The 144,179-nt window shown below is 42.1% G+C and overlaps 4 protein-coding genes across 15 annotated transcripts; 1 reads left to right on the forward strand and 3 right to left on the reverse strand.

The window, feature by feature from the left end:
- Positions 1–797: 797 nt before the first annotated feature.
- LOC135555674 (integrator complex subunit 1-like) lies at positions 798–22,851 on the reverse strand. 2 transcript variants are annotated; one of them, XM_064988321.1, is made up of 48 exons: positions 22,801–22,851; positions 22,284–22,365; positions 21,902–22,186; positions 21,592–21,788; positions 21,364–21,501; positions 21,100–21,265; positions 19,633–19,738; positions 19,311–19,497; positions 18,957–19,102; positions 18,511–18,652; positions 15,108–15,284; positions 14,840–14,948; positions 14,651–14,771; positions 14,435–14,512; positions 14,091–14,272; positions 13,870–13,966; positions 13,683–13,774; positions 13,499–13,559; positions 13,197–13,394; positions 12,848–12,977; positions 12,584–12,763; positions 12,263–12,412; positions 11,988–12,167; positions 11,746–11,850; positions 11,355–11,522; positions 11,042–11,153; positions 10,785–10,943; positions 10,510–10,656; positions 10,227–10,325; positions 9,663–9,784; positions 9,114–9,371; positions 8,758–8,917; positions 6,845–6,976; positions 6,110–6,290; positions 5,740–5,866; positions 5,549–5,664; positions 5,337–5,424; positions 4,926–5,197; positions 3,664–3,793; positions 3,420–3,553; positions 3,038–3,230; positions 2,617–2,744; positions 2,370–2,476; positions 2,068–2,181; positions 1,901–1,971; positions 1,689–1,780; positions 1,346–1,455; positions 798–1,174 (listed from the first exon to the last, which is right to left on the reverse strand). In XM_064988321.1, exons 2-48 carry the CDS (start codon positions 22,339–22,341, stop codon positions 1,059–1,061), a joined length of 6,621 nt encoding a protein of 2,206 aa, XP_064844393.1. In that variant the 5' UTR covers positions 22,342–22,365; positions 22,801–22,851; the 3' UTR covers positions 798–1,058. The 2 variants fall into 2 exon arrangements, with proteins under 2 accessions (XP_064844393.1, XP_064844392.1); XM_064988320.1 differs by having other exon boundaries at positions 5,740–5,869.
- A 6,633-nt stretch (positions 22,852–29,484) lies between these two features.
- LOC135555675 (transcription factor MafK-like) lies at positions 29,485–42,361 on the forward strand. Its single transcript, XM_064988322.1, has 3 exons — positions 29,485–29,695; positions 38,179–38,257; positions 38,345–42,361. The coding sequence occupies exons 2-3, from the start codon at positions 38,213–38,215 to the stop codon at positions 38,780–38,782; spliced, it is 483 nt and encodes a 160-aa protein (XP_064844394.1). The 5' UTR covers positions 29,485–29,695; positions 38,179–38,212; the 3' UTR covers positions 38,783–42,361.
- Positions 42,362–47,700: 5,339 nt separating this feature from the next.
- LOC135555676 (transmembrane protein 184B-like) lies at positions 47,701–64,393 on the reverse strand. Of its 8 annotated transcripts, XM_064988328.1 has the most exons (11): positions 64,062–64,393; positions 63,883–63,950; positions 62,816–62,956; positions 60,329–60,556; positions 57,093–57,258; positions 54,080–54,170; positions 53,713–53,788; positions 52,644–52,735; positions 52,264–52,433; positions 51,922–52,128; positions 47,701–49,704 (listed from the first exon to the last, which is right to left on the reverse strand). In XM_064988328.1, exons 4-11 carry the CDS (start codon positions 60,554–60,556, stop codon positions 49,466–49,468), a joined length of 1,269 nt encoding a protein of 422 aa, XP_064844400.1. In that variant the 5' UTR covers positions 62,816–62,956; positions 63,883–63,950; positions 64,062–64,393; the 3' UTR covers positions 47,701–49,465. The 8 variants fall into 8 exon arrangements, with proteins under 8 accessions (XP_064844400.1, XP_064844402.1, XP_064844399.1 ...); XM_064988330.1 differs by lacking the exon at positions 63,883–63,950; XM_064988327.1 differs by lacking the exon at positions 62,816–62,956.
- Positions 64,394–70,086: 5,693 nt separating this feature from the next.
- LOC135555678 (proteasome assembly chaperone 3-like) lies at positions 70,087–71,353 on the reverse strand. 4 transcript variants are annotated; one of them, XM_064988333.1, is made up of 3 exons: positions 71,273–71,353; positions 70,564–70,794; positions 70,087–70,430 (listed from the first exon to the last, which is right to left on the reverse strand). In XM_064988333.1, the coding sequence occupies exons 2-3, from the start codon at positions 70,777–70,779 to the stop codon at positions 70,278–70,280; spliced, it is 369 nt and encodes a 122-aa protein (XP_064844405.1). In that variant the 5' UTR covers positions 70,780–70,794; positions 71,273–71,353; the 3' UTR covers positions 70,087–70,277. The 4 variants fall into 4 exon arrangements, with proteins under 4 accessions (XP_064844405.1, XP_064844404.1, XP_064844406.1 ...); XM_064988332.1 differs by having other exon boundaries at positions 71,236–71,353; XM_064988334.1 differs by having other exon boundaries at positions 71,229–71,353.
- Between the last annotated feature and the right edge of the window lie 72,826 nt (positions 71,354–144,179).

The following is a 144,179-nucleotide window of genomic DNA, read 5'->3' on the forward strand; positions in this document are numbered from 1 at the left end:
CACCAGTGTGGGCATGTTCCACCTTCACATAGGATTCTCCCATCACTAACCAACTGCTTCCTCTCCATGTAATCCAACACCAGCAAGAGTACATTTCAGTGCTGGCCAAAACAGCCTGCCCACATGCAGCCTTCAAAACAGCGCTTTGGTCTGTATGATTGAACAATTACTGCCTTGGTTAATTTCCCATAAATGGGCGAGGAAGGAACACTTAGCTGGGTTACCTGCATGCCTGCACGTTGTCTCGTCTACCCCTTTGACTCCATCGAGAGGGTTTCTGATGAAGTCAGTGACACTGGGCAAAACAACTCACACTTTCATGGCAAATTGGTTTCCATCGCATGCCTTTAATTTGTCTTCTACACCCCAGTGAAAAGAGTGCATAACTATGACAGCCATTTCAAACATGATCTGGCTCAGAGAATGCATGGAATGAAATATGAAAGCACCAGGGTCTTGCTCCATTAACTGTTGCTCCGGTTCTCTTGTTTGAGGTGGTGAAACGTTGATGCCCAAAAGCAATAATTAGTTCTGCTGAAATTCCAAAGATTATGCTCCACAATTTCAGCTGGTAACTGACTTCTCTTTTAAATGTTTAAACATGCAGCACAGACACCATTTTAGTCTGAACTCTGAGGTTAGAAGCAACAGAAAAGACATGTCATATGGCACTGTGATTTTATGTGATGTTATTCCTATTATACGAGAGACAAAAATCCATAATTTCAAAAGTTTCCATTTCTGACAGTGGTTGATAGATAGTGCTTCTATTATTTTTTGAAATAATGAATACGGGCTACCACTGCAAAACAAGCATGAGTGACTTTATTATTGCTTTTTGTTTTTTTACAATAGTCATTATCACCATCTTTTGAATACTTCGATATTACCTTCGAATCAAATAATCAGTTCGTATCAATCCATAAATCCTGATGAAATGACCAAATGGATAAAAATAAAAGAGCAGTTGCGTATGACACAAGTCTAAATCTACAGTACAAAAACATTATGGTGACACTGCCTCCCGTCAGATGAGAAGGACTTTTATCTCCGGGTCCTCATGTTGTTGCCTCCATGTGCAGGACCTTCATGGACTCAGAGATCATAGAGCTGGTGTCAATCTGCCCATAGATCCCCACCAAGAAGGCCTTGTGGAGTAAGATGTCTGCATGCTCTGAGGAGAAAAGCACAATGAAGCAAAACAAAAAAACATGTTTGCTTTGAGCGTGAATCCTTATACATCTTGAAAACACAGAACAGTTTACTTTCCAACTTGCGGGTTTTGATCCATAATAAGGACCAAGCACAGAAGCTGTGTAGTGCTGAGAAGATAGGACAATCATACCTTGACAGAGCAGCACGTATTCTGGCAGGTTCCTAAGTGCCGTCTGCACCACGTCAAAGTTCCCGCTGCCCATACAGTACATGAAGGTGGGCAGGAAGTCTGCTGCAGTGCTGCAGCACCACCGGAAAAAAAACAATTCTTACATTAGGACACACAACTAAGGAAACATTATTTTACATGAAAGACAACACCTTAACAGGTATCACTACAGCAACATTTGCAGCTAAACATTCCTAGACAACGCATCGATAAATTAATATCCAGCCAGACGACTGGCGCGCTCGCTCTCTCGATTCCTAGAAAAATAAGCAGAGAAATCCTAGTGTCAGTATTCTGATCTTACCACGGGTTGTTCTGGATGCATCGCAGGGCCAGGCTGAAGGCCATGTTACGACACAACTCCTCAGTAGAAGTCATCAGTCTCTGCAGGTCATTCTGAGGGCAGCGAAAGAAATGAAAACCAGTTTACTTATACTGTACAGAGTGGTGCAGCAGAGTGTGTGTTGGGGGATTATTTGTTCATAATAAAGGTGTGTTATTAGAAGGCGAACTTACAGTGAAGTACTGGATGATCTCAGGATTCCTCTTGGACTTGTCCTCCACCTCGGTCAGAACTTCCAGCACGTCTGAAACACAGTGGGGAGTAAAATGTTGGTAGAGTTCAGCAAAATCCCGGAAGTTACGTGTTAAACTGACCTGAGAGTGTATTATACGTTAATGACCTTCGATGGCTTCTCCCCTGGAGACCTTCTTCAGGTACTTGGTCATGTCAGCTGCAGTCAGTGGAACGGAGGCCGAGATACTGACCATGGGCAGGGAACCAGAGGACGACTCATCTGATAAGAGGAAACCCAGAGACATGGCAAAAACACTGCATTTAGCGAGATGGTTGATTTATATGCATCTGTATGCAGTCAAAATGTGTCATTAATATATTATACATTTTTTCATTTTGCCAAATTGCTGATGTGTTCACTTATGTTTTTTCATTCAAGGCAAAGTTTTCACGAGTGGATAAGCTTACCATCTCTGTCCTCTGCAGAGCTGTCAGAGGAGCCAGTCTTCACAGGCAGGGTGAGGCCGGCCAGCAGGGATTTGAGCAGCAGGTCAGGGTGCTCTGACGAGAGCCCCCTAGTGGGACAAACAGAGAAAAACAAGTCACTCCTTCGCTGCTCCACACAATGTGAAATAACAACTAACATTAATGCAATGGTGTTGCCAATCCGAATGTCTCAATAATCACTTTTTTTAAACCCAGTTCAATGACTTACTGTAGGATATCGGAATGCTTCTGTAGATAGGGAATGGCTGTTGCTGCATCGTGGGTAATGTACTTCTGAATGAACTGCACATATTTACTGAATACGGCCAACGGATGCATACGAGGTCTCCTGAGGTTCTGCAGGGAATATGGACCACAACATTATTAACTCCATGATCAATAAGACAGTTATTTTAATGCACAAAGCAGTTGACCTTGTAGAAATACTACTGTTCTGCGAAAACACATTAGATCTAGTCAAGATATCCAGCCAACCACAGCTGTAGCAGTGGCAACAATCTATTCTTTCTCCACCTATGAGAAGTCAAATAACTCTGAAACGCTACAAAGAAAAACACAAGCAAATGTCACCAAACCAACTGGAAAACCCCAAGGCTGATCTGTGAGTGCGTTCTGTGTTCATTCCTCACCTGCAGGATCTTCATGAAGGAGAGCAGGCAGTCCTGCAGTGCCCTCTGGTGTTCACCATGGAACACTAATGGCTGCAGCAGCTCCAGGATGGCCAGCACGTTGCTGAAGAATGTCAGGTGGTTCTGGCTCCGGAACTCCTGGAAGTTGAGGTGGATGCGTCCATGGAGAAGCGCTCCAATCATTGGCAAGTGTCTGGAAAGTTAAGAAAGGTAAGCTGTGATCATTCTCCAGACGTTCCACCTTACTACAGCAAAGGTGAGAACAAAAACATTCACAGAGTGGTTTTAAATAGCGTCAGTGATCGTAGCTATGGAGCTACAATCTACCATAAGAGGTGCATGAATTCATATGTCCTATGTTTGTAATGAACATGGTGTTCACCTGAGGAGGAGGACAGGGTGGGACACAGCCAGCTTCCTGCAGGCCAGGTTAGCGTCTGACATCCGGTTCTCAGCCGACTTTGTGTCTCCCGTATCGCCTAGCAACGTGACCAGACGGTGAACCAGGACGTCGTGCTGAGAGGGAGGGATCACACATCAGTCCTTAAGACCTCTGACGGTATCTGTGCCAGCCAACGGCTTTGAGAAACAGTTAAGCGACTAAGCCAGCTGAAGGTCTACTCTACCTTGCATGTGGTGCCATCGGCAGCCCCCTCGCTGCTGAGGGTGGCGTCAGGTAAGGTCACGTGCTGGATGACCTCTGGGAAGTGCAGGTAGAGCTGGAGCAGGAGGTTCTGGCACCGCTTACTCATCACACTAAGGAACACACAATGGAGTCAGCTAGCAAACATCAGACAACAGTTTCCACACAGCAGACAGTCACAAAGGTCTCCTACTACAATGCTTGTCTGATGTAGGCCTAGTTAGTTGGCTCATACATGTCCGACCGTCTACGAATCAACAGGATTTGTATTCACTGGTCATCACTGGCGGTGTTTTCCTTAAACAGCAACAACCTTGACCAAGAGTCAGATTCCACTGTCTCTTCAACAACCATCATGTAAATTAGAATACACACCAGCTAATCTAGCGATGAGCCTTAAAAGAAGAGGCTTTGAAGAGAATGCCTATCACACAGGGAAATGTTTATCCCACACAAGGCCAAACACAGTCTGCTTTGTAAGATGGGTTTTAAGCAACCCATGTTTTCAGTCGCAACTATTTGTACAAGACAGCTTAGCTGTGCATAAAAATATTGTAATTGGATAGATAATTTTGCTGCTTGACCTTGGCCAGAGTTTCCCCATTAAAATTGGTTTAATAACCAGAGGCAGACTCATGAAAGAAGGTTTGGCTTCCACAAAGAGAAGTTGCACCCTGATCTCTGACAGGCAGCTAAGTCGGAGCAGGAATCCACAACACAGGCAGCACGTTTAGAGCTGCAGTCCTAATCCTCTTGGCTTTATTATAATACACTGAGCTTTTAAAGAGATCACAGAACACACGACTTCTGGTCGTTTTAATTTCACACCAATAGACCTAATTATCGCCTTCCCCCTGGTCCACACAGCGTTGTGTCTGACAGAACATTCAGTCTGTGAATTTCATCTGTTCCGTCTGGGGGTAATCTAGTGATATGGCTCCAAGTTTATCAGCTCAGTTTAAAAGAGGCCAAAGACCAAGTTCAATACTGGGGCTAATTAGGGAGGGTGAAAAATATGTCTAACTAAATGAACTGTGGGCACTTTAGTGAACCTTATGAGACCAAAATATTATGGAGTGTCATGTCTGCTGTTGCTGAAGGAACAGATGGGGTATTGAGAGAGAGAGGGCGTCTCTGTCTAAAGTAGATCACATAGCAAACAGATCACCTTTTAAATAGTATTAAATTCCCATTGGACAAGCCTGACTAAGTATGTCAGTCCAAGAGCCAACAACCCACCCATACCTGTCTCCCCATTTCTTTGTGCAGTTGATGAGGTATTCCGAGACTCTCTTCACTCTCACCAGGTCGCCATGGCAACAGCTGTGGAGCAGGGGCAGCCGTGACTGGATGAGGGAGCAGAAGGTGTGGTCCAGGGTGCTCTTGGCATGGCCGGGGGCGTTGGCAGGGGGCGAGGAGTCGCCGCGGCTGTTGAGCTCAGACTCTGACATGATGAGGTCCACCAGACTGATAAGCTCCTCCGGGTTCAAACGCAGGACAAACGTATCTGTCTGTTTCTGGAGAAAGAGGGAGAGAGCACAAGAGAGAGGTGTTAGAAGCAGTCAGGCTGAGGGGGAATAGTGTTCTCTGGTTTGTGTCATGTGACTGGATTAATTGAAGTCATTATTTGAGGGCTAGACTGGTGTACCGTGCTACCTGTGGGGTCTTCTGGTCCCGGCCCTGCCAGATACGAGGGATGTGACTGCAGGCCCACAGGAAGTCCAGAGCAGAAGATGGGTCCAGTCTGGAGAACAGCATACACAACACCACTACAGAATATTACAATACAACTTTCACTATTTAGGAAACACTGTCAGTGTGACTACTACTGCTGAAGGTAATGATTTGGGATTGATATATTGTCTGACCGCTGGTCTTGCTGCTTGCTGAGAAGAGCACTGATGCACTGATGAAGAGTTGTCCAGTTGGACTGATGGGTCAGCAATGCCAGAAGGTATGGTCTGTAGCAGGGAGTTCCTTTACCCTGGAATAAATCACATGAAGTAAGGTGGTGAAGTACACACACACACACACACACACACACACACGCTGAGAGTACCTTGTTGAGAGCAAAGAGCAGCTTCCGCTGAAGGTCTGGACACACAGATGTGACCTCAGGGTCAAGAAGTCCCAGCCAATCAACAAGCAGCCCTGAGCTGGACCCAGTCTTTGTCACCTCGGAGCTGCTGCTGAAAGGGAATTGAATAGATCGACAGGCTCAAGGTCAGGCTACATGAATGATGAATCTATACAATCCCTCAGTCAAACAAAGTACTGATTATTAAACATACAATAGTAATATTTCTAAGGCATTACAAAACACATAAGATGCCAATGCCACAGTTAACCAGATTTGTATGTTGTTGTTTGACTAAGGGCAAAAAGACAGGTCTTGAATGATTTAGGCGTGATAGAATTTACATGCTTACTTGTTTGTATCCACCTCCATTTTCACAGCTTGCTCTTCAGTCTCCCGGAAAAGCAGCGCTATCACCATGGCAACAGGGCCTGCGGTGGTAGAGCCGGTCCCCGTCTCTGTTCCAATAGTCATTAGCAAGGCCAGCAGTTCCTCCAAATAGGGAGACTTCCCCTCCACTAGCCCCTGTAACACTGGGAACAACAAACAAACAGTACTGAGTGTTACGTGATGTGATGGTTGTGCCATTCCCTCAGCTACAATAAAACATTCAGAAGTAAAAAAACAAACAAAAAAAAACAACCTGGCCATGATGCTGAGCTCAGGAAAAATCTTGTGATTCAGAGGAAAAATAAAACATTGTAGGGGCAAGTCAAAAACCACACACCAAAACTATGAACTACCAACTACCATTATCGCATTTCGACGTAACCTAGATCACCAGCTTGGCCGCAACCAGTTTAAAGTCAAAACGTCCTTCATCTGGGCTTGATGGAGAGCTGAGCCCATATTGGATATAAACAAACTGTAAGCTGCTGGTCTGGTTTGAATTCAGAGTAGAGCTTATAAACTCATAAAGGAACAGGTCAACAAAAGAAAAACAGAGACTCAGAGGTGACAATGAAACAAACAGATCTGGGTAAATTGAGTAACATCAGCCACCACATCCAAACTGGAGCAGAAATAGTGAGGATAGTTGATGTTCTAGCCTGAGAGAGAGAGTGAACGACGCACTAAAGTACCATACCTTTGCCTATCAGTTCCGGCTCTGCATTACATCTCTCCCCTGCCTTCAGTGTGGCGATTATAGCCCTCACGGCCACCTCGGAGTCCCTCTGATAAGCCAGGGCCTCAGCCAGGTGGAGGAAGCCTGTACGAACTGCAGAGGACAGGCATAAATCAGTTAGCATTACACTGTTAACAGTCGATTACCTGACCATCTGTGACTAGGCCCAAGTATGTGTCTGTATCATAAATATATACAGTTGAAGCCGGAAGTTTACATACACTTAGGTTGGAGTCATTAAAACTCGTTTTTCAACCACTCCACAAAATTCTTGTTAACCAAATATAGTTTTGGCAAGGCGGTTAGGACATCTACTTTGTGCATGACACAAGTAAATTTTTCCAACAATTGTTTACAGACAGATTATTTCACTGTATCACAATTCCAGTGGGTCAGAAGTTTACATACACTAAGTTGACTGTGCCTTTAAACAGCTTGGAAAATTCCAGACAATTATGTCATGGCTTTAGAAGCTTCTGATAAGATAATTGACATTATTTGAGTCAATTGGAGGTGTACCTGTGGATGTATTTCAAGGCCTACCTTCAAACTCAGTACCTCTTTGCTTGACATCATGGGAAAATCAAAAGAAATCAGCCAAGACCTCATAAAAAATATTGTAGACCTCCGCAAGTCTGGTTCATCCTTGGGAGCAATTTCCAAACGCCTGAAGGTACTACGTTCATCTGTACAAACAATAGTACGCAAGTATAAACACCATGGGACCATGCAGCAGTCACACCGCTCTAGAAGGAGACACGTTCTGTCTCCTAGAGATTAACCTACTTTAGTGCGACAAGTGCAAATCAATCTCAGACCAACAGCAAAGGACCATGTGAAGATGCTGGAGGAAACAGGTACAAAACTATCTATATCCACAGTAAAACGAGTCCTATATCGACATAACCTGAAAGGGCGCACAGCAAGGAAGAAGCCACTGCTCCAAAACCGCCATAAAAAAGCCAGACTACGGTTTGCAACTGCACATGGGGACAAAGATCACACTTTTTGGAGAAATGTCCTCTGGTCTGATGAAACAAAAATAGAACTGTTTGACCATAATGACCATAGTTATGTTTGGAGGGAAAAGGGAGAGGCTTGCAAGCCAAAGAACACCATCCCAACCGTGAAGCACGGGGGTGGCAGCAGCATGTTGTGGGGGTGCTTTGCTGAAGGAGGGACTGGTGCACTTCAGAAAATAGATGGCATCATGAGGTATGAAACATATGTGGATATATTGAAGCAACATCTCAAGACATCAGTCAGGAAGTTAAAGCTTGGTCACAAATGGGTCTTCCAAATGGACAATGACCCCAAGCATACTTCCAAAGTTGTGGAAAAATGGCTTAAGGACAACAAAGTCAAGGTATTGGAGTGGCCATCACAAAGCCCTGACATCATTCCTATAGACAATTTGTGGGCAGAACTGAAAAAGTGTGTGTGAGCAAGGAGGCCTACAAACCTGACTCAGTTACACCAGCTCTGTCAGGAGGAATGGGTCAAAATTCACCCAACTTATTGTGGGAAGCTTGTGGAAGGCTACTTGAAACGTTTGACCCAAGTTAAACAATTTAAAGGCAATGCTACCAAACACTAATTGAGTGTATGTAAACTTCTGGCCCACTGGGAATGTGATGAAAGAAATTAAAGCTGAATTAATTCATTCTCTCTACTATTTCACATTCTTAAAATAAAGTGGTGATCCTAACTGACCTAAGGCAGGGAATGTCTACTATGATTAAATGTCAAGAATTGTGAAAAAAATGAGTTTAAATGTATTTGGCTAAGGTGTATGTAAATTTCCGACTTCAACTGTATATGTGCCATGGGGTATAATTTTGTACGCAGCCAAGGACATGATAAGGAGCACCCACCATCAGTGAGCCGGTGCTTCTGGGAATACTGCCCAGCGAAGGACTTGAGCAAAGCCCGCAGCGGCCCCGCCTCTACGGCCGGGTTCTCCAACCATGTCATCATCTCCATGACAGCCTTGAAGAAGAGAGAGGAGAAGGCCACGTCCTGCAACACCAGCCGCTGAGTAGAAGAGATGGAGGAAGACCGAGAGAAGGAGAAAAATACAACCCAATACATTCACATCTGTTTGGTGTAATGACAGACATGCATGTATTCTGTCGTAGTGGTGACTGATGAAACACATACATATATAGGCTACAGAGAGAGACAGAGATTCAGCACTGTCTAGAAGGACAGCAGAGTAAATCAATCATACCTGGTAGAGGTGCAGCTGGCGCAGCATGGGGCAGGACAGGGCGTGGCTGCGGTTCATGGCCATGACGAGGGCCCCGGCGTGGGCAGAGCTGAGCAGGGCAGCCAGAGCCTGTAGGAGACGCACTGACACCCCATCCTGCTGGGAGTGCCCCCCCTGTCTGGCACGCACCAGCTCTTGGGCCAGAGCCTGCTGTAGGGCCAGGGAGAGGGGCCGGGTAGGGGGGCTGGGCCTGCGGTGGTCCACCTTCAGAGGGAACATCTGTGGAGACAAAGGCAGAGGCAGGTATTAGACCCTCAGTCAGCACTCTGAAAAACAGGTAGTAGATCTGACTATAGTACTAACCAAACAACTCTGTCAGCTAGGATAATCAATCACTTCACTGTAGGCTACTTGTGCAGTTATGATTAAAAAAGCCTTGTGTGTCTATCAAACTACAAGAAAATGGTTGATGAAAATCGGAGAGAAAAAATTATTTGCTCCATAAACTTCAAAAAGACTTCAGACAGGTATTGATGTGTCATCAATCTCCAGGCAGAGATATATTCCTACCTGAAGCAACATGCCGGTGAGGTCATCCTCAGGCCCAATCACTGGGATCTGATTGGCTCTCATCTTCAAGGAGCCACTAGGAGTTTCCACAGTAACTTTGGCTCTATTCACCTCAGTACTATCTGTAAGGTTAAACGTTAAAGGTTAAACTGGGTCTTCGGTTATTGACAGGTATGGACCCAAAATACCAAAACTGTGTTTATACTGGGCTGTTCCAAAACTTTTATAAGAAAGGTAACACAGAGAGGCATAAACAAATGTAATCACGTAGTAGCAGTAAGAGACTGTATGGGGTGGCAGGTAGCCTGGCGGGTAGGAGTGTTGGGACAGTAACCGAAAGGTTGCTGGATTGAATCCCAAGCTGACAAGGTACAAATTTATTGTTCTGCCCCTGAGCAAGGCAGTTAACCCACTGTTCCCCGGGTGCCGAAGACGTGGATGTCGATTAAGGCAGCCCCCCGCAACACTCTGATTCAGAGGAGTTGGGTTAAATGCGGAAGACACATTTTAGTTGAATGCATTCAGTAGTACCACTGACTAAGTATTCCCCTTTCCCCGACTGACCTCTGCGAGGAGGGAGAGAGGAGCTGAGCAACCCGTGGAAAGTGTGCCCCCCTGTGGCGCCCCGCTCATGCTGCACCTCCACCAGATGAGCCATGTAGTCTGTAGCACAGGACATGCAGAAACATCAGGAATAGAGAACATACCGTCAGCGCTAAATAGTCAGATTTATGCACAGAATCTTCAGGAATAAATCCTATGAGCACTAGCTACATAACTGAGGCAAACATTATCCACATGGCAGAGATATAGTGTAGTAGGATAGTTTGTGGTCAAGTTCTCTCACTCTTGTCCATGATGTTCTGTTCCAGTGTCTGTGAGTCGTGGGATACAGCCTGGTCCAGGTACTGCAGCAGTTTACTCATACTGGACACAGGGATGCCAAATGACTGGACAAACAGCAGCAGCTGCTGGGGCTCCAGATCCTGCAGCGCTGCAGAGGACAGACATTGTATCATAAATGCCAGAATTATATTTTTTATACACGGTCGTATTTTACTCTGTTAGACCGACACCATATAGCCTTCTACCTGCATGCATTTAATGTGTTTGGACTTGTACCTGCATCCACCAATCGTGAAACCTCTGACCGGATCATCCTCAGCTTCAACCAATCAGGTAGCAGCAGGGCCTCCTCGGAGGTGTCCACCAGGAAGGCGGTGGGGAGGGGTTTCTTGTCGGGGAACCAGATGTCCAGGAGGTTGAAGAAGTCACTCTCCTCTGAGAACAGAGACACATGAATCATACTATACACTGAAAACCGAGACTGAGGTACAGTAGACAGGCTATGTCTGTAACAACAAGTGTGGTATTCATACCTTTGGGTGGCCCGAGCGTCAGGAGAATGACCATGGCATGGACCACCAGAATGTGCATGGTGGCTGTCTCCCCTGTGGTCCAACGCAGAAACACCTGGTCCTGAGATTCTGACTATAGAGTTCAACAGTCAAAGGTCAAAGGAGTAATGTAATTTCAGTGACAACTGTATTGACAGAAAGCACCTCTAGTTGAAATGATCGCTAAGGGTCTACCAATATGAAACCATCAGTCTGAAACCATCTTCCATTTAGATGTAGAAAATGTGAGGTTACCCCCCCCCCCACCCCCTCCCGGTAATCATCCAATCCTCACCCAGCTGTAGAGGTCCTCTCCCTCCTTGGTCTTCCTCATCCTCCTGATGTAGCTCGAGAAGATGGAGATGAGGGCTGAGAGCACAGCGTCTGACTCGGGCCGGCAGGAGTACTTGGAGAACAGGCTGTTCATGATGGTGGAGCGCTCGACAATCAGACGGGCCACATCCTAGAGGATCCCAAATCAAACCCACCTCAGTATCTAACTATGAAGGCAATACAGGGTCGTGTTCAGTAGGGAAGAAAACGTTTTGAAACTACCTGAACTTGTTCAGTAAGAACACAGACTTTAGTTGTCCGTGCAAAACGTTTTGCTACGGGGTGCTCGACTGAACACATAACCCAGGTAAATAATTGGAGGTATGACTGAGGATAAGAGGTATCAGGGCTACCAGAGCGAGGTCATTGTGAGACGCCTGCTCCTCCACTGGTGCATGCTGGGACAGGTAGATGAGGTAGGCGCTGATGGTCTGTGGGTCTGTCTCCATGTGAATGGCCTGGGGAAGAACAGAAACACAACACACATTCTTACCACATCCCTTCAGCGAAAAAAACTCTTGTCAGCTTCAACCTGACAATGAGGCTAAATACGGTTCACATTGGTACGAACGATCTAGACCAGTTCCCTACTGACCTGCTGCAGAGCGGTGGAGGTCATGCCCCGGACGCTGTCGAACAGGGGCAGCTTGGGGAGGTCTTGCAGGAGCCACTGGTATCCTGGCAGGAGCTCAGCATCTCTAGAGTCCTCCTCCATGGGCTGGTCCCTCTCCTCTCCGTCCTTCAGACCCCCCTCAGTCAGCACCAGAGACAGACCCTGAACAAGGGCAGAACAACCAAAGTAGATGAATACATCTCCTCAGCAAATCAATGAAACACTCATATTAGCGTGTCCTGTCTCTTATAATGCACCTTCATAGCCAGGACTCTTGACGCCACTTGAGAAGAGCTGAGGCGGCGCAGGAAGTAGTCCAACACCTCACACGTGGTCTGTTCGTCAGCTTTAGGACCCAACAGCAGATCCTGCAGCCGCCCAAGGAGCTGCCGCTGCTTTTGTTGCCTCTGGTGTAGCGAGAGAGACAAGAGAAAAAAATAGCATTTGTTGTTTTGTGTGTATTAAACACAACATGACAAGTGTATCCGTTGAGATGCTTGAGTGAGTGATTTCTCTGACCACAAAAGCTATTCAGAACAAACAAAAAATATGATAGCTGTTAAGAAACGGCAGCATACTTGTCTTTTCTTGGCTCTCTGCTCCTTGCTCTCTCCTTCCTCGTCATCCTCGATGGGCAAGTTGTCATCTGCAGCATCGTGAAGCAGGAATTCACACAGGCACTGCACAGGCAGCACGTCTAAGGACCCCTCACTGGACTGCACCAGGTCAGCCAGCCAGGGCATTGACTGAGAGGAGGCCTGGGGAAAACATAGAACACAGTTGTAGAGTTCCTTCCAGAGAGAATACTTTCTATTGGCAAGAGAGGATGTGCTCTTGTTTACCTGTCTCTGGATGATGTTGAGCAGGAAGTCAGGGTTGCGAGAGCGACAGAGGAGGTGACCCAGGCGAAGGGACTGGTTAAGGCTCTTCACCTGCTCCTGGACTGCGGGTGGGGGTTTGCGAGGGGGGCCCCTAGAAAAAAAAAACAAGTAAGATTACCACTTATTATCAAATGAATGAAAATGGGTCAGTTTCCCAGACCCAGCTTAAGCCTAGTTGTGGCCTTAGAAGACCATTCAATGGAGATTCACCATGTAGTATGCTTTTTTTTAGTCTAGGACTAGACTTAATCTGTGTCTAGGAACAGTCCCTAAAAGTAGTCTACAAGGTACAGGTATAAAGGAGTATTACTGTGGGTCCAGACTGGTAAGCTGGGACAGCAGCAGGCTGTTGCTCTCTGTGATGGTCTGCTTGGTGGAGGCAGCCGCCAGGTGGCTCTCGAAGGCCAGGATCTCCTGCTTCTCTCTCTGGGACACCTGCAGCTCCCGGTTGATCATCTCTGTCTTGGTCTCCTCATCGGCCACCGTGCATGGAGGGTAGGAGTAGTTACTGCCAAGCAGGAAAAAGGGGGAGGAGAAAGATGAGCTTCGTTGAGTAGTTAGTCTGGTATGTGTTGGGTTTAAACAGATAAACGTTTCATACATGTGACTTACTTTGTCATGACCATCTCCATGAGCATTTTCAGTGTGGGATAGCCGTCCCAGGCAGCCAAGCCTGGAGAGAAATACATGGTTGATTGTAACATGCGATTTGGATCGCATGGTACAGGTTCTAATATATAAGGTTCTAAAATATATACACATATGATTTGCGGGGAAACCTGATTGAGACTCATACCTATTTGCTGTGGATTGAAAGCGGCCACCACAAGTAGCAGGAGCCACGCTTTCCAGTAGAGTGTGGCTATCGCCAGGTTCGGAGGAGTATAGCTTGAAAAATATCAAACGTGTTATTTACAGAAAACAAACATCAACTCAAAGCTGGCTTGCAAGTTGATTAATTACACTAAAAGAGAGCAGCATACCCCGCAGGAAGCTGAATGTTCTCTGGGTGGTGGTAGGTGCACAGGTTCAGCACTGCGTCAATCAGCTGGATCCGCTCTACTCTCAACACATCCAGATCTACAAAAGCAAAACCAGGAAACAAGCAAAATATCCCTCTTAATGTAAAGCCAAATAAATAAAGTTCCCTCAATGTCATCTCTTTTCATGAAAATGTTAACTACTGTAAGTAATCTCTGCTTACCCATTGCTGTTGCAGATGTTGTACCATCAGACTGGACCCCGGCCGCCCTCTTCACCAGGTGGTCCGCCAGCTCCATGGCGTCGGCCGGGCCCAGGGGCAGGTCACGGGACAGTCCGATGACAAGGATACGCATCAGAGTGTCCTCCAGCAGAGGCACTTCAGAGCACAGCCGCAGGAAGAAACTGGCGGAGGTAAAACATTTAAGTGATGTCAACGGAGCAGGGACAGACAGCAGGGACAGACAGCAGGGACAGACAGCAGGGACAGACAGCAGGGACAGACAGCAGGGACAGACAGCAATAAATAAAACAAATCTAAAACAAAGGTTGGGTCGAGATGCTCACTTTCTGTCGCTCTCAGGGGGCCAGTTATCCCACTTGTAGTAGGTCTCTGGTTGCTCTGTGAAAAGCACCTTGTGAAGACTGGGGAAAAGAAACAAGTATATTTTCATTACATGGGTAGAATATTATCTTAAGTAACTATTGTAGGATGTTTATTAACTCCTCCTATGCTTATCTTTTTGAACAATCAAAGTGGCACGAAAACTCCCAAACACATACCAGTGTATATAGTCCTTGGATGGCACTTTGGCAATAGTGGGAACAACAGTGTGAAGCCACCACACAGCATCCCTCTGAATGGCAGCGATATTATTCTGAAAGGATCTCAGACCATCCAGATCTGAAACAGACAAAAGGGATGTTCAAAATGCCCACATCGACGACAACCAGAGAACTACAAACACTTACTCTTCTTCTCTCCTTTGTCCCACGCAACGCCAGCCTCCTTGACCTGAGCTGTGATGCCCAGCATCATGGAGCACGTGAGCAGGTCTGTCACCTGGATCACAAAGCGTTCCTGTGGAAAACAGACAGAGAGCATGAGCTCAGATCCAAAGAGAACACATAGAAGTTATTCATCGGTGAAGAGGCACAGAAGAGCATGTAACGAGGTGAGTTATTTAATGGTACAGGAGACCGAGACAAGGTGGGAGTAATATAAAGATCATGAGCTCACTTTGAACTCCATGTCGACGTAGGTGGCCTCCTTCCTTTCCTGCATCAGACCCAGGCAGAAGGACTGGAAGTTGATCTCGTGCTTGGTCTGTTTGATGATCTCTCTCAGCAACGCTCGAGAGGCACGCAGGTAATCATCCTTATTGGTCAGCAGGTCCTGGAACACCATGGCCAGGAACTAAGGAGAGGATCAGAAGGGAGAGGACAGCTTTAAGCGGTTTCCAAACAACATCTCCCTCTTGTGTTTCAGTTATTAAAAATAAAGTAAAAGTGTGATCAATCCGGAAAAAGAAAACATGCACTTCAATCCAAAGCCAATAAAACTTATACAGGTCCATTTCTGAACCCCGGCTTGACATTAAATGTTTTAATTACTGAAAGCTGAAGTCACATGTCAACCCCCCCCCCCCCCAAAAAAAGTCTAACACCAATGGCCAAAAGGGCATAACAACGGGGAGTAGGGGTGCTGAGGATGCTGCAGCACCCCCTGAAAAATCAGGAATGTAGTGTACTTTGCCTTCTCTAGTCCTGTATTAGAGGAAAGGTACAGCCGTGTGTAGCCCGGTTAATACTGGTTTGAAGACTGCTAAGCATTTGGATCGCATTACAGGAGGGACGAGCAAAATCGCGACATAGACAAAAGATATTTAGGGAGACAAATCTTTGTCGAATAGCCTATTCCACTCAGGTGGAGCTGTGGCACAAAATAAATGTGTAGTAGCCTAGGCCTTTCTGGCCATCTGTGTGTCTGTGAGCGGGCAGATGGAGCGAGTGACAGTCAACGAGCCATGCTGGCTGTGCTCTTGTTACATTTACATTTTACATTTAAGTCATTTAGCAGACGCTCTTATCCAGAGCGACTTACAAATTGGTGAATTCACCTTCTGACATCCAGTGGAACAGCCACTTTACAATAGTTCATCTAAATCATTAAGGGGGAGGGGGGGGTGAGAAGGATTACTTATCCTATCCTAGGTATTCCTTGAAGAGGTGGGGTTTCAGGTGTCTCCGGAAGGTGGTGATTGACTCCGCTGTCCTGGCGTCGTGAGGGAGTTTGTTCCACCATTGGGGGGCCAGAGCAGCGAACAGTTTTGACTGGGCTGAGCGGGAACTGTACTTCCTCAGTGGTAGGGAGGCGAGCAGGCCAGAGGTGGATGAACGCAGTGCCCTTGCTTGGGTGTAGGGCCTGATCAGAGCCTGGAGGTATTGCGGTGCCGTTCCCCTCACAGCTCCGTAGGCAAGCACCATGGTCTTGTAGCGGATGCGAGCTTCAACTGGAAGCCAGTGGAGAGAGCGGAGGAGCGGGGTGACGTGAGAGAACTTGGGAAGGTTGAACACCAGACGGGCTGCGGCGTTCTGGATGAGTTGTAGGGGTTTAATGGGGTTTGTTGCATCATGTGATGGGATGTAATTCATCATGGGCTCCAGAGCAACTCTGCTTTCCTCAGAACTGGATAATTACAAACTGATTCGCATATATTCCCTCCTCTTCCTCTCTTATTAGGCTGTGGATACATTATACGGTGTAGGTAGGTTACACACCCTGAATCATTTCTTTCATAAGCTTTCCTCCGCTGTAGCATAAGTTTTTTGGACTCATCATTAGATTTTTCAATCTCGGCATTGTTCGCTCAATTTCACTCTGTGGCCTAAAATAAATCTGTGATTGAGAATTGCACAGACTCCCGACTTTCAGAATTATTCCCATTTAAAATCCGCAACTTCAGGACATTTAAATACTTTATTAGAATCGTTTGGAAAACAGTCTTCATAACTTTAATTGGACTTAATGCTTTATGATACTTTAATTAGTTGGTTCGCAACTTTCTTCCGCCAATCTCACATGCATGGATCATTTCTGTCTTTTAATTCTTTGCTCAACTGTAAGGTTTGCTCAAAATATTCATTTGATCTTTATATCTTGCTATTATTGTTTCTCTCTCTTGTTTCTCTCTCTGTGACAACCCTCCCACTCTGTCTGCCGTATTCTCTCTTCGTTCATGTTTCCTTATATGGGCGGAGTTGGGAGGGTCGTCAGCTACATGGGAAACACCTGGGCCCGGTGTGTCCCAGGATAAATACACCACTTCCCCATTCATGGAAGAGACTCTCTCCATGCAGACACCTTTAAAGATTTGTTTGATTTGGCACCTTTCAACACCCTGCATTATCACATTCATGCAAGCAAAACACTCACTTCCACTACTGATTACACACACCATTGCATATTGTACTTAGTTTACTTAATAAATATATGTTTTGTTACTCCTTATCTCCACGTTGTCTCCCTTTTGTTACGGGCTTTGAGCCAGTTCGTGACATCTCTCATTATTACCTTAGGCCTCCCCTGTTTTGGAGTTATTTAAAAGCAACTTAAAAACTTTGCGATCATGAAATAGCACGGCAGGAGAAAACTAGCAAGTCATTAATATCAAATGAAAATGTGGGCTTCTATAACAATAAGACACTGCAGTGTCCTCTATATAGATAGACTTTGGCTATTGGCCCAGATCATCCGACATTCGAGAGAGCGAAGAATATATATATTCTGACTGGATATTTTGTGCTGCTTTGGTCAGACTCTTACACCTCGATCACACCAACAGTATCATTGCGTTTTAGTACAACAGAAGTACATTCCTGGACCGCTGCGTTTGCCCTGCAGCATTGCGTTGTAGAGGCAATTGCAGTGCTTTCTGTGTGGTGCATATGTAACGGATGTGAAACGGCTAGCTTAGTTAGCGGTGCGCGCTAAATAGCGTTTCAATCGGTGACGACACTTGCTCTGAGACCTTGAATTAGTAGTTCCCCGCGGCTTTTGTGGAGCGATGGGTAACGATGCTTCGTGGGTGACTGTTGTTGATGTGTGCAGAGGGTCCCTGGTTTGCGCCCGGGTATGGGCGAGGGGACGGTCTAAAGTTATACTGTTACACATACGTTGGATTTATCAAAACGCATGCAAAACAATGTATGCGTAGAGGGCTTGACAGAAATGGTTAGCGGAAGGTGAATGTTTAACTTTTGTTGCACACATATCCAGATGATGTACCATTTTGTGCAACGACACTGCTGGTGTGATCGAGGCGTTCGCTCTGTCTACACTGTTCTCTTGCTTTGTGTAAATAAAACATATTGATTGAAATAGGCTTTAGCAAATAGGAATATAGGCAATTTACTCAGAATGTCAATTGTTTGATAGTGATTTTTTTACTTGTCCATTCGGACAACTAAAATCTATATTCTGGTTGACCAACATTCATTTTTTATACATTTTCTTTTCATTTGCCCCAGACAAGTCTTAATTTTGAGCACTGTGAACCACATACATTTACTTTCCCCACAGTAACACATTTTTTTTATTTTCCCTAGCTGTCTTGTCATGTCAGCATGGAATACTCCCTCACCTTAGGGGCCTGCTCTGGGCTGTGCTGGAGCAGTGTGTGAAGGACTTGCATGTTGTTGGGGTTCCTGGCATTGGACAGCTCGTTGAAGATCACCAGCTTCACCATAGTTCCCAGGTTGTCTTTGTGTGCATTCAGTAGCTCCCTGGTAATCAAAGGCCAGACAGCACAGTTAAGTGTATGAATAAAGCGTTCTGCACGAAGGCTTTTGAAATATATATGGTCCCCTATAGGATGTTCAACCTAACAACATTGAACACATTCAAGTATGTTGATATGCAACAACTTGTTAGGGTTGAGGTTTGGATTGAACCAGGACATGACATGAAGCTAGGGTTAGGGTAAGGGTTTGTGGTTGAGGCCCCTGCGTACTTGGTTGAACATCTATAAACCACGTGTAGGGGACTATCCAAACTAAATCATATGGCCATAATAGAAAACCTGCATACCTGACACAGAGCATGTAGTGATTGAGGATGACTTTAGGTTTCAGGCGGATCTTGATGAGGTTGGAGATCACCTCCATGTCATCCGCTCCATGGGAGTTGCAGTTCATACAGAGAGACATGAGAAGGTCCTGAGCTGGACGGGTCAGCTGCAGACAAAAGGCTTCATTATACATAACAGAACACTAGTTCACTGTCAGATTCAATTTCATGCAAACAGATGCATTTACATGTTAGATTTGAGTTTGGAAGGAGATGTCTCTAATGTCCACTTTAGACCACAACTGCCAATGAAATGATGATTCCTGTTAACTAGCGATGGTGATGTGGGTAGCCGAATGTTACACCTCCTCTCACCTTTGGATTCTGCAGCCACATCTCTAGCCTCTGCACAGCCATAAGCCGCACCTCCTTGTAGCCACAGGTGGCAGTGAGCAGACGCAGCAGGTTACGGGACACATTGTCCATGGGCTGCCTGCGGTTCAACTGGTCCTTCAGGACATCTAGAACATAGTCCTCCACACTCTCAGACAGCTCCTCGTACCTACAATGAGATGAAGAGTGAATGAACACAAACTGTCCAATAAACGGATCGGTCTAAGTAGAAGCAGACAGACAATACAGACAGGCTATCAATATGTTACTGCTACTGTATATGTAGTAGCCTTTGCCCAAATACCTTGGCATAACTTGTCCATCATCTTCAGGACTAAGTTTCTCCTCAGCAATCAGCAATTCGGTCTGGCTGTCATCCTCATCTGGGGTGGAGGGGTGAGGACTGCTCCCTGGAAAGTTGACATTCTAGTCATTTAGCAGACGCTCATATCCAGAGCGACTCAGAAGAGCAATTAAGGTTAAGTGCCTTGCTCAAGGGCAAAGACAGATTTTTCACCTAGTCGGCTTGGGGATTCGAACCAGCAACCTTTCGGTTACTGTCCCAACGCTCTTAACCGCTAGGCTACCGCCCAATGTTAAATGACGTAGTAATGATTAAGAGTCAAATCCAATGTCACAGGATTCACACCTGAACAAACCGGGAGGTACATACAGTTGAAGTCAGAAGTTTACATACACCTTAGCCAAATACATTTAAACTCAGTAACAATTCCTGACATTTAATCCGAGTAAAAAGTCCCTGTTTTAGGTCAGTTAGAATCACCACTTTATTTTAAGAATGTGAAATGTCAGAATAATAGTGGAGAGAATGATTTATTCCAGCTTTTATTTCTTTCATCACATTCTCAGTGGGTCAGAAGTTTACATACACTCAATTAGTGTTTGGTAGCACTGCCTTTAAATTGTTTAACTTGGGTCAACCGTTTCAGGTAGCCTTCCACAAGCTTCCCACAATAAGTTGGGTGAATTTTGGCCCATTCCTCCTGCCTTGCTCGCACATGCTTTTTCAGTTTTGCCCACACATTTTCTATAGGATTGAAGTCTGGGCTTTGTGATGGTCACTCCAATACCTTGACTTTGTGTCCTTAAGCCATTTTGCCACAACTTTGGAAGTATACTTGGGGTTATTGTCCTATTGGAAGACCCATTTGCGGCCAAGCTTTAACTGATGTCTTGACATGTTGCTTCAATATATCCACATAATTTTCCTCCCTCATGATGTCATCTATTTTGTGAAGTGCACCAGTCCCTCCTGCAGCAAAGCAAACCCACAACATGATGCTGCCACCCCGTGCTTCACGGTTGGGATGTGTTCTTCGGCTTGCAAGCTTCCCCCGTTTCCTCCAAATATAACGATGGTCATTAAGGCCAAACAGTTCTATTTTTTGTTTCATCAGACCAGAGGACATTTCTCCAAAAAGTACAAGATTTGTCCCCATTTGCAGTTGCACACCGTAGTCTGGCTTTTTTATGGCGGTTTTGGAGCAGTGGCTTCTTCTTTGTTGAGCGGCCTTTCAAGTTATGTTGATATATGACTTGTTTTACTGTAGATATAGATATTTTTGTACCCGTTTTTTCCAGCATCTTCACATGGTCCTTTGCTGTACACAAAGTAGATGTCCTAACTGAATTGCCAAAACTATAGTTTGTGAACAAGACATTTGTAGAGTGGTTGAAAAACAAGTTAATGACTCCAACTTAAGTGTATGTATGTAAACTTCCGCCTTAAACTGTACATACAGTACTATACCTGCACTGATATCTCCACCGGAGCGGCCAGTGTCAGTCTGCAACTGCAGCAGCATACTCTTTGGGGGCATTTTGGTACTGAAGGCAGTCTGGATATTGTCCACAAAATTCTTACAATGGGAACTGTCTACCCAAATTCGCTCCCCCAAAGAGTCCTCAATGTACACCTGAAAAGAACAAGAACATGTTAAAGAGCGCACAACAGTGGTAACAATGCAGCTAGAATACAAACATAAATCCAATAGGAATGATGAGTGATTCTCACTTTGACAAAGATCTCTGGCCAGTTCTCATCCTCCTCATAGGCTGCCATCAGCAGGTTGCAAGCTAGTACAGACACCAGACTGTTGCCCTTTGCTTTGAAGTTGATGGAGGCATCCCGGCGAAGGAGGCTGCACAAGGCCTGTCCGCGGACAGATAAGAGAAAGTCATGAACCAATCTGTATAACAATGGTATGGAACTGATTGTAAAATGTTGGGTTTCAAAACTCACCTCAATAATGCCTTCAGTGGCGAAGAGATTGGGCTTAATCTTGGCCAGGAACATGAGGCTGAGGTATAGTGTTATGTCAGGTTTAGCCCGGTTCATCTTCAGCTGTTTGACAGCTCCACAGAGCACCCCTTCAATGCGATCATCATTTCCATCCTGCTCTGCATTCTCAATCTCATCCAGGAGCACTGCTGGGGGGACTGCAAGAGAACCATTGTGTTAATAATATGCACAGTCACAGCACATCACAGACACAGGATTCACCACTACCTAATCCACTGAAAAACATATTGGAATTGAAACTGTTTCCTACCTTCTATGGGCACCACTGAGGGCTCCTTGATCGAAGGCGATATAGCTCTTTTGTCCACTGCTGCCACATCAGCCAGTCGTCCTAGGGCGCTGACAGGAGGGGTAGAGGAGATCTTGGGGCGCTTCACGAGGCCGGATAGGCCAGAGGAGGATGGAAGTGACGAGGAAGTCTCTCGTTTACGGTCAGTGGGTAAGGTGGATGCTGGCTTAAGGAGAACTGCAGGTGCTTTGGACTCTCCGCCACTCTTTGACCCCAATGCTATGAAATCTCCAGGAGGAGGGTGACCTATTGGCAACATTTTGAAGAGAAACACTTGTAATATTATTGTATGTTTGACAAAAGTAAGATAAAGTGGGTGCACATAGCTAGATACTGTACATACCTGAGGGCTTTGCAGCACTAGGCCGCCTGATCGTTGTAGGCTTGGGTCGATTCATCATGTACACTCACTGCCAAATCATGTACTGTGTGGGTGCGGAGAATTCAACGTGAGACACACAGATAGCTAGTTAGCATAGCTACCTGGAAACTGGTCGGTAAATAATTATCTTATCTCAACTTCGAGGCTGCCGATTTGTAAAGCATTTTTACATCACGATAACGGATTTATCCCCAAAAAAGTGCCTAAAACCTTTGGCATTTGTCAAACTGAAAGGGCTAAGTAGCAGCTATTAGCTCGCTAACTAACGTTACTGTTATTGTGAAGCATTATAGACAGCGGCTACCTAAGGTTACCGGTATGTGAGTTAGCTAGTAACTAGCTACAAGCAATTACATCGGAAAAAGCTGGTTAGATAAACAACTACGTGTTAGTTCGTTACCAATATGCATGGGTAATTATGACTGACTGTTGGAATAGCAAACTATTGAATATCAAAAAGAAATAGACCCGTTCTCACTTCCATGTTGTATTCCCGAACGGAAGTTCCCGCGTCTCGAACGGAAGTCCCGCCCGTGCAATGGTAAGCGTTGAAGAACATCAAATCAAATCAAATTTTATTTGTCACATACACATGGTTAGGAGATGTTAATGCGAGTGTAGCGAAATGGTTGTGCTTCTAGTTCCGACAATGCACTAATAACCAACGAGTAATCTAGATAACAATTCCAAAACTACTACCCTATAGACACAAGTGGAAGGGGATAAAGAATATGTACATAAAGATATATGAATGAGTGATGGTACAGAGCGGCATAGGCAAGATACAGTAGATGGTATCGAGTACAGTATATACATATGAGATGAGTATGTAAACAAAGTGGCATAGTTTAAAGTGGCTAGTGATACATTTATTACATAAAGATGCAGTAGATGATATAGAGTACAGTATATACGTATGCATATGAGATAAATAATGTAGGGTATGTAAACATTATATTAAGTAGCATTGTTTAAAGTGGCTAGTGATATATTTTACATCAATTCCCATTATTAAAGTGGCTGGAGTTGAGTCAGTGTGTTGGCAGCGGCCACTCAATGTTAGTGGTGGCTGTTTAACAGTCTGATGACCTTGAGATAGAAGCTGTTTTTCAGTCTCTCGGTCACAGCTTTGATGCACCTGTACTGGCCTCGCCTTCTGGATGATAGCGGGGTGAACAGGCAGTGGCTCGGGTGGTTGTTATCCTTGGTGTTCTTTATGGCCTTCCTGTGACATCGGGTGGTGTAGGTGTCCTGGAGGGCAGGTAGTTTGCCCCCGGTGATGCGTTGTGCAGACCTCACTACCCTCTGGAGAGCCAAACGGTTGCGGGTGGAGCTGTTGCCGTACCAAGCGGTGATACAGCCCGACAGGATGCTCTCGATTGTGCATCTGTAGAAGTTTGTGAGTGCTTTTGGTGACAAGCCGAATTTCTTCAGCCTCCTGAGGTTGAAAAATGTTCTGGTACTGTGTAGATCACAAACTAAATGCAGATTAGGCTATAGGCTAATAAGGATAGAAACATCTGCATTGTGTTATTAATCAAAATGTATTTAGATATTTTTCATTAAAATCATATATGACTAATGTTCCCATTGTAATTGTATTTATCCTATAATGTAATTTCCCCAGTTTCACAAGTAGGCCTAGGCCAAGTGTATTAATGTCTGGCAGTGGGTGTCGTTTTGGGTGGCACTATTTGCCTAAAAGCTTTGGAAAAGGAATAAGGTTTCCAAGAATCCTCACAATGATGTCAGGCATGGAAACATACATTACTGCTTGTGCCAGACAAAGAAAACAGACATGTCACCCAGAAAGGCACACGCTGTAAAGCACATATTGGAAAAACAACAACATGTGCTTGTAATCTAGCCTTGTTAGTGAAAATGCTTTAGTTCTTGTATCTGGTTAAAGTTACTACTTGTGAAAAACGGCATGGCAATTGTGCTCTCCTTTCATGTTACACATTCCATTTATCTGATGACACCATTATAGTGCATAACAAAGCCTTACTATTCCCAAACCAAAAGATGAGCCTTTTATCCTACATGCGACACTGTTACAGTATTCTCCATGCTATTACATCAGACATGTTTGACACTTTCTCTAATAGCAACAAACTAGCCTACATCTTATTCAGAGACTATATTGCTGAATACCAGTCTTTCATAGCAGACTACTAACACAAACTGAAACTGCTTCACCACATGTTTCCATAGCCCTGTAACCTGACAGTGTGTTACATAAAGTGTTTTTAATATTACACATATTTTGGACAAATCAGTGGAATGCTTAGTCATGTTCCAAATATAAATCCTGTGTCACATGGGAAGTCCACAAACCTGAAAAAACAGTTTGTGAGTAGTCTGTTTCTTCAGAAACAACTCATGGGTAACTATGAGTCAATGTTTTTAAGGAGAAATCCACCCAAAACAGAATCTCCCATTTTGTTTGTACCTCAGGAAGCTAAAGTCAATGTTGAAGTCTATGCTATGACAATTGCAAACCTTTTAATTTGTTTTACTCGGTACCCAGGGTTGAGTAGGCTTCTTTCTTTGTAATATGTATAATGTAATATCTTTAAAAAAATATATATATATATATTTCACCTTTATTTAACCAGGTAGGCTAGTTGAGAACAAGTTCTCATTTACAACTGCGACCTGGCCAAGATAAAGCATAGCAGTGTGAACAGACAGCAACACAGAGTTACACATGGAGTAAACAATAAACAAGTCAATAACACAGTAGAATTTAACCTGGCCAAGATAAAGCATAGCAGTGTGAACAGACAGCAACACAGAGTTACACATGGAGTAAACAATAAACAAGTCAATAACACAGTAGAATTTTAAAAACATTTTTTTTTAAAGAGTCTATATACATTGTGTGCAAAAGGCATGAGGAGGTAGGCAAATAATTACAATTTAGCAGATTAACCCTGGAGTGATAAATGATCAGATGGTCATGTGCAGATAGAGATACTGGTGTGCAAAAGAGCAGAAAAGTAAATAAATAAAAACAGTATGGGGATAAGGTAGGTAAATTTGGTGGGCTAATTACCGATGGACTATGTACAGCTGCAGCGATTGGTTAGCTGCTCAGATAGCAGATGTTTAAAGTTGGTGAGGGAGATAAAAGTCTCCAACTCATTCCAGTCACAGGCAGCAGAGAACTGGAAGGAAAGGCGGCCGAATGAGGTGTTGGCTTTCGGGATGATCAGTGAGATACACCGGCTGGAGCGCGTGCTACGGGTGGGTGTTGCCATCGTGACCAGTGAACTGAGATAAGGCGGAGCTTTACCTAGCACGGACTTGTAGATGACCTGGAGCCAGTGGGTCTTGCGACGAATATGTAGCGAGGGCCACCCGACTAGAGTATACAGGTCGCCGTGTTGGGTGGTATAAGGTGCTTTAGTAACAAAGCGGATGGCACTGTGATAAAGTCGAGGATCGGTAGGATAGTCAGTTTTACTAGGGTAAGTTTGGCGGCGTGAGTGAAGGAGGCTTTGTTGCGAAATAGAAATCCAATTCTAGATTTGATTTTGGATTGGAGATGTTTGATATGAGTCTGGAAAGAGAGTTTACAGTCTAGCCAGACACCTAGGTACGGAACCATCCAGGGTGGTGATGCTAGTCGGGCGTGCGGGTGCAGGCAGTGAACGGTTGAAAAGCATGCATTTAGTTTTACTAGCATTTAAGAGCAGTTGGAGGCCACGGAAGGAGTGTTGTATGGCATTGAAGATCGTTTGGAGGTTAGATAGCACAGTGTCCAAGGAAGGGCCAGAAGTATACAGAATAGTGTCGTCTGCGTAGAGGTGGATCAGGGAATCACCCGTAGCAAGAGCAACATCATTGATATATACAGAGAAAAGAGTCGGCCCGAGAATTGAACCCAGTGGCACCCCCATAGAGACTGCCAGAGGACCGGACAACATGCCCTCCAATTTGACGCACTGAACTCTATCTGCAAAGTAGTTGGAGAACCAGGCAAGGCAGTCATTAGAAAAACCGAGACTACTGAGTCTGCCGATAAGAATATGGTGATTGACAGAGTCGAAAGCCTTGGCCAGGTCGATGAAGACGGCTGCACAGTACTGTCTTTTATCGATGGCGGTTATGATATCGTTTAGTACCTTTAGCGTGGCTGAGGTGAACCCGTGACCGGCTCGGAAACCAGATTGCACAGTGGAGATGGTACGGTGGGATTCGAGATGGTAAGTGATCTGTTTGTTGACTTGGCTTTCGAAGACCGTAGGTAGGCAGGGCAGGATGGATATAGGTCTGTAACAGTTTGGGTCCAGGGTGTCTCCCCCTTTGAAGAGGGGGATGGCCGCGGCAGCTTTCCAGGCCTTGGGGATCTCAGACAATATGAATGAGAGGTTGAACAGGCTGGCAATAGGGATTGCGGCAATGGCGGCGGATAGTTTCAGAAATAGAGGGTCCAGATTGCCAAGCCCAGCTGATTTGTATGGGTCCAGGTTTTGCAGCTCTTTCAGGAGATCTGCTATCTGGATTTGGTTAAAGGAGAAGCTGGGGAGGCTTGGATGAGTAGATGCGGGGGGGGGGGGGGCTGTTGGCCGAGGTTGGAGTAGCCAGGAGGAAGGCATGGCCAGCCGTTGAGAAATGCTTGTTGAAGTTTTCGATTATTATGGATTTATCGGTGGTGACCGTGTTACCTAGCCTCACTGCAGTGGGCAGCTGGGAGGAGGTGCTCTTGTTCTCCATGGACTTAATTTAAAGTTATCTGTCCAAAATTGTAATCGTAACTTAACTTTTGTATTACCCAAACTCAGTCACCAAATCTTATGACTTTCAGTTATGTTTGGATTACTTTCTCCTTAAGAGGCATTAGAAGATGACAAAAAGGAATTGAACGTCACTGAGGAAACATCCTTTCTGAATTTAGAAGTAATTAGCTAGTTCCCCCCCCCCCCCCCAAAAAAAATAGCTGGTATCCTAACTGATGAGTTATGTTTTTGTAATCAGTTTACAAGTAAAAAGTTACTCCCTGCTAATAACTAGACTTAAGAAGTTAGTGAAGCCATCATTTACATGTTAATCATTAACAGTCTGTTTGGGTACTGGAGGTTCATTTTCCAACCTTCTGTAAACAGTCGGGGGGCTCTTTGTTCTAGATAATTTTATCCGAGCTCGGCATCATACATCATCGGTGGGATATCGTGGTAGTAAAAGCTAACACCTCCTCTGATCTTTATTGTTTCATATCCCAGTACACTACTGTATAATATTGATTTAGTCAAAACAAAGACATGAACAGACAAGTCCTGCCTCAGGTAAAGGCTTCGACACTGCTGGAGTGGAACATGGGGGACACATTTTTCTAATAAATCGCCACATGATCAATAAAATAATGAATTGCAGACAGCCCAACTATACACCAAGCCAAACAATCCCATGCCACAGTGCACATTCAATTACATTTTTAATTACAAGAATGCTCAGGGGGGGATTACAGAGGCATATAAACTATTGCGAACATAACCTGATGTTAATTTTGTTGACAAGATGTGTTCTAATAAAGCAGGTTTGGGCATTGCTTTAGAATGAGAACCACCCATAACACAAACTTGAGTGATTACTCATCTCAAAAGCTGCATTTGCTTTCAACTTTATTGTACTCTGCATGAGAGATCCCAGCACATCAATGTACAGTTTAGTCCATATGGCTCTCCTGAGGAAAATGCTCATGTGTTGAATTACCCCTGGCAATGGTCTTCCACAGAAATACAACCATACACCAACCTCCTGGCTCTAGGCCCAGCTACAGTGGGTGAACTCTATGGGAGTTAGTCAGTTCCTTTGCTAGGAAATTAGTGGAAATCTTTTTTCTTATTGTTTACAGTGTAATGGACAGGTCCTCACTAAAGACATCCTGATTTGAACCAATGTATGAATGCACATTGTAAGGAGCAAGTTGATTATTATATGAATATCATTCAGTAATTTGCAACCCTTCCATTTAAATTTGACCTTTTCCATTCTCAAGCCTCTGCAGTGCAGTCTATGGTTGCATTTACACAGCCAGCCCAATTTTGATCTTTTGCCACTGACTGGTCTTGACTAATCAGATCAGGTCTTTTGCCCATAATTGTGCAAAAGACCAGAATTGGAATGCCTGTGTAAATGCAGGCAATGCGTGTTTATTGTTTCAATACTTCTATTGGTGTATCTAAATATATGTGGTAACCTTACGCAAGTGAATACTATTGAAGCCAATTAGACCACAGCCTTAAGGCATGTCAGCACTGCTTATCCACTCTGTGCTCAGTTTGAGGATGTTCAATGAGATGAGCCCTAGAGTTAGGCTGTTAATGTATATCACATACATACACATTTTAAACATGCAGTATTAAAATTAGTAAATCATTTTTAGAAGAATATTTGATTTGTCTGTTTAAAAACATTAATGCAGCATATGACCGGACTTGGTCTTGTAGACTTACAACAAGAACAACTGAGAAGCACGTTGTGGGAGTCCTTAGTTGGGGGGATACTACTAGTTTATTTTTGGAGATGTGTCATGTTTTTTTTCTAAAGCATTTTTCACCTAAGAGAATGTCTGTCACCCTTCTCAGACTACGTATTGTCTTACATGAGAATGGTCTTGGGGCAGTAACGTAAGTGGTTAGTAAGAAGGCGGAATAAGCAAGCTTATAGTTGGCCTCAGAGCCTTCAACATTATGCAGCCTGTAATAAATCCATAACTCAAACTAAATGTTGGAAGGACAGGACATTGGTAAAGACAGATGGCGCTGTTTCTTCTATTAACCAGTGAGGCAGTAACTTTAGGGTCAGATTACCTAAAAAAAAAAGATAATTCTGTAATATGAATTATGGGAAGTATGTGGGATAGGGTTTCTCTCATACTGATTTTGTCATCAGAAGAACAAACATCGTGCAATCATGGAATTATTGAATTGGCATATAAAAAGCTAAAACATGTGCTGACATTGTCTGTGAAGTATTAACAGCATATTCATAGTTGGATAGCCATAATTAGTATAATAATGATTTAATCTACACATTATCTCGCCAATTTTCCCAAAAGTATTCGCAAACTGCATCTACCATCTATTTCTGGCTTCCCCTAGTTTCCCGCCTCGTTTACGTCAGCAGAAAGTTATTTTCATGAATGGAGGGGGCGGTCACGAGGAATTGGTGACGTGAATACTTGCGGAAGCACAGAGTGGAATGTTGATACATTGTTGTTGTTTTGTAGTTAATTTTGTACGGGGATACATTTCGGTTCGACTGCTGGACGCCTTTCAGAATCGCGACAAGTAACTTCCACCCGTATAGGACGGCAACTTCACAAACTTTACGCTTTGCAGACGGAGAATATCCGCGTTCATAAGGTGAGAGTACGAGCGCTTTTCTGGGAGATGTTTTGACATTCCTCTCTAGAATTGCTGATGCTATCATGGTGACAGATTCGATTTTACGCATGTATCAACAAGTAAGATCAGGCTTAAACAAACATTTAATTTACATGTTATCAACGTACTTGGTACATTTTGTAAGCCTATCTTAACAATTTGAAACAATTTACAAACGTTTATGGTTATTTGCAATTATTTTTTCTGCAATATGGACACGTGTTGGAGTAGTGCAACGCCTGGAATTAACTTATTTCACTCTTGAAGTTAAAATGTACCAATTTAACAAATCGTGTTTTTCCGAATTGTTTCTATTTATTTTTTATTCCATCTATTTACCAATTGTAATATTTTGAATGTAATAGGTTTTACTTCTGCCTCTTAATAACTTGAATACGTGTAGTATTTCCAGAGATCTTCGATTAATTACTATATCCATATCGTTGTCCACACAGCATACGGTAGCCTACTTTTATATTTACGACGTAAGGAAACAACACGTGGTCTGGGTTTTGGAATTCTGAGTCAAAGGGGATGGTGTGGGTGTAACCGATGCTTCGTGGGTGTCAGTTGTTGATGTGTGCAGAGGGTCCCTGGTTCGAGCCCGGGTATGGGCGAGGGCACGGACTAAAGTTATACTGTTACATGGGGATAGACCACCAGGAGGATAGTAAAGTGGACAACAGTAATGGAGACGAGTTCTAAAACGTTGCCTTTGCTTCACACATGATAAATTATACGATTAGCTTGTTTTCCTAGATCAAGACCCGTAAGTGTGTTGGCTACTATAATTTTCAGCAAGTATGGCAGTTTTTATTTTCCTTAAATGTAGTATAAACTGTAGAAGTTAGGTTTATGTTCAGTTTATTATATATAATCTGAAATATACAGTGCATTCAGAAAGTATTCACACCCTTGACCACATTTTGTTGTTACAGACTTAATGTAAAATTAATTTTACATTGAGATTTCACTGGCCTACTACACACAATGCCCCATAATGTCAAAGTGGAATTATGTTTGTGCTGCTAAGGTGTGCAATAGTATATTTTGGTAGACAGAATAGCAATGACAGATCGTGCTCTTTGGTAAAAGGGGTACATTGGAATTATGTTTGTTTAAAACATAAAATATATATATGTATGTATGTATGTATGTATGTATGTTTACAAGTTAAGTAAAAATTAAAAGCTGAAATGTCTTATGTCATGCCTAAATACACTTCAAAAGTATGTGGACATCTGCTCCTCAAACATCTCATTCCAAAATCATGGGCATTAATATGCCTGGAGGTGTGTTTTGGGTCATTGTCCTGTTGGAAAACAAGTGATAGTCCCACTAACAAATTGTTAGTGCTGTATCAGTGATTTCAGTATTTATCCTATACCCTGGTTTGACAGTAGAGAGAGGAGAGAGTGCCATAGTTGGCCCTGGTTCAGCAGAATCTCTTTTGGAAGCCGCAGTGTCACAGGCCAATATGAAATTGAATCTACGGGCCTGCTGTCAAAGCAATCATTTTTAGATGACACTCACACAAAAAAGCTTGTTGCTATGCTGATTTTTTTTTCTCTGCCTCGGTCCCATTGCTCAGCTTTATAAAATTAACAAAGAGAAGAAATCCTTATCAATGTCATATTTTGGTGCTGATTGCATGTCTACAGACTGGGATCATATCCTTGGACATTTGAACTTTACTGTCATTGTGATTTATATGGAAAATATGAGAGGAGTCCTTTTTCATCCAAAACTTTCCACATTGTATGAGGGCCTTGAAATCTCGTCGAAGAGGCTGCCTATGCCCCGAGTCACTGTTGATGAAGTCGGAAGTTTAGATACACTTAGGTTGGAGTCATTACAACTCGTTTTTCAACCACTCCACAAATTTCTTGTTAACAAACTATAGTTTTGGCAAGTCAGTTAGGACATCTACTTTGTGCAAGTCATTTTTCCAACAATTGTTTAGAGACAGATTATTTACTTATAATTCACTGTATCACAATTCCAGTGGGGCAGAAGTTCACCTACATTAAGTTGACTGTGCATTTAAACAGCTTGGAAAATTCCAGAAAATGTCATGGCTTTAGAAGCTTCTGTTAGGCTAATTGACTTCATTTGAGTCAATTAGAGGTGTATTTTTTTATTTACCTTAACTAGGCAAGTCAGTTAAGAACAAATTCTTACTTTCAATGACAGCCTAGGAACAGTGGGTTAACTGCCTGTTCAGGGGCAGAACAACAGATTTGTACCTTGTCAGCTCGGGGATTTGAACTTGCAACCTTCCGGTTACTAGTCAAACACGGCTACCCTGCCGTATCTGTGGATGTATTTCAAGCCTACCTTCAAACTCAGTCCCTCTCTGCTTAATTAACATCATGGGAAAATCAAAAGAAATCAGCCAAGATCTCAGACAAAAAATTGTAGACCTCCACAAGTCTGGTTCATCCTTGGGAGCAATTTCCAAATGCCTGAACGTACCATGTTAATCTGTACAAGCAATAGTACGCAAATATAAACACCATGGGACCACGCATCTGCCATACCGCTCAGGAAGAAGACACATTCTGTCTCCTAGAGATGAATGTATTTTGGTGTGACAAGTGCAAATCAATCCCAGAACAACAGCAAAGGACCTTGTGAAGATGCTGGAGGAAACAGGTACAAAAGTATCTATATCTACAGTAAAACAAGTCCTTTATTGATATAATCTGAATGGCTGCTTAGCAAGAAAGAAGCCACAGCTCCAAAACCGCCATAAAAAATCCAGACTACGGTTTGCAACTGCACATGGGGACAAAGATCGTACTTTTTGGAGAAATGTCCTCTGGGCTGAAATACAACTGTTTGGCCATAATGACCATTGTTATGTTTGGAGAAAAAAGGGGGAGGCTTGCAAGCCAAAGAACACCATCCCAACCGTGAAGCACAGGAGTGGCAACATCATGTTGTGGGTGTGCTTTGCTGAAGGAGGGACTGGTGCACTTCACAAAATAGATGGCATCATGAGGTAGGAAAATTATGTGGATATATTGAAGCAACATCTCAAGACATCAGTTAGGAAGTTAAAGCGTGGTCGCAAATGGGTCTTCCAAATGGACAATGACCCCAAGCATACTTCCAAAGTTGTGGCAAAATGGCTTAAGGACAACAAAGCCAAGGTATAGGAGTGGCTATCACAAAGCCCTGACTTCAATCCTATAGAAAATTTGTGGGCAGAACTGAAAAAGTGTGTGAGCATGGAGGCCTACAAACCTGACTCAGTTGCACCAGCTCAGGGGGAATGGGCCAAAATTCACCCAACTTATTGTGGGAAGCTTGTGGAAGGCTACCTGAGATGTTTGATCCATGTTAAACAATTTTAAAGGCAATGCTACCAAATACTAATTGAGTGTTTGTAAACTTCTGACCCATTGGGAATGTGATGAAAGAAATAAAAGCTGAAAATAAATCACTCTCTACTATTACTCTGACATTTCACTTTCTTAAAATAAAGTGGTGATTCTAACTGACCTAAGACGGGGAATCTTTATTAGTATTAAATGTCAGGAACTGGGATACACCTTAGCCAAATACATTTAAACTCAGTATGTAACCTTCTGACTTCAACTGTATATGTGGTGGTGGTGACCTCCCACACCAAGTGCATCATATCCATGCTCTGTTATGAGGTTAACACGTGGCTTGGTTACCAATGTGATGTCTGGAGGAGGAGAGAGGGCCTATCATCTTCTGCTCTCTCACTTCCCTACCCAATATTTCAGCATGACAATATGGTGTATACATACTCATAATGGTTAATGATGCTCACAGTTTTCATAGTATTGAGTGTTCAGGGGGTGGAAGAGAACCCACAGTTGCCATTGTGGGTTTGCAGTGTGTTGTGAAATGACTGTGGTTAGTGAAAAGGTATGAGTCAAAAGTCAGATATTTTTGTGTAAAGTTCCTTTTAACTGTGAAATGTTTAACTTAATTTCCTTACTATGTGTTCTGATAATTTATTTCTAGAGACAAAGACGTGTCATAATTACATAGACATGACAGACAACCAAAATATTTACAGTACTGTATTACATGTACAGTTTAACAGTCCCGTTAACAGGTTTACACCGAAGCATGGAGAGATATACATTGGCATCTCTCCACAAGTGCCTCTTAGGTGCCTGTGTTGTACCAACCACCAGGATCTGCACCCAGCCCATTCCTGCTGTTCTGGATGACTTCCTGGATCTCAGACCAATGCTCTCGCCACACTGTGGCCTGTGGTGTTGAGGGATCGTCTCGAGTAAAGTGTCTTGTTTTGTAATTATGGATTTAGGTGGTATACAGTAAACAAGGAGAAATGTTCTGAACTTTCTCACTTTTACATCTGAGAACTTGGGTACTCAGACTGAATAAGAATATTAACAACTTAATGGAGAGCCGGGATGGAATTAATGACTCCTAAACTCCTTTGTTATTTGAAGTTGGAAAATGTAATAGTATTTTTTTTCCTCATTGATTTTCATTGTTATTCAATGTGTACTATGGAATGGCTTTAGTTAGGTAATAACTGGACAGCTTTGTCTTTGTTGTGTGCATACTTGACATTCTTTTCAATCCCTATGTCCCCAGTTGGAAAGTCGCTTTGCTCAGATATCTACCTCTCCTCCCTTTTCCGCAAAAAAGTTCCGGCGGGTATGCCAGCCGTTTCCTGTACTTTTCCTTCTGCGGAACAACGTGATTTTCCAGGAAACGTCAGTTTGGGAGGGTGTGATTCCCTGCCGCTCGTCCTAGTTCTTACCAGTAAACAGCATGACTCATGGCTCGGCTATGCTCTCCATTTCCTTTACATAACATCCCTCCAAATGTGCTGTGCTGGAGTGCAGAGCAGAGTGCACCACCACAGCATAGTCTGGAGGAAGGCTCTCTTCTCCCCAACTCCCTGAGCAAACCGAGGAGACATTCTGTACAGAGGGGAGCTCCATCAAGCTCTCTCTCCTCTCTCAGAGGAACATAGCGTATCTGTTTTCCACCAAACCCAAACTCCAAAATGAATAGAAAAGAGAAGGAAAACAAGTAGCCAAGACAAGCAAACACTTCATCTATCACTAGGACCTGAGCACTCAGCTCTTTGATGTGCTCTTTATTTTAGCAAAACGTCGCGCCCCAGAGCAGTACCTGTCATAACCCAAGCACACAGACTTGAATTTGAGCTGAGGTCTGAATGACAAAAACTAAATGGAGTCACATTTCACACATTGTCTCTGGACTAATACCATAACAGGCCTGCAGTTTATTGGTTTGTTATTCTAGCCAGGTCACAATCAGTGCTTAAATAGGCAGTTATTCGTCCATTATTAATGGTTACTGCCTGGGCTGATACTGTGGTGCTGATTTAATAATTCTATAGTATTTTAGCAAAGCTGTAGCCCTAGTTCTTGGCTCAAGCTATGAGTAAGTCATGTATGTCAATTACACTGAATGACTAAACAACAAACTTTGACAAAGGTTATGTTCACTTTTTCCAACAGAGTTCAATTGGGCAGAGAACAGTGATTATTAGCAGTGGGCTGCATCCGGAGCCTACAGTAATCTTGTCAGTTGGACTTGTGTGAGTTGATACGATGAGTAATTTCCTCATGATCTGGACTACGTGAGCTGATGAAATATGGCGCTGAAATCATCAGACCTTTCCTGTGGCCAGCAAATATGTTATATTTTCCATCTGTTTAGCCACCACCTTGTGTGTAAATGCTCCCTCTCTCATCATGAAACTTAAGTGTTGTCTAACTAAGTTATTTGGTTAGGGATAGTACTACTCTGTTAGTCGTCAACACTTGATTAATTCTGGCTGTTGTTAGACTTCGATATGAGATCTGAATTTCAGTAATTTGGAAGATTTTACAGCGATATCTTTACATCTGAATAGACTAAGCCCCCCTTCCAGAGACATTCTGAATGCATTTATCCTCCCAAATTAAACTTGGAGCCTCTTTCCTTTGTGTGTGTGTGTGTGTGTGCTCAGTCAGGAATGTGGTTCTGTTATCCACACTTAAGCCACATTCTATGGCTTTACTTTGAGGTCTTCTCCGACACGAGTAGAAGCACTCAAAAAGGTGAAAAGGGAAATAGTTTTCTGGAGGACCGTCAAATGTGCACAGTCAAAAGCGGTACTGAATTGTAAAATGTGCCTGTTGCTCGTCCTGAAAGATGATCAAAACAGGGATTTGGCCTTGGAACATTACTGCTCTTTTCCTCTCTGGAAGACAGAAAGCCGCAAAGTGGGATCTTAAGAGCTCGACCTAGTGCCATTTGCTAAAACAGAGAGGAGCACATGCAGAAGAAATTTGAAGGAAACAACGTGGCCTCTGAGCTGTAAAGCTTGAGCACCCGGTGTATGGAGAGGGAGGCCTTTTTACATCCCTATTTCATGATATTCGAGTCGTACGGAATATTACCCAGGGTCTCCCCTTGATGCAACAGTTCAAAACAGGCTCTTTCAGCCAACTTGCTGGAACATTGTCTTACATTTTTGGCTGGCTGTGCAGTGTTGGATTCAAAGTTGCATACATGTGCCAAAATAAGGCAATGCTGTATGCTTTTCTCTACTCTTTTTCCTATAGTTAAGTTGAAAACCCAAGTGAATTTCAAATGAGGTTCAAAGGGGATGGCCAAAACAAGTAATCAGACGTGATGGTTCACCGAACATGTTTTCATGTGGTTCTTAAATCCACACAAAACAGAGTCATCTATTGGTTTATTTTCCAAGTTAGGATTGTGTGAGTGTACAGTCTCCACATTCATGTATCCCTTCATTACAGAAACATGCGGCCAGGCATAGGCTGTACCTCCGGTGTGGTTTTACAAAAAGACAAAACAGATGGATGACTAAGAACTTATTAGTGATCTGTTCTGCTTCAGTGCCAAAGCCAGTGAACCTTCCATTATCATCCAACCAATCACTTGGCATTCTGCCCCTTTCCACTTAGGAGCTCTAAGACTTTTGATGCAAGAACACTATTTCTATTGTAGATACAGTGCAACCACTTCAGCTCTTCAACACAAGGTCAACTCAGCAACAGCTGTCAGAAACGGCTGTGATCAGCTATCTATATTTATTTCCAGGGCCTGAGATGAACTTCCCTAAAGGAATAGTCATTAAAACCTCACCCTTTGGGTTGTTGTATCTTGTTCGAGAAAGTGCACCTCAAAGTGCCGGATGGAATATTTGGCCTCTTAATGAGGTATCGCTTATCACATGTTCACCTAAATTGTTTAGCTGGCAGAATTTTGTGTCAGCAGCACAGTGAGCTAAATATATCCAACAGCGTTAAATAAGGGCATGTAGCAGCTCAGGAAAGCCAAGTGTAATACGAGCCAGACAACCAGACACAAGTCCTAAATGAAATCGAGTACATTGTCTCACTACAAAAATACACCCATGACTGTAAGGGAAACTATTCCTCTGTCACACGATCTTCAGGAATTTCCCACATATCTACAGGACTGTAAAGTTCAGTATGACCATAAGTGTAAGCTTGTGTTTGTTGGGTAGTTTTACTGTTGACATAGGCATATGTTCTGTGTTATAAAGAGGAGACTCATATGGGTCAATGTAGGCCATGTTAGGTTGAATAGTGCTGTATCTAAATGGAAACGACTATGCATTGTTCAGAGTTTATGAGACTGTTATTGTACACACTCCCTAAACTATTGGTGATCCTCACTTAGTTCTTCAAACTGACCTGCCCATGTAATTTCTACCATATGTATGACAGGGTTATGAATGAGACTTGTTTACCCTTTGGATGACCATGTGACTATACTCCCACACCCATTTGCAGGGTGTTTCCATGGCAGCCGTTGCTTAGGGAGCAAGTCAGGGTGCTGAAATGGAGCCTTGGGAGAATGTGGGCTTTTATTCAGTCAGTCAGGCACGCAGCAGTCTCTCTCTCTTTTAGGCCATGGCAGCAGTCTCAAAGGCATGTGTTTCACTGTAGTGTTCAGATAGGCCTTTTTCTAAAAACGACTTTGACCAAAATAGCCCATGCCTAGTTTCTAAGCAGAGGGCTCAGACAAGCTGTGTGGTGAGAGCTGACCTGTTTCTATTCTTGCGGTCTTGCTATGGTCTAGTGAACTACATTGTGAGGGCCCTCCCTACAGCAGCAAGTAAACAGGTTTGCCCAACAGTCTGTGTATTCATTATCATCTTTCAGTGTGATGCTGACCTCTGCTGGCAGTCTCTGTTACTAGAGAATCTACTGAGCTGGTTGCAGAGATGTAACTAACTCAGGAATGTTGTTGTGGGATCTCATCGATAGATTTCTTGGGAAAGGGGAGTGGCTTCTTAGGATGGCTGTATCTGAGCTTGGCTACACTCATAACCAACACTTTAATTTCACAACGAATACACTATATTATGTATACAAATATATTTGAATACATTTTTTTATTCCAACCACAATTTTCCCTTCTTTGTTTTGCAGTGTTGACGTCTGTGGGATTCTGGCCAGTTTATGCATGCAGGGTATGACGACTCAGTTTAAAGCAAACAAGACTTTAAAGGTAATTTTGTATTCGTGCACTATCTTTAATGTGAATGATGAGTTCAGGAAAGGACCAGACTCTTATCAATGGCTGCCTCTCTTGCAGGTTAAGAAGGAGGTGGGTGAGAATGCCCCGGCCCTCAGTGATGATGAGCTGGTGGTCATGTCGGTGCGCGAGCTCAACACACACCTGCGCGGGCTGACCAAGGAGGACGTGGTGCGGCTGAAGCAGCGGCGGAGGACCCTGAAGAATCGCGGCTACGCCGCCAGCTGCCGCATCAAGCGGGTCACCCAGAAGGAGGAGCTGGAGAGGCAGAAGCAGGATTTGCAGCATGAGGTTGACAAGTTGGCCCGGGAGAACGCCAGCATGAGGCTAGAGCTGGATGCCCTACGCGCCAAGTATGAGGCCCTGCAGTGCTTTGCCCGGACTGTCACATGTGGGCCTCTCTCACCAGGCAAGGTGGCCACCACCAGCGTTATCACCATCATCAAGTCTACTAACAACCACAACTCCAGCCCAACCTCCTTCTCAGCCCCCTCCTAGTGCTGACAGGACTGGGCTCTCGTCTCCCCGTCCCGCCTGGTCCTTACCGGTTCCGACCCGATCCAGCCTGAAACCAATGGCACCCGACCCATGCTGAGAGGAAGCTCAGTAATTCGACTGAGGGAAGGGGGTGGGGTGGCCACTAGCTCTGTGTGATGATAACAACATGATGCTGCATTCATTCTCTACTCTTTCTCTCACATACTGTACATAATCTACATTGTCTGTGCACTGTGCCACAACCTCCCCAGCACCGGCAGGGCATTGGGCCTCTCTGACTGACGGCAGAGATTAGCTCATACTACAGTGTGAGTGGGTACTTGATATTGTACCCCGTGATGGCAGCACTGGTCTGAGACCGCTCTGATGCCTGTGGTATCTTGCATTTACAGAGTATAAAGTAATATATTATTGTAATAATTACCGTATTAATACATTATGAATATTTAAAATAACACAAAAACGCTCATCTAAGCCTAAAAGCCTTCTTTCTTCTGTATATGAGAGTATATACTAATGTCTCAATGAAAATTGAGGCATTGAAGCTTTTGCCTTAAACTGATCTAGGAATGATCTCTCAGTAATATTCTTTTTTTTGTCACACTCATACAGTATGTTCAATAATTTAAGCTTTTATATTTCCAATTTCAAGGGCAGCTTGAAAACCGTAAAAAAAAAAAACAATACCGTGGGGCAAAAAAGTATTGTCAGCCACCAATTGTGCAAGTTCTCCCACTTAAAAAGATGAGGCCTGTAATTTTCATAAAAGGTACACTTCAACTATGACAGACAAAATGAGGAAAAAAAATGCAGAAAATGACATTGTAGGATTTTTAGTGAATTTATTTGCAAATTATGGTGGAAAATAAGTATTTGGTCACCTACAAACAAGCAAGATTTCTGGATTTCTGGCTCTCACAGACCTGTCTTTAAGACCTATTTAAAAGGCTCCTCTGTCCTCCACTCGTTACCTGTATTAATGGCACCTGTTTGAACTTGTTATCAGTATAAAAGACACCTGTCCACAACCTCAAACAGTCACACTCCAAACTCCACTATGGCCAAGACCAAAGAGCTGTCTAAGGACACCAGTAACAAAATTGTAGACCTGTACCAGGCTGGGAAGACTGAATCTGCAATAGGTAAGCAGCTTGGTTTGAAGAAATCAACTGTGGGAGCAATTATTAGGAAATGGAAGACATACAAGACCACTGATAATCTCCCTCGATCTGGGGCTCCACGCAAGATATCACCCCGTGGGGTCAAAATGATCACAAGAACAGTGAGCAAAAATCCCAGAACCACACGGGGGGACCTGGGACCAAAGTAACAAAGCCTACCATCAGTAACACACTATGCCGCCAGGGACTCAAATCCTGCAGAGCCAGACGTGTCCCCCTGCTTAAGCCAGTACATGTCCAGGCCCGTCTGAAGTTTGCTAGAGAGCATTTGGATGATCCAGAAGAAGATTGGGAGAATGTCATATGGTCAAATGAAACCAAAATAGAACTTTTTGGTAAAAACACAACTCGTCGTGTTTGGAGGACAAAGAATGCTGAGTTGCATCCGAAGAACACCATACCTACTGTGAAGCATGGTGGTGGAAACATCATGTTTTGGGGCTGTTTTTCTGCAAAGGGACCAGGACGACTGATCCGTGTAAAGGAAAGAATGACTGGGGTCATGTATCGTGAGATTTTGAGTGAAAACCTCCTTTCTTCAGCAAGGGCATTGAAGATTAAATGTGTCTGGGTCTTTCAGCATGACAATGATCCCAAACACACCGCCCGGGCAACGAAGGAGTGGCTTTGTAAGAAGCATTTCAAGGTCCTGGAGTGGCCTAGCCAGTCTCCAGATCTCATCCCCATAGAAAATCTTTGGAGGGAGTTGAAAGTCCGTGTTGCCCAGCAACAGCCCCAAAACATCACTGCTCTAGAGGAGATCTGCATGGAGGAATGGGCCAAAATACCAGCAACAGTGTGTGAAAACCTTGTGAAGACTTACAGAAAACGTTTGACCTCTGTCATTGCAAACAAAGGGTATATAACAAAGTATTGAGAGAAACTTTGTTATTGACCAAATACTTATTTTCCACCATCATTTGCAAATAAATTCATAAAAAATCATACAATGTGATTTTCTGGATTTTTTTCCCTTATTTTGTCTGTCATAGTTGAAGTGTGCCTATGATGAAAATTAAAGGCCTCGTCCTTTTTAAGTGGGAGAACTTGCACAATTGGTGGCTGACTAAATACTTTTTTGCCCCAATGTATATATTTGATAACTGACCAAGTATGTTTAGCTGGATGAACCAAGCCCTTTTGACATTGGAAAACTTTTATCTGGTTTAGACTGTAGATTCGACGTGCAGGTATATAGCATAGCCTACATTTTAGAATGCAAACATACTCATGGGTTATCCTCCTTACAGCTGAGGAACTAAATCTACAGTACAAGTAAAATACAAATTAGGCTACATCAGACAAATTTACAGATCATTGAACGACACTTACTATGAAACTGTTAGATCACAATGTAAAAGTACCAAAAATCACTTGCTTTGCAAATGTTACAAATCATATAGCTGCAAATTTACATCTATAATCATAGGACACCATCAGCATTTTTTGGGGAAATACCGCATTCCATTCTGGTATGACTTTAGCAATGGGAGATTGTATGATGCTGATCATAGTTTGTGGTCTATCCCAGAATTGCTAAAGTTGCAGCCAGTTTATAACTATTTTATGTTATTAAGACGATCTTTTGCCTCTGAACTATCCTCTCCATGTTATGCCGCATTTTATGCTAGGTAATCCATATTGGATGTAGTGATAATGGGAGCTGCCTTGACAAATGAAATACAATTCAATGAATTCCTGTATATTACAGACTTAAGCTAGAGCCTTTTAGTTTCAATGCAAGAGAAGGAAAATTGAAGCTCTCAACTGCCTCCTCTCACTTTACATTAAGAACTCCGTCCTCTTAGAAATCATTCCTACTGTTGGGTCGTCTGGAAGTGCTGCTGTCGGTGTTGGTAACTCAAACAGTAGACATTGAACAAATGCTTTTGACACAGACTCTTGGGTAAGAGGAATCCTGGCATAAAACTCAAGAGGAAAAAAAACTCTAGGAATGGTGTCATGACCACATTCAATGGCACATTAGCTTCAAATGTTACCCATAAACAAGCACAGGTTGAGTATACTTTTTGAAGGTTATGAGTTTCAGTTCTAGATAATTATCTAGAATCTATAGTTCTTGCATTTCAGCCCTTATTGAAGTTAGTCACGAGTGAAGTCTAGAGTTGGCTATTGTCAAGGTTTTCTCTTACCCTAGTGGACATGACTTTTCCTCCTCCCCTGTTTATTAGCTGTAAAGATCACTAAGGGGGACTTAGCTGCTGCATGGCCCTCTGCTATTTCAGGCAGGGCCATTGCTGTGCTCTTATCATTCTCATGTTGTATTTTCATTTGGTATATTTGTTACTACACCTTAATTCCCGTGTTTTTATATGTGTGTATTTTTCTATAATTGTTGCTTTATTATAGGGATATTAAATACCTGGGAGTGGTGTGATCTTGTAATCGTAAAATGATTCTTATTTATTGGCCTATCTCAGCAGGATAGTTCAATTATTATCTCATTAAATCATAAGGAATCTATTCTGCTGACTTTTTATAGTTGTATTTGTGTCTTTTTAAGGTCAGTTCATAATTATTACCTGCAAACTACCCTCGGCTAGCCTGCGAATTAGGCTCTCAATTATTACAATTTGGAGGAGAATATACAGCAGAATGCTAGTTATGAAATGAAAGTTGAGGAAGAGAAAACACTTGAAATATTTAGCACCCTTTTCTGAGCTTTACACGGACCTCTGCTGGTAATCTTTATAAATGCTGTGAATAAGCACATTATTATTGACCAAATTGTTTTGGAGACTTGCAATCCAATTGCATATCAATTTAAGAATTTTATCCATTTAGTTATTGCTTTCAATTTCATTCAATTCTGTTGTAAACAAAGCCACAATACTGTCTATATATTATTGTATGACTCATATTCGAGTGCAAAACATATACTTTTGTGTCAAAATAAATATCCAACAAGGTAGATAAATTTCTATGTATCCCAAGCTGCATTTTCCTCCCTAGTTGTATTGAAACTCACTAAAGGTTAATACACATCTACACATGGCTCTGCCAGCTGAAGATGGAGTATGGAAGCACTAGTAGTTATGCTCTTCCTGCACAGCAGGTGGCTGTGTTATCCCTCAGTACCCTCGATCTAGAAATAAAGAACTTTGCTCCTAGAGTTTGATTTAACATTGATGACGGCAAATTCACATGCACAAGGCACTGTAATGAAACTGCTAGCAACTCGAGGGCAATGTAGATAAGATGTATTTCTGCCATGGTTGATTGCATCTTCTCTGATATGAGCCATTATAATGCAACGGTAAGGAAATTGGAAAGATGGTTCAGAAAGCAAGTGGGCACTTTTAAATGTTTATCTTGTACGTTTTGCTATATGTTGCCTTTTAGACTGGCGCGGTTAAATTATTGTATGTTCTTCACCTGATTTATATCTATGTTATGTTTTATGTAGGCCTACACATCTTTCCTATATTTGCTCTGTCAGTCCTACAAGCTATTTACCATAAACGCACATAGAACATACATGTTCAATATCCTATGTTCAGCAGATGTACTTATAAATTAGTTTAAAAAAGTTCCATGACATATAAAGTACGCTGCTCCAAATTAGTACTTTGTACAAGTCAACATTCAAATGAGTAAACATGGTGGTGGTGGGTGTAAGAATAACAGTTTTAATACAATGGATGTTATATTTTCACTCACCATCTTCCACCTTGTATCACACAATTGTATGTTAACTTTTTTTTTTAAGTTATCGTGTGGACTTTCACAATGAATGGGATCTCAAGTTTTAATGCACAGCCACGACACGATTAGATGCTAATTTGTCTAGTTTGTGGTAGTTAATGAGGCATGATGATAGTTCTATTATACCGCTTTCTAGCTGAAGGTGAGTGAAAATAAATTAATAATGAGGGAACACTTTGAAGAGAATCTGTACCCTTTGTGACCTTTTATTACTCAGCTACTAGTATGTATTTGATTTGAACTTCAATATTTATTTGATTGATTTTCCATAATTTGTATTTTCAACATCTAAATTATTTGATTTACATTCATTTATTTACATTTTGAGTTAAGGAAATACCCTCCTGTACAAATAATACTTCTTGTTTCTGTTTCGATTGAAAACAAGGAGGTCAATTATTCCTGTAAATAGACGTGTGCTCTGTCTGTTTTTGTACTTTTAAATAAAGATTTTTTCCTCATTAAAGAAAATGGTCTGTTTAACTCCTTGAATGATTTCAAACACTATAGGGTGATTCCTCACAAAACAAGGACAAAAAATACCATGATTTTTGGGCATGTTCATAAATTTGAATCCATAGAAAGGTCCTGTGTGGGAAGGATTGTTGACAAAGCCTAATAGAGAAATAATGAATTAGTGTTGGCATATTTATAACAATTTGGCCTTACCCAGGTCTCCTTTAAAGGTGCTACAAATAGGATTTTCGATTTTTAGAATTTTTGCATCGTCATTTCCGAAAATGTCCATAATATATGTGGCCAATGTAGAAATCGCTGTCATATCCTGGTTTCAAATATTCTACACGTTTTGCTCAATTTCAGTAAGTGTTGTAAGCATTACCAACTGAGAGAATGTGTAAATGGACAAAAAATTATCGCCTTCTGTTGGTGATTTTCAGGATGTGCAGTGATACAAGTAAAAGGAGGGCTATGATTGGTTAAATTTTCTACAGAAAAATTGGTACAGTAGGCAAAAGGTCAACTTTAAAACTGGCAGAGATCCCACTCTGGAAAATTGATATGCCCATAAAGTATAGTATGCTCAATGATATATAGAAATATTTGCATGTTTTCTATATTCATGTTTATATTTTTCAATATTAATAAATTAATGTAAGAAAAATCTAATACTACCCATATATTCAGAGCAAGCAGTAAAGCTTCATTTGACACAAATATTTGCTTTTTGGAGTTGGTATTATTTCTCAATAACGCTTTTAGTTACAAATGTCAACAATCCTTCCCCCAAAGGTCCATTCTATACAGTAGATTAGATTTCCTTTTTTTTTAAATTGACTGGTTAAACGAGAAATCACCCTTTAATCTACAATGAGGTGCTGAGAGAAGGACAGTGTACGTCTATCCATACTCCCAAGTACTTGTATGAGGTGACTACCTCAAGCTCTAAACCCTCAGAGGTAGTAATCACACCTGTGGGGAGAGGGGCATTCTTCTTACCAAACCACATGACCTTTGTTTTGGAGGTGTTACCAAATTAAGGTAAGACAGTAATTCTGCTCATACACTGAACAAAAATACAGTGCATTCGGAAAGTATTCAGGCCTCTTCCCTTTTCCACATTTTGGTACGTTACAGCCTTATTCTAAAATGGATTAAAAAAAAGTAAAAACATCAATCCACACACAATACCCCTTAATGACAAAGCGAAAAAGTTTTTTTGAAATGTTTGCAAACGTATTAAAAATAAACAACTGAAATACCTTATTTACGTGAGTATTCAGACCCTTTGCTCGAAATTGAGCTCAGCTGCATCCTGTTTCCATTGATCGTCTTTAAGATGTTTCTACAACTTGATTGGAGTCCACCTGTGGTAAATTCCATTGATAAGACATGATTTGGAAAGGCACACACCTGTCTATTCAAGGTCCCACAGTTGACAGTGCATACAGCTTCGAGACAGGATTGTGTTGAGGCAAAAATCTGTGGAAGGGTACCAAAAAATGTCAACAGCATTGAAGGTCCCCAAGAAAACAATGGCATCAATCATTCTTAAATGGAAGAAGTTTGGAACCACCAGGACTCTTCCTAGAGCTGGCCGCCTGGCCAAACTGAGCAATCGGGGGAGAAGGACCTTAGTCCGGGAGGTGATCAAGAACCCGAGAGTTAATCTGTGGAGATGGGAGAACCTTCCAGAAGGACAACCATCTCTGCAGCACTCCACCAATCAGGCCTTTATTGTATAGTGGCCAGATGGACACCACCCCTCAGTAAAAGGCACATGACAGCCAGCTTGGAGTTTGCCAAAAGGCACCTCAAGGACTCTCAAACCATGAAAAACAAGATTCTCTGGTCTGATGAAACTAAGATTGAACTCTTTGGCATGAATGCCAAGCGTCACGTCTGGAGGAAACCTGGCACCACCCCTACGGTGAAGCATGGTGGTGGCAGCTTCCTGCTGTGGGGATGTTTTTCAGTGGCAGGGACTGGATACTAGAATTGATCGAGGGAAAGATGAACGGAGCAAAGTACAGAGAGATCCATGATGAAAACCTGCTCCCGAGCGCTCAGGACCTCAGACTGTGGCAAAGGTTTGCCTTCCATTAGGGCAACAACCCTAAGCACAAGGCCAAGACAATGCAAGAGTGGCTTCGGGACAAGTCTCTGAATGTCCTTGAGTGGCCCAGACTTGAACCCGATCTAATATCCCTGGAGAGACCTGAAAATAGCTGTGCAGCAAAGCTCCCCTTCCAACCTGACAGAGCTTGAGAGGATCTGTAGAGAAGAATGTGAGAAACACCCCAAATACAGGTGTGCCAAGCTTGTTGCGTCATACCCAAGAAGAAGCAAGGCTGTAATCGCTTCAAAAGTTGCTTCAATAAAGTACTGAAAAGGGTTTGAATACTTATGTAAATTTGATATTTTGTTCATTTGTTTTGTATAAAAAACACCAGCTGTTTTTGCTTTGCCATGATGGTCTATTGTGTGTAGATTGGTGAGAGAAAAAAACAATTTAATCCATTTAAAAATAAAGCTGTAATTTAACAAAATTAGGAAAAAGTCAAGGGGTCTGAATACTTTCCAAATGCAACATGTAAAATGTTAGTCCCATGTTCCATGAGTTTCGGCAAGGCAGGCACAGGCGGCAGCACAAAAAGCTTAATTCTCTCAAATTTGGTGCACAAATTTGTTTACATCCCTGTTAGTGAGCATTTATCCTTTGCCAAGATAATCCATCGACCTGACAGGTGTGGATAATATCAAGAAGCTGATTAAACAGCATGATCATTACACAGGTGCACCTTGTGCTAGGGACAACAAAAGGCCACTTTAAAATGTGCAGTTTTGCACACAACACAATGCCACATATGTCTCAAGTTGTGAGGGAGCGTGCAATTGGCATGCTTACTGCAGGAATGTCTACCAGAGAATTGAATGTTCATGTCTTTACCATAAACTGCCTCCAGTGTCATTTTAGAGAATTTAGCAGTGCGTCCAACTCGCCTCACAGCCACAACCTCGGACCGTCACACCCAGAGGTACGGGTGCTGAGGAGTATTTCTGTCTGTAATAAAGCCCTTCGGTGGGGGAAAAACTCATTTTGATTGGCTGGACCTGGCTGCACCCCTGCCCAGTCATGTGAAATTCATGGATTAGGGCCTAATATATTTATTTCAATTGATTGATTACCTTATATGAACTGTAACTCAGTCAAATCTTTGAAATTGTTACATGTTGTTTATATTTTTGTTCAGTATACATTGTGAATATGTAAAATATAGAAAAAAATAGATATGCACATCCAACTTATCAGGTGCAGGACAGAAGAACATACCAAAGACAAAGGAATGTGTGCAACTCTGGTATGCTCCCATGGTGATTTAATCAGATGCACAATAAAGACAAAGTTTCAATCAGAGTTGGATCTTCGTCAGATTGACCTGAGTGGCAGACATTCCTTTTTTTCTTGCATATTTGCATATATAAACTACACATTGACACATCCAGGCCAAAACGGGAGGTTGAAAAAAATATTGCAAGAGTCCCGGAACATCTCTTTAATCGTTTATTTTACCTGAGTGCAAAAATGTGACACAACCAAATAAACCAGAATTCAGTAATAGACACTATAGTTACACTACATCTCAGTGATCACTTTATATCCAACTCTACATCTGTTTCTGCTTTCCCAGTAAGCCAGCAATAATTGGCACATGAGGGTATGGAAAAAGTGATTACATTGCACATAATTTCCCTAACTTAAACACAGTTCAAAATGATAGGGTAGATGGTGTCCCTCTATCACAATTTGCCACAAACAGAAACAAAATATATATATTTTCTAATGACATGAAACCAACTTAAATATCATGAAATATCAAACTTATCTGCAGAAATCACTGAAAACACATTGTTAATACTACATAGCTTATTTACAATATAGCAATTTATCAAACTGTCATTAAGGTTAACATAACAGCAAACATGTCTTAAAAATTAAACATCGAGACCAAAGTACACTGCATAATTTAACATTTAAACCAATCAAACAATTGCTGTACAAATGTTATCTTCAGTGAATTGAAAGGAACAATAATACGAACATCAGAAACTATAAAGGTTCTACTCAAACTATTAACAATACTGCAAATGTTTTTTTGTGTGTTACCATTGTAGAGCTCTGCTGAATTATACACTGAAATCCATGCTGAGAAAATTAATGAGAATACCACAACCCTCCAAGTTGGTGGGAGTCGGCCTTATCCTCCAATTTGTCGGTGGCATGTTAGATACAAAGGATTTCAAAGCGCCAAAGTCTAGAGTTTGAAGTTCCTGCTCCAAAGTCAGTTGTCTTTGAAAAAATAATTCAGTTCGTCAGGAGACCCAACAGAGGACTGCTGAGCAAATACTTCAAACACGCAAATGCAAGAGATGGTCCTTGAAGTGTCAGAGGCAGCCATGACGGGCACTATTCCTGGGTTCCCTCCTGAAGTCGTACATTAATCAGCTCCTATTTGAAACTCCCATGAATCAGAGAGAGTGGAGTACATACTTCAGCGGCCAGTGAAGAGCTCAGTCACTGCTACGATAGAGACCGAACCAGGATCAGGGAAAAGACCAAAATAAAAATTGCATCACTACCTGCCATGTCTGAAACGGCTCAGCAGACAGGCTATTTTCCCATAGTATCATGACTAGCAGAAACAAAAGGCATCTCATAAGGTTATTCAAATCTTCATTTCGGTCCCATTCTTGATCTTTCCTGCAATAATTATTCATTAAATTAACTGTCCAGTGAAAATCTCACTTTTAAAAGTTCATACTCTGTTAACTCGTACCCAAATAATATTGTGTCGAAAGCATCAGCTGGAGAAAAACACTTCAAAAACCTCACCTCAAACTTGTATTTCAAACAGACCGTTTAAAACATTCTTGCTATTTCATAGATGATGTCATCCTCCTCAGCTGGCCAATCAGCTATCTACTCACATTAATATTTTTATCTCACCATTCTATTGTTGGGGTACGCCGACACCATTCCAACACAGAAAAACTGCATTCATAAACATTTTTGGAAGGAAAACTTTCACAAATTTTGTAATGAATTATATATAGATCATATTTCATAGAAACACTGGACAGTTACTTTAAAACCAGGACTAAAGTAAAGAGTTCATCTTAAGAAATGAAATGAAAGAAGATGAAAATAAACCACACAGACAGATGCCAGGTCTGACAGTGGGATATGCTGTGCCAGTGTTGTCCTGGGTGTGGTGAGGAAACAAAGACATGGACACTCATGGTGGTGGGCGACTCCTTAGAATTCATCATCAGAGATAATCAGCAGGACTTTGTCAGATTTCTTGGAGCTCTTGCTGCTGCCGCCTGTGCCTGCCTTGCCGTTGTTCTGGCTGGGCTGTACCACCTCCTGGGTGGACTGCTGGGTGTACTGCTGGTAGGCTGGGGAGAAGTTGTGGATGGCATCCTGGACCATGTCCCCAGGGTTCATCGTCTCCTTCAGACCACTGGAGATGCTCTGCATGGGGGCGATGTTGTCTAGAAGTACAGAAGACACATTTTGACATGGTCATTAAAACTTGTTTATAGGACATAACTTTGATCTGAATATCAAACCATAGAAAATACAAAATACAACATGAGAAATACAAGAGTAGTTACGCTTATGAAAACTAAATTCATCCATTTTTGAAGACAAGGTGCTGACAGACTCATTAGGAAAAACTCCCTCGTCCAGAATCACAGTTGATACGAATCTCACTCATGCAAACTCATTGGTTTTAAGACTGCTCAGTCCTTGTGCCCAGTGTTCCACCACATGAGGACCTCTTGTTAGTGTTCCTCTATTCTGTGTTGATGGATGAGAGCATAGAGAAAGATGACAGGGGGTCTGCAGCAATTTAGTGGGAGTGAGGAAGATGCTTCCTCTCCTCCGTCTACCTTCCCAGCCACTTCCCTGACTGAGCCCCTCCAGCTGTGGGCCAGGCTGATACTTGACCCTATAATACCAGGGTGTCTCATCCAACGTCCCGGGAGCAGTCCGGTGCAGACAGAACCAATGCAGCCTTCTGTTTCAGGGTCAGCGACAGTGCAGTCTAGGCCAGGTCTCTGGAGGGAAGGTGGCACGGCGGAGGGTTCCGCTGTGCTTCAGGGTCAGAGTAGTGGTTAGGCATGCTCTCCTGATCTTCTCCTCACAGCTGGCCTGTGTTGCAACTAGGGCTGGGGCTGGCCTCAGTCAGGGTTGGAGGAGGACAGCCTGGAGGTATATAAGCCTCACAAATCTCCACAGGCATTGAAAACACCACACATTAATGACCTTCTGACACTTTGCAGCCCAGGGAGGGTTGGATGGGGCTGTGACTACAACTCTCAGCAGCAATATCAAAAGGCTAGACTCGTCTTAATGGGAATCTTTCTGGTTCAGGTAATATTTATGCAGTCCAGTCACATACTATAGCACTGAATTATGACCTTTGAATTGGTGCTTTGGTAGAAAATAACAACTCAGTGGGGCATATAAGAAATGTAGCCCCAACACCATGCGTCCCTTTGAGAGGGAAAATTAACTTTCAAAACCATACTTTTGGAAACTCCTCAGAGAATAGTCTGGCTTCAGCTGCATTTCATTTACAAGTTTAGACCACAATAAAAATCTAATTTGCTGCTTAACTTTCTGCAGCTACATTACCATTAGTTTTAAATGAATAGCAACTACAGCAAATTAATAATACATTTTGTACGGGAGCACGAAGAAGGCCGAGCATGGGAGAAATCACTATTCATTTTGTCACAAGGTTCTTTTGATCACTTGGCAACATGAAGAGAACACTTTTACCGGTCAAATGTAATGGACGTGGAAACATTTCACACTTAATCAGCATTCAGCGATTCCGTTTCTTTCTGCACGTCTGTCTCCTATAGCCCAAGGCCTCAGCAGGACTGCTGTTGCAGGAGGTAACAAGCTGAGATGATTGATATCTCCGCAGAAGGCTTTTCCCTTGGTCTCCATTTGTCTTCTGCTCATGTGAAAGTTATTGACGTCAGAGCGGTACTGCTAGTTCCTGCGATTAAGCGTATAGTGGCGTATAGTGGCTATGAAATGCTCTTTCTCTAGTGTGCTGTGCTAGCAACCTTCCTGTGAGCCATGAGTAATGATGAACACCCTGAAGACCATTCCTCTGCTGACCTCTGGCCTGCCTGGTTCACACTGTTCACTCTTGCCATGTCTCTCTGACCCGTTTCCCATTCCCTGTTTACAGCCAGGGAATGGGACAGAAAACTGCATTGTCACCTACAGGTAACTTCCAAAATTAAGGAAACACTTGAGTAAATGGGGGATACAAAGTATATTGAAAGCAGCTGCTTCCACACAGGTGTGGTTCCTGAGATAATTAATAAATTAACATCCCATTATTTTGTCTACCATGGCTCGGTGACTTTGAAAAAGGGGTCTCAGAGGAGCATAAGGGGTTTAAAGTGTGTGTGTGGGGTCACCAGATCGCAACCCAATTGAACACTTAAGGGGAATTCTGCAGCAGACATATGAGGAGCCATATGTTTGGAACATTGAATTGCAAAGAAATCACTGTATCGAATCGCAATACATACAGAATTGTGAGAATTGCAATACATATCGTATCGGCACCCAAGTATGGTGGTAATATCGTGTCCGGCAATTCCCAGCCCTCCTGATGACCATTTCATCAGCTCCAACAGATACCTCCCCTCTTTACGGACGTGTTGAAGTGCAGTTACCGTGTGTCCCTGGTAGATCGTTCTTCTTCTCCTGGTACACGGTGCAGGTGAAGGCGTAGCGCAGGGCGATAGCAGCGAAGAACATCTCGATGCAGGTGATGAAGTTCTGCCAGCCTGCTGCCACAGTGCCGGCCCCCACCTCCTGGCCGTCGATAAACAGGGCGTTAGGGATGACCCCACAGCGCTCCAGGATGGCCAGCAACATACCTAAACGACAAAAAGACAACACCTTCACGTGCTACTCCAGTCTAATGTATCAATTACAATGTATTTTGTAGACTTTTCCAACCCCATCAGGGTTTGAATCTGTTGATATTAAGTCAAGGTAAGGGACCAACGCACCCTGCCAGAAGGACAGGAAGATGACAGATTTGATGGTGAGGAATTTGAGCACGGGTTCATAAGGCCTCAGCAGGTCACTGGTAGCGAAGAAGAAGAGGAAGAGCGCGTACAGGGCCAGGCTGACAGAGATGTTGTAGATGATGGTGATGTAGAGGTATCCTCCATTCACACTGCAGATGGGAACAGGATCAATACAGACGTTAGTAGGGACCTATGTACATTCAGTTTCTGAATTTCCATCCAAATGGAATACTCATATAGTAAATATCAATGTCTAATAGATTCATGTGAAATGTAAATAGCAGAAAAAACCACAATGAGTAGTGCGAGCATGCGAAGGGAAGTTGAATGGGTGAAATGGAATGAAAGGTTGTGCTCACTTAAAGTCTCCATCATGATATTTGCCAAAGGCCTGCAGGAGGATGGTGATGACGGCCATGATGGGTTTGACGACACAGAACTGAAGAGTGGCCTGCATGACATCAATACAGAATGTGACATGCATTGAACACAGAAACAAAACCAGGAACGATGCAGGTGACAACTACTTCATGCTGGTTATTGGGTTTGAAAGGTAGCCAACTGTACGTCTTCAAACACTGAGTAATCTATGAAATGAATGAACATTTTGTGGAAATTGTGTGTCTATCAATTTGCAATGTATGATATAACATGTTAAAAATCTCAAACATATGCATGTATTGACATTATGCCAAAACAATGTACTGTCTGAAGTAATGTTAAAGTACACTAAGGGGCATGTGATTGAGTTTCAAGGGTCAGTAGTTTTCCTTACTGGGGCTACCTGCAGACCTTTAAATGGGAAATGATATAGCAACTTTAGGACAGGCTGGTGCTTTTGGATTAGAGGTCCTCCTCTTGAAACCCGGAGTAATCTCTAAATGCAGTTATTGATCCCATTCCCTCCAACTTGTCGTCTCACAGAGCAGATATAGTTCTATCCCTTTCAACTCTGCTACCGGAGGGAAGAGAACAGCAAGGTTGTGCTTTGAAACCACCCCACGTAGGAGTCCAGCCAGAACATGCCAAGTGTTAATCAGCTCCATTTTCTGGACATCTATTCACTGTTCTGAGGACATACCTTTCAGATCCAATTGCCATCAGGGTAAGACTCAGAGCACAGACTGCATCCCCAAGACACTATGGGGACAGTCTCAAGCTGACAGCTCATGTTATTTATCTGTGCTTATTACAGAGCTGCTTTTACCTGTTCTCAGATTGCTTTCATTTTCCTTTTTAACCAGTCAACCTTATCTTCTAAAAAGTGGACAGCCAATTATAATGGCTGTCATTTCGCAATAGAGGAGCGATCTTGCTTTTTTTTTTAAAGTTCAATGAGGTGACATTAAAATAACAAATCACAATTTCTTATTTCCATATTTTCAGAGTGCTTTCATCACCCAAGCAGGGAGGGAGATGGAAACTCACCTGTTTACAGAATCGTAAAAAGCCAATAGAGTAGCTTATTCCACTTAAGCAGCAGGTACCATACATACAGCTCGACCTGGGAATGATAGAACATGTGTGGTCACAAATGTATCCTTTGAATGTGTACGAGATTTAAAGACATCATTCTAGTGTCCAAAATACAAGACAGCATTATCCTTGAAGTCAGACTACCTTAAAACAAGATCAAGAAGTTCATTCGAGGAAATGACAGACTGACCATGGGTGACTGCAAGACTTGCAATATGAACTGAAAAATCCACAACATTCTGGGTGGGTTTTATGAAAGCTACTTGCATAGCGTGTAGTATGAGACCATGGTATGGGGGATGGGACTGGGAGCACTCACTCAATGGACTTCCCTCGGATCTCGGACATGATGGCACTCTCTCCCCCGAGGTACTCAAAGGACAGGCTCAGGAAGTTGTAAATCACAAATGCTGTCACGGAGAGAAGGGACAAAGTCACTTACATACATTCCTGTACATTATGATGGAATGTTGTTTACAACACTGATTCTAGGCTTTGCAAGTGGGGGTCATTTTCAAAAACAACAATTCAACGTCACGGGTCAGTCCGTTTGAAAGTGGAATCCGTAGTAGAGGGAAACAGAACCACTGGCCGCTCCACCACCACAGCTATTGTTTTTGTTGCTGAGCAGAGGAGCGCCGTGCAGCATGGTAAAACATTTTTGCAGTAGATATTGTGCTCTTCCGCACGTTCAATGATGTTGTAATATCACAAACAAACAGATGTGGCTGTTTCACCATTAACTCTTTACACTGGTGGGAATTAGCCTACATGGATAGGGCTACATTTCTTTCAGGAGAAATATGAAATGCATAACCATGGTAGCAATTAAAAAGGGAACAGTTTAGAGATAAAGGGGAAATTATTACACCAAAAGGTGAGGACACAACAGTTCACATAACGACGCTGAATCCAAAAGATGACACTGTTGATTTTATGTGCATTTTACATTTACTGTACTTTTCACCGCATCTGTTGATTCCGAAATCAGAAAATACTCTTGATACATTCAGTAACATGATGAGAATATTCCCTGGAAAATGTGGGGTAGGCGCAACATAAGAAAAAAAAATGACAAGGGTTTGAGTGAGAGGTGGCTACACACCTCTCCAAAGTGTGCACAAGTCATTTCAACGCACGTTTATGACTAAAAGAAGAGTCTTCCACTGTAAATGTGCTTTTCGCTCTCCTAGCTGTTCCGTTGAGGAATTAGAGCAAGCATACTTTTAGTTATTTTGTTTGGAACACAACCCTGCCATCACTCAATTACTGTTGTCGTTTACGCAATCCAAAAACTGACCATTACAAATCACAATCTGGGTCAGGTGGGCATCATTTGAAAGCCTGTTCTTTTGCCAACATGACTAGCTAAGTTATAAAATATCATCTTACAGTGTTAGGATTTCACAATGCAATACAGGAAAACAGATCATAATTGTTGTGCATAGAAAGGAGTCATGACTGCATTCAGGTGCGTGTGCCACAGGGGAGTTTTCGTCACCATAGACAAACATAGGCTCGTTCTGTTCACAATAACCCTGGGTGTGTCATCATCTCAACATGTACATTAAACATAGTGATTGATCATAAACGTCAACACTGTATAGGACATGAGTTTTATGCTATGAAAATGTGAAGTGCACATTTGGATGGGTGTTTGGCCTGCTTGTATGACATCAAAGCAGTGTTTATTATAATCCTCAACTTCTCATATTTCAAAATACATAGTTCTCTTAATTTACTGCACTTCCCTCACTCAGACAACAAAACATTTGCTAAAGTCGTCCAATTCGCGGGAGGGATGGGAGTGACACCGCCTGGGTGCTCACGTTCAGCATGGATGTCGGAACCCATGTTAGCATGTTACTGCACAGCCAATGCCTTCCAATTATGGCCGTTTATTGGTGCCCAAATCTGCCATTTCAACCCGTATATGGGTACGAGTGTAAAGGGCTACCGATTCCAGCTAATCTCAGTAAATATTCATGTTCTGTCTATATAAATCATTCCTCATAAACATGGATTTTAAAGATAATTTGTCAATCTGTGAGCATTCTGCGCTACAGGTAATATTGTGGCCCAGATTGTGATGATAGCACTGTAGAGATCTTACGTCCTAATTTAGAAGCTGTGGAAACTGAAATTATACTTTGGTGAGAGGGTTTCACTTTACAATAATCATATTTTTTACCAATCAATGTTTTCTCCCCACCACTAAGAGGCTTGGGATGGGTCTCTGTCCTTCAAATCCTTGGTTGCCATTTCAGAAGAGGTTTAAAAAAAAGCAAATGCAAGTTACACTCTCAAGTATCAGGGCACAGAGTTTCACACAGTGCTTTAGCCCTGGCCATGCTGACTCAATGCAATGCAACAGTTACCCTGCTTTCAGATGCTGATTTTAGAGAGCAATCTCCACCACCAATCATAAACTTGTCTCAAACACTAAATTCATCTGGTCAATAATGTATGTGAAATACTAATAGTTTTGTCCATATTTTTTTTATTTTTTTTACCTTTATTTAACCAGGCAAGTCAGTTAAGAACAAATTCTTATTTTCAATGACGACCTTGGAACAGTGGGTTAACTGCCTGTTCAGGGGCAGAACGACAGATTTGTACCTTGTCAGCTCGGGGGTTGGAACTTGCAACCTTCCGGTTACTAGTCCAACGCTCTAACCACTAGGCTACCCTGCCGTATCAAATGACACTTAAACAATTCTGCATGTGATTCACCTCTGCCATTGTTAAAGTACTACAGTCTTTTCTTATTGCTTCGGTATATAATGACTATTAAAGAAAGGCTTTTCAGAGGAAAATTCGTGAGACATTAATAATTCAATGTGAAGAATAGCGGAAGATATGAGGAAGATGGACATTTCCTTTATGGTTGAATTAAAAACAACTCTTAACTAGTTTAGTTTGGATTAGAATGATCTCAACTAAAGTACATCCCTTTTCCACCTTTTGCAAAAAAATAGAATACAAAAACCACTAAGCCTAAGAGGAAAAAAGACAGGTCTGAAAGTCTACACGCCCTGGAAACAGAACACCACGAACAATAAGACCTCTCTGCCCATAGGGCGGCACTGACAGGTGAGGAAAAACAGGTTGGGCCAGTCCGTTTTAACTTCAATCCTTCTAGCCATAAAATGTTTTTTTTTCAGAACTCATAATAGCTCTAAATGTCATTACTGGCCAGACAGAACTCGCCCGGTGTCTGACTACTGCCGCCTGTACAGGTGCTTATAGAGTAAACCGCCGTCAAGGCACTGGCTGAGATATGAGGCAACAGCGAAAGGGAGGAGAAGGGTGGGGTGGTTGGTTTACCGTACCTTCATAACAGTCTCGGACGGAGTCAAAGTAGACATAGTACTGGTCGTTGCTGATGAAGAGCAGGCTGAGCCAGGAGTCGAACGCATAGATTGGCACGATGAAAAGAATGCGAATGATGTAGCGCTGCTCGTTAGGGACCGTGTAGGACCTCAGGTGTGTGTAGATCTGGAAAAGGAACATAGAAACAAAACAAAAATAGTTATTAAAATAACAAGAGCACTGACTAGGCAAAAATGCATTGAGGTATTCAAATCCCAGTTTCAGCCCCTAGACCAACCATTGTGAATAATTGAGCTAAACCTGACGAGCAGTATTAGGGGGCCAGTGCTTCAGAGATGGGTTCTTATGAATAAACGGCACTTCCTTGGAACCCTCTCAAGGCATGATTTGGCTATCACACAGGGCCCAACAGGCTTTAGAAGGACAGCATTACAGCATTGACTAAAATATATAAAAAAGGACCGTGTCTGTAGGTTTGGGGTCGAGAGGTAAGAAAAAGATAGAGGAGGTTAAAAATGAAAACCCAGAATGATAACACTGCATAATTGGGGTAACAAGGTGAGCGGGATGAATTTCTGCTGATCAAGGCAAACGCTTGACTGAAAAGTGAACGTCTGTGTTATAGGATCAACTCTCCTAGAGATGTGTTAGACAGACGTTTTTACACTTGGGAGGGAGAACAGAAAGAAGTAGAGGGGTGCACAGCTTCAAAACTTGTGTCTCAGACGGTTGAATTTGATTGAACTCTTCAATTTCACTGAATCATTTAAAAAACATAATGCAGTATGTGAATGCTAAATGGTGTAGCATGATTCCCTATTCTAGGAGCCAACATTTTTCAGAATTGGAGTCAAGGCCATGGGGTGAAGGAAAGTTCAGAGCATCCATTACATAATTCAGTTTGTGAAGCACATAATCAACTACATATTTTCAGGGGCAAATGCCAAAGGAAACTAAAAGCAATGGTCAGAGTTGAGTATTGCAGTTTGATCCATTTCAAGTGGTGCACCATGGCATTTCTTGACTTCAGGTCCACTTACACAGACTCATGCAACATGATTAAATGGCCATTAGAGGTGGCACATTAGAGGCTGGCCAATGCCAGGGCGTGATGCATGGGGCTCTCCTGAGAAGTGAAGCAGGCTGCAGACTGATGCCCTCCATTTCCCCTGAATGGCTGGTGGAAAGACTGCGGTCCTCCAGGCTCCATAATGCTGAGCTGACAGGCAGACAGACAGAGCTGTGCCCTGGGTAATGACTCTGCTCTAGCCTGACTCAGACTCAATACCCGTCTTCCTTAGTTGAGCAGTAACCCAAGTCCATCCCCCAGCTAATTTCAGTTGGTCTGTGAAAGGCGTATAACTCTACCTCATATCACTCCCCAGCCAGCCCCTGGCACTGACAGCTGTGACACACCAAACGTCCATGTTGGAATGAGAAAGTGTGTGGAGTGTCTCGCGTTTATACCAAGCAGTGTCCGTGAGAAAGTGAGAGGGGCGCACACTGAGCCTGACAGCTCTATACAGAACACCCAGACAGACCCTCCTCTCTCCCTGACAAGCTGCCCCGGGAAGTGGGAGGTCTGAACAGTGTAGTGTGTCAGAGAACATCAGTAACACTGCATAGCACTGTAACACCTGGTGCTTTGGACCACAGTGAGCAGACTGGGATATCAAAGATCAGCATCGACCAGCATACAGTGTTAGTATGCAGAATTGGGAGAGGAGGAGAACTCTCCAGAGACAGTCTTATGGAGGAAAATCTGATGATACACCAGAATCAGCCAACAATCCTGTTGGGAAGTCTGTTTTTAATCTCCTTGCGTGCTTGCCTCATGCAACCCTGCAACTAACTCACGGGCCACATATGTTCATATCTGGCCTGCTTCGATGGGGAGTGGATGGGAAAACAAAGTACTCCAAAACTAAAACAGATGGACGGAACGGGAGACTCCATGGAATGCCAAATTGACAGTATTTTTTGCGTGTTGTGAAAAAAACACATCTAATTAAAAAATTGTATAACTCCTTTTATGAACAACTTCAATTTTATAAGACATGTTAAATCTAGTAAAAAAAAAGGGTATGCTCGCTATACCAGAGGTATGCCTACTTCTGATTGATGTATTTTCAGTAATAAAGTATGAGCTGATGATAATGTGAAACGTATCAGAAATGTTGCAACCAGCGTATAGAAAAGGTCAGCACATAAACCCTGGGGACAATAATACCATCATATTCCTATCTAGAAATATCGTGATCATCTAAATCTCCAACCAGAGCCAACACAGTGGGACTCCCTGGGGGCTTCCTGTCTATACAGCCGCTAAAGGTTGGATGGACCCATTCTCAGCAGCACTCAGGTTTATCGGTTCATCAGCACAATATGAGAAGAGACGCCTCGCTCCCCAATGCTGAGCAGCATAAAACACACGGGTCCTTCGCTGATTGCAACTCGCAAAACGTGATCCTCTCCTTTTATTACGTCGCTGGAAATGTGACCTCGACAACACCTGCACATCTCTGCTGATAATGCATGCCATTCAAATGTCCACCCTCTCTGGAGTTGATGAAACCGCAGTCTGGTGATCAGTATCACCATCGTCTCCACTGAAAGATTACAGCAAGAGACTGAGTAAATAGCAATAACTGAAGAAAAAACACCCTTCAGTAAGCCTACAATGAATGTGAATATAATCATGGATAGGCCTTATTATACATGGTTAAAGTTATATAACTGCCCTGCCCAGCCATTTGATCGATGACGGCTCTGTTTGCATTGTGTTGTTATCAGTGGTAGTCACGGTCAACGGAAGTGCCCGCAAACAGCAACACTAATGGATCACCTAGTAACAATTAAGAAACAATGACACACTATGTACAAACCGTCACTTTACAGATAGGAGCTAATTAACTTTCACACTCAGCCTTGCCTCTCAATGATGGAGACGCCGAGGAGAAAGTAGGTCTGGTCAACACCTGATACTGGATCAAATGTAGAAGTGAAAAACACAAAACAAAATGTATTGTCTGGCTGGAGTCTTCGCCCTCTGGTAAGGGTGTAGGCAACCCACAACACCTTCCTAGCTCCCATTACATATTTGCATTTGTTTGCCTAAAAGCTGAGTGATACTGACAACGCCTGGAGCCATGCTTTTAACTTGCCACTGATTTTGTTCACTAGATTCACATCAAAACGAGTACAGAGGCAGAAAACTGATAAAAATGTAACCTACCTGGTGGCAAGTGAGGAGCAGTGCTGACCAGACAAAGATCCCCGACAGAGCTTGAGCAGCAGTCGTATTCAAGAAGATATCGTGTGCCACAATAGTCCCATTCCCTGTTTGAATTATTGTCATGTTGGATATGTCTGACTTGTTAAGAACTGGAGACGCGAAACGTATGAGAGACTCATTTTGGGGGACCTCCGAGGTCATCGCCATCTCCTCTGAGGTGCTGTTCATCTGAAACAATAAAAAGTGTTGTTTGGGTAAATGAGGAAGCTTTAGGCCAGGGATAGTCAAATACATTCAGCCGCGGGCCAATTTTTCTTGAGTGGATAGTCAGGGGGTCAGAACATAATGACAAATCATTTCTAGACTTCAAATTAACCGCAAGAAGCCTAAACAGATACAATATTTGACTAAAACATAAATCATTTCAAACCTTGCTAACATTTGAAAATGATCACATATCACTTGGAGCTGATTTGCAGGTGTTTCTACAGTCTTATGTCCCCCCCCCAAAAAAAAACTATATATACACAGTGCATTCAGAAAGTATTCAGACCCTCTCCTTTTTCCACATTTTGTTACGTTACAGCCGTATTCCAAAATGGATTAAAAAAAATATAACAATCATCAATCTACACACAATACCCCATAATGACAAAGTGAAAACATTTTTTTTTATGTTTGCAAATGTATAAAAAATAAAACTGAAATTCCTTATTTACGTGAGTATTCAGACTATTTCCTATGAGACTATAATTATTTTTTAACCTTTATTTAACTAGGCAAGTCATTTAAGAACACATTCTTATTTTCAATGCCTAGGAACAGTGGGTTAATTGCCTGTACAGGGGCAGAAGGACAGATTTGTACCTTGTCAGCTCAGGGGTTTGAACTTGCAACCTTCCGGTTACTAGTCCAACCCTCTAACCACTAGGCTACCCTGCCGCCCCAGGGTTGAACTCAGGTGCATCCTGATTCCATTGATCATCCTCCAGCCCAGCTGTGGTAAATTCAATTGATTGGACATGATTTGGAAAAGGCACACAACTGTCTATATAAGGTCCCACAGATGACAGTGCACGTCAGAGCAAAAACCAAGCCATGAGGTCGAAGGAACTGTCCATAGCGCTCCGAGACAGGATTGTGTTGAGGCACACATTTACTTAAAGTACTGAGAATACAGTCTGAGTCAGGGGTCTGTTACTTGAACTCTGGGAAGCATTTATTTGGGCTGCAATTTCTGAGGCTGGTAACTCTAATGAACTTATCCTCTGCAGCAGAGGTAACTCTGGGTCTTCCTTTCCTGTGGCGGTCCTCATGAGAGCCAGTTTAATCATCGCACTTGAATAAACATTCAACATTTTTGAAATTTTCCAGATTGACTGACCATGTCTTAAAGTAATGATGGACTGGCATTTCTCTTTACTCATTTGAGCTCTTCTTGCCATAATATGGACTTGGTATTTTACCAAATAGAGCTATCTTCTGTATACCACCCCTACCTAGTAACAACACAACTGATTGGCTCAAATGCATTAAGAAGGAAAGAAATTCCACAAATTAACTTTTAACAAGGCACACCTGTTCATTGAAATGCATTCCAGGTGACTGCCTCATGAAGCTGGTTGAAACAATGCCAAGAGTGTGCAAAGCTCTCATCAAGGCAAAGGGTGGCTACTTTGAAGAATCTAAAAAATATTTTGATTTGTTTAACACTTTTGTTTACTACATGATTCCATATGTGTTATTTCATAGTTAATATCTTCACTATTATTCTACAATGTAAAAAAAAGAACCTTGAATGAGTAGGCATCCAAACTTTTGACTGGTACTATATATATAAATATAAATGCAACATGTAAAGTGTTGGCCCGATGTTTCATGAGCTGAAATAAAAGATCCCCCCAAAATTTCCATACACACAAAAAGCTTATTTCTCTAAAATTGTGTGCATATTTGTTTCCATCCCTGTTAGTGAGCATTTCTCCTTTGACAAGATAATCCATCCACCTGACAGGTGTGGCATATCAAGAAGCTAATTCAACAGCAAAACACAGGTGCACCTTGTGCTGGGGACAATAAAAAGCCACAAAATGTAGTTGTCACACAAAACAATTCCACAGATGTCTCAAGTTGAGGGAGCGTGCAGTTGGCATGCTGACTGCAGAAATGTCTACTAGAGCTGTTGCCAGAGAATGTAATGTTCATTTTTCTACCATAAGCCAACTCCAACATTGTTTTATTAAAGAATTTGGCCTCAAAAACGCAGAACACGTGTAACCACGCCAGTCCAGCGTCTCTGCATCCAGCTTCTTCATCTATGGAATTGTCAGGACAGCTGATGAAATTGTGGGTTTGCATAACTGAAGAATTGATGCAGAAACTGTCAGAAACCGTCTCAGGGAAGCTCACCTGCATGCTCGTCGTCCTCACCAGGGTCTTGACCTGCCTGCAGTTGGCAAATGCTCACCTTTGATGGCAAATGCTCACCTTTGATGGCCACTGGCACGCTGGAGAAGCGTGCTCTACATGGATGAATCCAGGTGTACCGGGCAGATGGCAAACAGCGTGTATGGCGTTGTGTGGACGAGTGGTTTGCTGGTGTCAATGTTGTGAACAGAGTGCCCCATGCTGGCGGTGGTGTTAGAGATCACAGATAGAAACACAGAAACGGTGGGGGGCCAAATAAATTATTTGGCCAGTGGCTGCCAGTTGGGGAACCCTGCTCTAGGCTCAATTGTGGAAAAAGTATGCAATTATCATACTTGAGTAAAAGTAAATATACTTCAATAGAAAATGACTCAAGTAAGAGTGAAAGTCACCCAGTAAAATAGTACTTAAGTAAAAGTCAAAGTATAAATAATTTCAAATTCCTTCTATTAAGTAAACCAGAAGGCACCCACCAAAAACACTACTTAAATTGTACTTTAAAGTCTTTTTACATCACTGTCTAGGCTACATACATATAGGAAATCATATTTTAAATGTCCTAAACATTTGCATGACAATCAGCTGCTGGTTTATGAAAAAGCGTAGGTTCTATGAGCTGTTAACTTCTTAATAACATAACAAAAACTATAAGATCACAACTGCAGTATAACATACCATAAAAACACTAGCAGATCAGCTCCATGTGATTTTCATTTGGGAACTCTGTTCCAAAATGTTCCACGCATAATAGAGAGATATATTTGATCGTATACAAATGTGGACAAGGGTTGAAATGATTATGTTTTAGGCTTCTTGCGGTCAATGTGGTATCTAAAAATTATTTATAATTATGTTCCGGTGTTCTGACAGAGGGGGAATTTTCGGCACAACACCCGCCCATGACCACCCGCTCAAGAAAAAAATCGTCCCTCGGCTGAATCTACAGTAGTTGATGATCCCTGTGATAGGCCGATGTGAATTATCAAGAAAAAAACAACCGTAACCTTAATAATCTGTCTGAGAAACCTGTTGCATGGGCAAGTCATAGCCTACACGCCTATGTCCAAACAAATATTTGTAATTACTTAGTTATATGTAGGCTACATAGGTAAAATACTGAGGTTTACCTTAGCTGTCTGTAGATTCGATGGCGTTAACCTAACGTTACTGGAGTATCCACTTTGAGCGAAATAAACTTCAAATAGAACGGGTAGGTATAAATCGTGACCTTTCTCAAAAATACATTTGGAATGGAACAATTAATAGATATAAAGATGATTTAGCTGATGTTATCAAATACCATTACCAGTGAGCTTGCTGAGAAATGGCTTCCTTTCAAAAGGTACGAACGAAGGATTCAATACTTCCTTGTTGTGAAGACAGGTGTAATGGGAGTTCGAAGTCCACAGAGCCGGTGAAGGTTGAAATGACTCAGTCAGTGTAGGTTATTCGAATAAAGAAGGATGTAGGCCTATGTTTTAATTAATTTTCTAATAAAAGCGACACAGATAATACCGAATATAAACTCTCTGGACTATTGCCCCTTCTCAATAAACTGCAACATCAGCGATTTATTAATTGCGCTGTTTCTGTTTCAAAACGTTTCGTCGCAACAGAAACCGTTTAAGCCAAATGAAAATGTTTTGCAACGATAACGAGTTTCAATTGGACAGATTCAGATAGGTCCCTCCCAATTTCCGTCCTTTCGCTGTTTGCTTCCGTTTGGTTCTTACACGGTAAACGGTTTCCGTTGCCAGACTCATGAATACACCCCAGGTAAACACTCAGGTGGAACATGGACGTAGAAGCGGTCATCGTCATGTGACATAACCATAGGCCAAGTAGAATATACACTCTTTGCATGTCCATCCAGTCGTGTGTGTGCAATAAGTGAGAACTTTGTGGATACATGTGTCTGTGGTTGAAGCCAGTTGGACATACTGCCAAATTCTCTTGGATTAATTTTTTTTTATTTCAGCTCATGAAACACGGGACCAACACTTTACACTGAAATAATATATAAACGCAACATGTAAGGTGTTGTTACCATGTTTAAGGAGCTGACGAAAAAAAGTCTTGAAATGCTCAATACCCACAAAAAGCTTATATCTCTTAAATTTTGGGCACAACCCTGTTATTGAGCATTTCTCCTTTGCCAAAGTGTGACATATCAAGAAGCTGATTAAACAGCATGATCATTACACAGGTGTACCTTGTGCTGGGGACAATAAAAAGGCCACTTTAAAATGTGCACACAACACAATGCAACAGATGTCTCAAGTTGAGGGAGTGTGCAATTGGCATGTTGACAGCAGGAATGTCCACCAGAGCTGTTGCCTGTAATAAAGCCATTTTGTGGGGGAAAACTAATGCCCAACCAGGCCCAAACACGGCTGTATTCCTGCCCAGTCATATATGAAATCCATAGATGAGAGCCCAATGAATTTATTTCAATTGACTGATTTCCCTATATTAACTGTAACTCAGTAAAATCTTTTGAAATTGTTGAGTGTTGTGTTTATATTGTTGTTCTATTTACATGCAGTTGAAGTCGGAGGTTTACATACACTTAGGTTGGAGTCATTAAAACTCGTTTTCAACCACTCCACAAACTAGTTTTGGCAAGTCAGTTAGGACATCTACTTTGTGCATGACACAAGTCATTTTTCCAACAATTGTTTACAGACAGATTATATCACTTATAATTCAATGTATCACAATTCCAGTGGGTCAGAAGTTTACATACACAAAGTTGACTGTGCCTTTAAACAGCTTGGAGAATTCCAGAAAATGATGTCATGGCTTTAGAAGCTTCTGATAGGCCAATTGACATCATTTGAGTCAATTGGAGGTGTACCTGTGGATGTATTTCAAGGCCTACCTTCAAACTCAGTGCCTCTTTGCTTGACATCATGGGAAAATCAAAAGAAATCAGCCAAGACCTCAGAAAACAAATTGTAGACCTCCACAAGTCTGATTCATCCTTGGGAACAATTTCCAAACGCCTGAAGGTACCATGTTCATCTGTACAAACAATAGTATGCAAGTATAAACACCATGGGACCACGCAGCCGTCATACCGCTCAGGAAGGAGACACGTTTTACTCCTAGTAAAACGAGTCCTATATTGACATAACCTGAAAGACCGCTCAGCAAGGATGAAGCCACTGCTCCAAAACCGCCATAAAAGCCAGACTACAGTTTGCAACTGCACATGGGGACAAAGATACTTTTTGGAGAAATGTCCTCTGGTCTGATGAAACAAAAATACAACTGTTTGGCCATAATGACCGTTATGTTTGGAGGAAAAAGGGGGACGCTTGCAAGCCGAAGAACACCATCCCAACCGTGAAGCACAGGGGTGGCAGCATCATGTTGTGGGGGTGCTTTGCTGCAGGAGGGACTAGTGCACTTAACAAAATAGATGGCATCATGAGGACAGGAAAATTATGTGGATATATTGAAGCAACATGTCAAGACATCAGTCAGGAAGTTAAAGTTTGGTCGCAAATGGGTCTTCCAAAGCATACTTCCAAAGTTGTCCCCAAGCATACTTCCAAAGTTGTGGCAAAATGGCTTAGGGACAACAAAGTCAAAGTATTGGAGTGGCAATCACAAAACCCTGACCTCAATCCCATAGAAAATTGATGGGCAGAACTGAAACAGCATGTGCGAGCAAGGAGGCCTACAAAGCTGACTCCGTTACACCAGCTTTGTCAGGAGGAATGGGCCAGAATTCACTCAACTTATTGTGGGAAGCTTGTGGAAGGCTACCCAAAATGTTTGACCCAAGTTAAACAATTTAAAGACAATGCTACGAAATATAAATTGAGTGTAGTAGTGGCCAAAAGTTGAGAATGACACAAATAGTAATTTCCACAAAGTTTGCTGCTTCAGTGTCTTTAGATATTTTTGTCAGATGTTACTATGGAATACTGCAGTATAATTTCAAGCATTTCATAGGTGTCAATGGCTTTTATTGACAATTACATGAAGTTGATGCAGAGTCAATATTTGCAGTGTTGACCTTTCTTTTTCAAGACCTCTGCAATCCGCCCTGGCATGCCGTCAATTAACTTCTGGGCCACATCCTGACTGATGTCTGCCCATTCTTACATAATCAATGCTTGGAGTTTGTCAGAATGTGTTTTTTTGTTTGTCCACTCACCTCTTGAGGATTGACCACAAGTTCTCAATGAGATTAAGGTCTGGGGAGTTTCCTGGCCATGGTCCCAAAATATCAATGTTTTGTTCCCCGAGCCACTTTGTTGTCACTTTTGCCTTTTGGCAAGGTGCTCCATCATGCTGGAAAAGGCATTGTTCGTCAACAAACTGTTCCTGGATGGTTGGGAGAAGTTGCTCTCGGAGGATGTGTTGGTACCATTCTTTATTCATGGCTGTGTTCTTAGGCAAAACTGTGAGTGAGCCCACTCCCTTGGCTGAGAAGCAACCCCACACATGAATGGCCTCAGGATGCTTTACTGTTGGCATGACACAGGACGGATGGTAGCGCTCACCTTGTCTTCTCCGGACAAGCTTTTTTCCAGATGCCCCAAACAATCGGAAAGGCGATTCATCAGAGAAAATTACATTACCCCAGTCCTCAGCAGTCCAATCCCTGTACCTTTTGCAGAATATCAGTCTGTCCCTGATGTTTTTCCTGGAGAGAAGTGGCTCCTTTGCTGCCCTTCTTGACACCAGGCCATCCTCCAAAAGTCTTCGCCTCACTGTGCATGCAGATGCACTCACACCTGCCTGCTGCCATTCCTGAGCAAGCTCTGTACTGGTGGAGCCCCGATCCCACAGCTGAATCAACTTTAGGAGACGGTCCTGACGCTTGCTGGACTTTTGTGGGTGGACTTGATTCTACAGCAAAGCATGTAGAGGTCTGTAATTTTTATCATAGGTACACTTCAACTGTGAGAGACGGAACCGAAAACAAAAATCCAGAAAATCATATTGTATGATTAAGTAATTCATTTTAATTTTATTGCAAAGTATTTGATCACCTACCAACCAGTAAGAATTCCGGCTCTCACAGACCTGTTAGTTTTTCTTTAAGAAGCCCTCCTGTTCTCCACTCATTACCTGTATTAACTGCACCCGTTTGAACTCGTTACCTGTATAGAAGACAGCTGTCCACACACTCAAACAGACTCCAACCTCTCCACAATGGCCAAAACCATGGAGCTGTGTAAGGACATCAGGGGTAAAATTGTAGACCTGCACAAGGCTTGGATGGGCTACAGGACAATAGGCAAGCAGCTTGGTGAGAAGGCAAAAACTGTTGGCGCAATTATTAGAAAATGGAAGAAGTTCAAGATGACGGTCAATCACCCTCGATCTGGGGCTCCATGCAGGATCTCACCTCGTGGGGCATAACGATCATGAGGAAGGTGAGGGATCAGCCCAGAACTACACAGCAGGACCTGGTCAATGACCTGAAGAGAGCTGGGACCACAGTCTCAAAGAAAACCATTAGTAACACACTACGCCGTCATGGATAAAAATCCTGCAGCGCACGCAAGGTCCCCCTGCTCAAGCCAGCACATGTCCAGGCCCATCTAAAGTTTGCCAATGACCATTTGAATGATCCAGAGGAGGAATGGGAGAAGGTCATGTGGTCTGAGGAGACAAAAATAGATATTTTTGGTCTAAACTCCACTCGCCGTGTTTGGAGGAAGGAGGATGAGTACAACCCCACCCCAACTGTGAAGCATGGAGGTGGAAACATCATTCTTTGGGGATGCTTTTCTGCAAAGGGGACAGGACGACTGCACCGTATTGAGGGGAGGATGGATGAGGCCATGTATCGCGAGATCTTGGCCAACAACCTCCTTCCCTCAGTAAGAGCATTGAAGATGGGTGGTGGCTGAGTCTTCCAGCATGACAATGACCCGAAACACACAGCCAGGGCAACTAAGGAGTGGCTCCATAATAAGCATCTCAAGGTCCTGGAGTGGTCTAGCCAGTCTCCAGACCTGAAGCCAATAGAAAATCTTTGGAGAGAGCTGAAAGTCCATATTGCCCAGCGACAGCCCCGAAACCTGAAGGATCTGGAGAAGGTCTGTATGGAGGAGTGGGCCAAAATCCCTGCTGCAGTGTGTAAATCTGGTCAAGAACTACAGGAAACGTATGATCTCTGTAATTGCAAACAAAGGTTTCTGTACCAAATATTAAGTTCTGCTGTTCTGATGTATCAAATACATGTTATGAAATAAAATGCAAATGAATTACTTAAATCATACAATGTGATTTTCTGGATTTTTGTTTTAGATTCCGTCTCTCACAGTTGAAGTGTACCTATGATAAAAATTACAGACCTATACATGCTTTGTAAATAGGAAAACCTGCAAAATCGGCAGTGTGTCAAATACTTCTTCTCCCCACTGTAAATATATACACACACACACACTACCGTTCAAAAGTTTGCAGTCACTGAGAAATGTCCTTGTTTTTGAAAGAAAAGCAACATTTTTGTCCATTAAAATACCATTAAATTGATCAGAAATACAGTGTAGACATCGTTAACGTTGTAAATTACTATTGTAGCTGGAAATGGCAGACTTTTTATGGAATATCTACATAGGCGTACAGAGGCCCATTATCAGCAACCATCACTCCTGTGTTCCAATGGCAACGTTGTGTTACCTAATGGAAGTTTATTTTAAAAACACTTTTGCAATTATGTTAGCACAGCTGAAAAATGCTGTTCTGATCAAAGAAGCAATAAAACTGGCCATCTTTAGACTAGTTGAGTATCTGGAGCATCAGCATTTGTGGGTTCGATTACAGGCTCAAAATGGGCAGCAACAAAGAGCTTTCTTCTAAAATTAGTCAGTCTATTCTTGTTCTGAGACATGAAGGCTATTCCATGCGAGAAATTGCCAAGAAACTGAAGATCTGGTAAAATGCTGTGTACTACTCCCTTCACAGAACAGCGCAAACTGGCTCTAACCAGAATAGAAAGAGAAGTGGAAGGCCCCGGTACACAACTGAGCAAGAAGATAAGTACATTAGAGTGTCTAGTTTGAGAAACAGACACCTCACAAGTCCTCGACTGGCAGCTTCATTATATAGTACCCGCAAAAATACCAGTCTTAAACAACATTTTCTTTCAAAAACAAGGACATTTCTATGTAACCCCAAACTTTTATATCACAGCAATCAATCAAATACTATTATGCATGGGAATTTCATGGGAATGAGATGCAGTCGCTCCTTTATTTATATTTGTGTTCAGAGTGTGGCTTTAAAATTGAGATGGTTGTCTCAAACAGAATAGGTTTGTGGCCATTGGCTTCCACTCAATCCACAAAATTCCATAGGCATTTATAATGCATAAACTTCCCATTTATATGGTATTTATTTCCACATCAAGCTTAGACGTAACAACAGATAACAAAATACGTTTTTAAAGGATGCAAAAACATTGAGGAAAAAACGTGTTCAGTGTATGAAGCCTTTTCCGAAATTGTCTTTCCAGGTAGGCTATTCTGTTGCTCCTTCCCTGTACCAGTAGTTACCAGACTTGACAACTTTTGATTACATCTTTCATGGCCTTTATTGCTTCTATGGAACTGTCCTTCAGTGCCAACCCCAGTAGAACAGGCCTGTTGCCTGCCTCTTGTGACACAAATGTTGCCAAGTTTTTGGCACAGACGTGTGTCAAAGCCTGCAGAGAGAAATAAAACAAGACCGTGTGTGAGGAAGACTGTGGGCAGCCACATACATACTCATAGAAGTCAATTACAGTAATACAATGCTACTAATATTATGAAAAAATCCAGTGGTGTCTAGCTGCTTACCTCTTCTTTTCCCAGCAATACTTTGGTGGTGAACATGGGAGTGCTGATATCACCTGATCTGGAGTCAGGTGTGACTGATACTAAAGTGCCAATCTTTCCATACTGTGTGAGAACTATAAATATGTAGTTACTGAATTCTGTGCAAACAACCTGTGTGGATATTCCATTGATTGATTTCTCTGTCTGCTTTGATCTGATGAGAGGCTGAGTTGACATGGTTTTCTTTCTGTCCTGAAACAAAAAAAGACATAAGTAACACATTGAGAAAAGTAAACATTACGGCAAATGATTATTCTATTGCAAAATAAACATTTTCAAATAGTATTCTCAAGCATATATCGCTAGCATTAAGTCAACATACAGCATAATGAAAGTACAAGAACATTTTGACCAAGTTTTAATTCGACAACTTTGACCAAGCTCTCCATTACAACAACCAGAATCTCAGACTTGTTTTGGGTTAGATAACCTTCTACTGGGCTAATGCAGGCTGAAGAGCCAAAGTCTCGCCCTGCTGCTGTGGCATTTCATATCGGCAAGCAGAACTAGGATATTCCGAGGCCGCACTAACACATCGATGTCAGGCTGCTGCTATAGCTACGCTTGTTCGAAAAAAATAGTCAGATACCGATAGATTTTCTAAATAGTGGTGAAATATTTCTCACCGTGTACCTGTTTGGATCCGTTTGCCATTAACTTCAATACTAACCTTTATTGAAAGCTGTTAATTATAAGCATTGGTATCGTCTGCAGTTTCTCAAGCGTCCCTCTCTAAATTTCGCACATGCGCACTGCCACTAAAGAATGAAATGACGCTGCAGGTCCTGTCGCTTCTAAGTGCAGATCTGAGATCAGCCATATTGAGCCTGTGTGCATTGGTTTTTACATTTGTAAACACAATCATGATTGTGCTAAAAAATATTTTGGATGTGTCTAAACTGAAGGTATGGCAATGGCATATTCCATCTTCGGAATATGAATTCTTGTCTGGGTATCAGTTTGTTTCCACTCATTGTCCAACTGCATATTGAACATTGACATTTCCGAAAGGCTAGGCTCTTTGGCATATGACACGGAGCACAAGGAGTGGAAACTGTGATAATTACCTGTATTCAAAGGGCGGGAAATGCTATAGAGACGCAGGTGCAACGGTGGGTTTACCCGTTTTCCCACTGAAAGTTCGGAAAATAGTTCATTTTGTGTGTTAAGGTAGGCACAATAATATTGAACCAGCATAGTATATTGTTTTCGGTTTAGGCCGCACTACACCACAATGTTTAGAAGGTAACCTCGAATGCTCCTCTTGTGTCAGGGAAAGGGAAAGTAGCCTAGGGTCACTGTCCAAACACTTAAAAGTCACACCCTATTACCTCAGCTCTCAAATTAAGTGGACACTTCTGATAACGTTTCATGACGTCTGAGGAGTATACACTTGCTGGGCAAGGGGTGAGGGAGGAAGGAATGATTCTTAAATGGACAACCCTTGGCTGGAAATTCGTCCCTCAATCCCCCGATGATTGTGTTTTTAGCCACCGGTAGCTTGTGGGTGCTTTATTATATGCACTAGAGTCAATGATGAGTGCATGTCTACTTATATTAAATAAATAAATATTAATATATACGCCTACTGTAATGATAGCTAGCAAACTAATTAGCTAACTTTAGTTAGCCTGCCTAGCTGGAACTTCTGAAGAAGGAAAATGTTTTATTTCTGCAATTTTCAAAAGATAAACAAAAACATATTTACTCTTTACAAGACGTGTTTGTGGCGTCATGTAACTTATTTGCATTCGTTTTTGCTTACACTTGTATGTTGACTTCTCCATTGATGTTGTTTACGTTTTCGCCGACCTTTCTTAGGGGGCGATGTACAATCGTTGTGAATTGAATGATGGGGATAATCTCACACCATACGCCTTTGTACCCTATGTTTTTATTTATTTACATCAGAGCTGGACCCTTTCCCTTTCAAACAACAAGGAGTTTTTTTCCCTGCTAGACCTGCTATCTGAAAGTGAAACCCCAGGTAGAGGGACTCAAGGACACCCTGCTGAGGTGTGCTTGATAAGGTGAAACCTCCACGAAGAACTCTCCTTTCATGTTATCTTCGTCCTCAGTCTGAGCGTCCCGCAGGAGAGCGCTTAACAATTCTGCTGAGCCTGGTCTATTTGACATTTTGTGTCATGTTCACAGTGATGACTCTTTGTGCATCATCCTGGCGCTGCACTGGCAGACTTCAGGGGAGTCTCGCTGCTTCGCGTCCACCTGAAAAAAGTTGCAAAGCTTGCATTTTTGTCACCAGGGCTACGTTCCCTTCATTTGACTAACATAGGCAGGCCTCTCTCTTCACTCATCTCTTCCTGACTGAAGGAGCAGCTGTCACCTTGTAGACCATATGGATGTGGCAATTATTGGGGCATAGTAGCTCTGCTTGCTGTTGATGCATATTAGCTGTTAGCTGTTAGCTGTTGCTACATGACAGTGCCATTTTTAAAATCCCCTCAACAATTAAGATGTTTGCCTACTTTATAGCCTACAACGTTGGTCTGGTTTTCAAGAACAGAATGAGTCTAGCCCTGCTGTGTTTGGTTCTCCAATCTCCATTCTAAAAGGTGTGATGTAGATTCACACAACCCCCTCTCACAGCATGTTGTATTATTCTGTATGTAAATCCAACACAATTTAGAATATGATACTGTATGTTACATTTTTTCATATGTGTAACGCGTACGCTGGGAGTTGGGAAGCAAGTTCAGGGAGTGTATTTAATAACTGAATGAACATAGAACAAAATCAGAAACACGAGTAGCGAACAGACATGAACACTGGAACAGAAACAATAACGCCTAGGGATAGAACCAAAGGAGAGACAAACTCAGCAAAAAAAGAGACGCCCTCTCACTGTCAACTGCATTTATTTTCAGCAAACATAACATATGTTCACACAAATATTTACACAACAAGATTCAACAACTGAGACAAACTGTTCCACAGACATGTGACTAACAGAAATGGAATAATGTGTCCCTGAACAAAGGGAGGGTCAAAATCAAAAGTAACAGTCAGTATCTGGTGTGGCCACCAGCTGCATTAAGTACTGCAGTGCATCTCCTCCTCATGGACTGCACCAGATTTGCCAGTTCTTGCTGTGAGATGTTACCCCACTCTTCCACCTGTAAGTTCCCAGACATTTCTGGGGGGAATGGCCCTAGCCCTCACCTTCCGGTCCAACAGGTCCCAGACGTGCTCAAAGGGATTGAGATCCGGGCTCTTCACTGGCCATGACAGAACACTGACATTCCTGTCTTGCAGGAAATCACGCACAGAATGAGAAATTGGGCTGGTGGCATTGTCATGCTGGAGGGTCATGTCAGGATGAGCTTGCAGGAAGGGTACTACATGAGGGAGGAGGATGTCTTCCCTGTAACGGACAGCATTGAGATTGCCTGCAATGACAACAAGCTTAGTCCGATGATGTTGTGACACACCGCCCCAGACCATGACGGACCCTCCACCTCCAAATCGATCTCGCTCCAGAGTACAGGCCTTGGTAATGCTCATTCCTTCAACGATAAATGTGAATCCGACCATCACTCCTGGTGAGACAAAACCGCAACTCGTCAGTGAAGTGCACTTTTTGCCAGTCCTGGTTGGTCCAGTGACGGTGGGTTTGTGCCCATAGGCGACGTTGTTGCCGGAGATGTCTGGTGAGGACCTGCCTTACAACAGGCCTCCAAGCCCTCAGTCCAGCCTCTCTCAGCCTATTGTGGACAGTCTGCGCACTGATGGAGGGATTGTGATTTCCTGGTGTAACTCGGGCAGTTGTTGTTGCCATCCTGTACCTGTCCAGCAGGTGTGATGTTCGGATGTACCGATCCTGTGCAGGTGATGTTACACGTGATCTGCCACTGCGAGGATGGTCAGCTGTCCATCCTGTCTGCCTGTAGCGCTGTCTTAGGTGTCTCACAGTACGGACATTGAAATGTATTACCCTAGCCACATCTGTAGTCCTCATGCCTCCTTGCAGCATGCCTAAGGCATGTCCATGCAGATGAGCAGGGACCCTGGGCATCTTTCTTTTGGTGTTTTCAGAGTCCGTAGAAAGGCCTCTTTAGTGCCCTAAGTTTTCAGAACTGTGACCTTAATTGCCTACCGTCTGTAAGCTTTTAGTGTCTTAACAACCGTTCCACAGGTGCATATTTATTAATTGTTTATGGTTCATTGAACGAGCATGGGAAACCGTGTTTAAACCCTTTACAATGAAGATCTGTGAAGTTATTTAGATTTTTACAAATTATCTTTGAAAGACAACGTCCTAAAAAAGGGACGTTTCTTTTTTGGCTGAGTTTAGTTGCTAATTAGCTAAAATGGTCAATGATGAGATTCGAATACGCAACCTTTGTTTTGCTAGACGTTTGTGTTATACGCCCACCCACCCCAACCAACCTCCTTGCGTTTTTGCCTTAAGTAACCTTTTGTCTTATGTAACCAAACCTAACATATCCAAATAATTTGATGTTACTACGTTACGTATAATCTATGAGTCCAGGCTGATTCATATGTAACACCGAATGAATGGTACTGAAGGGCAAATGAAACAGATGCAGTGAAACTGACATTAGTCTTTTTAAAGGTAGACTCAGCGAAATAGGGTCGCAAAGAGCAGCACCGCAGATGTTGAGATGTATGACTTCGCTCTCGTACAGTCACACACAGTATCTGAATGTGCACGGGTTTGCTTCACGCTGTCACGGCGTGGTAGTCACGAGTCCAAAACAGCGGAGAAATTGAGCCTCGTTGTTCAACATTCTTAGTTGTTGCGGAAATTAATCCACTATGCTGTTTACTTTCTGCATCTATGTCATATCGCCGAGTCTACCTTTAAGTCCAAATGTTTATTCTAACAAAATGCAAATCCATTTGTATTCATGCACTCATGCAGTAGACTTGCTGAAAAAAATATTCATCATTGCACAGATACTGTACATAACCTTTCCAATTAGGACATTATAGACTTTAGTTTTGTGCCAGGAAGACAGCGAGAGAAAAGCATGGGAGTGGCCGATCATGCAAATTAAAAAGAAAGAACAAGCTCATTCATTGTTCATGAATACCTCTGGAGGTAAAGCACTACCATTTTAATATCTGTTTTATGTTCTTGTAAAACTGTGTATGGAGTTTTGTCTCTTTATGCGCCCCCACACAGGGGAGATAAGCGTGATTGTCTGACTCTGGCAGGATTTAATTAAAAGTACATTTCATCCCCAGTGTTAACTCCTACATTTCAGCACATACCTAGCCCTCTTTTGTTCCCATTCTCAACTGCATTTTCTGAAAATCATTTTATTTTAAAGCTGGTTTCTAATGACAGGGATTACACAGCCATGATTGACGTATTACATCCATTGAATGCCTCCATTTAATAGCGAAGATACTTAAGACCAGGGCAATTAAAGTGTGATTGTCTTTATTAATTGCTATAGCTGGACATTTTTTAACAGCTATTCACATTAAATAATGTACTGTACTAGGCCTACTGACAGAATCGGGAATAATTTAATTGAAGAGAGGTGTAGGCTATTCATTTTACTGTTACATATCATGAAATATTCAACAGAGTTCTATTTCCTTTTATTAGTTGACATGTTTTGAGAGGCCTACTGCATAACATGGACTGCTCATTGATGCACGTTTCTTTTTGCATGTATTTATTCAGCCGTCAGCCAGAGTTGAAGTGAAAAACAATATTCTTCCGGCAGACATTTTTGTTGGTGCAATCTAAGTACGTCATGAGGTCCTTTCTCTCTTCCCGGTCAATTTAATGAAGTACTTTATATGGATGGTAAACAATACATATCAAATGTTCACATTAACTGGAAGTTGTTTGTTGCAATTATATTAATAGAGAACCTGAAAAGCACCCTATTGCTAAAACCTGGTTGTCACCTCATCATTTGGCTAGTGCCCTAGCCGGCACAATAATCTCTCACTTTAATGCAGGCTGCTGGCTAAATAAGCACAGCCTTACACCTAATGCTTGTCCCAGTAATTAAGAGAAGTGACTTGGCCCTCTGATGTAACTCTTTCATTCAATAAGCAAAGGATATGGAGGGGTCATGGCATCCTCGTTTTGACATGGTGCAAAATGAGCTCTGTTCGGTTTAGTAGAAGCCTTTATGGGTCACCTACCGCACAGATTACATAGAGATTGATATTACAAACACCCTTCTACCCACACACACACACACACACACACACACACACACACACACAGATGAAAGCTTGCAGTGTCAAAATGTCATCTTAACTGTGAGTAATTATCTCCTAATTGCAGAAGTCACTTCCTTCCCTCCCATCACTACACTGCATTTCAAATGTATTCAAATCTGTTTCTTCTATGTGTAGCCTCATCAAGTCTCTTCGATACTGTATAAATGGATATTATGTGTTCTTTCTTTGCATATCTTTGAATGACACCTGCTTGACTATTATGTGATGTGTGATTCATTTACTATTATCTGTAAAACACAGATTCAAAATGTAATATGGTGCTTAACAATATGTTTAATTGACATTTCTGTCCTAACATCTGGAGTCTAACATCAATGATTAATTCATGCAAATGTATGGGGTGGAAATTGAGTGTACCTTCATGTCACAGTATTGAAAAGCACAGCAATAGAATAAATCTCTTATTCTTGCTCTCTCTCTCACACGCACACACACACACACACACACACACACACACACACACACACACACACACACACACACACACACACACACACACACACACACACACACACACACACACACACACACACACACACACACATTCCCCTTGTGACCACTAGAGTGCTGTGCTGTATTGCTGATAGAACTGGGGCTACTTGTTCTATCTTAACAATAGACCAAACTCAATGACTATGGTCTGTATGCTATGAAACCTGGTATTCTGGGTTTCCAAATAATTCACACAAGAACACATTTCGACGTGATTCCAATAGCTCAGTTGGTTGGAGCATGGTGTTTGTAACACCAGACTGGATGATTGCAGAAAGCAAAACTCTTGAGGACTTTGCTGTGGAATGCATGGGCTTCTTTTTAATTGGCTGCCCTCTCATGTACATTGGTTTGTATAAGCCTCTCAGCACAGGTTAGTACATTACTAGCCTTATTTACAGCACTATTACCCGGACTACTGAGCAGGGACTGGGATTACCTTCATCAATATACAGTAGGTTAAGAGTGGATAAAATTTAATTCCTCATTATTTATTTGTTGTGGTTATTCTGAGCCATGGTACTGAGTACTTTCATTCTAATTGTGGCTGGTGTTTTGGTGTCAGGGATAGTAATATTTCTTGGCAGAATCCTCCCAAACAATCTGCAGAAATCTGCTTCACCACAATTGATGCGCAATTTGCAAAACTGCAAATCTTTGTTGGACTGTATTTGTGATGAAGGGAAAGGAGTGTCAGTGTCAGCCTTAAACTCTCTGGTGTATAGAGCTCTATCGTTAACCGAGTAATTACAACTGAGGTTTGTGCATCCGCCATGGGTTTGGCCAGTCTCTGTCTGCTGTTGCTGTGTGGACCCACCGAGGAGGGGCTGACTAAGAAAGGGAGAAGAGGAGAGGAGAGCGAAAGAGGAGGGGAGGAGAGGAGAGAGGATGGAGAGGAGAGAAGGCTGAGTCTCTCCCGCCCTCTGATGGTTTGCCATCTGATTTGATCTGATCTGGTTTGCCATTTTCTTTTGAAATAAAGTGCTTCTTCCCACAAAATACAAGATTGTTTCACTGCAGACCATAAATCTTCACAGCCAAGGAGAGAGAATGTTAAATTCCAGGGGATTCGGCAAATTAACATGTTAACTACTGAGAGTACCGGAATATAATGCAGTATATTTCCCTTTAGGAGCTAAGTGGTGGCAAAACATGAAGTCATTGTTTTTTCTTTTAACTAAATTCATTTCTGTTGACATGCGGTAGACGGTTCATTCTCACAAGTACAGGTATACTGATTGTGAAGGGTTGCAGCTTGGATGGAAAATAAAACATTTTCCATTTCGGTGCAGCCCGCCAGGTTGCCTGGTGTGGTGTTATGCAATTACAATCCCCTAGGCACTTACAGTATGTTCTTCAATGCTGTTAGCATGAAAATGAGAATGATTAACATTCTGTATTTGACTTGCACACAGTATTCCTGGGCAATAATGTCTTGCCCCCTATTTGCTGTGGATCACCATGCAGATGTCTAGCCCCATTAGTTGCCCAGTTATCGAGGTGTGTGCACCTCAGTGCACTGTCTGCTGGTAATGGCACCCCTCATCATCTTGATTTGGACAAAGAGAAATACCCCTATTACCAAGACCCTGTTTCCAATGTGGAACATCTCTGCCAGGGTGAAGTGACAGCAAGCCTCGCTCCACACATTATTTTGACTTGCTTATATTTCAGGGCCACTAGTTGTATTCCAAGGCTACTATTTATTCAATGGATCATTGTGCACATAGACCCATTTCCTTGTTACAGAACATATTGTGAACATTTCCATAATGCTCACATTGTGCATTAGAGCTGGGTTTGCAACCTTGCGTGTCTCCCAGTTTATCATCGTAACAGGCCTCTGCTACCTCTTATCTTGGTTAACTGCTGTCTCTATTTGCTTTGCAGGGTGAGAGCCTGTGCAATTATGAAAAAACAGTTACCATGAGATGGCATCAATGTCAGTTCCATCACAAGTAAGGAGAAATTAATTAGTTACTATGACAGGACCTAAATAGTTGAATAAATTTGGTTGATGAGTTCATTAACTGTAATGTATTTCAAATGCCTCTTGACATATGTATGTAAATTACACCAAAGTAGTATGCCCTTTGGTATTGTTTAAACTATTGGAGATATCTGTAATACCTGATTAATTTGAATAACTTTATTAGTTTGTGCCGTTGAGTGTCTTTCTGGTTTATGATGCAGCACCTCATTAAATGCAAATTGCTCCAAGGCATTATTAATGCTTTAGTTGATACATTGAAATACCATGGAATATTCACAGCAATTAATATCAGACCTTCAGTTAGCTGCAGAGCTTCTATCTAGTTCATTATTGATTGATTAATAACCTGTTTAAAGGATTTACAAAGATGGACAGCTTCACTATTGTTTTGCATACAAAGCAGTCAAGTACCTGTTTTTAAGTATGCACATTTATCATAGGATGCATTATTGCAAGGTACATTTGACTCCAGCGATATTAAAAACACAAACATCATTTCTTCCAATCTTGCCCCATTTAAGTGGTTTTAATGTATTTAAAAAAACAGTTTTATCAAAAATATATGATTATTCTCGGGGAAATGTTTATCAAAATGGAACTTTTACCAAGTGAATTTAATATTTCTCAACTCCCCACAACAATTATATAATTTACTTTCACTAGATTCATGTTGCCCTTTCAGGCCTTTCAGTTGTCAGCAGTGACCCATATGCAGCTGTTTGAAGTCAATTGTGTCGCTGTTTCTTTGGCAGTGTCTCCAGCATTTTGATCTCTCTCTCCTCATTTTTCCTCAGCATAATATTCACACAGGATTGTTTTGTTTCATGGCACCTCTAAATCTTCATTTCAAATGGAGACAATTCAAGTGTTATCTGCAGCCCTGGGTGTACCCTGAAACACCCAGCGAATCCAGAGCAATTCACTACTGAACAGTCTCAAGGTGGCTTCATTTTTAATGACTTTTGGTTTTTAATTGAACACTGAGACATTCTCGAAGCCCTGAAGAGGCCAGGGTGGAGGAGATCCAGAATGTGGAGCAGTGTTTCTCTTTATTATATGAAATTAGAATAGACCTCCTTTAATTCCCAGTAATTTACAATCTCCAATTAAGTTCAGCTTCCACAAACATAGATATACAACGTTATCTAGAATAGACCTCCTTAAATTCCTAGTAATTCACCATCTCCGTTTAAGTTCAGCTTCCACACATATAGATATAGAACGTTATGAGATGACGATGACAAATGAGGTAAATAACGTAATATAGCTTACAGCATTTCACACTTCTGAGAGGGTGTGAGACTTCATATTTCATGTTAGATCCAACCACACATGGTATATGATGTATATTTCAGAGAGCTCAGACTCATAGTTCAGGTCCCATAGCCTGCTTTCTATTTAGTGTAGATACGCATCTGATTAAACCCAGTGATGAATGCATTTTATCAAGATGCCATTAGAAAGGCTGCTGTGCACTAGTGATTGGGGGAGAAATAGATACAGTGCCTTGCGAAAGTATTCGGCCCCCTTGAACTTTGCGACCTTTTGCCACATTTCGGGCTTCAAACATATAGATATAAAACTGTATTTTTTTGTGAAGAATCAACAACAAGTGGGACACAATCATGAAGTGGAACGACATTTATTGGATATTTCAAACTTTTTTAACAAATCAAAAACTGAAAATTTGGGCGTGCAAAATTATTCAGCCCCCTTAAGTTAATACTTTGTAGCACCACCTTTTGCTGCGATTACAGCTGTAAGTCGCTAGGGGTATGTCTCTATCAGTTTTGCACATCGAGAGACTGAAATTTTTTCCCATTCCTCCTTGCAAAACAGCTCGAGCTCAGTGAGGTTGGATGGAGAGCATTTGTGAACAGCAGTTTTCAGTTCTTTCCACAGATTCTCGATTGGATTCAGGTCTGGACTTTGACTTGGCCATTCTAACACCTGGATATGTTTATTTTTGAACCATTCCATTGTAGATTTTGCTTTATGTTTTGGATCATTGTCTTGTTGGAAGACAAATCTCCGTCCCAGTCTCAGGTCTTTTGCAGACTCCATCAGGTTTTCTTCCAGAATGGTCCTGTATTTGGCTCCATCCATCTTCCCATCAATTTTAACCATCTTCCCTGTCTCTGCTGAAGAAAAGCAGGCCCAAACCATGATGCTGCCACCACCATGTTTGACAGTGGGGATGGTGTGTTCAGGGTGATGAGCTGTGTTGCTTTATAACGTTTTGCATTGTTGCCAAAAAGTTCAATTTTGGTTTCATCTGACCAGAGCACCTTCTTCCACATGTTTGGTGTGTCTCCCAGGTGGCTTGTGGCAAACTTTAAACAACACTTTTTATGGATATCTTTAAGAAATCTTTCTTCTTGCCACTCTTCCATAAAGGCCAGATTTGTGCAATATACGACTGATTGTTGTCCTATGGACAGAGTCTCCCACCTCAGCTGTAGATCTCTGCAGTTCATCCAGAGTGATCATGGGCCTCTTGGCTGCATCTCTGATCAGTCTTCTCCTTGTATGAGCTGAAAGTTTAGAGGGACGGCCAGGTCTTGGTAGATTTGCAGTGGTCTGATACTCCTTCCATTTCAATATTATCGCTTGCACAGTGCTCCTTGGGATGTTTAAAGCTTGGGAAATCTTTTTGTATCCAAATCCGGCTTTAAACTTCTTCACAACAGTATCTCGGACCTGCCTGGTGTGTTTCTTGTTCTTCATGATGCTCTCTGCGCTTTTAACGGACCTCAGACTATCACAGTGCAGGTGCATTGATACGGAGACTTGATTACACACAGGTGGATTGTATTTATCATCATTAGTCATTTAGGTCAGCATTGGATCATTCAGAGATCCTCACTGAACTTCTGGAGAGAGTTTGCTGCACTGAAAGTAAAGGGGCTGAATAATTTTGCACGCCCAATTTTTCAGTTTTTGATTTGTTAAAAAAGTTTGAAATATCCAATAAAATGTTGTTCCACTTCATGATTGTGTCCCACTTGTTGTTGATTCTTCACAAAAAATACAGTTTTATATTTTTTTGTTTGAAGCCAGAAATGTGGCAAAAGGTCGCAAAGTTCAAGGGGGCCGAATACTTTCGCAAGGCACTGTAAGTTACATATTGGGATATTTTTGGGGGACGATATATCATATGATATCATTTTGACAATTTTGCAGTATTATTTTTGTGCTAGTTGGCTGTACCTGCACCAAAACTCCAGTATTTTCCTTCATAGTTTGTTCTGCATATTATTTTTAATTAGGGGGGCATTTTCATAACTTTTATTTCCATATCTGATTTTAAAACTTGTTTTCTCATGGCTTTCTTCTCTCTCACTTGTTCCTCTACAGCAGACATATGGTGAACAATATGTTCGGAACATCAAATTGCAATAAAATCAAAGTATCGAATTGCAATACATATAGAATTGTGAGAATCGCAATACATAATGTATCAGCATCTATGTATCGTGCTAATACCTTGGTACAAGATGGCGCCGGAGAACAAGGCTGACGTTTTATGTATTCCTAACCAACTGTGTTTTTTTTGTTCGTTTCTTTGCCTTGTTTGTAACTTATTTTTTTATAACCTATTTTGTACCTAATGTTGCTGCTACCATCTCTTATGACCGAAAATAACTTCTGGGCATCAGAACTGTGATTACTCACCATGGACTGGCAGAACCTTTTTTTCCTGTAACGAGTCCGACGAGCCCGACGTGAATGATATACTGCTTTCCCTGGACCAGGCCCAGATCCCCGTCATTTGTGCGAAGACAAGGCGAAGAAAAAGAGGCGGGCTGCTTTCTGAGAATTCGTAGGCAATCGAATAAACCCCCACTTCCTTCCATTCTGCTAGCAAATGTGTAATCTTTGGAAAATAAAACCGATGACTTACGCGGAAGACTAAACTACCAACGGGACATTCTAAACTGTAATATCCTATGTCTCACGGAGTCATGGCTGAACCACGACATTATCAACAAACAGCTGGCTGGTTATATGTTGTATCAGCAGGATAGAAAAGCGGCGTCTGGTAAGACACGGACTATGTATTTTTGTAAATAACAGCTGGTGCACGATATCTAAGGAAGTCTCAAGGTTTTGCTCGCCTGAGGTAGAGTATCTCATGATAAGCTGTAGGCCACACTATCTACCTAAAGAGTTTTCATCGACACTCCTAGTGGACGGGGACTTTAATGCAGGGAAACTTAAATTTGTCTTACCAAATTTCTATCAGCATGTTAAATGTGCAACCAGAGGGAAAAACCCTGGACCACCTTTACTCCACACACAGAGACGCATACAAAGCTCTCCCTCCATTTGGCAAATCTGACCATAATTCTATCCTCCTGATTCCTGCAAAAAATTAAAGCAGGAAGATCCAGTGACTTCGTCAATAAAAAGGTGATCAGATGAAGCAGATGCTAAGCTACAGGATTGTTTTGCTAGCACAGACTGGAATATGTTCCGGGATTCCTCCGATGGTATTGAGGAGTACACCACAACAGCCATTGGCTTCATCAGTAAGTACATCGATGACGTTGTCCCCACAGTGACCGTACGTACATAACACAAGCAGAAGCCATGGATTACAGGCAACATACTCACTGAGCTAAAGGCTATAGCTGCCGCTTTCAAGGAGCGGGACTCTAACCCGGAAGCTTATAAGAAATATCGCTATGCCCTCCGACGAACCATCAAACAGGCAAAGCATCAATACAGGACTAAGATCGAATCGTACTACACTGGCATTGAAGCTCGTCGGATGTGGCAGGGCTTTCAAACCATTACAGAATACAAAGGGAAGCACAGCCAAGAGCTGCCCAGTGACACAAGCCTACCAGACGAGGTAAACTACTTATATGCTCGATTTGAGGCAAATAACACTGAAACATGCATGAAAGCACCAGCTGTTCCGAAAGACTGTGTGATCATACTCTCCGCAGCCGATGTGAGTAAGACCTTTACACAGGTCAACATTCACAAAGCCGCAGGGCCAGACGGATTACCAGGACGTGTACAGCGAGCATGCGCTGACCAATTGGCAAATATCTTCAGCCATTTTCAACCTCTCCCTGTCAGAGTCTGTAATATCAACATGTTTTAAGCAACATGTTTTAACACCATAGTCCTTGTGCCCAAGAACACTAAGGTAACCTGCCTAAATGACTACCGACCCGTAGCACTCACGTCTGTAGCCATGAATTGCTTTGAAAGGATGGTAATGGCTCACATCAACACCATTATCCTAGAAACCCTAGACCCACTCCAATTTGCATACCATCCGAACAGATCCACAGATGCAATCTCTATTGCACTCCACACTGCCCTTTCCCACCTGGCCAAAAGGAACTAATGGAACTGCTATTCATTGACTACAGTTCAGCGTTCAACAACGTAGTGCCCTCAAAAATCATCAATAAGCTAAACACCTCCCTCTGCAACTGGATCCTGGACTTCGTGACAGGCCACCCCCAGGTGGTAAGGATAGGTAACAACACCTCTGACATGCTGATCCTCAACACAGGGGCCCCTCAGGGGTGCATGCTCAGTCCCCTCCTGTACTCCCTGTTCACTCATGACTGCACGGCCAGGCATGACTCCAACACCATCATTAAGTTTGCCGATGACATAATAGTGGTAGGCCTGTTCACTGACAACGTCGAGACCGCCTATAGGGAGGAGGTCAGAGACCTGGCCGTGTGGTGCCAGGACAACAACCTCTCCCTCAACGTGATCAAGACAAAGGAGATGATTGTGGACTACAAGAAAAAGAGGACCGAGCACCCCCCCATTCTCATCGATGGGGCTGTAGTGGGGCAGGTTGAGAGCTTCAAGTTCCTTGGTGTCACCAACAAACTAACATGGTCCAAACACACCAAGACAGTCATGAAGAGGGCAAGACAAAACCTATTCCCTCTCAGGAGACTGAAAAGATTTGCATTAGGTCCTCAGATCCTCAAAAGGTTCTACAGCTGCACCATCGAGAGAATCCTGACTGGTTGCATCACTGCCTGGTATGGCAACTGCTCGGCCTCCGACCACAAGGCACTACAGAAGGTAGTGCATACGGCCCAGTACATCACCGGGGCCAAGCTTCCTTCCATTCAGGACCTCTATACCAGGCGGTGTCAGAGGAAGGCCCTAAAAATTGTGAAAGACTCCAGCCAACCTAGTCATAGACTGTTCTCTCTAGCTACCACATGGCAAGCGGTACCGGAGCACCAAGTCTAGGTCCAAGAGGCTTCTAAACAGCTTCTACCCCCAAGCCATAAGACTCCTGAACATCTAATCAAATGGCCACCCAGACTATTTGCATTGCCCCTCTCCCCAATTTACACCCCTGCTACTCTCTGTTGTTATCATCTATGCATAGTCACTTTAATAACTCTACCTACATGTATATATTACCTCAACTAACCGGTGCCTCCACACATTGAATCTGTACCGGTACCCCCCTGTATATAGTCTCGCTATTGTGATTTTACTGCTGGTCTTTAATTACGTGTTACTTTTATTTCTTATTCAGATTTCTTTTTTTAACTGCATTGTTGGTTAGGGGCTCATAAGTAAGAATTTCATTGTAAGGTCTACACCTGTTCTGTTCGGCGCATGTGACTAATTACATTTGATTTGGACATCATATCATGAGGTCCCTGGCAATTCTCAGTCCTACTGTGCACTTCAGAGTGTTATATTGGCCTGTGACTGGAAGGCGCAGCCAACAAAACTTGAACCCTACATCATGGTGGCTTTGGTGAGGATGGGTGCTTTTAATTTTCTGTGTGGCTTCTCATTTTTCAGTAGTTTCTCTCAAAGTTGGCTGCTTAGCAGGGGTGTCTCCGGAGAAAATCTGTTGTCTTTCTTGCCTGTCCCAGTGCCTGCTGGGGAAGTGGCTGAGGGGAGTTTCTTCAGAAGACAAAAAAACCTATTAATTACCGATGTAGTCTCCGAGCGGGGCTACGGTAGCAGGTAAATGAGATTCAGGAGGAGCAGCTGCAGCTCATCTCCTGTGTCTAGCTATTCTTAGAGGGAATGGCTTTGGGACAGGACCAGGACTGGAGAAATTAACACATTGTGTTGCTATGTGTTTCTACACAGCAAAAAGCGCCTGTGTTAATTCAACTTTAGTAGTGTCAGTAAAATGTATATCGTCCCCACTCAATAGAGTTTCCAGACTTGTTCAAAAAATGTGTTGGTGTTTAAATTATTTTTATCTAATTGATGTCATCACTCAAAATCACACATTATTTCCCACCCTCTTCCTTCTCTGACAAGGAATGACAATGTTCCTAAAAGTAAGGGAATCACTTTAGACATATAATAGAGACCCCCCTTATCTTAGCAATCATAACCCTAATAATCAGTGCACATTCCGGACTATAATGATCTTAACAATGTCCTAATTCCTACAGCAAAAGTAATTCTGCATTCTGATACAATTCTAGCCTATCAGTACCTTGACATTCATTCATCACTATTAGGTTAATGTTTTCAGACCATTTAGCTATTCCCTTTTTGAGAAAATAATGGGTTCAATACTTTACAATGACACCCCAACGCCGTTGTAGGCGGCCCTAATTCATACATCAATCCGGTGGCCTCTGTTTGATGGTTGGGCGGCATTTTGTGGAGAGTGAGTACAGGTGTGATGACAGGTCTGTGATTCTGCCTCGGTGTTATGTACTGCAGCGGTAGGCACACAAATACATTACACACCTCTTGGAAAAGGTTGTGGAGAAAGATGGAGAACAGCAGTAAATTGCCTCTCCATCACATTATCGGCCTTTCATGTTACCAAGTCGTTCATATAGGCTCATTGTGAATGCATGCCTCTGATTGAGTATGAGCACATCGACTAGTTTGCATTAATCTGCATTTGGTTCATTTACACTGTTCAATAACATCATTATTCGTTTCTCAATAGGATGATTGTTCCAATGATTAATCAAGGACATTTAGCAAACAAGGATGTGTGATACATTTGACTGTAAATGCTCTCGAAATGACTCTCAATCAATTAAACTTTATGGCCTATTCAATCAGTCATTAGGCAGGATGTAGATTGTCATTCACACTCTCCAAGTCTTTATTTCAATATCATAGAGAATATCCCAAGGTCTTATTTATGGGTTTTCACGAGTTTGTCAATGTATGCTCTAGAAAATAAAACACAGCCAGGTAAGTGGTAGCCCAGCAAATCGGGAACATTCCCAGAACATTATGAAAGTGTCACGGCTTTCGTCGGAAGAAGAGGAGTCATTGGACTAAAATGCAGCGGGGTACGTGTTCATCTTTATTAGCGTAACTGACTGAACACTGAATACAAAATAACAAAAAGAATAGCCGAAACAGTTCTGCACGGTGCAACCAACACTAAACAGAAAATAACCACCCACAACTAACAGTGGGAAAACAGGCTACCTAAGTATGGTTCTCAATCAGAGACAACGATAGACAGCTGCCTCTGATTGAGAACCACACCCGGCCAAACAAGAAAGAAAAACCAAAACATAGAAAATGAACAAAATGAACATTCAAATAATTTTTTGAAATTAAATATCCTTGGAATGTTCTCCTAGCATTCACAAAAATGTTGTGCACAACATCTGTAACAAACACCCAAACGTTCTCATTATGTTTCCAGGTAATGTAGTAATGTACCAGTTATGGTTTTAGAACATGCTGCTGCAACAAAATGTGAGAACAATAGAAATGGTTCTAGGAAAACATTATGGGAATGTTCTGCTAATGTTGATGGAGATGTTATTGAAAACACCCATAACAAGCAGGCAATATTCACACAATGCTTTCATAAAGATATAGTGTGACGTTATGACATGATTGTTCCAATAATGTTCTCTGAACATACTACAGCAATATAGACGGGTTAGCTGACAGCGTCAAAAAAAACAATGCGTGTGCTTCAAAGGGGCAAAAGGATGTGTGTTGTTATGGTTCTGGATGGCCAGATAGCTACCAACAATGACAAGAAACTGCCAGGTGGTGAATTGTAAGTGGCTTGTTTCAGCTCATTTGATCTTGTTCTTGATACCATGTCTTGTTTTGAGGTATTTTGACTGATGTCACGTCTACTGTATGCTAATATGGCAAACATGTGCTAGCTAGCTAGCTAACCAACAACTATAATGATGTATTTGAGCGACAAGGGCTCATTGTGCAACTTGATTTATGTTTTCAATAACCATTGGAGACTAAATATAGTTTATATGTCATCAACAATCTAAGCCAAGCCCATCTGTTTTGCCCCATAGTTACACATTTTTCGTTTGGCCAAATCAAGTCTGCAATTTTTAAGTGGAAATTACAAACTTTTGAAGCATTTTTAAACCGTGAATACAGTACAGGTTTTCAATTCCTGCGGCACAGGGACATTTCTCCTGCAACAGGGTGGTCCTGTTCAGGATCCTGTTTTGGCCTAACAACCAATGATGTTCTTAACTGACTTGCCTAGTAAAATAAAGGTAAAATAAAAAAAAAAAAAAAAATGTGTATTGATAACAACAAACATCCCAGCAAACTGGGAACATTACCTGAACATTTGCATGCATTCAAATTCAGTTCTAGTTAGGGTTTGAGCTATCGTTACGACAGTGTTGTAGTACTCGAGTCTGGTCTCGGGACCACCGTTGTATCGGTGTTGGATACATTTTTACTCGGTCTTGACGGTGATTACTCATAATTTCTTCCCGATTCCAGCAGAGTAAAAAAAATCATAATTATCAGCTTCCATTCAGTCAGCGCATCAAATCGATTCGCCAGGCCAAATATATACACTCCTTTCTTGAACCATTAATATCATATCGCCTATTGAAACCTGGGATTCATACTTTACTCATAACATTACTGTCCTTTACTTTCATTAAAAAATATCCTCAAACTTTGTCCAAATTTCCTTGACTCGCTGGTAGGGGAGAGTGGGGGAAATTATATCTATTATAGACATGTTTACGCAGTGGCAAACCTATTAGACCTTCAGTGTGTGACAGGCCCATGATGGTGAAATGACAGCAACCCTAATACCAGTGCACTCATGTAGGAGAGTGCACTTTTTTGTAAAACACAAAGGGCCCTATGGTGTAGAGGAGGCTATACACAGGTATATGCCCTATACCACAGAAGGTTGGTGGCACCGTCATTGTGGAGGACGGGCTCGTGGTAATGACTGGAGTGGAGTCAGTGGAATCGTATCAAATACCACAAACACATGGTTTCCAGGTGTTTGCTGCAGTTCAATTTGCTCCATTCCGGCCATTCTCCCCTCCGCAGCCCTATACCCACTTTGCCCACTTTCAGTGGGCACTGCCTATACTCAGTTCTTAATCCCTACTGTTGCGTATCAAAGTAGTGTATTGGAGGTATACGATTTATTAATGATGTAGTACAATAGAGAAATCATGCAAAAAAGTAGCCTATACAATCGCAAAGCATGCGAAATATATTCACATGAGCAGCACACATTGCCTAGTTTCAGCAGAATTTCATCTGCAAGAGTGCGCAGCTCTCAACTGGTTGTCGCATGGAGCAGCTCACTGAAGAATCATCGGTACATCAGTAGCCGGTAGGTAGGAAATATGTTTCAACTTATGATATCTACCAGTAAATGCTAACTAAGGCAACAATGGGTAGGCAACAATGGGTATGCAAACCAGGTATAGTCTTGGTTAGTTGGATATTTGGGATGTGCAATTCAGTCATCATGCACTGTTTGCATGAACATTTCTTAAGGCTTTCCCAAAAAACCTTCCCAATTAAATGTTGACTGCAGTGTAGGCCTACAGAATGATATAATACTGTTTTGTATCAATGGGTAGGGCATTTCATTTGCTCAATTGAATTACAAGGGTAACTACACCCTCCAAAAATACATTTATTTTTATTTTTCCAAGACCTCAAATGGTCTGCTGATGTGGTTTAAGCATTGTTGTGGACTTAAAATAGAAAAATGTGATGTTCTATTTCTAAAAAAGTGTGAAAATCATAGTGAAAATCTGACAAAACTATAGGAAAACATAGGATATATCACACAGGGCACCTTTCCTTCACACAGGACCCACTTCTCACAGGCACCACTACACCACTGCATAGAACCGATGGAAAGACAGCAGTCCATTCACTCGGACACAATAAGCCAGTAGGCCCCAATCATAAGAATACAAAAACATAACCATTAGGCGAAGCATTTCCTAATCGAAATGTACAACTATTACTTCCCATTGCAAAAAACATTTAGTGTTTAGCACACAAAGTAAACATTAAAGTTTAAATGCAACAAAGTTATTTTCAAAGAGATGGCTAACAGCATGCGAGCTGCAATAAAAACACAGTTCCCCTCATTCTTGAAAAGGGACAAGCTAACAAATTAGCAACAACAACCTCTTCGATAAATCCTTCTGCAGCCGCTGCAAACTAGCCTACAACAAAAGCTAACTAGAACATGGGAAAACTACTACTCACTATTGCACAGTGACCTGTTGGCCTTTGAGAAGGCAAAGGTTTACATACATTTTTGTAAAAACGGTCCCGCCCATTACAAGTCATTGTGATTGGTTGATTCTGCCGTCACTCCAGAATTTTGTCCTAATACAGTTGAATGGCAGATGCTTCTATCAAGCTTCTGATGGCCTAGCCAATGGCTGACTTAGCTAGCTAGATTTATCTCCCCAAAGACCACAAAAAAAAATAATCCAGATTTTTTCACTTCAGTGTTAACCCTTCCCTTTCTAACGAAATTAAAGAGATTAAATCAGAGCATCATTGAAAATAATAATTTAATTAATAATAATTGTATAAATCCTTAGCCTTTCTCTTAAAAAGGCTAAGGATTTGGGTTAGTAAAGCATTGTAGAGTGGCTCTATTTGCCCTCAGCATGCATTTGTACACAATTCAGAATGTCTAAAGAATCCATGTTTTTCTGAAATATGAACACAGAAACACAAGACATTTTCAAATCTTATTATGCTGACGATTTGACAAAATTATGATCATGGTCTTGAATTGGACTTTCATTCTTCTGGTCTCGGTCTTTACTCGGTCTCGGACCTCTCGTCCCCCTCCCGGTCTTGGTCTTGTCTCACACCTCTCTTCCCCCTCCCCCCTCCAGTCTTGATCTTGACTAGGACTCATTTCGCTCCTGTCTTGGTCATGAATCGGTCTCGCTTTAGGTGGTCAGGAACACAACACTGCATTATGATAACATCCCACAAACATTCAAAGAATGCTTTTGATCACCAAATATTTTATTCAAAGTGGTTTGAAGTAGTAATATCTCCACGTTGAGGGAACATTATTAGAACCATCATGTTATAATGTCACACTATAACTTTGAGACCATTGTAGGAATTCCCTGCTTGTTGTTATGGTCTTTTTGAATGACATATCCGTCCTTAGCAGAACATTCCTGTAATGTTTCCTCAGAAACATTTCTGTTACTCCCACATGATGTTGTGGCAGTATGTTCTAAGAACATTACAGGAACATTGTGTTGTTACATTCCCTGACAACCTTAATGGGATGTTCTTTGGTAGTTTTTACAGATATCGCGAGAAGCATTTTAGTGAATGTAAGGTGAACATTTCAAGGATATTCCTATTACAACAAACAAGAAACGTTCCTGCGAGACTCTTATGAAGTTATTATGTAAGGTTATGACATACTTCAACGATAATGGAAGTCGTTTTAAAAACATTGCTGCAGTGTTCTGCTAATGCTGATGTGTAATGTAACATTATTACATGAAGTTGCCAAACCTTTAAACAAATGTCATTTCCATATTTTTACATCACTATTTTTTATTAGGTTATTGTCCAAACATAGCTATAGCCTTTTTAAAGGATCGTAATCATGTAGAGTTGAACCTATGACCTGTCATCTTCAAGCCCTGTGGGTTATTTAGTCTGCTGCGCCACCAGGTTCCTAATGTTTCTATTGGATTTCCCTTTGTATTGAAATCCTTAAATTATGATCCAAACTATGGCTTGATGTCTTCGTACATATTCACATCAATGCAATCTGCCAGACAATAATTTAACATGATTTCTGAAATTAAGTTTGTAGGGAAAATGAAAGTCAAAACATCCCAACTGTACAGTATATAATGAAGATTGGTAGATTAAGAAATAATAGAGTATACTTACTTATTTTTCTAGATTATGACAAAGACCACAACCTGGAAGTCAGATTAAAGGTATAAACACTTTTATATTTGTGTTAGCCTCATTCAAGTGGTGCAGTGGATTAATTCCAGGACTAACACGCCAAACCTCGATCCCCGCTTGTGACAATCAACAAAATACAGTAGAACTGTTTGTACAATAAATGTCTAATAAGTTGTAATGTGATTCAAAATAATTGCCATATATGTTGTTGTACAACTAATTTCAACATTAAGATGACATGAACACATGAAAGAAACCTCAATGGACTGTTCAAAGCTTAATTTTATAATTCTGGGAACATATACAGTGAATTATTGTTTTTGTAACATCTGGTGAATGTTTCTTGCACCCTAAAATCAATTGCACAACTGGACAGTTTTGTGTTTTGGGAACACATATTTTGAGATGTCCTTACAATGTTCTCACCAGACTTCCCACAACCTAATGAAACATTCTGGAACCTTTTGAAGAACAGACTGTGTTCTGGGAACATTCTTGCAAAGTCAGCCGAATGTTTTATACAAACATTGAATAATCATCAGCACAACTGGACAGTTTTTGTGTCATGAAAACCTTTGACACAACCTAACAAATGTTCAGGGAACTTTCACACAACCCAATTTGGGTTTGCTGGGAGGCTTCCTACTGACTGTATTGAATGAGCACCATACATTGCAGTATATGATTTATGTCCCATAGCTCTTATGTCTGTGGTTTGGAATGCACTGGTCTTGATGGAAATAAAGTGCTGTGTATGTTTTATCAAGACATGTAATTCCAAAGATGAATGGCTCTATTATATTTACTCTCAAAGTTAGTGATCCACACCCAGAGCCTGTGGGGTACAGATGGAGATGCTACATGTGTCACTGAAGACCATGCTGACCGCCCACAGTAATAGCGTGATTGAAGATCATGGACCACATCGTCAACTGCATGATGCAAAACTCCCATTAGAATTGAATGGTGAGGAAATGGAATACCCGAGGTCTGTGTAGTCATAGCTTGTCCATGAAACCATGCCAACCTGCCGGAATGTTGATTCACTTAAAAGCTTTTAGATCATGTCATGCATGTGGAAACATAGACACGGCGAGACAGAGCTGTAAGAGACTTCTACCAAATCACATCGTTGTGGTGCATAGCTTTACTGTACATTGTGCATTCGATTTCATTCCTAGCATCAAATTGTATCAGGAAACAAGGTAAGACCCAGATGCAAAGTGTCGAAGTAACACCGTTTATTGTAGCAACAGGGCCAGGCAAAGACAGGTCAAGGCAGGCAGGGTTCAGTAATCCAGAGATGGAGCAAAGGTACAGGATGGCAAGTATGCTCAGGGTCAGACAGAGGTCAGGCGGGTGGGTACAGGATCAGAACAGGCAAAGGTCAAAACCGGGAGGACTAGCAAAGAGAGGCTGGGAAACGATAGGTGCTGACAGGAAAACCGCTGGTAAGCTTGAACGAACAAGACGAACTGGCAACAAACAGACAGAGAACACAGGTGGGTGGAGGGGGGTGGAGACAAGCACAAAGACAGGTGAAACAAATCAGGGCGTGACAGATTGTCTAAAAAGTTTTCAAAAATTCTTCTGGATTTGCTTGGACCATCTTTATCCCATATTCCACATACTGTATATCCATGCAGCATGAGCTACTTGAATGAGCACAATCTTTTCCATTGGGATGGTGGGGAATTTGTGTTCTTCAGCAAATCAACCCCTCCAATAGCTGGATGTTTAATTCCCCTGTAGCAAGACACCAAACTAACAACCAGGCAGCAGCAATTTGATATTGAAGTGTAGAGCCTGTCATCGGTCACAAAGGCATCAGGACATCTGAGTGTGTGTTTGCTCGCTCACGTTCTTGTGTGTAAATGGTTGATGGGCTTGGTGGGCCCTGCTGTGGTGGTTCTCTGTGTTGATTGCTTTAAATCCAAGTGTGTTTTCTCAAGTGTATTTAGTGTCCAGGGCTTGTCTGGCAGCAGGAGCAGAAATCTGTCAGTCTCATGTGCTCACTGAGCAGCAACATTATGTTTGACTTCACCTGGTCATTTGTGCCCTTTGGTATTCTCCTTCTTGTGCTCTAATTTACTTTCTTCTGAAAGGCATTCATGTAATTATATTATTCAAATGAAGACTACCACAGAATGCATAAATATGATCAAACATGGCACAAACTCATGTAAGAGAGTACTGTTTCTACAAGTAGGCTAGTTTTCAGGTGAAATCATTTCCCACAAATCCTCCAAAAGGCCTGTTTCAATTCAAATGTTACAAGGGAACCTTTACAAAATCTGAGTTTCATTAGATCTGTTTACCAAATCTTATTCTACGGTGCCAGCCTAAGTAGCCCCTGGCTACAATGCAAATGTTTTATTAACTTCTGAGAAGTTATATATATATATATATATATATATAAATATTCCCCTAGGTTGAGGGTGATACTTGGTGGTGTCCTACACCCCTCCCTAATCTAATAAAATTGTATCAGTATATATATATATATATATATATTCCTTTTATTACTTTCCCCTAACCCTACCACCCCTCCCCTAATCTAATAAAATTGTATCAGTCATATACACATTTAGCAGATGTTATTGAAGGTGTAGCAAAATGCTTGTGTTCCTAGCTCCAACAGGATCCAGTTGCACAGGGTGAGCTATAGTCAATAAACAGCATTTTTTATTTTATTTTACCTTTATTTAACCAGGCAAGTCAGTTAAGAACAAATTCTTATTTTCAATGACGGCCTAGGAAAAGTGGGTTAACTGCCTGTTCAGGGGCAGAACGACAGCTTTGTAAATTGTCTGCTTGGGGGTTTGAACTTGCAACCTTCCGGTTACAAGACCAACGCTCTAACCACTAGGCTACCCTACCCTTACATAGGTATTCCTCTTGTCCAGATGGGATAGGGCAGTGTGCAGTGTAATTGCATTGTCTGTGGATCTATTGGGGTGGTATGCAAATTGGAGTTGTTCTAAGGTGTCAGGTAAGGTAGAGGTGATATGATCCTTAACAAGCCTCTCAAAGCACTTCATGATGACAGAAGTGAGTGCTACAGGGCGATAGTCCGTTAGTTCAGTTACTTTTGTTTTCTTGGGTACAGGAACAATGGTGGACATCTTGAAGCAAGTGGGGACAGCAGATTGGGATAGGGAGAGATTGAATATGTCCGTAAACACTGCGCATGCTCTGAGGATGCGGCTAGGGATGCCATCTGGGCCAGCAGCCTTGCGAGGGTTAACATGCTTAAATGTCTTCCTCACGTCAGCCACGGAAAATGAGAGCCCGCTGTCCTTGGGAGCAAGCCACATCAGTGGCACTGTGTTATCCTCAAAGCTGGTGAAGAAGAAGGTGTTTAGTTTGTCTGAGAGAAAGACGTTGGTGTCGCGACGTGCCTGGTTTTTCCTTTGTAATCCGTTGAATTGAGACTCCACTTTTTCTCTGTACTGACATTATGCCTGTTTGATTGCCTTATGGCGGGAATAACTACACTGTCTGTATTTTACCATATTACCAGTCACCTTGCCATGGTTACATGCGGTGGTTTGTGCTTTCAGTTTTGCGCGAATGCTGCCATCTATCCATGCTTTCTGGTTTGGGTAGGTTTTAATAGTCACAGTGGGAACAACATCCCCTATACACTTGCTGATGAACTCAGTGTCCGTGTATACGTCAATGTTATTCTCACAGGCTACCCGGAACATATCCCAGTCCGAGTTATCAAAACAATCTTGAAGCATGGATTCCGATTGGTGAGCCCAGCATTGAATAGACCTTAGCACGGGTACTTCCTCTTTGAGTTTCCGCCTATAGGAAGGGAGGAGCAAAAGGGAGTCGAGATCTGATTTACCAAAGGGAGAGCGGGGGGAGGGCCTTGAATGCATCCCGGAAGGGGGAGTAACAGTGGTTGAGAGTTTTAATTGGAGTAAACTAATGGACAACAACACTTAGGCCTCTACTTCCAGCTTATACATACTATATACATTTTATGGACACTGTATATTTTACAATAGTTATCTTTTGTTTGTTTTTAGTCCCATCCTTCAGCTACCCTCAACCCCTCCCATCTATCTCTGAAGACCATCCAGTTTTGATTTCTAATGATGGAATATTTGGTTATAACTTTGACCCGTAACACTTCTACCTCATATGTTTGTTACATCAATGAAATAGGATACTGGAAAACTATATTAATGGATTGGTTCACCACATGGCTATCACTCAAATAGCCCAAATACTTTTAGGCTTAGTATTGCATTCCATGTGTATGGTGCCCATTTTAGGACAGCCAAGCTCACTGTTTTGCAACTCACTTATGTAGCCTATGCATATTACTATGATGCAATTAGCTCATTACTTGATTGCATATTCTATAGAGCACATACTGAGGCTGTAGCTGAATTATATGGATGAATTCACACCCATTGCTTATTAAAAAAACAACTTTGGATCATTTTAATTGCAATAGTTCAATCAATCAACTCATATGAATTGAGTAACTCCCTAGTTGATTGTGTTGAAAACAATGCATACTTGACTTTGTAACATTAGCTTGGTTTCTTACTCCAAATACTTCATTCTTCTTTGTAGTGCATTTGTATATTAGTGTACTTTGTATTGCTCATGTCAAGGATACACATTTAGTCCGTGTTGCTTTTAGAATTGCTCCACAGCCCATGATATTGAATGAATTATAAGTCAAAATGTTAGAGGCCCAGTTTAATAAAGTAGCAGGTCATGACTCCAAGGCTTTACCTCCACATTGGCTATCCACAAGCCATGGCCTTGACTTTGATTTATAATCACTGACCTCTCCCAGGGTGCACAGTAGAACATTTGCTAATCCTACAATGTCATTTGTCCATGTACACACAGAGACATCGGTTAATACGTGTTGCCTTATTATTGTCCTTCTTCCCCCTCGGTAGTAGTGAGGCTGATACACATACTTGTTTTCCCCTGAGGTTTGTTGTACTGGTAGTAAATTATTGGGATGCATAGTGCAGACGTGCATCTTTCATGTGCTGTATATCACAATGCTTACAAATAAAATTGTCAGAGACTCTTGTCACGCAAGTCATAGACTGTTTTCTCTGCTATTGCACGGCAAACGGTCCCGGAGAGCCAAGTCTAGGACCAAAAGGGCTCCTTTAACAGCTTCTACCCCCAAGCCATAAGACTGCTGAACAATTAATCAAATGGCCACTGGACTATTACATTGATCCCCCACCCCCTCCATTTGTTTTGTACACTGCTGCTAATCGCTGTTTATTATCGATGAATAGTCACTTCACCCCTACCTACATGTACAAATTACCTTAACTAACCTGTACCCCCGCACACTGACTCGGTACCGGTACCGCCTGTATATAGCCTTGATATTGTTATGTTATTGTGTTACTTTCTAATTAAATTATTTTGCATTTTTTACTTTAGTTTATTTGGTAAATATTTTCTTAAATCTTCTTAAACTGCACTGTTGGTTAAGCGCATGTAAGTAAGCATTTCACGGCAAGGTCTTCTATTCCGCACGTGATGAATAAAGTTTGATTTGAAACCAGCGGACCCACAGGCTACAGCTAATTTGTCACAAATCACCACATCAGAATTTGCGAAGAAAGATCATACTGTATATGGCGTACTTGGAAACTGCTTTGTATCATTTCAGTTACTGTCAATAAGTAATTAGCACATATTTCAAGATCATATAACCTGCAGTAAAATAACCTAATATGACCCAATCCAACGTTAGAGATGCATATTAGGTCTAAAATCTATCAAGTCAAGATCCATGCTCTGGGTCCATTTTTGTGAAAGCATTTTACAAAGTAGGCAACTGCTGGGCATTGCAGCGAGGCAACAATATTGTCAAAAATACTATGGCATCAATATCCCCCTTTTAACCCAATAGAGTCACCCTAAAACCTTTAAAGTGGTATTTGATTCAAAGTTCACAAACATTTGAAACGGATCTGAAGGCATCCTGACCTTTTTAGATGGTTTGACTTCATCTTTTTCAGATAAAACTCCCTTAAGGCTTGGTATTTGAGATTCATAGAGGATATTGCTACCTGTAACCATGCCAAATATTGTGATGATTCTCAGATGATGGTATATGTGAAAGGAACCATTTGTGTTAAAAGTGAGACCTGAATAGTGTGTCTCAAGCTGTTTACATTTCACAGTTTGTGTGATGCAATCACACTACTATGGTAGTGTATTTGTTGTCTGAAGGTAACAAGTGATGTTGAAAATCCCTCCTGTGATTTGGACGCTGTGTGGCTCACAATATCAAGTTAACACTGTGCCAGGTTTCAGTAGAATCAAGTGTTTACAACTGTATATGTTTTACATGTTATTTTCAGAAGGGAATATAAGACCAAAGCAATTCTAAAATCCTATAAACACATGTTTTATACACCTCGGTTCAAGAGAATAACAGGTGCAAAGTTTGCACTAGAGAAATGCAGGGAATCAGCCCCTCCGGCTCTTAACATTTAATTAGAGCCTCTCAATAATAAAGCCACGCTCATGAATAATCCATTGCTCTTCCCGTCTCATCTGCTATAGAATAAGATAGCACGCGCTGCCATCAGGGAGAGCATCAGTTATGTTTCTTATATTTTGTAGGCGATGCATATCACCCTCTGCTATCCACCCTCTAATACAATCTGTCTGTTTGTAATGGATTAGTTTCCCTACAGAAGTCTCAAGAGACCAATACGTTAGCATACAGCTTCTTGTCACTACAAATCAGGAGGACAGGTTGGAACTTGTGCACTCAAGTGGATTCTGCATGGCCTTTTTTTTATCATCTCAAATTTCTTCAGATTTTTTATCCCCCGGTCCCTGATAAAGAATCCAAAAGTTGAGGGGCCTACATGCCACATTTGAGAGCTTTCATCAGATAGTCCTGTACTTATTCTGACCCCATCACACCATGTGTGTAATGGAGTGTCTGTTGCCTGCTCTTTTTTACCCATGTCTCATCTCAATACTCCGCTAATATTTTGTGATGTGTATGTTTTTTTCAATTTGGTATCCACTGAAGTTTTTAATCTTACCAAATGATTTGCCTTTGAAATGCTGAATCTGTCTCTGAGAGTGGTTATTATTATATCTCATAGACCGCTGCATTACCTGAGTCCATTGCGTCAATGGCTGTTGTCTTGAATAATTTGGCATTGACGACTGCTGCTGAACATACATGTTAAAAGATACTGAGTCATATGCGATAAGAATAAGTTAAAAGATGTGTTGCTATGGTAGTGGTAGAAATAACTCCGGTGGTACCCGCCTCAAAATAAATATATTATAGAAAGTTAAGTTGAACTGACGTAGGTGGACTGAACAGGTTCTAGCTTGTTCTCTGATGATTCATTAAGATAATCACGATGAGGACCATGGGGTAGCAGAGGTTCTAGACCTTGACTATACTGAATGTAGCTACTATGATAACAACCCAGGCTGAACACTAAACAGATCATATATATTTTTATGGTTTAATGTCTGCCACTCTAAAGTAAAAAGAGAGACAAGTCACATGCAAGCTGAACTGGGTCACGTTTATAGTGTTCCCATATAAAAAAAGTACTTAATCACGATTTATGCTTTGGTACATGTTTTAAATAGTAGCTTCATATCTATTTACAAACAACACTCCTGCCTTCAGAGCCAATCTGTAAACTTAGTTTGTGTAACGGAGTGAGATGGTGCACCAATAAACGTAGAGATCAATAACTGCATACCAGTCACATATTCTAAAGATGGACATTTACCCTGCATATGATTAGTAGCTTTAAACTGCCATATGAAAACAACATTTGACCATGAAAGAGATTTGCTTCTCTCATGTACCTTTGAATAAAGAATGGCAGAGTACATTTCTGTTTCCTCTCCAGGGATCCCAGCGTTAATTATTCAGTGAATACATAACTATGGACACCTATTTCTTCCGCTCACTGAGTGTGTGTGCAATGGCATACCGACACCCCGCAAGCCCCAGAAGGTGGGGGGCCCATGTCTGACATCGATGTTTATTTATAAATCATTTTGACAGTAACAATCAAAAAGTAATTCATAAACCTTTTATGTTTCCATATTTACTAGGAAGCTCAGTATTTGTTTGTTGCGCTTCAAGAATGAGACTGATAAAAGTGCCTCAGGCCTGGGAAAATAAATAATTTAACTGATATTGGTAAACAAATGTTGTGTTCAAGGCTACGACACGCCACTCGCCAGTGCAATGAGTGGAACTTACTCAGGTGTTCAAAAAAGCATATCAGACCGAGAGCCAAACACTTCTTAAGTAGTTCTTTGTGAGTTTTAGTTTAGAGTGTGTTTGTAAATTCACACTGGGGTGCCAGAGTGCGCTCTGGCCAATCTTAAATTCAGAGCATTGTCAGATTGTCTGTTTGTAAATTCAGAGCTTTTCACTCTTGGAGCGTTCAGAGAGCACACTAGACGCTCTGTCTGAGGAGTAGAGTTGATTCGGGTGTTCTGACCTCACAAGGCAGTCAAGCACCCATGCTAGGTGGCCAAAGTAGGCGAGCTTGCTAGCTACTTTCAGACACAAATGAGAGAACACCTTAGTCTAACCATTTTACTCACCCTAGCAGAGCTGGTTAGGCTGTTTTCATGTTATTTCGAGTGCTGATGACAACAATTTAATTCCGTTTTTTTTGCAGACGTTTACTGACACGGGTCATATTCAACAGGTGATGCTCGTTAGTAAATTAATCAGTTATTCTGCGCATTGGCACACTCAGACGAGAGTGCTCTGAAATCGGAGTAGATAGCCTGACTGAATTCATGAACGCACCCTTAAACGATTTCTCCGCAGAAGCGACAGTTACAGGGATGGTTCAAAACTGCTTGATTGCCATAGCAACATAAGGGAAACTGGGTAGAAGGAAGTGGTGCTCCAAATACTAATTCTCCTTAATTGCCGGCCTCAACACTTTACGGAAGGAGATTAACTGTATAGGAAGCTATGGGACAGACCGTCTGGATACTGAACAGTCAATAAATTAGCAGATGCAAACAGATTATCATCTTTAGCCAACAACAGTTCTTGAGGGCTCAAACAAAAAAAGCGGTTTGTGATTTTGTTCATAATGGTGAATCTGCATTTGAGTTGTGTGATTGCAATATCAACAGTGCCTTGTCTCTGGTAAATCTTGGCATACATCATTCAAGATTAAATTCAAATTATGTGCAGCGCAATGAACATACAGTGCACAATGTCTCAGGAAAGACTGTTTAGGTTGTCAATACTCAGTAAAGAAAACAGTCGGGCCTGCAACCTGGACCTACAGGCCGTGGTGGAAACATTTGCACACTAAAATGCAAGGCAAGACAGTCAAATAATGTAGCTACTACAGACCTCTACATAGAATAAAGAGAGATTGATATTAATAGACTGGTTTTACGCACAACAACTTTCTATTTGAGCTGGGAGAGAGCGCGAGGACTGCTCATGTCATACAGGTTCAGGACAGTTGTGTGTGTGTGTGTGTGTGTGTGTGTGTGTGTGTGTGTGTGTGTGTGTGTGTATTTACAGTGCATTCGGAAAGTATTCAGACCCGTTCCCTTTTTACACATTTTGTCACGTTACAGCATTAGTCTATAATTTATCAAATAGTTTTTTCATGTTTTGTCCCCTCACAATACCCCAGAATGATGAAGCAAAAACAGATTTCTGGAAATATATTTTATTTAAATCCTTGAAATTTCACATTTACATAACTATTCATACCCTTTACTCAGTACCGTGTTGAAGTACCTTGGGCAGCGATTACACACCTGTAGTTAGGGAGTTTCTCCCATTCTTCTCTGCAGATCCTCTCAAGCTCTGTCAGGTTGGATGGGGAGCGTGGCAGAACAGCTATTTTCAGGTCTCTCCAGACATGTTTGATGGGGTTCGACTCCGGGCTCTGAGGTCCTGAGCACTCTAGAGAAGGTTTTCATCAAGGATCGCTCTATACTCTGGTCTGATGAAAAAAAAGCCTGAATGCCAAGAGTCACGTCTGGAGGAAATCTGGCACCATCCCTACAGTGAAGCATGGTGGTGGCAGCATCATGCTGTGGGGATGTTTTTCAGTGGCAGGGACTGGGAGACTAGTCAGGATCGAGGGAAATATGAATGGAGCAAATTATAGAGCGATCCTTGATGAAAATCTTCTCTAGAGTGCTCAGGACCTCAGACTGGGGCAAAGGTTCCCCTTCCAACAGGACAACAAACCTAAGCATACAGCCAAGACAAAGCTGGAGTGGCTTCGGGACAAGTCTCTGAATGTCCTTGAGTGGTCCAGCCAGAGCCTGGATTTGAACCTGATCGAACATCTCTGGAGAGACCTTAAAATAGCTGTACAGCAACGCTCCCCATCCAACCTGACATAGCTTTTACAATCTGCAATACTTTAATTTACAACTTTAATTTCTGGACAAGTAATTACTGCGACACCATATATATAGCTTTGTGAAACATTAGGCTTAACATGAGAAAATTGTGACCAAACTGGCCTACCATTAAACATTTATCCATTAGCTAAAGCGAAGCTACAGGCTGCATGCCACATGTCCTGGCACCACAGAAAGCCTTTCATCAATTCAATACGCAGCTGCATAGACATGGACATTTCAGCACCATGGACAGCGATCGGTAGTCTGTATTTTGGGAGTGGCTGGCAGATGTATTAGATTTTATTGTGGGGGTTCAGAGAAACTGTGTTATGCCATTGTGTGTGTGTGTGTGTGTGTGTGTGCGTGCGTGTGCGTGCGTGCGTGTGTGTGTATAAGATAGGTGCAATGGAGTTGCCAATATTTTGTAAATACTGTGCCATATGGCAACTCTATGTATGAGTTGAAAGTCGCAGTACAGCGGGTGCTTTTGTTTCTCTGGAACAAGAGGGTACTTGAATGAAGCATATTGAGGGTTTTCGTGGCACCCTGTTGTATATGAGTAAGTAATACATGACAATTGAGCGGCTATTGACAATTACAGTGTAGCTTGTGGTTTTAAGATCCCAGCTCTTCAAGGAAATAGACACATCATATTAGATTACATGCTGTGTTTTGGCCTATGAGCATGGTCTCTTGTGTTATTTTAAGAATATTGAGGCTTCCTATACAAACTCCCCGGCACTCAGAATGATTAGCTATTGCATAACCTGTAGTCATGCCAAAGGGTTAAAGCCCAGTTTTAATCTAGTTCATGCATTAATGGGTTTCAGTAGATTTCTTGGGCTGCAATCCAGGAGGACAATTTAAGAGAATTATTGGAGGCACGTTGACTTGTCAACGTAACCATTCCTTCCCCTGAAAGCCTGAAGTAACATGTTATTAAGAGGAGAGGTGTACCAGAGCCTCCACTGACAGCGGAGATAGTTGGATGTCTGGAATAAATAGGATAGAATGTGGATTATTCATTTGTTTACAGTTTTTTGTTTACAGTTTTTTTTCTGCCGCACATTTTTCTTTCTTGTTTTGAAGATATTTTGGTCCTTTTATCTCACTGTCTTTGTCAACATTTTTTTATTTTATTGCGCTTTCATTAAGGCTCTGGCTGTGTGTGTGGGTTTCCGTACAGTGTCAGTTTGTGTTAATGATAGAGACAACATGCTCTACAGAGTAATCAATGATGCATCCTCCAAATCTAGGAGGATTCAGATCATTTCCCAGTTGTCTCCGTTGTTTATTGATCAGTCTCAAATCGCGGCTCAGCTTGACATCCATTACAGTTAATTAGTGATCACAAAGTGTTGTGTTATGACATTGGCATGTTATGATGATGTCATGAAGTCTAAAAATGGCAAGGGGTTCTAAATAGTCTTGTATTCAAACTTTTTGCACATTGAGCAGTCTTTACTTTGTAACTAAACAGCTAGTGATGGGACATACTTTCTATGCGAGATGTTTACGGAGACGAGCAACGCTGCAGCAAACTCATTGGGACATGATGATTCACTGCCCGTTATCATGTCAGGGTTCCTCTGTTCATCTTCATGCTTTGAATACCATGCATTTTACATGTGCATGATAGGCTTTTATGGAACATCATATTTCTCTTTATTAACCACATCACACTTCCTTAAACCATATGTGAAAGCTAAAACGATTTCGGCTCACAGCGTTCAGTACAGCTCTCAAAAGACAGTAAGTTTTATTGTCTGAATGTCTGTGTTGTGGACCAAAGTATGACGCCTTAAATGGGGAATTATAATGTAGATAATAGAGGCTATAGTGGGAGTTCCCCATAATAGATGTTTCCAGATGATCGTTATCTCCCACACACTGCAGTGTTTGCTTACTGTATGCTTTTAAACGTACACTGGAACACATCTCGGGTGTCTTTAAACATTGAAGCCTTTGAAGTCACTGTGGAGGAGTTTGATGGTTTAGTTCCCCCTCGCAATGCACTTTCATGGAGACTGCAGTAAACTGTCATTGCAGGGCAAAATGATCCAAACTGAAAGTGTCACAAAGTGCAGCTCGTGAGTTCAGTTAGGAAATGGATGCCATGAACTTCTCCTAAATAAGGGGGCTGTTTAGCAGAAGGGCTACTTTAAAAAACATGAGTCTTCCTTTTGGGGAACTGGACAAAGTCTGGTAGAGTCTTCCGTAATGTAACTTGAAATCTTTTAGTCAGCCTCCCACCCCCATCCCACCAACCACTCCATCCTCTTTGATACAGTGTCCCTGGATGGATGAGGGCTGTGGAGGAAGTCAGACCAAGTGAGGGATTTGACATAGAACCCAGATTCCATCTGTTACAGTGCCTTGCAAAAGTATTCGGCCCCCTTGAACTTTGCGACCTTTTGCCACATTTCAGGCTTCAAACATAAAGATATAAAACTGTATTTTTTTGTGAAGAATCAACAACAAGTGGGACACAATCATGAAGTGGAACGACATTTATTGGATATTTAAAAAAATTGGGCGTGCAAAATTATTCAGCCCCCTTAAGTTAATACTTTGTAGCGCCACCTTTTGCTGCGATTACAGCTGTAAGTCACTTGGGGTATGTCTCTATCAGTTTTGCACATCGAGAGACTGAATTTTTTTCCCATTCCTCCTTGCAAAACAGCTCAAGCTCAGTGAGGTTGGATGGAGAGCATTTGTGAACAGCAGTTTTCAGTTCTTTCCACAGATTCTCGATTGGATTCAGGTCTGGACTTTGACTTGGCCATTCTAACACCTGGATATGTTTATTTTTGAACCATTCCATTGTAGATTTTGCTTTATGTTTTGGATCATTGTCTTGTTGGAAGACAAATCTCCGTCCCAGTCTCAGGTCTTTTGCAGACTCCATCAGATTTTCTTCCAGAATGGTCCTGTATTTGGCTCCATACATCTTCCCATCAATTTTAACCATCTTCCCTGTCCCTGCTGAAGAAAAGCAGGCCCAAACCATGATGCTGCCACCACCATGTTTGACAGTGGGGATGGTGTGTTCAGGGTGATGAGCTGTGTTGCTTTTACGCCAAACATAACGTTTTGCATTGTTGCCAAAAAGTTCAATTTTGGTTTCATCTGACCAGAGCACCTTCTTCCACATGTTTGGTGTGTCTCCCAGGTGGCTTGTGGCAAACTTTAAATGACACTTTTTATGGATATCTTTAAGAAATGGCTTTCTTCTTGCCACTCTTCCATAAAGGCCAGATTTGTGCAATATACGACTGATTGTTGTCCTATGGACAGAGTCTCCCACCTCAGCTGTAGATCTCTGCAGTTCATCCAGAGTGATCATGGGCCTCTTGGCTGCATCTCTGATCAGTCTTCTCCTTGTATGAGCTGAAAGTTTAGAGGGACGGCCAGGTCTTGGTAGATTTGCAGTGGTCTGATACTCCTTCCATTTCAATATTATCGCTTGCACAGTGCTCCTTGGGATGTTTAAAGCTTGGGAAATCTTTTTGTATCCAAATCCGGCTTTAAACTTCTTCACAACAGTATCACGGACCTGCCTGGTGTGTTCCTTGTTCTTCATGATGCTCTCTGCGCTTTTAACGGACCTCTGAGACTATCACAGTGCAGGTGCATTTATACGGAGACTTTATTACACACAGGTGGATTGTATTTATCATCATTAGTCATTTAGGTCAACATTGGATCATTCAGAGATCCTCACTGAACTTCTGGAGAGAGTTTGCTGCACTGAAAGTAAAGGGGCTGAATAATTTTGCACGCCCAATTTTTCAGTTTTTGATTTGTTAAAAAAGTTTGAAATATCCAATAAATCTCGTTCCACTTCATGATTGTGTCCCACTTGTTGTTGATTCTTCACAAAAAAATACAGTTATATATCTTTCTGTTTGAAGCCTGAAATGTGGCAAAAGGTCGCAAAGTTCAAGGGGGCCGAATACTTTCGCAAGGCACTGTATATTGGCAGGCCCACACCACCCACAGCATCCATGTTAACTTGAAGCTATACAGTATTATGATTGGATAGGGACTGATACCATAAAATAACATGTGTCCATGTAATTATTAAGCCATGAGGGATCATGGAAATATTTAAATTATTCTGATCATTCTGTAATATTGTTGTTAGTCTCCCTGCATTTTTATGTTCTTTTTTTCATACTATGATGTCTAAGAAGTAAATGACTGATATGTGGAAATTGTTTTAACAGCATGATGAAATTTACAGCATGTAAGTTACACTAATTTATATACACTGTATCAGGTTTCAGGTAAGACCCAGATGCAGACAGTGTTGAAGTAACAAGAGTTTATTACTAGAACAGGGGGTAGGCTAAACGACAGGTCAAGGGCAGGCAGAGGTCAGTAATCCAGATAGAGTACAAAAGGTCCAGAATGGCAGGCAGTCTCAGGGTCAGAGCAGGCAGGGGTCAATAATCCAGATAGAGTACAAAAGGTACAGGACGGCAGGCAGGCACAGGGTCAGGGCAGGGAGAATGGTCAATACCAGGAAAAACTACAAAACAGGAACTAGAACAGACAGGCGCAAGGGGAAAAACGCTGGTAGGTTTCCCGAAACAAAACGAATCGGCAACAGACAAACAGAGAACACAGGTATAAATACACTGGGGAGGGGTGAGGGTGGAGATAAGCACAAAGATAGGGGAAACAGATCATGGTGTGACACACTGAGTCATAGCAGAAATGCCTTTGAAACCTTCAAGAAGGAAGTAGGGCATGGATCCATCCATATTTGACAGCACAACACTGAGCTTGACCTCTTACAGAAACCTAACAAAACATCCCATTTACAGGACGATGAGCCACAATCTATATTCTTCCTACTTCATTCTGTACTTCATTCTGTTCCCTAACTGAATTAAACACATTGTAACGTCAAACAAACATTGAATTCATTATCAAGTTATGAATATTACAAGGACGATGCTCCAAATCCATTATGGACCACTTTAGTGTGGGCTAAGAGGCAAGCTAATTAATAAATTAATGAAACATTTAAAGTTTCTCACTATTAATGTAAAGGCTAATGTGTTTGTGTTAAGGGCTTGCTGTTCTGTCCAAGCATTTTAGTAAAATAGCAGTGGGTATTGCAATTCAAACAATCCTGTGTGGCTGTGGTTCACTGTAATTGGGATTGATGCAATGCCAAACCAAGGGGGACATTACAGATACACTAGTAAACCAGATATGACAAGATTTACTGAGGGGCAATCTTGCATTTCCTCAAAATATTCCTTTGTCCACAGATGATCAGTCAATGGGTATTTGACACAAACAGAAAGCATTTTGAGAAAATATGACATTAGTCATGTTGTTAGCATTCCCATTGACATTGGCTGAAGGTTTTTGTATGTTCACATTCTGTATCATAGTTTTCATTGTTATGGAGAGTTTTTTTAAGTACACTAAATGCTTCCATATATTTTAGTAGTACACCAAATTTCATATACATTTTATTCAGGATTTTTGTTCCAGGGACCTGAGCATTCATCAGATTCATCATGATGTAGTAGCCTGAACTCCCGACATTTGTTACCAAATCAAATGTTAAGGTCCATAACAGTAGTCAGTAAACCAGCTTAGCTCTTCTCTTGACTGCTGTTTAACATAATCATCAGTGGCGAAAGTACATAGTATATTTTCATAATAGTCTCTTGCTTGAGAAATACCCGAGGCACCCTCTATTCTCCAAGCAGCACGTGGTTCAAAGTAGGGATTTAATGCTTACAGGTCGAAATTAAACGAACTCTGCCAAGGGTTCCAACCAGGAATCAAAGACCCACAAAATACTGTATGTGTCCCGTTGTATGTTTTCAGTTTCCATTCTGTTTAATGTCAAGTCGTCTGATGTGTTGTCCATCCCAGCAACAGTCAGGGGAAGAAGTGGGAGGTCGGAGTTCTTCCCCTCTGTGGCAAGGCCAATCGGTATCTCCTCTGTTCATACCTGTTATATTCTGATAGGAATTAAATATCTCTGAACGTTTATCAGTCAACTTCAAACACATCATCTGTTCTTAGTTTTAGAAATTGGCTATTTATTTGGTAAGGGACTCCTACTAGTGTACTTGACTGATTCAGTGCACACTTATAAGGTTTGTTGTGTAACCCCTGTTGCTATGGTTGCTCCTGTGTAAAGCCTCTTGTGCCATGTGTGTTTATGTTTGCTCCCTGGTCACATCCGGTGAGGTTTCATGTTAGTGGCCACGGAGGCACTTGAACATATCTGAATCCGATCAAGATTGTATTCAGCATGACCATAGCCAGAAGTCGATGAGCAACCACAGGTCCATATTCAATCCATTTTACTTGCAGCAGCTATGACTCAGATGACATTGGCAATAAAGTACATTGCCGTGGTTCTGAGTGAAGGCCTTGTCGGGAAATAGAGGAGCTGTCAAAAAAGCACCGTGTTCTTATTTATTTTTGTGTGTATTTTCAGGCACCCAGCTGCGTTACCTAGGAGATGAAAAGGGGTGAAAGTAGTCAAAATACATTAGAAACCAGAATAACCAAGTGAATGTTTGCAAAGGCAAACAAATAAAGAACACTCGCACTTGACTTTTCTTACTAGCACTGACTTGGCTGATAGCTACCTATTGAGGGACAATGTGCTTACTATGACTATGATTTGCGGTTGTCTCTTATCTACCTGAGATGAATGAATGAAGAGCATCTGCTAAATGACCTAAATGTAAATGTAAAATGTACTCTTTAAATGGTCTGTATGCATATCAGATCATAAAACATACACTGCACAGAGATGCTTGTTGTCTTGTAAGTCAGTGAAACAGAGCCTTGAATATATGCTTCTCATTCTGTAACCCGAGGTAAATGTTAATCAGACAAAGCTCATCATTGTCATACATTAAAATTACAAAATGTGTTTTTCCGCATAAAATTATCATTCTTAATATCTTCATATTCACAGACCCACTCACCCTGCTGACCCTCACAAAAGAGTAGAAATGCCCTCTGAATTTTAAAGCACCAATAGTAAGATCTTGTTGTGAGAAGGTCAAAAGGCTTCTATTTTCATTTACCAATGGAGTGAGTCCGTAATTGATGCATATTGGCCAGCAAGTCATGATTGACAAACTAACTTGAAAATAGTTGGTTCTAAATCACTAGTGCTATCAAATGTATTTGGTGTCATTCATGGACCAAAACTAACTTTGGCTTGTTTTGCCAACCTATTAAGTATTTATTTATTAATTTTGAATTGAATGTGTCATCTGTGTGATAAAACTTGCATGACGTATTTATTGATTCAACAGTATACAGAAAACAACCTTTGAAGTAAATAAGCCATTTTTCATGCACATACGTTTTTAGGATGCATGTCATTTTGAGTGGGCTGCTTTGATATGCCATCTTCTTTGTGTAACTATCTCAATATTTTCAGCTGGACTGCTCCAGGAGCTGTGGTTAAGTTGTTTCTATAGAGAAATCCTATGTTGAGCTGCGGTGATGACGACTTTTTTTTGCAAAAGTGACCTCGAAGAAAATGAGTGTATGGTGATGAGGAAAGGCATAGAAACGGGGTTTTTAAGAGCTATTCTCTTGCTGAACAGCAAATAAAAGATGCCCAACGAAAATTCTGTGCAGGAGCCAGCAGCAAATTTCAATTACTAATAATGTAAATTCACTGCCTAATTGGCAGCACACCATCTGTTTCTAAGAAAATAATGAGTTTGATTTTTTGCCATTCAGAGAAAAATATTATCTACTTATTTTTGACAGTGCAAGCTCATTTTTCATTTGCTAGCTTTTAAGATCTGTCTTAAGCACTCTCTAAGGGATCCCTATACAGAGGATCCAGAGTTTCCAGCTTTGAGAGTTTTCAAAAGAGTGGGAAAAAGTTTATATAGGAAAAAAACAGACAAGACTCTCCAAACCGGTGACAGACTGATTCATTTCCCATCTGGTCATTCGCATCGCATACTCTTCATTGGGGTTCTGTTATGTCCTCATCCTCCACTTCTTAATGGCTGGCTGCACAGTTTGATTGTATGCAGATGAGGGGACCTGATGAAGATATTACATGTGCACAGTCATAGCTGCAGGGTTTCAGCTCTGCCACTTGAGTCCCACTTATTAATGATCTGTGGGAGATTAATACTTACCTATCTATGCACTGAGCAAAACTGAGCTTAATAGACTGCCTTTCTTTCGGAGGTAAAGTAATCGATGCAGGGAAGGAACGCAGGAACTGGTGGTTAGACTAAAATCTATGTTGAGTGTCAGGGATGTTATCAGCGTTTTTTAAATGTTTTGAGTTTTTGGATAACCATTAGCAATGTAATTTGTTTTTGTTCGTTATTGAGGTTACATCTGTAGATATGTAGCTTCTAATTAAGTAATTTTTTTGCACCTAATTAGCAGACTTTACTCAATGTCAAGGAGGGCACTTGAACAATGCCTACTAGGTACTCTCCGGGGCTAAATACTTAATATGAATACCTCAAGTAACCCAGTGAGCAAAACAATAAGTAAGAGATGCCAAGTATACAGCCTACTCATTGCACTACTGATTTGATTGAAAAAGTGCATTTTGAAATGTAAAAAAATACATGCCATAACGTACTAAGACCTACAGTTTTGTTTTTAACTTACATGGTAACTCTGAATATTAAGGTGTACATTATGAAGAGTTTATAAAATAAACTTTTTTTAAAGTGTTACCAAAAGTGAAAGACCGACATTACAGGAATGATCCAAAGAAGTACATGATGTCACTTAAAGGGAAACTTACCAATTGTGAGTAGGCATTGCCTACTAATTGGTTGATGATGTCATTGGAAACACTTATCTTTCTCTATCTTTTGTACTACAAAACATAGAAACACACCCTTTTTCACATATGGTGATGTTGGGGTGGTGCTGGAGATGATGAATATGAAGTAGAACATTTTTGTGATGTCAACAGTAAGACTAGAGACAAACAACCACCGGCAACAAACGGACTTCTGTGGTTCCTACAGAGAACTTCTTAATTTGCATATTAATGAATGCTTATGTTTTATTGTGTGGTAACACTATTTGAACTGTCTTTAAAATGGATAGTTCCGGTGCTTTGTACCTCTGCCATTTGGCTGTTAATCATAGAGAATGACTTTGCGGTGACCAGAGTGACAGAAAAATAATGAAAAACACTCTCTCTCCAATGCAGAACTTCCCATTAATTCATTTGAACATGTCTCTCCCTCTGCTCCTTTGGAGTGTCACAGCTGATGGCAGCTGTGGAACACTACGTGGGTGCAACGCTCGTTAACTGGGAGGAATAAAATCCATTCACAGTTGAAAATATCCAATACAATTTACACAGAAGTAAAACTAGGACAGGCATATATTCTCCCTCTGCGCTTCTATTGTCAAAGGAACCATTGTAACAATATTGGAGTGTTGAATCAGACAAAATGTATTTAAGTGTGTGAGAACTGAGTTTCAGATTTATCACTGCTAAAAATAAATCCCAGTTTGTGAAGTCTCACATTTAGATAACTTCAGATTTCAATTTTAAATTGTGCATTTAGATTTCAAGCCTCAGTGCCTTCTCCTGTTGCTCAATGTATTCAGGAATGACTGCGGTTTGCCATTGACCTCAATGAAATATTCAATGAAAGGCCACACACATTTAGCCATCCCTCTTTATTGAAAAGTACAGGCACGTCTGGCCCTACTTTTGGACGGTAACCATCGAACACGTTCATCTCCCGCTGACAGTGCTGAAGTCACAGGGTCACCGTTGTCCGACTCTGAACTCTTCCAAGCTGCACACAGACAGGCCTGAATCACATGAATGGTCTCATTCACACATTCTGTCTCAGAAACATTAGAGAAAAGGACTGAGATTTGATCTGTCCCTGGACAGTGATATGTGTCTGGCTAGTGAGGTCATATTGCAGTGGTGTGTCCGCTGTCCAGGATCCAGTATCCAAGCTTGTGCCACTATGAGCAAAGCATCTGTAACCTACATCTAATGCCGTTCCATTATGAAAGAACACAATCAACACTACAGTGTGTATGGTCTTACAGTTCATTTAGATGCTAAAGCCCTCTGTTATGCAGCTTTCTCAAAGTGCATATATTATCCGTTGATATGTACAATTGTACTAATGCACTTACCAATTACAGTTGCAGCCCTGAAGAAAACACAGCCAACGTGTTATGTTATAGGAGCAGTATCACAGGTATACATGGATCAATACATACTTTGCGTATGTCTCGTTTCAACCTGATTCAGTCTGCAGAACTCACAGCACTGCTTGGGTACTTGGAGATGTGATCTGAAAACAAAACCCTTGAGTCTGCAGAATAGTGATGTACTGCACTGGCTCGATACGATTCAATTAAATGCATAACAACAAACGCAAGTATTTTTTGTTTATATTTCTTACAATTAAGTTTGATGTGATGTCAAAACAATGAAGAATTCCTGTAAGTAGCCTAGTTCAGTTCCCTATGTCTGGGACAGAAACAGAGATCTGTGTCATCTTTGCTCGAGCACCTGGTAGGCTTTTCAGTCGACTGCCTCCATACGCTGTATTTTTCACACATGAGAGCCACGGGCCTGAGACAGGACAGGAGCTGCTCTCAGCGGGATTGGCTCCATGCTGCCTCCTCTGTCTCTGGGGCTCCACATGCACATTTGTGAGGGCTAATCCATTCAGAGCACTGGAAACTTCTGCCTCACATACTGTACCACACACAGCCAAGAAGCATGTGTTTTCAAATCATCATACAACTGGCAGTAAAAGGCAAAGAATAGGTTGTTGTGTGTGTGAAATAATGCCTGTGTGTAGCTGGTGTAGAGGAGTCAGGCACAGGACAGCAGATATGAGTAATAAACGTATTTACTCAAGTAGTCACAAAATACAGCACAATAAATTACAGCCCACAATAACGGACCGTATTACAAAACAAACAGTCACTCACAAACAAACATGGGGGAACAGAGGGTTAAATAATGAACAAGTAATTGGGCGAATGAAACCAGGTGTGTAAGACAAAGACAAAACAAAATGGAAAAATGAAAAGTGGATCGGCGATGGCTAGAAGGGCGGTGACATCGACCGCCGAACGCCGCCCGAACAAGGAGAGGGACCGACTTCGGTAGAAGTCGTGACAGTACCCCCCCGGATGGAGATGGTGGAACTCCCTCAACGGGTCCAAGACGTCCTCTTCCGGCACCCAGCATCTCTCCTCCGGACTGTACCCCTCCCACTCCACGAGGTACCAAAGGCCCCTCGCCCGACGCCTCGAGTCCAGGATGGCTCGAACAGCATACGCTGGGGCCCCCTCGATGTCCAAAGGGGGCGGAGGAACCTCCTGCACCTCAGACTCCTGGAGTGGACCAGCCACCACCGGCCTGAGGAGAGACACATGGAACGAGGGATTAATACGGTAATCTGGGGAAGCTGTAACCTGTAGCATACCTCGTTCAGTCTCCTCTGGACTTTGAATGGCCCCACAAAACGTGGGCCCAGCTTTCGGCAGGGCAGGCATAGGGGCATATTTCGTGTCGAGAGCCAGACCCGGGCCCCCGGTGCGAACACAGGGTCCTCACTGTGGTGGCGGTCAGTGCTTGCCTTCTGCCGCCTAAAGGCACGTTGCAGGTGCACATGGGCGGCATCCCAGGTCAACTCCGAGTACTTAACTTCTTCGATATAGGGGGCGCTCTTTTAATTTTTGGATAAAAAAACGTTCCCGTTTTAAACAAGATATTTTGTCACGAAAAGATGCTCGACTATGCATATAATTGACAGCTTTGGAAAGAAAACACTCTGACGTTTCTAAATCTGCAAAGATATTATCTGTGAATGCCACAGGACTTATGCTACAAGCGAAACCAAGATGAAATTTCAAACAGGAAATGGCCCAGATTCTGAAGGCGCTGTGTCCCAATGTCTCCTTATATGGCTGTGAATGCGCCAGGAATGAGCCTACACTTTCTGACGTTTCCCCAAGGTGTCTGCAGCATTGTGACATATTTGTAGGCATATCATTGGAAGATTGACCATAAGAGACTACATTTACCAGGTGGCCGCTTGGTGTCCTCCGTCGAAATTATTGCACAATCTCCAGCTGCGTGCACTTTTCCATTTGGTTCAGAGGAGAAAGGCAACTGCCACGAATGATTTATCATCGAATAGATATGTGAAAAACACCTTGAGGATTGATTCTAAACAACATTTGCCATGTTTCTGTCGATATTATGGAGTTAATTTGGAAAAAGTTTGGCGTTGTAATGACTGAATTTTCGTTTTTTTTTCTTAGCCAAATGTGATGAATAAAATGGAGCGATTTCTCCTACACAAATAATATTTTGGAAAAACTGAACATTTGCTATCTAACTGAGAGTCTCCTCATTGAAAACATCCGAAGTTCTTCAAAGGTAAATGATTTTATTTGAATGCTTTTCTTGTTCTTGTGAAAATGTTGCCTGCTGAAAGCTAGGCTAATGCTATGCTAGCTATCAATACTCTTACACAAATGCTTGTGTAGCGATGGTTGAAAAGCATATTTTGAAAATCTGAGATGACAGTGTTGTTAACCTGATGGGTAAGGTGTTCCGCTAGCGGAACCCCACAACAACATTCCGCTGAAAAGGCAGCGTGCGAAATTCAAAAATATTTTTTTGAAATATGTAACTTTCACACATTAAGAAGTCCAATACAGCAGATGAAAGATAAACATCTTGTTAATCTACTAATGGTGTCCGATTTCAAAAATGATTTACAGCGAAAGCACAACATATGATTATGTTAGCTCATAGCCAAGTCAAAAAATCACACAGCCATTTTTCCAGCCAAAGATAGCAGTCACAAAAAGCAGAAATATAGATGACACTCATAGGACATCATGTTACACAATACATATACGTTTTGTTCGATAATGAGCATATTTATATCCATAAATCTCAGTTTACATTTGCGAGTTACGCGCAGTAATGTTTTGATTCCCGAAAAATCCGGTGATTTTTCCAGAAATACTCATAATAAACATTAATAAAAGATGCAAGTGTTATTCACAGAATTAAAGATAGACTTATCCTCTATGCTACCGCTGTGTCAGTTTTTTTTTTACTTTATGGAAAAAGCATAATCTGAGAACGGCGCTCAGTACCCAATTCAGCCAAAGAAATAGCCGCCATTTTAGCGTCAACATTAGTTTGAAAAAACACTATAAATATTCACTTACCTTTGATGATCTTCATCAGAAGGCACTCCCAGGAATCCCAGTTCAACAATAAATGACTGATTTGTTCCATAAAGTTCCATAAAGCCCATCATTTAGCCACTTGTTGTTAGCGTGTTCAGCCCAGTAATCCATCTTCATGAAAAGCGAGCACTTCCTCCAGACAAAAACTCAAAAGTTCCGTTACAGGTCGTAGAAACAAGTCAAATGATGGATGCAAGCAATCTTTAGGTTGTTTTTAACATTAATCATAAATAAGGTTCCAACCGGAGAATTTCATTGTCTGAAGAAAAGCATTGGAACGAGAGAGTATGCTCTCGTGACCGCGTGTCATGAGACCGAGGCTCTCTGCCAGACCACTCACTAAAATAGGTCTCATGAGCCCCTCCTTTATAGTAGTAACAAGGATCTAAAGACGGTGACATCTAGTGGAAGCCCTAGGAAGCCCTAGGAAGTGCAAGCACATCCACATCCATAATTTGAATAGGCACTGTTTTGAAAATCGATTTCTCACTTCCTGATTGGATTTCTTCTCAGGTTTTTGTCTGCCATATGAGTTCTGTTATACTCACAGACATCATTCAAACAGTTTTAGAAACTTTAGAGTGTTTTCTATCCAATACTAATAATAATATGCATATATTAGCATCTGAGACAGAGTAGGAGGCAGTTTACTCTGGGCACATTTTTATCCAATATACTCATTACTGCACCCCAGTCCCAAAGACGTTTTAACCTCTTACATCTATGGGGGCGCTATTTCATTATTGGATAAAAAAACGTGCCCGTTTTAAGCGCAATATTTTGTCACAAAAAGATGCTCCACTATGCATATAATTGACAGCTTTGGAAAGAAAACACTCTGACGTTTCCAAAACTGCAAAGATATTGTCTGTGAGTGCCCCAGAACTGATGCTACAGGCGAAACCAAGATGAAACTTCAAACAGGAAATGAGCAGGATTTTTGAGGCTCTGTTTTTCATTGTCTCCTTATATGGCTGTGAATGCGCAAGGAATGAGCCTGCCCGATCTATCGTTTCCCCAAGGTGTCTGCAGCATTGTGACATATTTGTAGGCATATCATTGGAAGATTGACCATAAGAGACTACATTTGCCAGGTGTCCGCCCGGTGTCCTCCGTCGAAATTGGTGCGTCATCTTCGGCTGCACGTCTTTTTCCAAGCGATTCAGAGGAGAAAGTAGACTTCCACGAACGATATATCAATGAAGAGATATGTGAAAAACACCTTGAGGATTGATTCTAAACAGCGTTTGCCGTGTTTCAGTCAATATTATGGAGTTGATTTGGAAAACAGTTCGCCGTTTTGATGACTGAATTTTCGTTTTTTTTTTGGTACCCAAACGTGATGTACAAAACGGAGCGATTTCTCCTACACAATCACAGAATCACAGAATCTTTCAGGAAAAACTGAACATTTGCTATGTAACTGAGAGTCTCCTCATTGAAAACATCCGAAGTTCTTCAAAGGTAAATGATTTTATTTGAATCCTTTTCTGGTTTTTGTGCAAATGTTGCCTGCTAAATGCTACGCTAAATGCTACGCTAGCTATCAATACTCTTACACAAATGCTTGTTTTGCTATGGTTCAAAAGTATATTTTGAAAATCTGAGATGACAGTGTTGTTAAGAAAAGGCTAAGCTTGAGAGCTAGCACATTCATTTCATTTCATTTGCGATTTTCATAAATAGTTAACGTTACGTTATGCTAATGAGCTTGAGGCTATAACTGGATACAGGTTTTTTCATAGCCAAATGTGAACAAAATGGAGCGATTTGTCCTACACAAATAATATTTTTTGAAAATGTAACTGAGTCATTTGCTATAAATGTTTTATTTGAATGGTTTTCTTGTTTTTGTGAAAATGTTGCTGGCTGAGTTATAGCTCCTCTATCAATACTCTTACACAAATGCCTGTTTAGCTATGGTTGAAAAGCATATTTTGAAAATCTGAGATGACAGTGTTGTTAACAAAAGTCTAAGCTTGAGAGCAAATATATTTATTTCATTTCATTTGCGATTTTCATGAATAGTTAACGTTGCGTTATGCTAATGAGCTTGAGGCTATAAATAGGATCCCGGATCCGGGATTGCTCGACGCAAGAAGTTAATAAACACATACAGTGAGGGAAAAAAGTATTTGATCCCCTGCTGATTTTGTACGTTTGCCCACTGACAAAGAAATTATCAGTCTATAATTTTAATGGTAGGTTTATTTGAACAGTGAGAGACAGAATAACAACAAAAAATCCAGAAAAATGCATGTCAAAAATGTTATAAATTGATTTGCATTTTAACGAGGGAAATAAGTATTTGACCTCTTTGTGTTAGGTTGGTCAGGGCGTGAGTTGGGGTGGGTAGTCTATGTTCTTTTTTCTATGTTGTTATATTTCTATGTGTTTGGCCTAGTATGGTTCTCAATCAGAGGCAGGTGTCGTTCGTTGTCTCTGATTGAGAATCATACTTAGGTAGCCTGTTTTCCCCATTTTGGTTGTGGGTGTTTAATTTCTGTTTAGTGTCTGTTCACCTGGCAGAACTGTTTCGTTTTCTCTTCGTTATTATTTTGTGTAGTGTTCAGTTTTTCAATTAAAATATGACAAACACTTACCACGCTGCATATTGGTCCGATCCTTCTTACTCTTCCTCAGACTGGAGGCCACCTCAGACGGGTGAACTCTGCGTAATGGTCCTACGCCGCGTCTCCTTCACCCCATACTGCGTTGGCCCACTCCAGGGCTTTGCCTGAGAGGCAGGAGACGAGGGCGTACACGCTCTCACGCCCCGAAGGAGCCGGGTGGATGGTCGCCAGGTAGAGTTCCAGCTGGAGGAGGAACCCTTGGCATCCGGCAGCCGTCCCATCGTACTCCCTTGGGAGCACGAGCCGAATCCCGCTGGGATCGGGTGAAGGAGGGGATGACAGTGGGGCCTGTAGTGGGGCTGGTGTATGCGCTGGAAGACCTCCTCCTCTCTCCCAACGATCCATCGTCTGCAGCACGTGATCCATGGCGGTGCCCAGATGCTGCAATATGGTCGCGTGCTGCTGGACGCGCTCTTCTACCGCCACAGGGAGGGTGTCTGCTCCTGCTGACTCCATTCGGTGGTGAGTGATTCTGTAATAATGCCTGTGTGTAGCTGTTGTAGAGGAGTTAGGCGCAGGACAGCAGATATGAGTAATAAATGTATTTTACTCAAGTAGTCACAAAATACAACACAATAAATTAGAAAAGTGGATCGGTGATTGCTCGAAGGCCGGTGACGTCGACCACCGAACGCCGCCTGAACAAGGAGAGGGACCAACTTCGGCGGAAGCCGTGACAGTGTGTGTGTGTGCGTGTGTGTGTGTGTGTGTGTGCATGCACATTTTGTGTGAGTGTGTGTACTGGACAGGGGCCAAGCTCTCTCTATGTTTCTCTTTCTAAACTCAGCAAAAAAAATAAACGTCCCTTTTTCAGGACCCTGTCTTTCAAAGATATTTCGAAAAAATCCAAGTAACTTCACAGATCTTCATTGTAAAGGGTTTTAACACTGTTTCCCATGCTTGTTCTATGAACTATAAACAATTAATGAGTGTTACACCGAGGCCTGTACTCTGGAGTGGGATCGATTTGGAGGTTGAGGGTCCGTCATATTCTGGGGCGGTGTGTTACAACATCATCGGACTGAGCTTGTTGTCATTGCAGGTAATCTCAACGCTGTCCGTTACAGGGAAGACATCCTCCTCCCTCATGTGATACCCTTCCTGCAGGCTCATCCTGACATGACCCTCCAGCATGACAATGCCACCAGACATACTGCTCGTTCTGTGCGTGATTTCCTGCAAGGCAGGAACGTCAGTTTTCTGCCATGGTCAGCGAAGAGTCCGGATTTCAATCCCATTGAACACGTCTGAGATCTGTTGGATCGGAAGTTGAGAGCTATGGCCATTCCCCCAGAAATGTCTGGGAACTTGCAGGTGCCTTGCTGGAAGAGTGGGGTAACATCTCACAGCAAGAACTGGCAAATCTGGTGCAGTCCACGAGGAGGAGATGCACTGCAGTAATTAATGCAGCTGGTGGCCACACCAGATACTGACTCTTACTTTTGATTTTGCCCCCCCCTTTGTTCAGGGACACATTATTCCATTTCTGTTAATCACATGTCTGTGGAACTTGTTCAGTTAATGTCTCAGTTGTTGAATCTTGTTATGTTCATACAAATATATACACATGTTAAGTTTGCTGAAAATTAACACAGTTGACAGTGAGAGTTTCTTTTTTTGCTTATTTTATAGTGGAGCACCCTATAGTAAAGCAGTCAGGAAAAGACTCTTAAAGGTGCAGACCCCATATACTGTTGCCTTGTAAGCGGCTTTGTGCTTTTACTTCAGCATTCAAGTATTCATCATTCAGAATGGAAGATTTAGTCTCTCAGGAAAATTGGCATTTGCCACAGGCCATGAAATGCACAAAGCCAGCTGTGGAGAATGAGAGAGAGAGAGAGAATGCAACAAAGAGTGAGAGGGTATTTGAAAGACACATTAAAGTGGCGTTTCACAATTGCTGCAGACAATGACTTACAAGGAGCAGGCAAGAAACGGTAAGGATTATCATCGATGGGAGATGCGTTGTGTCAGCTGTTTGGACTCCTGATCCCCCAATCCAACCTCCTTACTAGACAGTGGGCTGGGTTGTATCATGGCAACTGTGGATGTGTTAAAATGTAGGCTAATCTAACTATGTTGACTTGTTGTGTTATGTAAATGTTGTGTTCTAAGTCTCCATGTTGAATACCCATTATCATCATCCATCCTCCTCAACATCATCATGAATACAATGCACTAAGATGTTAATTTAGCTGTCATTTTTATAATGTGAGATTATTGAAAATTGTTAAGTAGTCACAACATTTCCAAATGTCTTAACCTTTTGGGCTAAATCAGGGCCACACAGGGTGTTTTTTGGTAGTCTTAAACAACTCTACTTTGAAACAAAAGTACCCACCTCACACATATGGTTATGGATTTTAAAAAAGAAGACACCTGTACCATGTCAGATAAAGAGTTAAAATGTATTACATTTTGAGATTGCATCCCAATATTACACTTTAATATACATCCCAAAAGACTGAAATGTAACAACCTTTTGACATAGAAACACCGACTTTTCGGCTGCTTTTAAAAAATAAAATGTATTAATTATGAAATTATAAATTTTTTAAATTTGTATTTCACCCATGAGGCCACAAAGTAATTTGACTGCAGGAACAGGCTACATATCATTTATATGAAGGTTATGAATGTCTTCTATGAGACCATAATTCTCCAATTAAATCACTCTCTGATCATTTGCATAAGAACCAAAGGCATAGGATCCTTTTAAAATGCAAATGACTAGACATAGATATGTCCCCAAATGTCATTTCAATAATCTAAACTGCTTTAAAATATATAGTATCGTGCTCTTTTAGCCTTCACTTGCTTGCTAATGCTAATCAGTGCCATTGTCTCTTAATGCAAATGTTTGTAGGAGGCCAGAGTGCAATTCATCCCTTAGATACCACACAAAGCCGATTTGTGTCAAAGCACCGGGGCGCATTACTTTGCAAATGAAATGCAGGGAAAGCACAGATTATAATCCAGTTACCAGGAGAGAGAGGTGAACTACATAATAATAACACAGCAGACACATACAACTGCACAAGTTCTCTCTCTGGCATTGAATGTTCTCAAGCATTGAATAGTTATCTCGCAAGGTAAACAAGATAAAAAGTTTAAAGTTAAGCAAGGATGTGGAATGTGAAGGAACACACTGTGCATGTCCTCGAAGTCATATTCCATTTTTGAGTTTGTGGAGAATGCTCGAGTGAGATATTTCAAGATAAGGTTGTTATTTGTTGCAGATGTTGGGTACATCTTGGACCTTATGATATTGGGAATTTAGGGCAATTGTTTCCCAACTCAACAATATATGAAATGCGATATAATATTTACATTTAGCAGATGCACTTATCCAGAGTGACTTAAATTTATGCTTGATCCAAAAATGTTGTTGGAGGCTCCATATGGATGGTGTGACGCAATTTCTAAATGTAGAGGCCAAATCGAGCTCCATACCACATCACCGTGCGCCTCCCAAATTCTTTAACAATGCAGAGGGTTCTGAATAGCTTCGCATTGACATGATTGGTTGATGGTAGATGGGGGCGGGAGGTCCTGTAGAAACACAAACTCGCTTCCTTGACAACTTCTTTCACAACAGCTCTGTATTTCAGCAGAGGCCATAAGTGCTGTACGCCCAATGCAGACGTCGGATTGACCATGCGGTGCCCTTTACAGTAATGGGTGCATATGTCACGTGTCTTTTACAGTAATGGGTGAATATGTCACAGGTTTTTTACAGTAATGGGTGCATATGTCACGTGTTTTTTTACAGTAATGGTTGCATATGTCATGTGTCTTTTACAGTAATGGGTGCATATGTCATGCGTCTTTTACAGTAATGGGTGCATATGGCAGTGTCTTTTACAGTAATGGATGCATATGTCACATGTTTTTTACAGTAATGAGTGCATATGGTAGTGTCTTTTACAGCAATGGGTGCACATGACAATGTCTTTTACAGTAATGGGTGCATATGGCACGTGTATTTTACAGTAATGGGTGCATATGTCACGTGTCTTTTACAGTAATGGGTGCATATGTCACATGTGCCTGCGGCTCTATTTAGTCATTTTTATTTATTACATAATGTGCTTTATTTTGAATATATTAACCTTGAAGTGCTTTAAATATTTATCCTATCATGTGCTGCGTTTTGGTTTATTTTGTATTTACTAATTAAGTCACTTCCTTTACTTTGAATTGGTTAACCTCCTTGAGTGTTTGTCTCCTTGTGCGAATTTGTGTCTTAATTAATAAGGGACCTGAGCCACACCCCCCACACCTGAGGAGCTTTGGGGCTAATGAGCTGTCTCTGCACAAAGGTCGCTCTCAGACATTGCTCAGCAGAGTCAAGCCAGCAGCGGGAGAAGACAGGTGCCACAGGCTGTATACAGTGGTGGTGGCGTCTGGGGAGAGGGGACTGGATGAGTGTGACCCTGCTCAGGATGAAGAGTGGAACGACGTGTGAGTGTTATGAAAATGTAACTTCTGGTTCCAAGGACGTGAGGACTTGCGGTCCCCACGTTGAAAGGACAAAGACCGAACTAAGCCAACCTCAGCAAGACCCTAACAAAATTAGCATTGAATTTCAACGTGAAGGTGACGACCTACACGCTGGAAGCATGAATTTCGACAATACCAGCCAGAATATAGCATGAGCATATAGCATGGCGACTTGGTATGAACTTTGAACCCTTATTCACTCAAGAAGTGATACGCCTTAGCCGTTGCATTAGAGCAGCAACTATAGACGTGGGCTAGGAGAGGACGGACAGAGTTCCTGTCCTACCAAACGACTACAGTACTACCAAGTATCCAGTTTACCACCAGAGACATTCTTCAATGGACATGAGATCCCTGCTGGGCAACCCAGCCTACTATCTACAACCTATCTACCGAAGCGCAGCTCAGTGTAAATATTTATTGCATTTTCCTTTTTCAAATGGGCGGTAATTTAGAATGCATAAGATACTGTTTTTACGATAGCATAGCTTCTCCCTTAGTTACTCAGTCTTCCCGCTCTTTCATTCAAAACCCAACCCTCTTTCTTTGTGTAACCAGCCGTCATATCTGTTCCGTCCACTAGGGACGTTTTCCTTTATGACATAATTTGTAATCAACGTATGATCCATTCTGTGTAGATGTAATTCTGTGTGATTATTTAGGTATTTAGTAAATAAATAATTGAACCACATTTTGTATTGCTGATTCAACTTGTTAGCCAGGGTTCGTGAAGATAACCAAGAATTTACAACTTTCAGATGATACTAAATAAGGTGACGATTAATATTGACTGCTACTGATGTAAAAGATTACTAGGTCTTTAAGAGTTTATTCGGAAGATAACAGCTCTATAAACATTCTTTCATGGTGCCCCAGACTTTCTAGTTAATTACATTTACCTGATTAGCTTAATCAGGTAATACTAATTACAGAGAAAGGATTTTATAGAATAGCATGTCATATCACTTAATCAGGCATAGCCAAAGACAAGACACCCCATTTTTTTATACGAAGGATAGAAATATATGAAAGAACTGTAGACACTGACTGTGTTGAAAGAACTTACTGGTCCCCTATGGGATTTGTACCCACAACCCTAGGTTTGCAAGCACCATGCTCTACCAACTGAGCCACACGGGCTAGGTATGAAGCAATTTATTGGAAGCTTTAGGCAAAAGAACTCCATGAGGAAGTCATTTTAGGACACATTAGCTTCACTATTGCAGCGAGCAGAAAGTGAAAAGAGATCTCTTGGAGCCTATTAACAGTCACTGGGAGTTCATCCATCATTGAATTTAGAACAGCATAGATTCAATCTTTTGGGGAATATAAATAGTCAAATTTCCCTTAAATGATAAAAGATGGCTGTCAAAACATGGTAGCAACATGTTGAATGAAAAGTCTGAGTCTTCATATTGAGGGGAACCCAGCGTGTACAGTTTATATTGACTGAAGTAGGAATGTGCAGGGAACTCTACGACCACACATATGTAAAGAAACGTATCTAGTTCTAAAACAAAGATGAGCCCATTAGTTGACAGTTTAAAAGTAATGGGAGTCTTAGGAAATAATGGACATGGTGAATTAAATTGTCATTCTCTTCTAGGGATGGGAATGATTTCTCCTAAACAGGAGATCATGAAAAGCAGACTGTATATAAAGGCAGGCAGTGATGCAAGCTTTAGTGAGGAAATTATGGACCAAGCCTTAAACTTAACTGGAGTGCTCCATCAGCAGAACCCCTGGAAGCGGTTTCCCAGCCTACTTTGAAATGGATGAGGCTTGATACCGCTACCTTGAAATGGATGAGGCTTGATACCGCTACCTTGAAATGGATGTGGCTTGATACCGCTACCTTGAAATGGATGTGGCTTGATACCGCTACCTTGAAATGGATGAGGCTTGATACCGCTACCTTGAAATGGATGTGGCTTGATACCGCTACCTTGAAATGGATGAGGCTATATACCGCCACAAACTGCGGGAGTGACGGTTGGATTTTTAATCATTCTTAATGTAATAAAAATACTGAAACTATGAACATAAATTGACTGTCAATGTAGATATTCTGGACTCTTTCACTCCGTGTTGTGCACTGTATATGGTAAAGTGCACAGTATAAAGTCAATCTTAAGCATGAAAATCTTTACGTAATTGAGAATGTAAATTTTAACCCGTGACCATTTATTTTTGGATACTACATATTTATCAATCTTTTTTTTGTGGCTGTGACTCAGAATGGTATACTATGAATATATACGGTTATGCCATGCCATATTCACTACAGTCCAGTCACTCTGCCCTTTGAAAGCTTTGTTGTAAATATTGCATTTAACTGGGTAATATTTTAAGTATGGTTCAGCACACTAAAATGTATTTCTGGGTCATACCTTACTAAAAATTTTGGTTAGGTAAAAAAAAGGCCCTGTCTTAATGTCAATCTTAAATCTGCTCGCCAAATGAATATTTTTGCATCGACCCTCAGCATGTTTTTATGTTGCATAATATCCATTGCTAACATTTTATCCCTGTTTAACGTATACCAAATTAATTTCTAACATACTCTAGCGCAGATGATGTGAAGAAACACTGAGGTCTCAGAAGTATTGTAAAGAAAAGAGAGAACAGTAAGTCTCAGAAGTATTGTAAAGAAAAGAGAAAACAGTAAGTCTCAGAAGTATTGTAAAGAAAAGAGAAAACAGTAAGTCTCAGAAGTATTGTAAAGAAAAGAGAAAACAGTAAGTCTCAGAAGTATTGTAAAGAAAAGAGAAAACAGTAAGTCTCAGAAGTATTGTAAAGAAAAGAGAAAACAGTAAGTCTCAGAAGTATTGTAAAGAAAAGAAAAAACAGTAAGTCTCAGAAGTATTGTAATGGAAAGAGAAAACAGTAAGTCTCAGAAGTATTGTAAAGAAAAGAAAAAACAGTAAGTCTCAGAAGTATTGTAAAGAAAAGAGAAAACAGTAAGTCTCAGAAGTATTGTAAAGAAAAGAAAAAACAGTAAGTCTCAGAAGTATTGTAAAGAAAAGAAAAAACAGTAAGTCTCAGAAGTATTGTAATGGAAAGAGAAAACAGTAAGTCTCAGAAGTATTGTAAAGAAAAGAGAAAACAGTAAGTCTCAGAAGTATTGTAATGGAAAGAGAAAACAGTAAGTCTCAGAAGTATTGTAATGGAAAGAGAAAACAGTAAGTCTCAGAAGTAACAGTAAGTTGTGGTAAGAAAAGTTGATTACAACTGTAGACACATGACCTAATGTTGTCTGCAACATTCTACACTGACACATAGCTCCCTCAGGCTTGAGCAGCTGTGAAGCTATTAATATCATATGATTTCACAGTAGGTAGCTTAAAAACATTGTTTCTATGTCAAATCATCAGTGAGTTTCCTTATCCATCAGGAACATCATCACTAGCCTTTAAAATAGAGCTGTTGCTCAACCGTTTTACTCTGATCCAAAGCAAATGACCCTTGAAAGCACATCAACAGACTGCAGAAGATGGGATCAATGCAATTTAGATATTTAATATCAGGCTTCATGTTGACATGGCACATGAATACAAAGCGCCAGGAGGAGCCCAGGATTTTTTACCTGCATAAAGCATCACCTATTATTAAAGCTGTGTATACGGGAACACAGCGGTTTGAAGATGTGTTAAGTTGTGAAGGACTGAGGTGGGAAATAGCTCATGCATCCTTGAGAGACCTCTGCTGAGAATGCGAAAAGGAAGCATTCATGTCACTTCACATCTCTCTTAGATATCAAGCCTCAGACAGAATCTCATTGATACAACTCAGGCATTTCAATTTCAGATGGGAATGGAAGTGTGTGTGGTGTTTTTGAGTTGGAGTGTTAGTCAGCATGGCTCTGGATGAAATGTAAGGAGTCTCTCTCTGGCGGTGAAGGAGGGAGATGATGAGGGTTCAGTTCAGGAGATGAGAGGCCATTGTACTGACTGCTGTCTGTCCTGAGGACCATGTACCAGGACAGGAGGATTTCACAGCTCAGATCTGATGTGAGGGACTATCTTCCTATCCTGAGAAGCTTAAAGGGACTTTTTTAAAGCGATTTTATGAATTGGAGGTAGCATATTGTTAGCAGTGGAATTGCTGGAATTCTCTAGGAACTACTAGCCAGCTCCTCTCAAAAGAAGGGAAATAGATATTCTAACTACAACAAAGCTTGGTGGTTGGTCATTTATAATCTTACAAAGTTATACATAGTAATCAATATTTAATATTGGTGTTAATCTTACTAATAATCGTAAGAAACAAGATTCTATCCACTTCTTCATATTTGGTCAAGTTGTTGCATAAAGATAGAGAGAGATAAGATATCATTATGAGCCGTCCTCGCCTCCACAGGTCTCTATACATCTTTATGCGACAACGGGACAGAATATGAATATAAATATAAAGAATACAAATAAGTAACACATTTATTAAATATCAATTACTAGGTATAGCTTTCTAAGACTATAAATTAACAACCACCCAGCTTTGGAGTAGGTACAAGGTCTATTTCCTTGCTTTTGAGAGGAGCTGGCTTGTAGTTCCTGGAGAGTTCCAGCAATTGGGCTAAGCTAATGATATGCTACCTTCAACTTCCATAAAACTGCAGTCAGAGACATATAACTGGTATCCATGAGTTTGTCTGACTCTGGGTAAGTAGGAAAAACAATTCCTCAAATCCCAAAGTATCCTTTTAAGGCACCTTCATAACCTCTATGTGCTAACAGTCAAGTGCAGACATTTCCCTTCAATTTTCTACAGATCGAAATGGCTCAAGGTTATTTTTGTCTTGATTGAAAGGAAAGTGTTAAATTAGAGAGCAATCTTCTTCGAGTGTGTCAGTCTACCCTCGAGCATCTGTTACATAGAAGTAAACCAGACAGAAATTGAAACTCCATTTCAAATCCAATGGTAAGGCTTGTCAATTACAAGGAATTATAGAAAATTAAACCAACAGTTTATAAATGGGTATATTAAATATAACAATTGTGTTTTAGTACCCTCATTATGTAACAGAAAGCACAGTCCATTAATTTCAATACACTTTAGTCATGTGTTTTGCTCCCAACAACTCAACCGAGCAGCAAATTGTGACAAAAAGTAATTATTACAGCTTAGACTGAACAGCTTTGAAATATTAACATTTCAAACTGCAATTTTTAAATGAAGAAAGAATGTAATTATTCTGAAAAGTTACAGCCCAACAGGACTTCATAAATGAATTCATGTCTTAATGAACCGTGATTATCAAGGCAAGCTAATGCTCATGCGGAATTTAGAGATTGTGGTTAATGGACACATCAAATCCTGATTAAACTTTTAGCACAGTTGGATCACCTTCAGAGGATTACCAAACCACAACAAGAAGTGTTTGTGTGTGAGTGTGTGTGTGACTGTGTGTGTGCATGTGTGTGTGTGTAACCTGTGCATTAATCCACTTTGAACCTGTCTTAACTGCTGAGAAGTAAGTGCTCCCAGGGCACAGGGTCAGAGACCTTTTCCTCCACAGGCAAGAAAGGCCTTTCAACTAAGTTGATTGAGAATCTTCTTTTACCAACAACGTGTAGGCATTTACTAGAAAACAGCATATCACTTTTGTAGACCTGAAGTCGTGGGAGTATACTAGTAACCCTTGGATATTCAACAACATTGCTTCCAACTTCCCGAGAGACATTGTGCAAAAACATAAAAAAGTTGTCGAGAAAATGAGTCAGGTATTTTTCAAAATCACCGCCCCCTCCCTATTATCATGCGGCACTCAATCTATTTGATTTTTTTTCTCTCCACTGCTTCGTGAGCTGGGAATCACTTGGCCAACAAAGCGTAGGCGGATGTCCCTTTTGTTTGTGCGCTGAGCGTCTGCGTGGGAGGCCTGCTGGGCTGGGCTCTCTCATGGAAGGGCCACAGAGAACCACACAATCCCAGGCTGCTGCTTCTGCTGCTTCTCACAGACAGATGCATACTGGTGGGCGCCCCGAAGGGAACTAACCGCCTACAGTCAGAGACAGACAGTACCACAGTCCATGCCAATGTAGAGTGATGTCAAGAAGCTCTGGAAATGGATATAAATATGCATGTGGATCTTTCTAACTCAAGCCTTGCTTGCCTTTTGTCCCCTGACCCCTAGTAGTAGCTAACAGTATACGCTTTAGGTCTGGTATTTGTCTACAACGTCTGTGGGAGTAGAAGAATTACATGAGATGAGAGAGAGTGCACATTAATGTTTCATCTTTAAAAAACCTTTGAATGAGTAGCCTGCACTGTGTCGCTAGATAGATTCCTTAGCAGTGGGTGTTCGCAGTGCACAATGAGTCTAACAGAACTTGGACAAGACTTTATTGAAGAGAACATCAATGTGGACCATGATTTATGGTAAGCAAAATCACAATATCATAACCAGGTGCGTCATGGCGATGTAAGAGAACATGTTTGGAGATCTTTGGTAAGTGTTCACAGTATCACAGTTGAAGCATTCACTATACTGGATATCAATAATGACATTTCCTAGGCCTGAATAATTAATCCAGTTTCTTTAACTCTCTTGGGCATGAAGGATGTGCCAGTCAGTATGTGCGCAGACAGGTGAGAGGATTGTGGACTGCATAAATGACTAAACTGGCAGGGAGTCAGAAGGTCCCATGGTTTCACAGGCATCAGCCAAGCTAGCTAATTAATGACTTGCTTCCTTCTAGGCGTATACTACGTTTAATTGCTGCCTGCTGCTTTCAGATTTCTATGATCTAAACCCTCAACATGTGAAGGCTCCATCTTCCTTCTTGTCTCTTGATCAGTGTATACAACATCATTATCCCTGCAACGACATAGTCAATGGAATGATCTGAAACACCTTCTCATACACTGCCTCAACGTTCTTGTGTACTGTATTTCACACTTGTCTTTGGAGATTTTTACACCTTTACAAGGGTGTCAGTTAATGTAAAGGAACCTGCACTAGCAAGCATTTCCCCCCTCAATTGTTACTGTTCACAAAACCCTCCGGCTAGCTATACATTCAGTTTAACCCCTTCCTGCCAGAGACTCAAGTGTCTCTGTCAAATACAGTACATCTCAAGCCTGGACAAGTCAAATATAGACCCTGTAAATCTCTGAACCATGCATGACAGGAAATTCTCAGCTGAGTTATCAGGGGATGCGTGAAATTTAGCCGTAGCATATGCCTTATTTCCCCCCCTTTGCTCCACGGCTAATGGAGAGAGGGAGCAACTGGAAGGTAAAAATGACCAAGGCAGTGCGCCCAGGCACTTAGCCAATTTTAATTATGCATGGTCTGCATCCGCTGTCAAAATAACCATTCTGCTTGTTCCTTATAAGTGTATCAATCTGAGGCTGGCACTATTTCCAGACATGGAGTACTTCCCCCACTGGGAGCCTAGCCCCAGCTTCTGCTCCAAGCTGCAGCCCAGAGGAGCTTCGGACCCAGAGAACTGAAAGCACAGACGTCAGGCCGTTTCTGACTGTTTTCCCCTCTCCATTTAAGCCACAAATAACCCTTGTTCATTCCAGAGTCATGGGGGTAGAGGCAGCATGTCATAGCTGTTTGAAAAGCCATGTGTCTTTTGCAAGGCTTCTAGTGTAGGTGGTGTGTTTATCCCAACGGCCAGGCCGAGGGAGCCACCATAGGGCCCCACTGTTCCTTACTGAGTGAAGTCTGACTGAGTTAGCCCACGCTCAGTTCTCCACTCCTCTCCTCTGAGCCGTCTACTCATGCTGTGCTGAAGCCTTCAAAAGCCTGTACTGTAAATTTACAGGGGGAAAAATATTTGCACTAAATAATAGAGTGAGTTTGACCCCTGCTGATTCACTCAGGGTTGATGAATGATGATGAAAAAAAACAGACACCTCCACTGTTTGATGCTTAGTATAGACATAAGCCATTTAAATAATAGCTTCCTGGATTATACTTTACATTTAAGGACAATGCACTGTAGAAGGCAAGTCTCTAGAACGCTTTTGACTCTGCTGTATCTTCTATATCAATGATGGATTCTATTGGCTACATGTTAAACAGTAGGGATAAACCCATTGTGTGATTGTATCTGATTTTGTGTTGTCTTCTTGGGTTTGCATTTTGCATGACAGATTTCCCTTGAAACAGAACCATGTAGCATCTCTTGTGTTTTAGCAGGTGAATGGATGCTGGATATTCTCCTCTGTGAATAAATTCCTTGACTAATTTAATTTAGAAACTTTTATAAACTTATAGAGTGAAATGTGAGGTTGAATCTCAACAGAGACACTGTTGTTCATAGAGTCTATCACTTCAGACAGCATATTTAAATGAATTCAAATGGAACTCCCACGAAATAAACTGCTTTGGCTTTGTGTCTGAACCCAGCCCCACTCATTGTAATACCTACCGTTTATGTAAATCATTCCTTGCACCTCATCTAACTACCCCAGAGTTAGTTTCAATTTCTCATTTCAATTCTTTGGTCGGCATGGTAAAGGTTCCATTAGTTGCTGAATAAATCTTTTAGTCAGAGATTCCTATGTCTGTCTGTTTCTCGTAACTGTTTCATTGTGCACTTTGTAGACTACTTTGTAGTCTAGAACGTTCAATGAAGACACCTGAAATAACTCTGGTTGTCTCACTTTTTACTTGTAGCTTTTAGAGTAGCTATGTTAGCTTGTCTGTGTCTCACACATCTATGTTTCTCGTTAATAATTCTTTAGAGGCCTCCCAAGTGGTGCAGCGGTCTAAGGCACTGCATCATAGTGCAAGATGCATCACTACAGACCCGGGTTTGATCCCGGGCTGTTTTACAACCGGCCCTCATTGGCAGTCCCATAGGGTGGCGCATAATTGGCCCAGCGTCATCCAGGTTAGGGGAGGGTTTGGCTGGGGGGAGCTTCACTTGGCACATTGCGCTCTAACGACTCCTTGTCCTCCCGCAGCAACTGGCCCAAGCCCCCCTGCTTCTCCTTCACCAAAATTCAGACAGCTGATGTTCTGATAGAGCTGGAAAATCTGGATCCCTACAAATCAGCTGGGCTAGACAATCTGGACCCTCTCCAACTGCTTTTAAATGCTAGTAAAACTAAATGCATGCTCTTCAACTGATCGCTGCCCGCACCCTCCCGCCCGACTAGCATCACTACTCTGGACGGTTCTGACCTAGAATATGTTGACAACTACAAATACCTCCGTGTCTGGTTAGACTGTAAACTCTCCTTCCAGACTCATATTAAGCATCTCCAATCCAATATTCAATCTAGAATCGGCTTCTTATTTCGCAACAAAGCCTCCTTCACTCATGCTGCCAAACATACCCTCGTAAAACTGACTATCCTACTGATCCTTGACTTCAATGTCATTTACAAAATAGCCTCCAACACTCTACTCAGCAAATTGGATGCAGTCTATCACAGCGCCATCCGCTTTGTCACCAAAACCCCATATACTACCCATCACTGTGACCTGTATGCTCTCGTTGGCTGGTCCTCGCTACATATTCATCTCCAAACTCACTGGCTCCAGGTCATCTATAAGTCTTTGCTAGGTAAAGCCCCGCCTTATCTCAGCTCACTGGTCACCATAGCAACACCCACCCGTAGTCCTCGCTCCAGCAGGTGTATTTCACTGGTCATCCCCAAAGCCAACACTTCCTTTGGCCGCCTTTCCTTCCAGTTCTCTGCTGCCAATGACTGGAACGAATTGCAAAAATCACTGAAGTTGGAGACTTATATCTCCCTCACTAACTTTAAGCATCAGCTGTCAGTGCAGCTTACCGATCGCTGCAGCTGTACACAGCCCATCTGTAAATAGCCCATCCAACCAACTACCTACCTCATCACATATTTGTTTTTGCTCTTTTGCACACCAGTATTTCTACTTGCACATCCTCATCTGTACATATATCACTCCAGTGTTCTTATTGGTGTTCTTTAGTAGTAGTTTCTTTGCAGCAATTCGACCATGAAGGCCTGATTCACACAGTCTCCTCTGAACAGTCGATGTTAAGATGTGTCTGTTACTTGGACTCTGTGACACATTCATTTGGGCTGCAATTTCTGAGGCTGGTAACTCTGACGAACTTATCCTCTGCAGCAGAGGTAACTCTGGATCTTCCATCTCATGAGAGCCAGTTTCATCATAGCGCTTGATGGTTTTTGCAACTGCACTTGAAGAAACTTTCAAAGTTCTTGAAATTTTCTGTATTGACTGACCTTGATGTTTTATTATTATAATTATTCTTTGTTCACCTTTATTTAACCAGGTAGGCCAGTTGAGAACAAGTTCTCATTTACAACTGCGACCTGGCCAAGATAAAGCAAAACAGTGCGACAAAAACAGCAGCACAGAGTTACACATAAACAAACATACAGTCAACAACACAAAATAAAATAAAAATAGAAAATTCTATGTACAGTGTGCAAATGTAGAAGAGTAGGGAGGTAGGCATAAATAGGCACTAGAGGCGAAAATAATGTCTTAAAGTAAAGATGGACTGTCATTTCTCTTTGCTTATTTGAGCTGTTCTTGCCATTATATGGACTTGGTCCAAACAGGGCTATCTTCTGTATACTCCCCTACCTTGTCACAACACAACGGATTGGCTCAAACGCATTAAGAAGGAAATAAATTCCACAAATAAACTTTTAACAAGGCATTACCTGTTAATTGAATTGAGAGAATGCCAAGAGTGTGCAAAGCTGTCATCAAGGCAAAGGGTGGCTACTTTTTTGGCTACTACATATTTCCAGATGTGTTATTTCATAGTTTTTATGTCTTCACTATTATTCTACAATGTAGAAAATAGTAAAATTAAAGCAAAACCCTTGAATGAGTAGGTGTGTCCAAACTTTTGACTGGTACTGTAAGTAAATTTGTCCCAATACTTTTGATCCCCTGATGGGGGACTATGTACAAAAAGTGCTGTACTTTCTAAGCGGTTCACCCGATATGGTTGAAAATGGACTTACATTAAAGCTGACAGTCTGCACTTTAACCTCACAGTATCATATTGAGTGATGGGAATGCTCCGTAGTGGTTGTTACAGATGTTGTGCACAAAGTTTCAGTGAATTTTAGGAGAACATTCCAAGGATATAACCAATGTTTTTTTTGTGAAAAAAAATGTTCATTTAAATATCCTTGCAATGTTCTCCTAACATTCACTAAAACGCTGTGTACAACATATTGTAACAACCACCCGCTGAATATTTCCCAAATGTTCTCAATAGGTTTCCAGGTAATTTACAGACAAAATGTGTTCTAAAAACACAAGATCAGGCGTATGTTTTATGCAAGTATTGTATAATCATCAGCACAACTGGACAGTTTCTTGTGTAAGGAGAACATTTGCCGCACCCTGACGAATGTTTTGGGAACTATCACATAATGATTTCCATTGTACTTGTTAGATGGTCTGGAATCTGCAATCTTTTTTTTCATGTTAGAGCACACATTGATTTTCAATTAAAAGCACTGTCAGTGTCAAACAAAGATATGCTTTGGTTATCTTATTTCTTTATGGATCTGGATTAATAGCTTTATCTACACTTCCATTTGTATTTACATATTAACAAAGGCAAACATTATTTTATGCTTATGAATACTGTCATACTAGGCCAGTGCATAATTCATGTGATTTTCATAAGAAGAAGAAGGGAACGTCAGGACAGCAGAGTAATACGTTATCCTCACTGACTTTACTGAGCAATACTGATTTAGGTTTGGATCAGATGGATTACTTGTGCTGGTCCTTTAAGGGAAATACAAGTTTGAAAATGTCAATAGTTATGCCCCTTTGTATAGAAAGACCCTCCTTTAATCTGTTGCATTTTTATTTTTTTTATCCAGTGAGATTTCCATTCCGAAAAAGAGGCCTTTTGGTCACAGGGCTCAAACCTTCTAATCCTCTAAACATGGATTTACTAAATCCAGTTTAGACAATACGCAATACCGTGGGGGCAATGAATCAAATATCACTCATTTAACATTTGAAAAGGGCAAATATCATTTTTTGGTTGCTCCCACCCTTTTACGACGAGACAATCCCATACACTTCAAAACCTGAATCAATACATTGTCCACTGGGCTATATCATCTGTTAAAGCGGATGAATGCTTTAATGCGGAGACAATGACAACCATGTTACAGGGGGTGTTTTAACAAACATTTCAAACAACCTCCGAGTTGATGGGATCTCATTTACCTTGACGCAACACCATCAATAAGAGCTGCTGCAGTAGGCGTCTGCTTGTCTGTAGCACCGCCCAGATATTAACATGGTTCTGGAGCATCCAGTGTCAGCAGATGCTCCATTATATATTTTGATTTTATTTCACCTTTATTTAACCAGGTAGGCCAGTTGAGAACAAGTTCTCATTTACAACTGCGACCTGGCCAAGATAGAGCAAAGCAGTGCGACAAAAACAACAACACAGAGTTACACATAAACAAACGTACAGTCAACAACACAAAAGAAAAGAAAAATAGAAACATCTATGTACAGTGTGTGCAAATGTAGAAGAGTAGTGAGGTAGTCAGTAAATAGGCATGAGAGGCAAAAATAATTTATATGTAGCCTTAATACTGGGGTGATAGATGTGCAAGTAGAGATACTGGGGTGCAAAAGAACAAGAGGGTAAGTAATAATATGGGGATGAGGTAGTTGGGTGTGCTATTTACAGATTGGCTGTGTAAAGGTACAGTGATCGGTAAGATGCTAAGACAGCTGATGCTTAAAATTAGAGACGGAGATATAAGACTCTAGCTTCAGAGATTTTTGCATATTCATTCCAGTCATTGGCAGCAGAAAACTGGAAGGAAAGGCAGCCAAAGGAAGTGTTGGCTTTGGGGACGGCCAGTGCAATATTCCTGCTGGAGTGCTTGCTGCGGGTGGGTGTTGCTATGGTGACCAGTGAGCTGAGATAAGGTGGGGCTTTACCTAGCAAAGACTTATAGATGGCTTGGAGCCAATGGGTTTGGTGATGGATATGTAGTGAGGGCCAACCAACAAGAGCATACAGGTCGCAGTGGTGGGTAGTATATGGGGCTTTGGTGATAAAACGGATGGCGCTGTGGTAGACTACATCCAGTTTGCTGAGTAGAGTGTTGGGGGCTATTTTGTAAATGACATCACCGAAGTCAAGGATCGGTAGGATAGTCAGTTTTACGAGGGTATGTTTGGCAGCATGAGTGAAGGAGGCTTTGTTGTGAAATAGGAAGCTGATTCTAGATTAAATTTTGGATTGGAGAGTCTGGAAGGAGTGTCTGGAATGAGAGTTTACAGTCTAACCAGATACCTAGGCATTTGTAGTTGTCCACATATTCTAGGTCCGAACAGTCCAGAGTAATGATGCTAGTCAGGCGGGAGGGTGTAGGCAGCAATCGGTTGAAGAGCATGCACTTAGTTTTACTAGCATTTAAAAGCAGTTGGAGGCCACGGAAGGACTGTTGTATGCGTTGAAGCTCGTTTGGAAGTTACTTAACACAGTGTCCAAAGAAGGGCCAGATGTATACAGAATGATATCGTCTGCGTAGAGGTGGATCAGAGAATCACCAGCAGCAAGAGTGACATCATTGATATATACAGAGAAAAGAGTCGGCCAGAGAATTGAACCCTGTGGCACCCCCATAGAGACTGCCAGATGTCCAGACAACAGGCCTTCCGATTTGACACACTGAACTCTGTCTGAGAAGTAGTTGGTGAACCAGGTGAGGCAGTCATTTGAGAAGCCAAGGCTATTGAGTCTGCCGATAAGAATGTGATTGACAGAGTCGAAAGCCTTGGCCAGGTCGATGAAGACTGCTGCACAGTACTGTCTTTTATCGATGGCGGTTATGATATAATTTAGGACCTTAAGCGTGGCTGAGGTGCACCCATTACCAGCTCGAAAACCAGATTGCTGTAACGCCCTGACCTTAGAGAGCCGTTTTATTTCTCTATTTGGTTAGGTCAGGGTGTGATGTGGGGTGGGCATTCTATGTTTTGTTTTCTATGTTTCTTTGTTTCTATGTTCTGGCTGGGTATGGTTCTCAATCAGGGACAGCTGTCTATCGTTGTCTCTGATTGGGAATCATACTTAAGTAGCCCTTTTTCCCTCCTTTGATTGTGGGTAGTTGACTTTTTGTTAGTCAAATCAAATCAAATCAAATGTATTTATATAGCCCTTCGTACATCAGCTAATATCTCAAAGTGCTGTACAGAAACCCAGCCTAAAACCCCAAACAGCAAGCAATGCAGGTGTAGAAGCACGGTGGTTAAGAAAAACTCCCTAGAAAGGCCAAAACCTAGGAAGAAACCTAGAGAGGAACCAGGCTATGTGGGGTGGCCAGTCCTCTTCTGGCTGTGCCGGGTAGAGATTATAACAGAACATGGCCAAGATGTTCAAATGTTCATAAATGACCAGCATGGTCGAATAATAATAAGGCAGAACAGTTGAAACTGGAGCAGCAGCACGGCCAGGTGGACTGGGGACAGCAAGGAGTCATCATATCAGGTAGTCCTGGGGCATGGTCCTAGGGCTCAGGTCCTCCGAGAGAGAGAAAGAAAGAGAATTAGAGAGAGCATATGTGGGGTGGCCAGTCCTCTTCCGGCTGTGCCGGGTGGAGATTATAACAGAACATGGCCAAGATGTTCAAATGTTCATAAATGACCAGCATGGTCGAATAATAATAAGGCAGAACAGTTGAAACTGGAGCAGCAGCACGGCCAGGTGGACTGGGGACAGCAAGGAGTCATCATATCAGGTAGTCCTGGGGCATGGTCCTAGGGCTCAGGTCCTCCAAGAGAGAGAAAGAGAATTAGAGAGAGCATATGTGGGGTGGCCAGTCCTCTTCCGGCTGTGCCGGGTGGAGATTATAACAGAACATGGCCAAGATGTTCAAATGTTCATAAATGACCAGCATGGTCATTTATGGACTGGGGACAGCAAGGAGTCATCATATCAGGTAGTCCTGGGGCATGGTCCTAGGGCTCAGGTCCTCCGAGAGAGAGAAGGAGAGAATTAGAGAACGCACACTTAGATTCACACAGGACACCGAATTGGACAGGAGAAGTACTCCAGATATAACAAACTGACCCCAGCCCCTGACACATAAACTACTGCAGCATAAATACTGGAGGCTGAGACAGGAGGGGTCAGGAGACACTGTGGCCCCATCCGAGGACAACCCCGGACAGGGCCAAACAGGAAGGATATAACCCCACCCACTTTGCCAAAGCACAGCCCCCACACCACTAGAGGGATATCTTCAACCACCAACTTACCATCCTGAGACAAAGCTGAGTATAGCCCGCAAAGATCTCCGCCATGGCACAACCCAAGGGGGGGTGCCAACCCAGACAGGATGACCACATCAGTGAATCAACCCACTCAGGTGACGCACCCCCTCCAGGGACAGCATGAGAGAGCCCCAGTAAGCCAGTGACTCAGCCCCTGTAATAGGGTTAGAGGCAGAGAATTCCAGTGGAAAGAGGGGAACCGGCCAGGCAGAGACAGCAAGGGTGGTTCGTTGCTCCAGAGCCTTTCCGTTCACCTTCCCACTCCTGGGCCAGACTACACTCAGTTAGTGGCACTATAGCCCTGTAAGATTCATGGTTGTTTCTTCGTTTGTTGTTTTGTTGGCGACATTTTAAATAAAAGGAAAATGTACGCTAACCATGCTGCACTTTGGTCCACTTCTTTCGACGGCCATGACAGAACTACCCACCACCAAAGGACCAAGCAGCGTGGCCAGGAGGAGCAGGAATCCTGGGCCCGGGAGAAGAGAGAATGGAGGACATCTTGGACATGGGAGGAGGTTATGGCAGGGGACAAGACCCTGCCATTGAAACAGGCTGAAGTAGCGAGGGAGGAACCACTTCGCTACCAGGAGTCACGGCAACGGAGCAGGCACGAGAGGCAGTCCCAAAAAATGTTCTGGGAGGGGGCACACGAGAAGATTGACTGAGTCAGGTTGGAGACCTGAGCCAACTCCTCGTGCTTACCGTGGGGAGAAGCGTGGTACTGGTCAGGCACCGTCTTATGCGGTGGAGCGCATGGGGACTCCAGTGCGCGTTCACAGCCCAGTGCGCTACATCCCAGCTTCCCGCATCTGCCGGACTAGGGTGAGCATCCAGCCAGGGCTGATGGTGCCGGCTCAGCGCGCCTGGTCTCCAGTGTGTCTCTTTGGCCCAGGATATCCTGCGCCGGCTCTGCGCACTGTGTCTCCAGTGCGTCTGCACAGCCCAGTGTGTCCTGAGCCAGCAACCCGCATTTGCAGGGCAAAGATAACCATCCAGCCAGGACGGGTTGTGCAGGCTCTATGCTCGAGACCGCCAGTGCGCCTCCACGGCCCAGTGTATCCGGTGCCTCCGCCAAGAACCAAGCCTCCAGTATGTCTCCCCAGCCTGGTGAGTCCTGTGCCTGCTCCCAGAACCAGGCCTCCTGTATGATCCAGGCTTCGTGCCATGGATCATCACTGGAGGCTTCGTGCCATGGATCATCACTGGAGGCTTCGTGCCATGGATCATCACTGGAGGCTTCTTGCCATGGATCATCACTGGAGTGAGGAGACGTATGGGCAGCCTAGTGCGTGGAGCTGCCACAGGGCTCACCAGGCTGCCCATACATCTCCTCACTCCAGTGATGATCCATGGCACGAAGCCTCCAGTGAGGAGTCATGGCACAAAGCCTCCAATGACGCCTCCAGTCCGAGGCCTCCGAGAGACGGTCTCCAGTCTGGAGCCCCCGGCAACGGCCTCCAGTCCGGAGCCTCCAGTGGCGGCCTCCAGTCCGGGGCCCACAATGAGGGTGCCCAGTCCGGGGCCCGCAACAAGGGTGCCCAGTCCGGGGCCCGCAGAGAGGGTCCCCAGTCCGGGGTCGGCGGTGAGGGTCCCCACACCAGAGGCGCCACCAAAGCGTGGTGAGCCAGAGGTGGAGTAGGGTTTACGTCCCACACCAGAGCCGCCACCGCGGATAGATACCCACCTGGACCCTCCCCTATAGGTTCAGGTTTTGCGGCCAGAGTCCGCACATTTGGTGGGGAGGGGGTACTGTCACGCCCTGACCTTAGGGAGACATTTTATGTACGCCTACCACCCTGCACTTTGGTCTACTTCTTTCGACGGCCGTGACAATTGCATAGTGGAGAGGGTACGGTGGGATTCAAAATGGTCGGTGATCTGTTTATTAACTTGGCTTTCGAAGATTTTAGAAAGGCAGGGCAGGATGGATATAGGTCTATAACAGTTTTGGTCAAGAGTGTCTCCCCATTTGAAGAGGGGGATGATTGAGGCAGCTTTACAATCTTTGGGGATCTCAAATGATATGAAAGAGAGGTTGAATAGGCTAGTAATAGGGCTTGCAACAATTTCGGCTGATAATTTTAGAAAGATAGGGTCCAGATTGTCTAGCCTAGCTGATTTGTAAGGCTCCAGATTTTGCAGTTCTTTCAGAACATCAGCTCTCTGGTTTTGGGTGAAGGAGAAGCGCAGGGGGGGGGGCAAGTTGCTGCAGGTGGAGCTGAGATGTTGGCCAGGGTAGGGGTAGCCAGGTGGAAAGCCTGGCCAGCCGTGGAAAACTGCTTATTGAAATGATTGATTATTGTAGATTTAGCGGTGTTTCCTATCCTCACTGCAGTGCGCAGCTGGGAGGAGGTGCTCTTATTCTCCATGGACTTTACAATGTTCCAAAACCTTTTGGAATTAGTGCTACAGGAAGAAAATTTCTGTTTGAAAAAGCTAGCCTTAGCTTTCCTAACTGACTGAGTATATTGGTTCCTGACAAGTTGCATATCCCGGATGTTTTTGTGCTGGTCAAGGGCAGTCAAGTCTGGGGTGAACCAAGTGCTATATCTGTTGTTAGTTCTCCATTTTTTGAAAGGGGCATGCTTATTTAAGATGGAGAGGAAAGCGCTTTTGAAGAACAACCAGGCAACATCTACTGACGGGATGAGGTCAATATCCTTCCAGGATACCCAGGCCAGGTCGATTAGAAAGGCCTGCCCGCTGAAGTGTTTTAGGGAGCGTTTGACAGTGATGAGGGGTGGTCATTTGACCACGGGTCCAGTACGCACACAGGCAATGAGGCAGTGATTGCTGAGATCCTGGTTGAAGACAGCAGTGGTGTATTTAGAGGGCAGGTTGGTCAGGATGATAATGGCTGGGGTGTTAAGCATGTCCCAGTTTAGGTTACCTAACAGTACGAACTCTGAAGATAGATGGGGGGCGATCAATTCACACATGGTGTCCAGGGCACGACTGGGGGCCGAGGGGGGTCTATAACAAGCAGCAATGGTGAGAGACTTCAGGACTTTTGGTGGCCTTCTTAAGCTAGGATTCAGACACGGCTAGGACATCCGGGTTGGCACAGTGTGCTAAAGCAGTGAATAAAGCAAACTTAGGGAGGAGGCTTCTAATATTAACATGCATGAAACCAATGTATTTACAGTTATAGAAGTCAACAAATGAGAGCGCCTGGGGAATGGGAGAAATTCTGGGGGCTGCAGGGCCCGGGTTAACCTCTACATCACCAGAGGAACAAAGGAGGAGTTGGATAGGAGTATGGATAAAGGCTAAAAGAACTGGTCGTCTAGTGCGTTCGGAACATAGAGTCAAAGGAGCAGGTTTCTGGGCGAGGAAGAATAGATTCAAGGCATAATGTATAGACAAGGGTATGGTAGGATGTGAGTACAGTGGAGATAAGCCTAAGCATTGAGTGATGATGAGAGAGGTTTTGTCTCTAGAGGAACCATTTAAGCCAGGTGCGGTCACCGCATGTGTGGGGGGGGTGGAACATAAGGGCTAGCTAAGGCATATTGAACAGGGCTGGAGGCTCTACAGTGAAATAAGACAAAAATGACTAACCAAAACATCAAAAGACAAGGCATATTGACATTAGGGAGAGGCGTGTGTAGCTGAGTGATCATAGGGTCCAGTGAGTAGCTAGGCGAGCTGGAGGCATGGTGATTCAGACAGCTAGCAGGCCGGGGCTAGCAGCAGGCTAGCAGACTGGCCTCAGGGGACGTCGCAACAGGAGAGTCTGTTGACACCCCCCTTTGACGGTTACGTCGGCAGACCAGTCGTGATGGATTGGCGGGGCTCCGTGTTGGCAGCAAAGGGTCCAGGCCAATAGGCAGAAGAGGTATTGAAGCCCAGGAATTATCTGATGGATACCAACTGCAACTCACCATGTCCTGGACTGAATTATGACTAGCCCTGTCGTCTCTTCTCCACAGCCCCAAATAGGCTTTGCCAGTAAATGGAGGATTTGAATAAATAACACCCGACATTTCGACCTATTGGCCTGCTTCGCCTTCTTTCCCCAAAACTCCATTTCCTGACATTAAAATATTCTCTTTCGCATTGAAAGCTACATAAGATATTTAATGTTGACTTTACATGCTTAATAAGCAGCTATTCCTAGAACCTGTACTCTATTCCCAAATGCACATTGGTGTCAATGTCCTGAACTGTAGGTTCTGATGGACTGCGCAGAGATAACAAACAGAATTGGGTATGTGGTTTGTGTATTAATTTTCTATTGGGGGGCAGAGGTCATCCCAGGTTCAACCTAGGCAGGTTACAACCTAAATTAATTAGTTCTGCCTGCTGAAACAGAATAAATAGTTTTTACTGGAAGCCAAGGGAGGATAGATGAATAACCCATATGTCTCAGAGAGAGAGCTGTAGCCCCTGATGCCTGACTGAGGAGTGGGGCGTGTGCAGCTGCTGCCCCAGGCCCGAAGACATCCAGGCAGCTCGGCAGCACTGCAACAGCCAGGGCCAGGGAAACCCAGCCCAGCCCAGCAGCAGGCTTCCCCCAGTATCATAAAGATATTAGTGAGAGTGACACAGTGCTCCTGCCAACCCCAGTGCTGCAGAAGCAGAACCATGCTGCCCGGCCGTCCGCCTGCCTATGTCCAGAGCCTGAGTGCTGCAATGAAACAGGGGCAATGCAGCCTCCTGCGCCAGCTCCTCACAAGCCCACTCCTTCACTCTGACAGACAAGCATCTGCAACCTGGCCAGCCGGCCGCACTGGTCATCCCCCATCCAGCCTACGTCACCATAGAGGACATCAGGCTGCACTCTCTATAAATCAAATGTAAGAGCTCTCATGGGAATCAACGGCTAACAATATCCAGCTTCAGGAGTTGAACGACCTGTGGTTGTTATGGCATGGCCCAAGTAGTACTGGATGGTCTTAATGTACAGTTAATTTCAATGTCTTTATATCAATTTCAATAAATTTGTGTTTATATTTTGGAAAGCTATACCAGCTTATCTTTCTGACAAGTTGACAAACACAAAATTAAGGGAAAATATGATGTAATTGATTTACAAAAACTATATACTTATTACAAAACAGTGTCCCTTTAAGTATTTAGTCAAATAATATACCTCAGTGTGAATAAGCTCCATGTTTGCATACAAATGAACCATGCCTATCAACATTCAACATGTGCCTATCAACACATCTTGAAGTCCCACCAAAGAACAAATAGGGTGATAACATTTTACTACATGAACATGTTGTGAGGCCAGTTTAAGTATGTAGGCCCTATAATATATATAGCTGATCTATACTATATTTTGAGGTGCAATGGCACACTTCAACAAAAGGATTTACAATTACCCCCCAGACTGTTTTGAACTCCACCATTTATAGCCTTGCGGTGACAAACAATCTTATTATGAGATTTATCTTCACCCCAACTGGGCTTGAGGATCAACATGATTCTTCTCCTGCGCTTCCCAACTGAAATAATAACCCGTCGATTATGGTTAAAACGTGATGTCAGCCCCGATATGATTGAAAAAAAGAGCCATGTCGCGGCATAATGAAAACTCCCGACTCCGGTTCGGGAATACATAAAGGCAAGGAGTGAA

This window comes from Oncorhynchus masou, chromosome 15, assembly GCF_036934945.1.
Source record: "Oncorhynchus masou masou isolate Uvic2021 chromosome 15, UVic_Omas_1.1, whole genome shotgun sequence".
Taxonomy (NCBI): domain Eukaryota; kingdom Metazoa; phylum Chordata; class Actinopteri; order Salmoniformes; family Salmonidae; genus Oncorhynchus; species Oncorhynchus masou.

Coding starts and splice junctions, on each gene's coding strand:
- LOC135555674 (XM_064988320.1), bottom strand. CDS start 22,341: ATGATGAATCGACCCAAGCCTACAACGATCAGGCGGCCTAGTGCTGCA. Junction 9,785..10,226: donor CTCTCTCCCTCCTCGCAGAG/GTCAGTCGGGGA, acceptor TTAACCTTACAG/ATAGTACTGAGGTGAATAGA. Junction 5,198..5,336: donor GGGACCAGAAGACCCCACAG/GTAGCACGGTAC, acceptor CTCTTTCTCCAG/AAACAGACAGATACGTTTGT.
- LOC135555675 (XM_064988322.1), top strand. CDS start 38,213: ATGCAGGGTATGACGACTCAGTTTAAAGCAAACAAGACTTTAAAG. Junction 38,258..38,344: donor AAGCAAACAAGACTTTAAAG/GTAATTTTGTAT, acceptor CCTCTCTTGCAG/GTTAAGAAGGAGGTGGGTGA.
- LOC135555678 (XM_064988332.1), bottom strand. CDS start 71,256: ATGGCAAACGGATCCAAACAG. Junction 70,795..71,235: donor TGGCAAACGGATCCAAACAG/GTACACGGTGAG, acceptor TTTTTGTTTCAG/GACAGAAAGAAAACCATGTC. Junction 70,431..70,563: donor TATTGCTGGGAAAAGAAGAG/GTAAGCAGCTAG, acceptor TTCTCTCTGCAG/GCTTTGACACACGTCTGTGC.
- LOC135555676 (XM_064988323.1), bottom strand. Junction 53,789..54,079: donor ATCCGAGGGAAGTCCATTGA/GTGAGTGCTCCC, acceptor TATCATTCCCAG/GTCGAGCTGTATGTATGGTA. Junction 52,129..52,263: donor CTTCCTGTCCTTCTGGCAGG/GTGCGTTGGTCC, acceptor TTTGTCGTTTAG/GTATGTTGCTGGCCATCCTG.